General features: G+C 36.2%; 1 long non-coding RNA gene across 1 annotated transcript; it reads right to left on the bottom strand.

The window, feature by feature from the left end:
• Positions 1-44,298: 44,298 nt before the first annotated feature.
• On the bottom strand, positions 44,299-132,131 carry LOC131275195 (uncharacterized). The gene is made up of 3 exons (XR_011647124.1): positions 132,048-132,131; positions 45,157-45,256; positions 44,299-44,439 (listed from the first exon to the last, which is right to left on the bottom strand). It is a non-coding gene; the product is annotated as an uncharacterized lncRNA (long non-coding RNA).
• Between the last annotated feature and the right edge of the window lie 12,048 nt (positions 132,132-144,179).

Genomic DNA, 144,179 nt, shown 5'->3' with positions numbered 1-144,179 from the left:
TATGGATTTCTTGTATTTTCTCCCTTGCTGGATGTGTAGTAGAGGCCAAGGATATAATTGAAGTTGTAAGCTGTGGACACTGAAGCTTACCCCAGGAATTGATGAAGCTTCTCCTACTTTTCTCTCTGTAAGGCTTAGGGACAGAGCTTGAGCTGTGTATAATAATCAAAGCTGGGCACAAGAAGACAGTCTGTAGTCACCCAGAGACACTGATGAAGCTTTGCACACCCCTTCCTTCCCTACTTTTTGCAGGAATGGAGCTATAGATGTGGTTAGCAATCTATGCTGTGTGGATCCAAAATGACCACAGTTGCTCAGGTAAACTGATGTAGCATCAGACCCTCTCCTGGTTGGGGATGGGAATGGACTCTCTGGAGTGCCCAACAATCTAATCTCTGTGGGCCAAGTATGCCTGCAGTTGTCCTGAGAGGAGGGGGAGTACTGTCCCTTCTGCCCTTTAGGGGTTGGGAAAGGAATCACCAATGCTCACAGTTCAGTCTCTGTAGGCCAAAAGTACCCACCATTGCCCAGAGAGACTGAAGAAGCACCAGCCCCCTCCTTTCCTATTGGGTGGTGGGGTGATTCTATTGGTGCTCAACAGTTCAGTCCCTTTAGGCTGAGAATACCTGCCATTACCTGGAGAGGCTGAGGAATCACCAGCCATCTCTTATTTTATTAATATATGGGGTTGGACCCACAGGCACCCAACAGTTCAGTCCCTGTTGGCTGAAAGTACCCACCATTGTCCAGAGAGGCTGTGGATACACCAGACCCCTCCTATTCTATTGGGGGTGAGGGTTGATTCATAGGCATCCAATAGACCATTCCTTGCATCCTGAAGGTCTGCCATTGCCTAGAAAGGCTGTGGAAACACCAGTCCCCTTCTTTCCTATTAGGGTGTGTGGGGGGTCCACAAGTACCCACCATTCCAGGCTGTGTGGGACAAAAGCACCTGCAGTTACCCACAGAGGCTGGGCAAACACAGTCCATCTCTTGCCCTATTGGGGATAGAGATGGAGCCACAGGTACCCAACGGTCAGGCTTGTGTGGGCCCAAATTGCCTGTAGTTGCCCTGAGAGGTAGAGAGAGCACCATCTTCCTCCTATACTATGGGATTCAGAGGTGGAAGTGGGCTCAAGGCACTCAACAAACCTGTTTGTGTGGCTGAAAACTTCTGCCATTGCTGGAGAGACCAAGGATACCCAGCTCCTTTTGTATTCTCTTGGGGTGTGGGGGTGCAGCCCCAGGTATCTGATTATTCATCATGTGCTGAAAGAGAGCACTTGCAGCTGCCTGGAGAGCCTGGAATGGGTCACACTAGCTGCCTCTCTGCTGTAGGTGGGGCTGAAGCCTAAGCTAGGGCTGCAGTCAGATCTTAGTGGAAAGAACCTAGTCCCTAACTTCACTGGATTATCCATCAGCTAGGCTTCCACTCATGCCAGGGAGTGGAGTCAAAAGACAGCTACAGGACTGTTTCCCACTTGGACAGGCTCAGACCCTAGCTATCTTTAGAATTATACTTTAGCCAGTCAAGTCCACTAATCAGTAGCTGAGGTTAGTGGACAACTCTCTTCCTCCACCATTTATGGGAACTGGAGCTTCAAACTCCAGCCACAGAATAGCTCCTGAGGTAGATTGTGACCCAGAATAGTATGGACACCAGCCTCTGTGGCATGGCTTGCAGCTTCCCAGAAAGTTGGTACAGGTCCACCCAGCTTCCTCCCTGCCAAAGGTGTGGCCAGGGTTTAGGCTAGACCTGCAATCCAGCCTGGGTGGAAAGAAGCTGGTCCTTACCAGCACTGTGATTTTCAGTCAGTCTTGCTTCCCCTCATGCCTGGGGTGGAGTGAAAATGACTGCCACTGGCTTCCCTCTGACCTGGATATGTTCAAAGTTTAGTTGTTCCTAAGATTCTACTTCAGGCCTCCAAATCCACTAGTTAGTAGCTGAAGTTGGTGCCATACCATGTCTTCATTCAATTTTTTGGGGGTGAAATGGAGCTTCCAACTCCAAACACAGAATACCTCCCAAGGCAGCTTGCACACCAATGGGCACTGACCTCTGCAATGTGGAGGGCTCTACTCATGACTCCTCTGTGTAGATGGGCAGTCTCCTTCTTCACACTCTCAAGGATGTTGTAGGATACTCCTCTGGTCTCCTGGGTCTTCCAAACAGGTGCTTTAGGTAGCTCTGGGTGACCACCAATGGCTCCTTATTCTCCTACCTTCTTGGCTTCCCCCGTAATGTACTTTTAGTCTCATCCATTGTGTCTTCATTTCTGATAATCCATTGTGTCTTCAAATTTATCTGGAAAAGTAAAAGACCCTGAAAAGTCAGAAACTTAAAAAGGAAAAGTGAAGGTGGAGGATTTTAAATCATATTACCTATTTGCAGTGGTAAAAAATGAATGGTATTACTTGCTGTTACATTTATTACCACAGCATAAAGACAGACACATAGACCAATGGAACAAAACAGATGGTTTAGAAATAGACCCTCCCAAATGTCAAACCAACCCAAATGAGACAGAACATTTTATTCAACAAATGATGTTAGGAGAACTGGATATCCATAGTCAAAAGAAAGAAAGAAGACCACTATCTCATACCTTCTACAAAAATTAACTCAAAATGGATCAAAGAACTAAATATAAAAGTAAGTACAATAAAACTCCTAGAAGAAAATGTAGGGAAACAACTTCAAGACCTGGTGGTAGGTGGTGGATTCTTAAACTTACACCAAAAGCATGAGCAACAAAAGAAAACATGAATAAAAGGGACCTCCTCAAAATTAAAATGCTTCTGTGATTCAAAGAACTTCATCAAGAAGGCAGCCCACTTAATAGAAGAAAATATTTGGAAACCACTTATTGGATAAGGGTTTGTTTTCCATTCTATATAAAGACATCATACAACTCAATAATAAAAAAACAAGCTGTCCAATTAAAAAATGGGAAAAAGGCTTAAATAGACATTTCTCCAAAGAGGAAATACAAATGGCAAAAAAGAACATTAATAAATGTGCAATACCACTAGCTATTTAGGAAATGCAAATTAAAGCGATGAGATATCATCTAACACCATATAGAATGGCCATTATTAAAAAAGAGACAACAGTAAGTGCTGGGTAAGATGTGAAGAATTAGAATCACTCCTTCATTTTTTCTGAGAGTGTAAAATAATGCAGCCTATGTGGATGACAGCTTGAAGGTCCCTCAGGAAGCTAAATATAGACCTGCCCTATGATCCAGCTATTCCTCCACTAGGAATATATCCCAAAGAACTAAAAACAATGGCATGAACATACATTTGCACATCGATGTTCATAGTGGCATTGTTCACAATTGTTAAAAGATTAAAACAACCCAAGTGTCCACCAACCAATGAATGGATAAACAAAATATAATAGATACATACGATGGAATAGTATGTGGCAGTAAGAAGAAATCGAATTGGAACATGTGATAACCTAGATGAATCTTGAAGACATTATACTAAGTGATGTAAGCCATACACAAAAGGACAAATACTACATGGTCTCATTAATATGAACTAAATATGAAGAATAAACACATGGAGTTAAATCATAGATATAGGTTATTAGGAGGTAAGAGGAAGATTGAGAAGAACTACTATTGCTGAATGTATATAAAAGCTTTAATTAACTAGACTATAAAACTAGAAGTAGATAGAGTTGATGGTAACACATTAAAGTGACTAGCAACTGGTTTATAAATGAGATTATGGCTGAAAAGCATAGTCTGGGAAGTAAATGTCAATAGAAAGAAAGCTAAAGAATTATCTAGGGACTGAATAACACATTGAAACCAAAGGTGGATGAGGATTGTGGTTGAGGGTACGAATGCAAGAGAGTCTTGTGAGTTAGGGCAGATGTACATCATTATTTCAGGGTGGTGGGAATATGGAGAAGCATGGGAAAATTACAATAGGTGTGACGTATAGACTGTGGTTAAGAGCAATAATATAATAACTTGCATCAATGCCAAAAATGTATTGTGTTGATAATGGAGGTGTATGGAAAAATTGTGCCAAATGTATGCTATGGACCATGGTTGATGGTAATATTCTGATGATATTATCTCATAATCTGTAGCAATTGTTCCACTACAGTTTGGTATGTTGGTTAAGGAGTGTTATATGGGAAATCTACATAGCTGTATGATTGTTTTACAAGGTGACAACTTCTGTAATAAAAAATATTTTTAAAAAATAGTGTGGATTGGGGGAAATCACACCAAATGTAAGATAGGGACTATAGTTGGTAGTAATATTTTGACAATGCTATTGCATAGTTGGTAACAAATGTTTCACAACAATGCAAAATGTTGGTGGAGGGGTGATGTATGAGACCCCAGTATGATGTTATGTATGCTTATTTTGTAAGTTCGCAATCTTTACTCTACACTTATTGTTTATTCATGTTTATGTATGAAGGGTACATTTCAATAAAAATATTTTAAAAACTCAGGCTAATCATTCTACAAATGTATAAACTAAATATGTTTAGCATTGGGAAACTTTATTTGAAGCCTTAGGCCAGCCTTTACCTACTGATAACCTTGTGACTATAAATTTTCTTTACATGTGAAAAATTTAAAAAAAGCAGCATTCAAATTTAAAATTCAAATTTAGGATACATTCCAGACCAGTACTTTAACCAAATAACCTGTTTTGATTCAGAGTATGGCAATCGGATTCCCATTTACAGTGACAGAACTCAAAACAGATTCTGATAATGTTACTTCTCCATGGTAAAATATATGAATGAATAGTTTATTTTATGTCCTTTTGTAAGGAGGGCGATGGGAAGATTTATAAGGAAGAATCAAGGGAAAATTCTCAGTTGATGGTAATATGCTATATTTTCTTAGGAGTTGGTTTACAGTGGTGTTAAACTTTGTCAAAATCATTAGATAGTGAAAGACAGGCAGCAAGATGGTGGAAGAGTATGGCGGTCCTAGAATCAGCTCCTGCTACAGGGTAGTTAATAAACAACCAGAGTGATCTAGAGCTAGCTGCAACACCTGCTTGGGGACTCCAAGACACCAAAGAGCCTCCTGCAATGTCCTTGAAGGAATGGAAGGAGGAGACTGCCCAGCTGCAGAGAAGATTCATAAGCAGAGCACTCTACACTACAGAGGATGTTGCCCAAACTCTACTGAATGCACAAGCCACCTTGGGAGCTGTTCCATGGCGGGAATTGAAAGCTCCACTTCCTAAAAATGTGGAGGAGACAGTTGGCACCAACTTCAGCTATTAATGGGTAAATTCAGCAGACTAAAGTATATTCCTAAGAACAGGTGAAGTTTTAACCTGTCCAAGTCAGAAAGAAGGTAGTAGCCACAATCTTAACAAGGTGAAGTGCAATGAACAGAAAATAGCAGTGATGGTAGGAACTAGCTTTTTTCCATCAAGATCAGATGCACCTCTAGCCTAGGCCACAGTCAAACCTCTGGCAGGAAGGAAGGTGGGGTGTTGTGCATCAAACTCTCAGAGAAATTACCAGCCAAGCCACAGAGGCCAGTGATTATCCTACTTTGGCAGCACAAGCCACCCCAGGAGGTATTCTATGGCTGGAATTTGTAGCACCATTTCCCAAAAACTGGGGAGGAAGAGACAGTTGGGCACCAATTTCAGCTACTGATTAATAAATTCAGCTGGCCAAAGTATAACGCTAAGAATAGTTAAAGTTTGGTAGGAGAGGACAGTTACTACCATTTTTACTCTACTCCCAGCATGAGGGGAAGCCAAGCTGACTGAAAATCACAGTGATGCTAGGAACTAGTTTCTTTCACTGAGATCATCCAGCAGCCCTAACCTAGGCTTCAGTCCTCCCTCTTGCAGGGAGGAGGCTGGTGGGGGCCCTGCACCAGCCTTTCCAGCAAACTACATGTACATGTGGCTGGCACAGACTGAATAATCAGACTGGGGCAACTGCAGTCATCTTGGATCTGCACTGCATAGATCGCTGCCACAACTACAACTCCATCCCCAACCCAGGGGCGTGATACTTCACCAGTCTCTCTGGGCACACATCTGTGATTCTGTCCCTTCATCTTGTAAAGGAGAAAGTTAGGAGAAACGTCATCAGTGATTGGGGCAATGAGAGCAGCTTGAGCCTCCACAGCTTATAACACCAATTACAACCTTGGCTCCTACTGCACAACCAGCAAGGGAGAAAGGGCAGGAAGCTGTAAACTAAAGAGAAAAACTGTACCCAGAATAAAAACTAGTAAGCCAGATGCAAAGACACCAAACAAAAATTACAATCCACACCAAGAAACAGAAAGATATGGCTCAGTTAAAGGAAAGAGATAAGCCTCCAGATGACATAAAGGAGTTGAGGCAACCAACCATAGATGTTCAAACAAATCTCCGTAATAAATTCAATGAGATGGCTAAGGAGATTAGGGATATTAAGAAAACATTGGATGAGCACAAAGAATTTGAAAGCATACTTAGAAAAATATCAGCTCTTAAAGGAATGAAAGGTGCAATAAATGAAATTTTTAAAAAATTGGAATAAAATAATAGCAGATTTGAGGAGGCAGAAGGGAAGATTGGTGAGCTTGAAGAAATGGCCTCTGAAAGTGAGCAGATGAAGAAAAGAATGGAAAAAATTGAACAAGGTCTCAGGGAAATAAATGACAGCAAGAGACATGGAAACATATGTTCATGAGTGTACCAGAAGAAGAGAAGGGAAAAGGGGCAGAATGAATATTTGAAGAATAACGTTAGAAAATTTCCCAACCCTATTGAAGGAAAGAGATATCCATGTCCAAGAAGCACAATATACTCCCTTCTGAAAAAATCGGAGTAGACCAATTTCAAGACACATAAGAATCAGAATATCAAATGCCAAAGACAAAGAATTCTGAGGACAGCAAGAAAAAAGCAATGCATAACATATAAGGGATTCCCAATAAGATTAAGTGCTGATTTCTCACCAGAAACCATGGAGGCAAGAAGACAGTGGTATGATACATTTAAGATATTACAAGAGAAAAACTTCCAGCCAAGAATCTTATATTTGGCAAGATTGTCTTTCAAAAATGAGTGAGTTTAGAATATTCACAGATAAATAGAAACTGAGAGAATTTCTAACCAAAAGACCAGATTTTCAGGAAATGCTAAACGGTGTGCTAGAGCCTGTAAAGATGACAGGAGAGAGATGCATGGAAGAGAGTCTAGAAATTAAGATTATGTCAATAAAGGTAACTAAAAGAGTCAAAAGAGTACTGAAAATAAAATATGACAGATAAAACTCAAATAGGAATAAACTTAACCAATGATGTAGAGTATTTGTATTCAGAAAAATACAACTCAGGGTTAAAAGAAGTAAAAAAAAGGCATACATAACTGGAAGAAATTCCATGCTTACATATTTGAAGGCTAAGTATCATTAAGATGTCAATTCTACTCAAATTGATGAGTAGATTCAATGCAATCCCAATAAAAATTCCACCAGCACTTTTTTAAATTGAAAACATGATTGTGAAATTTATTTGGAAGGGTGGCGGGTCCTGAGTAGCTAGATACATCTTAAAATGTAAAGATCAACTCTCATCTCCTGTCTTTGGATCATATTGCCTGGTTATAGTGGTGGAAACAGCATGGCACTGGCATGAAGATAGACACATAGACCAGCAGAACCAAACTGATTGTTCAGAAACAGACCCTCAGATGTATGGTGAAGTGATTTCTGACTAGCCTGTCAAACTCACACAGTTCAGGCAGAACAGACCATTCAAAAAATGGTGCTAAAAGAACTGGATATCCATAGCCAAAAGAAGGAAAGAGGATCCCTATCTCACACCTTATGCAAAAGTAACTCAAAATGGATCAAAAAACTAAAAATAAAAGCAAGAACCATAAAACTCCTAGAAGAAACTGTAGGAAAATATCTTCAAGACCTGGTGGTAGGTGGTGGTTTCTTAAAGGAGATAAGAGGAGGAATGAAATGGACTACTTTAATTAGTTTTTCTGTATAAGTGTGGAACTGTGTAGAGTGGATCATAACACATAGTAACAGCTAGTTTATAAATGGGGATGTGGCTGAAAATGGTAGTCTAGGGATATAAATGCTATTGACAGAAAACTAGAGAATAATCTAGGAACTGAATAGCACAGTAAACCAAGAGGTGGGTGAGAATTACATTTGATGGCACAGATGCAAGAGTGTTTTTGTTAGCTAGGGCAAATTTACATCACTATTGCAGGTGGTGGGAATGTGGAGAAGCATGGTAAAAATTCATCTTCATAAGACTTTCATGCTACTGTGCTGGAGTTGTAGTTGGTGTTGGGGTTTAAGATATATTTAGGGGATCTGAATCTCTGGACTGACAATGTGATAGCCAGGCCTTGAGCCTCAACAGACTCCAGCACCTACAATCTGATTTATTGGACTCATCTCACTCAGCTAAGATGGAGTTGAAGAAGGACAACCACCACACCATGAGGCCTAGAGTGTCTACAACTGAAAGCGGGAGGATTGCATCCAGTATCCATGTGGAATCTGAGCCTCCTCTTGACATAGAGGTGCAATGGACACAACCTATCCAATGTCCACAGAGAAAAGGTGGCATTGGAGTGGGAAAAGTGGACATGGTGGCTAATGGGTACGGGGAATGGCAGGAAGAGACGAGATGTAGAGGCGTCTTTGGGACTTGGAGCTGCCCTGGATTGTGCTTCAGGGGCAATCACTGGACATTGTAAATCCTCACAGGGCCCACTGGACGGAATGGAGGAGAGTATGGGCCATGATGTGGACCATTGACCATGAGGTGCAGAGGTGCCCAGAGATGTACTTACCAAATGCAATGGATGTGTCATGATGATGGGAATGAGTGTTGCTGGGGGGGGGGGGGGGGGGGGGGGAGTGGTGGGGTGGGGGTGGTGGGGTTGAATGGGTCCTCATATATTTTTTTTAATGTAATATTTTTACAGAATCAATAATAAAAAAATAAATTAAAAAAAAATTCAACTGGAGTGACCTATGGACTGTGGTTAGCAGTAATATAATATTCTTGCATCTATGCCAAAGATGTACTGTGTTGACAATGGGGGTGTATGGAAAATGTGTGCCCAATGTACACTATGGATGTGGTAATCTTATCTGTAATCTTTTTTTTTTTTTTTAAAGATTTATTTATTTTATTTAATTTCCCCCCCTCCCCTGGTTGTCTGTTCTTGGTGTCTGTTTGCTGCGTCTTGTTTCTTTGTCTGCTTCTGTTGTCGTCAGCGGCACCCGCTTCTGTTGTCGTCAGCGGCACGGGAAGTGTGGGCGGCGCCATTCCTGGGCAGGCTGCTCTTTCTTTTCACGCTGGGCGGCTTTCCTCATGGGCGCACTCCTTGCGCGTGGGGCTCCCCCACGCGGGGGACACCCTTGCGTGGCACGGCACTCCTTGCGCACATCAGCACTGCGCATGGCCAGCTCCACACGGGTCAAGGAGGCCCGGGGTTTAAACCGCGGACCTCCCATATGGTAGACGGACGCCCTAACCACTGGGCCAAAGTCTGTTTCCCATTATCTGTAATCTTATCTGTAACAAATGTTCCACCATTGTGTGGTGTTGATAGAAGGATATTGTTTGGGAATTCTGCACATAATCATGACAGTTTTATAAGTTTACAATTTCTGTCATAAAAATATATTTAAAACATAATAATAGGATGGGTTGGAGGAAAAATACACCAAATGTAAGATAAGGATTATAGTAGTAAGATTATGACAATATTCTTTCATAATTTGGACATTGCAATGTGTTGGTGGAGGGTTGATGTATGGGACCCCTGTATGACGTTATGCATGTTTGCTTTGTAAGTTTTTAACTTTTACTATACACTTACTGTTTATGTATGCTCATATATAAATGATATAAAGATAATAATAACAATAGAGTGGGATGGAGTAAAATACTTTGGTTAGTGGTAATATTTTGACAATGCTCCTTAATCATTAATTTAAAATGTTTATCAACAATGCAAGGTATTAATGGTAGGGTGAGGTATAAGAGTCCTGTATGATATTATATATGTTCATTTTGTAAGCTCATAAGTATTACTATGCACTCATTGTTTATGTATGTTTATGTATGCATGATATAATTCAACAAATTTTAAAAATTCATTAGCATACATTTAGCCTTCATTAACTTAATTGTTTGCAAGTGTTGTCAAAAGCAAAAACAATATGTACAAAATTGATTTAATTTAATTATATTTATCCTGAAGTGTTTAAGGATGAACAATACTGTCTGCATCTTTTTTCAATGCAGAGATATTAAAAATGATAAAATAAAGCAATACACTCATGGTATAAATCAGTGGGAATGTAAACGTTCATTACATAGTTATTTTATATTTACTCTAGGTTTCATTTATAATGTATTGAGTAGGAAATTCATAATAAATTAAAGACACTTAAAACATAGCAAATTCACAGCAAAATTATAAAATACCTAATGATTTTCAAAGGATGAAAAGCAAATTTCACATGTTGCCACTTTTAAATATTAAAAATAAGAATTCTATATTCTCATTCCAGTAAATAAATATTTAAAAATTGTTGATAGTAGAAATTTCACTGGATCTACCTGTCAATTTTACCTGCTTTCCCAGGACCACAGCCCACTCCTCCTTCAAGTTCCAGTTTCCCAATGAATCCACCCCTACAAATGTTCCTTTTCCAAACAAGCTTAGTTAGGTAAAGGGCTCTCTCAAAGCTAGAGGAAATCTTGATAGAGCAAATGTTCCTCTTTCCTCAGTGGCGCTATCTATCACTGTTTCAAGTGAGAGTCTGTCAAGGTATTTTAGCAGAGTTACACTTCTTAAATCCATCATAATGCCATGATCTGGCCTCCCACTGTGTTATTAAGTGGGAGCAAAAGTAACTGCAGTTATGCACTGTTGAAATTTGCCATTTGATATTGGAATATGTTCTTAAATAAATGTGGTTATGTTATACATCATTTTAATATGCATTTCTCACTTTATGTTTTTTTGCTAATGACTTATTATTTGCTACTTATTTTATATTTATTTTAGACTATGAAAATGATGTCAGATAAAAGCAAATTTGAGCAGTTTTCTTATTTTAGTTCAAAATGGGTCATAAATCAGCAGAGACAACTCACAACATCAACAACACATTTGGCCAGGAACTGCTAATGAGCATTCAATGCAGTGGTGGTCCAAGAAGTTTTGAAAAGGAGATGAGAGCCTTGAAGATGAGGCAAGTAGTGGCTGGCCATGGAAAGTTGACAGTGACCAATTGAGAGCAATCATTGAAGCTGACTCTCTTACAACTACACAAGAAGTTGCCAAAGAACTCATCGTCAACCATTCTATGGTCATTTGGCATTTGAAGCAAATTGGGAAGTTGCAAAAGCTCAATAAGTGGGTGCCTCATGAGCTGACTGAACATCAAAAAAAAAAAATCATCATTTTGAAGTGTCATCTTCTCTTATTCAATGAAACAACAATGAACCACTTCTCGATCGGATTTTGAGGTGATGAAAAGTGGATTTTATACCACAACCAGCAATGACCAGTTCAATGATTGGACCAAGAAGAAGCACCAAAGCATTTCCCAAAGCCAAAATTGCACCATAAAAAGGTCATGGTGACTGTTTGGGGGTCTACTGATTCATTACAGTTTTCTGAATCCCAATGAAACCATTATATCTGAGAAATAGGCTGAGCAAATCAATGAGATGCACTGAATATTGCAACACCTGCAGCCAGTGTTGGTCAACAAAAAGGCCCAATTCTTCTCTACAACAACACCCAAACTCATGTTATACAACCAACATTTCAAAAGTTGAACGATGTGTTCACACTGTATTCCTTCTTACAGCTGAATAGTATTCCATTGTACATATATACCACATTTTGTTTATCCATTCATCTCTTGATGGGAGAAAGAGGTGTGATATTGGGGCATTTTGGGAACTCAATGTTGTCCTCAATGATATTGCAGGGGCAGATGCAGGACATTACACATCTTGTCATAACCCACTGAATGGACTTGTAGAGAGTGTAAACTACAACATAAACTATAATCCATGCTGTGCAGCAATGCTCCAAAATGTACTCATCAAATGCAATGAATGTGCCACACTAATGAAAGAAGTTGTCAAAGTGGGAGGAGTGGGGAGTGTGGGAAGTGAGGTATATAGGAACCCCTTGTATTTTTTAATGTAACATTTTAAGTGAAATATGTATCTTATAAAAAAAAATTTAAAAAGGAAAAAAAATAGAATTAAAAAAAATTGAATGAATTGGGCCATGAAGTTTTTCCTCATCTGCCCTATTTAGCCCACCTCTCAACAACCAACTACCACTTCTTCAAGCATTTAAACAGGTTTTTTGCAGGTAAAACAACTCCACCACTAGCAGGATGATGAAAATGCTTTCCAAGAGTTTGTTGAATCCTGAAGCAGGAATTTTTATGATACAGGAATAAACAAACTTATTTCTAATTTGCAAAAATGTGTTGATTATAATGAGTCCATTTTGATTAATAAAAATGTGTTGAGCCTAGATACAATGATTTAAAATTCATGCTCCAAAACTGCAATTCCTTTGGTACCAGCCTAATATATGGAGCCAATGTGCTGTTCAGACTAGTCAACTCGACAGATTTATTCTTTATTAAAAATTAATAGATTGTCACCCTGATTATAATAATTTGGCTTTCCATGTACTTGCCTACAGAAGATAAAACACTGATTTTGCTGATTTGAGCATTCAGTGTGGTTTGAGAGATGTATCTCTCATTGTATTTTAAGGGCTGTAATTGGATTTGTATACACACACACCCCTCATCATAACAAGCTAGGTTACTACAAATCTACTTCTGAAAGACAAATGCCTTCACAGGGTGCTATCACAATCAGGGTTATGAGTCACAGAGATAACAGCCAGGCTCCTGGCCATGGCAAATCATCAAGGTAAATGCTGACTTCTTCAAGGGTCCTGTGTAACCAGCTTAACCTTCAAACTTGAGCATACAAGCTGCACACAATGATATGCTTTTGTGTCCATGAGTTCCTGCTGTGCAATGACCACGCCTTAGTTAGATTCCATCTCCAAATGCCCAATTGTGTGACAGGCACATACATAGTTGATACCTAATAAATATTTGATCAATGAACCCATAAACATGTATTTACTCTTCTGCAGAGGATTTTGTAGCTTTTTTCATGCTTTTTTTAAAAACAGAAATTACAGAAACAGAGAAAAAGAAAACAATTCCAAAAGGGGCCCCAAGAAAAGGAGACTCATGGGCTTAAATAGTGCATTGTCATGTGCACTGTCATGTGACAAAGGTGTCACGGACCAAAGGATCACTGGCAGCCAGCCCCAGGATGCCACATTCTTTGGGAAGAAAGCATCGTCTTGATGATGCCTTGATTTTGGACATCTCCCAGCCTCAAAACTGTGAACCAATAAATTCCCATTGCTTAAGTCAGCCTATTGTATGGTATTTGCTTTAGCAACAAGGAAACTAAAACACCAATAGTGGAAACAGAGGCAGTTTGTCAGTCCATGTTAGGGTAACTTCATGGTTAAACAGGAAGTCTAAAGCAGAGCATTAAAAAAAAATAACCTCTGATATGCCAATGGATGTGAAGTCCAGGATTTGGCTTGAACTAAACTGTGAAGAAGATAGACACAAGGAAGGACCATCAACTGCAGTTCCCCATCCCATGAGTAGGGTCCAGGCCTCCTCTGGAGGAAGGAGGGAGAAATATCCAAAGTGACATGTTTGTGGGGTCAAGAAAGTTGCAGTGTACTTTGTAATTGGGACTACTCCCTACAGAATTTTGACCTTTACTTGTTTGCTTCCATCCATTTTTGAATATAAGAAAAAGCTAAAGAATTAGAATCTAGCACTGTTTGGAAAATAGATACTCCTTTCTAAAATGGAACAAGAGATCACTGATTTCCTTTTGTCTGCACTTGGAACCAAAAACCCCATAAGAACGGACATCTTAAACAGCATTTAATGGGACCAAGGTGAAGCAAATGAGGAGCCCCAGGAGGACAGGAGAACTTTTTGTTTTTTTCTTTTTTTTAAATAAGGAAAGATACTCCCTTTAAAAAGCACTATGTTTCAATATCTCAATAAAGAAAACTATTTCACTCCCTATTACTGGTGCTCATCAATCATTCCTGCCCAAGAGACAAAATGGACCTAAAATACTTCTTGTTCTAATAAGGTAAAGTAATCTATTGTTCTCCTTGACTCTACAGCTTACCCCATTCTGCAATGCATGTTTCCTCTGAGGTTTCTTGGATAACTACAAAAAGTGCTTGCATAGCTATTTTGTGTCAAGATTGCATAAGACTCAGTATGGCACATTTATTGCATTTGGTGAAGTAGGGGGTGGGGAATGGGGTATGTGGGAATCTCAAATTTTTTAATGTAACAATTCTTGTGATCTATAATGTTTAAAAATACAATTTAATAAAAAAATAAATGACTCTATGCAGCTTTCTGATTTATGTGAAGATACTTATTTTGCAAAGGAAAGGAAAAAAAATACAAGTAGCTTTCTGACTCTACTGTTTTCAAAGAAGATCTAACAAATAACAATTATAAACAGCCAACTAAACCTAGTATACAAAGCATAATCCTTCTATTTAGCTGCTGATTCTTACTATGTCTATCATATGGTAGCAAGCAAGCATAACTTAAATACCAGAGGACCTTGTTCTGAATTTCCACAACCATATCTGACTTGTAAGAGTAGGTATCTAACTCACCAACAAATGGTGCCTGTCATTTTACCCATTAAGTTCTATGATCTGCATCACCATTAAGTGATGAGATTAGACCAGATAAGATCAAGAAGCAGATTTATATTCTGCACAGAAGTTCTGCTAGAATTTCAACTGCAACGTGATTTATGAGTTGAAGCCTCTGAAATTATCCTCTACAACCAAAGCTATAAGCAATATTCTTCTATCAGTTCACAAGAACAAAGTGTTTGGAGCAAAAAGGCAGTGAGGCACCCCCATGGATGCTCTCACTTGAATGATGAAACATTTACAATGTAGAAACAGGTCACTTAAAATAATCGGTAACTTCCCTTTTAAGCAAAATGGTTAGTTTCTGCTTACCCTTGTTTGGAAAATATGTTAACAATCACTAATTCAATAATTATTTTTAAAGAGTACCTATTATTTGCCAGGCATTCTTATAGACATTAGGGACTTGTGGGTAAATTTTAAAATTCCTGCCCTCATGAAACTTATATTTCACTACCTTCTGTTTCCACCATAAACCTTGTATTGGCATAACTGGGGCTCTTGAGGTAGAGAGAAGCCAACTTTTAGGTCTATCATATTGCATAAACAGACATATGTTTCTATCAAAAAAAAGAATATGATCTTTTTTTAAAATAAGATGAGTTAATATTCTTGGCTTCCAAAGCAGTACAGAATTTTGCAATTCACTCCAAGCTATACACCTTTGTTTTATTTAATGACATTCTGGAGTATTCCAGGAAACTGGCAGAGTCTGACCCTCTCACAAAAATAAATATGATTTGGGACCTCAAACAAAATAAATGAAAACTTTTTCAAACCAGTAAGGGAGGGGCTACTTCAGTGAAAAATGAGTTGGTATGTGTCAATTTCAGTGACAACAAAGGATTAAAAATTATGGGAAATAATATGATTTTTTTTCAAACATAGATTTTTTTAAAAATTAGAACACTGAGTCCTGTTAAATAATGAGAGACATGATAAAGCTGAATAATGTACAGAAAATTATTGTGATAAAACACAGAATATCTAACTGCTAAGCCAATTGCTCAAAGGTAATTGAATCTTATTTCAATTTCTTAATAACAAATAGATAATCCCAGAAAATATTATTTTAACAGACAGAAAAGTAAATTATCCTTTGCATGAACAAGTTTTTCTTAAAATTCTTATAGAGACGGCACTCCTTCGTGGCACAGCACTCCGTGGCACGGCACTCCTTGCGCGTGCGTCAGCACTGCGCGTGGGCCGGCTCCACGCGGGTCGGGGAGGCCCCGGGTTTGAACCGCGGACCTCCCATGTGGTGGACGGACGTCCTAACCACTGGGCCAAGTCCGCAGCCCTTATCTATAAATTAAAAGTAGTAAGAACTGGGAGAAGGGAAGAGGAAGATGGTGGCTGCGTGAGCTTGCCTGGTAGTGTCTCTGCAGGGGGCGGCTGGGCAGCGTTGAAGGCTCTTTGGGACCGCGCTGTTTCGGGGATTTTTGCTGGTTGGAAGGTGTCTGGACGTCAATTCGGTGGGAAGGTAACAGAGAGGATACGTCTATAATATATAAACGGAGGTCCCAGCTGGGCGCAGGAAGTTCCCTCCTTGGGTGGGCGGAGACGCGGTAGCGGGCGCTCCGGCAGCTCCGGAGCCGCGGCGGCCAGGGTTTTTGTTTTGTTTTTTGTTTTTTTTTTCCTTATTCTAGAGGCTTTGTGGTGCTGAGAAATTCGCGGATACTGGGCTGGCTGGTGAGGGATTGTTGGGACAAGACTCCTTTGCAGATTGATTTGCGGAGACAGACGGTGTTTCCCTGTGAAGCGGGGACGTTTTTGGTCTCCGGACAGGGGGGGAGTAGCGCTTCCGCCTGGAGCCCCATCCCCACAGGTCCGGCTGCCGATCTGCAACGGAATTGGATTTTGGACAATAAGGGGACACAATTGGGAGACTGTTGTAGGGTGCAGTGAGGGAGGAAGACACGTCTAGAAGCTGATTGGGGAATATTTTGCGAAGTTTGGGATTTCGGATCTTAGAGTCTGTTTTCGGCGTTTCCAGCTGAAGCCCACCCCACCCGGCGGGGCTTGGGATCTGGGTCATTGAACTGGCCGTGGTGTAGAGGCGCCCTCAAGTGGCCGTTGCGTGGGAGCACAGGGAAGGAGCTGTCCAAAGGCTGATACCCTGAGGAATTAGGTGAATTTCAGAGATCAGACATTCAATATAGAATTCGCCGATCTATCTTCCCCCACGGGGCTGGCACCCAGCTACGGGGATCCCTGAGGGCTGTGTTGCACTGCGGGGCTCCTAAGCTTTCTGTGGACCAGATTTGAGGTTGCCAGGTCTGGGTCCCCTGGACTCTGGCGGTCCACACCCCAGACTCACACCTCTTGAGTCTTCAGTGTCTCAGACTTTCCACCCCCGAATCCATCACGCCCTGGGGTCTACCTGGGGTCCTTGAATGCTCTGGACCTTAACGTTTGCGTTTTATCTTTATTGGTTCATATTGTTTTGTTTTTATTTTCACTTTATCTTATTTTTTACTCTTTTTGACGCCCTGATTGCTAATATTGCATTATCCCCTAGTCTTTTCTCCTAGCGTGCCCCCCAAAGTCCCTTTTTTTTTTTTTTTTACAGTTATTTAGGGGTTTTTTTGCTTGTTGTTTTAGATAGTGTTGTAATTGTGACACTTGTATACCTGTGTCTCTCTTCCCCCTATCTGTTCCCCACCGTGTACCTATCCTCTTTTTCTTTCTTCCTTTCTTCTTGTCTTTCTTTTTTTCTTTATTATAATTAGTGTTTTTTTTTCGGTTTTCTCTTTCCCTCTTGTCCCTCATTTTCCACTTATTTTATTTTAATTCAAGTACACAATAGGTGCTACAGGGAACACCTCATATTTGCTGGATTTTCCCATCCTCCACTGCCTCATATCTGTGTGAACTGATTTAGCCTACCTGCACTATCCTCTTTCCCCTACATCTTGATATCCGCCACCATCTACTGGCTCTCCCATATTCCACCTCCCACCTCCCTTTCTTCGATCCATGAAGGGTCTAAGTCTTAATTTCTAATATCTATGTTTTGTTTTCTGTCTGTTATCCACGCTTGAAACTATTACCACTTTTTTTCTCTTTCCCTCTCTCACGAAATCAATAGCTTTTTAGCTCATACCATAATCCTCCTATATTCAATCACCTACCTCATAATAGGTACTCTACCTACTGCTATAACTCTACACAATTTACATAAATCTAACCTCCATCCTCCCAGATCTCATATTCTTGCTTTGTTAACATATATCACCAATATTACTTTACACTTTTCCCTTGCTTACACAATTGCCTTCCCCCAACACTAATACTTTCCTTTAAAGTGAACTTAACCAACAACAAGAAACTAGAATAAGAAGAAAAAAGTGACAAAGAGAAGATATAACACCGATGCAAAAATAACAGCTAATTAACCTCCAAGAGCAGACAAAGAAGCTAAGGAACTGATTAAATCCGTCAAGATAAAGAGATGACCAGAAAGCAACAAAAATCTACAAACCAAACCAGTAATCAGGAAAACATGGCTGAATCCAGTCAACAAACCAATAATCACGAAGGGGAGCAAAACTTGGCACAAGCAATGAAAGATCTCAGAACATTTATCACCGACAAATTTGACGAAGTAATGAAAGAGGTTAACAACATGAAGACATCACTTGGAGGGGAAATTGCAGACATACGAAAAAACATAATAGATATGATGGGAATGAACACCACAGTTCAAGAAATCAAAAATACACTAGCAGCAAATATCAGCAGACTAGAAGAGACAGAGCAGAGAATTAGTGATGTGGAAGACAGTACTTCAGAAATCAAACAGATAGTAGAAGGGGTCAATAAGAAGATAGAAAAAATCCAATTAGGATTTAGGGACCTGAATGACAATGCAAAACGCTCAAACATACGTATTATAGGCATTCCAGAAGGTGAAGAGAAGGGAAAGGGGTCAGAAGGAGTGCTGCAGGAAATAATGGCTGAAAACTTCCCAAATCTACTGAAAGAGACAGGTGTACATATCCAAGAAGCACAGCGCACTCCACAAGTCATAAACCCCAACAGGCCCACCCCAAGACATATACTTGTCAAATTATCCAATGCTCAAGACAAAGAGAAAATCCTAAAAGCAGCAAGAGAAAAGAAAACCATCACATACAAGGGAAGCTCAATTAGATTAAGTGCTGATTTCTCTTCTGAAACCATGGAGGCAAGAAGGCAGTGGTATGATATAGTCAAGGTACTAAAGGAAAGAAATTTCCAACCAAGAATACTCTATCCAGCTAAATTAGCATTCAAACATGATGGAGAGTTCAAAATATTCGCAGACAAACAGAAACTGAAAGAGTATACCAACAAGAAACCTCCCCTTCAAGAAATTCTAAAGGGAGTTCTACAGGAAGAAAGAAGAAAACAGGAAAGGCAGAGTTGGAGGAGAGTATAAGACGAACAACAATAACAAAAAAGACAAAAAAAATATACAAACAAAATATGACAAACACAAATCCAATCAAAATATGGCTAACACAAATAATTCCTTGATAGTAATAACACTGAATGTCAACGGATTAAACTCACCTATCAAAAGATTCAGACTGGGCCATTGGATAAGGAAATATGACCCATCCATATGCTGTCTACAAGAGACACATCTTAGACCCAGAGACGCATGGAGATTGAAAGTGAATGGCTGGAAAACAATCATACAAGCTAACAATAACCAAAAAAAGGCAGGAGTAGCTATATTAATATCAGACAAAATAGACTTTAAATGTGAAACAATTGTGAGAGACAAAGAAGGATACTACATTTTAGTGAAAGGGAAAATCTGGCAAGAAGATCGAACAATCATAAATATCTATGCCCCTAACAAGGGTGCCTCTAAATACGTCAGGCAAACGCTGGAAAAACTAAGTGAAAGAATAGATACATCTACAATTATAGTGGGGGATTTTAATACACCACTATCAACTCTGGACAGAACATCTCAAAAGAGAATCACCAAAGAAACAAAACATCTGAATAGTATATTAGAGGAGCTGGATCTAATAGATATATATAGATCGCTACACCCAAACACAGCAGGATATACATTTTTCTCAAGCGCACATGGATCATTCTCCAAGATAGATCATATGCTAGGCCACAAAGAAAGGCTGAACGAATTCAGAAAGATTGAAATCATACAAAACATTATCTCTGACCACAGTGGAGTCAAGCTGGAGATTTGCAAGGGACAGAAGCCCAGATTTCACCCCACGATTTGGAAATTAAACAGCACACTCTTAGAAAAACAGTGGGTCAAAGAGGAAATCTCAAAAGAAATCAATGACTACCTTGAAACAAATGATAATGATAACACAACATACCAAAATTTATGGGATACAGCAAAAGCAGTACTGAGAGGGAAGTTTATAGCCATAAATTCATATATCAAAAAAGAAGAAAGAGCAAAAATTGAAGAACTAACTGCACATTTGAAGGAATTAGAAAAACAACAACAAAGTGACCCAACAGGAAGAAGAAGGAAGGAAATAACAAAGATAAGAGCAGAACTAAATGAAATAGAAAATAAGAAAGCACTTGAACAGATAAACAAGACCAAGAGCTGGTTTTTTGAGAAGATTAACAAAATTGACAAACCTTTAGCAACACTAACAAAGAAAAAAAGAGAGAAGATGCAAATACACAAAATAAGAAATGAGAAAGGCGATATCACCACTGACCCCACAGAAATAAAGACTATCATAAGAGGATATTTTGAAAAACTATATTCCAACAAAAATGACAATCTAGAGGAAATGGACAAATTCCTAGAAACACATAAGCAGCCCATATTGACGAAAGAAGAAATTGATGATCTTAACAAACCAATCACAAGCAGAGAGATAGAATCAGTTATTAAAAATCTCCCAACTAAGAAGAGCCCAGGGCCAGATGGCTTCACAAGTGAATTCTACAAAACATTCCGGAAAGAACTGACACCAATCCTGCTGAAACTATTCCAAAACATCGAAACAGAAAGAACATTACCCAACTCCTTCTATGATGCCAACATTACCCTAGTACCAAAGCCAAACAAAGACATCACAAGAAAGGAAAATTACAGACCAATTTCTCTAATGAATCTAGACGCAAAAATACTTAACAAAATACTTGCTAATCGTATTCAACAACACATTAAACGTATTATACACCACGACCAAGTGGGATTCATCCCAGGTATGCAAGGATGGTTTAACATAAGAAAATCAATCAACGTAATACACCATATAAACAGATTGAAGGAAAAAAATCACATGATTATATCTATTGATGCAGAAAAAGCATTTGACAAAATACAGCACCCTTTCTTGATAAAAACACTCCAAAAGATTGGAATACAAGGGAATTTTTTGAACATGATAAAGACTATATATGAAAAACCTAAAGCCAATATTGTTTACAATGGAGAAATCCTAGACTCCTTCCCTCTAAACTCAGGAACAAGACAAGGATGCCCACTGTCTCCGCTCCTATTTAACATTGTCTTAGAAGTACTTGCTCGAGCACTGAGGCAAGAACCAGAAATAAAAGGCATTCAAATTGGAAAGGAAGAAGTCAAAATTTCATTATTTGCAGATGACATGATCCTATACATAGAAAACCCTGAGAGATCTACAACGAAGATTCTAGAACTCATAAATGAGTTTAGTAAAGTCGCAGGTTATAAGATCAATGCGCAAAAATCAGTATCATTTCTGTACACTAATAATGAGCAAGATCAGGAGGAAATCAAGAAACAAATACCATTCACAATAGTAAATAAAAAAATCAAATACTTAGGAATAAATCTAACTAAAGAGGTAAAGAACTTATACACCGAGAACTATACAAGATTGTTCAAGGAAATCAAAGAAGACCTAAATAAATGGAAGACTATTCCTTGTTCATGGATAGGAAGACTGAATATTATTAAGATGTCTATCCTACCAAAACTGATCTACACATTCAATGCAATCCCAATAAAAATCAATGCAGCCTTCTTTAAGGAACTAGAAAAACTAACTATGAAATTTATTTGGAAAGGAAAGAGACCCCGAATAGCCAAAGACATACTGAAAAAGAAAAACGAAATTGGAGGAATCACACTACCTGACTTCAAAACATACTACAAAGCTACAGTGGTGAAAACAGCATGGTATTGGCATAAGGAGAGACACATAGACCAATGGAATCGAATTGAAAGCTCTGAAATAGAACCTCACATATACAGCCACATAATATTCGATAAAGCCACCAAACCCTCTCAACTGGGAGAGAGTGGCCTATTCAACAAATGGTGTCTGGAGAACTGGATAGCCATATGTAGAAGAATGAAAGAGGACTACCATCTTACACCTTATACAAAGATCAACTCAAGATGGATCAAAGACCTAAATATAAGAGCCAAGACCATAAAAACCTTAGAAAGCAGTGTAGGGAAACATCTACAGGACCTTGTAATAGGAAATGGATTTATGAATATCTCACCAAAAGCACGAGCAGCAAAAGAACTAATAGATAAATGGGACTACCTCAAAATAAAAGCCTTCTGCACCTCAAAGGAGTTTGTCAAGAAAGTAAAAAGGGAGCCCACACAGTGGGAGAAAATATTTGGCAATCATATATCTGATAAGAAACTTATAACGTGCATATATAAAGAACTTCTATATCTTGAAAATAAAAAGATAAACAACCCATTCAAAAAATGGGAAAAAGACTTAAACAGACACTTCTCTGAAGAAGAAATACAAATGGCAAAAAAGCACATGAAAAAATGTTCCAAATCTCTAGCTATCAGGGAAATGCAAATCAAAACTACAATGAGATACCATCTTACACCCATAAGATTGGCAGCTATGAAAAAAACAGAAGAATACAAGTGCTGGAGAGGATGTGAAGGAAGGGGAACACTCATCCACTGCTGGTGGGAATGCAGAAGGATCCAACCGTTCTGGAGGACAGTATGGCGTTTTCTCAAAAAACTAGCCATAGATTTGCCATATGACCCAGCAATACCACTGCTGGGTATATACCCAGCAGAACTGAAAACAAGGACACAAACAGATATATGTACACCAATGTTCATAGCAGCATTGTTCACTATTGCCAAAAGTTGGAATCAACCCAAATGCCCATCAACAGATGAGTGGATCAATAAAATGTGGTATATACACACAATGGAATACTACTCGGCTGTAAGAACAAACACACTACAAACACATGTGATAACATGGATGAATCTTGAGAACCTTATGTTGAGTGAAGCAACCCAGACATTGAAGGACAAATACTACATGACCTCAATGATATGAAATAAACAAGCTGCCTTAGATAGCAAGAGACTGAACGATAGGCTTACAGGAAATCGGAGGGTGGAGGAAGGATATGAGCCGATGTCTGCAGGGGTGGAATTTAAGACGAGATGGTGGTAAGTATGAACACAAAGAAGAGATAAAAGGGGGGCAAGGGGTTGCCTTTGGTTGGGGCTTTGCGGGTTTGAGGGTGGCTGGGGAGGGACGGATGGGTGACATTGCCCAAAAGTGGGGGGAGGGAGGGGTAGCATACGAACACAGGAGAGGGTTAGGTGTTGGTGGAGAGTAAAATGCCGAGAAAATCATATCAAAATATAATAAAGAGGGTTACCTGTTTAGAATGCTCGGAGGGGAGGGTCTGATGCAGGACGGGCTCCTGGGGAATGTCTAAATGCTCATTCTGCCAGAGTGGGTGTCACCATGGGGTAGAAACCCAAGTAGTGAGAGTGGGGGTGGACCCACATCCTGGGGAGGACTGATGCCACCAAATAGAGGGAACTGTATCCCTCGAGAGAAAGGGTGGCTCCCAGGGCATTGGGGCAGTTGAGCAAGTTAGGCCCTGAACACTATTCCATCTATCTCTGGAAGTGGCTCCTCAGGAAACGGAGGTTGGCTGTCACTGTGGGCACCAAGGTGGAAGGGAAAATGGATGTTAAATGTGTGGAACCAAGGTAAATGGGGGGTAAGAGAGGAGTTTCTTGAGAGTACACAAGGATGGATATAAAACATGTAATATTACACCATAACATATAGGAGATGACAGACTGATAATGTAAACCATAATGTAAAACATAGGATAACTAAGAATGTAAAGAACTGTGTATCCTAAAGTATGCACCATAATGTAAGCACAGATGTCACCTTGTTAGAAACCTAATGTCTCAGACTCTGTACATCACGTTAAGTAAATATGATGTGAATAGGGTGTAAGTGTATTGCTCTGGAAGGAAAAAGGTTTTTGTGGGGGATGTATGGGAGTGCTGTATATTATATATATGCATTGCTGTGGTCTAGGACTCCTGTGAAGAGAAGCTGAATAATTAGGGGGGGGGGGGGAAAAAAAAAGATAGGATGTAGAATTTTTTCAAGTCAACATTCTTTATCTAAGTTCTTTATCTAACTTTATCCAAGTTCTTTATCTAACCTTTAAATCCCTCGCTATATGCCATTCCCTAGTAAGGGACCATGACATTATATTGGGCTTCAAATTTCGGGGAGTTCTGGATCACAGAGTGTTTCAACAATGGCAATGGAGGGATACTGGTATGGGATACCAATGACAGGTGATATATGGCTGACAGGGAGCTGTACAGAACATATGTCCAGGGTGCATGGTAATGTTTGGATATACTCATAGTGGCAACAATTAAAAACCACAGCAGGGGGGGTACTGGGTTCCTGGCCAGTGGTGCTCTGTCGTGGTCCCTAGGGGAGCAGCGACAGTCTCCCAGGTACAGCGGCGGGGACCGGGAGGGAGTGAGGGTTCAACGGTGAGCCCCTGATGCTAATGACTATGCTTGTGAGCTGATAAGCCTAAAATAAGAACAAGGCCTAGAGCAACATTGTGCCTGGGAATTTCCTCCTGTCAGCCTTCATGTTACTCAAATGTGGCCAGTCTCGAAGCCAAACTCAGCATGTAAATGCAATGCCTTCCCCCCAGCGTGGGACATGACACCCGGGGATGAGCCTCCCTGGCACCGAGGGACCACTATCAACTACCAACTGATGATGCAACTGGAAAATGACCTTATACGGAAGGTTCAATGCGGATCAGCAGAATATCCCTGTCTACATAAAATAACATGACTTTAAAATGCTGTTTGAACTAAAGTAAGGGGGAAATGGAAAAGAGAAATGAGTTTATATGGCTACGAGTTTCTAAAAAAGAGTCTGGAGGCTGGCAGAAGGATTGCCCTCATGCACAACTGAGCAGAGTCAGAGAGACAGATAAAGCAGATACAACCCCCAGATATCGGTTCCTTCGAGGGCTAAAGAGACCCATGGGAGTTATGGTCATGGCCGATGGGGTTAACTACCAGGTCAGATGGCCCCTTTTTGGAACTGGTGTTTATGTGTGATGAATCTGGACTCAGATGGGATCTTCCTTCATAAGACTTTCATGCTAATGTGCTGGAGGTGCAGTTAACGTTGGGGTTTAAGATATATTTAGGGGATTTGAGTCTCTGGACTGACAATGTGATAGCCAGGTCCTGAGCCTCAACAGACTCCAGCACCTACAATCTGATTTATTGGACTTACCACACTCAGCTAAGATGGAGTTGAAGAAGGACAACCACCACACCATGGAGCCTAGAGTGATTACAACTGAAAGTGGGAGGATTGCATCCAGCATCCATGTGGAATCTGAGCCTCCTCTTGACATAGAGGTGCAATGGACACAACCAATCCAATGTCCACATAGAAGAGGTGGCATTGGATTGGGAAAAGTGGACATGGTGGCTGATGGGTATGGGGAAAGGCAGGAAGAGATGAGAGGTGGAGGCTTTGGGACATGGAGCTGCCCTGGATGGTGCTTCAGAGGCAATCACCGGACATTGTAAATCCTCACAGGGCCCACTGGATGGAATGGAGGAGAGTATGGGCCATGATGTGGACCATTGACTATGAGGTGCAGAGGTGCCCAAAGATGTACTTACCAAATCCAATGGATGTGTCATGATGATGGGAACGAGTGTTGCTGGGGGGGGGGGGAGAGGTGGGGTGGGGGGGGTGGGGTTGAATGGGACCTCACATATATATTTTTAATGTAATATTATTACAAAGTCAATAAAAAAAATGATATGAAAAAAAAAAAAAAAAAAAAAAAAAAAAAAATTCTTATAGAAAATCTCATTAAATATTAATCAGCTTATAACATGAAAAATTAAATTGCTTTTCTGAAAACCATTTACACATTTCCATATTCATTCAGGTTTTATCATATACTTTTCTCTTGTTTATTCTGCAATAACCAGTAATTTTGCTTTTGTTTGTGACAAAACTAGTTTTTTTCTTTTTTTTTCCTGATAAAAAGCACATCCTGAGTGACTTGCATTCATGACTTAGCATAAGTCTAATATTTTAATGTATCAAAGGGCTTGGAATCTACCTTTAAGCTGACAAATTATGCAAAACTGAATTACTGTTGAAATACCTTTGCCAGTACTGTGACTCAATTTGATTAAATTAAAACTAACTTTAACATCTTGTATATCTAGTAACACCTTTAAGAAATTGTTTAAAGAGGCTACTTTAGAATCATATCTTTCTGAAGCTTCTAAATACCCACCAAAGAATACACCCCACCTTTTAGTAGAAACCAGGAAACCCTTTTCAAATGCAAGTCTCAAATGTTCTAACTTGGTTAATTTATATGTTCTCCAACAGACCACTGCAAATTTAAATCATCCTTGGTGAGATTCACCATTTACTGAGAAGTAACTATGAATTAGACCCTTAGTGTTATGCAAATAGGCATCAGGAGATTTTGCAGGAGTGGAGGAGATTTAGATTGAGAAGGGCCCATATTCACCCAAACCAAATTAAAATCACATAAGGACACCCAAAACAGAAAATCAGCTGTCTTCTGGTATACCAGGAACTTTGTATATTTCATTCCCCTAAAAAAATTAAATAAAATGGACAGAGTTAGAAACTCATGAAGTATACATCTGGCATGAAACAAAAGCAAGTCCAAAACCATATGTGGAGAGCTATTCTGGGGAAGTCAAGGACACATTACTATGTGTAAATAAATTACACTTATATTCTGACATAAAATTGAAAATATAACTGCTGTGAATTGGGAAACATTATTGAATACTTCTCTTTGTTAAATCTGGCTAGAGAATTAATTGCTAATTTTATTGCAAAAAGGAACATTATTGAAAATATAATTACTTACAAGAGAATAAGCAAGAAGGAATCTTACTCAAGATGAGTTGAAGGAAATCTGGCTCACTTGAGATTGAATTCACCAACCTTCACCAGATAAGCAGAGCTCATTATGGGTGTGGTGCATATGTGTCCTTCATAAAGAAAAAATGTATTTACAAAAAATCTAAAAACAGAATTATTCTTAAATGTGTATCTATCATGGACGTGGCTCCATGAATTTTATTCAGTGAAGAAAGGGGATAGATCATAGATTTGCTCGATCTCTTTAATATTCCAAAAAAGTTCATTGTAGGGAAGATAAACTTTTGCCTCATTTTTAAGGTATATTTGTATATTATAGTTGATTTGTTTCTTTGATATCACTGATGAATAATCCCCTGAAACAAGGAAGATACATCTCAAGATCACTAGCATTCTTAATTTTTTTCTGTCACATATGATAAATTTAGGCCAACAGGGGAGTTTGTATAAATGTATACAAAAGTTAATTAACTTAATGGTGCTTGAAAATATGTATATATATGAATCTAGATGCCAAAGATTAGAAATACAAAGTTTAAAAATTGACCTAATTTAGGTAATCAAGAATGAGCTATTTCTTGATCTCAATTTTAAAAGATAGTTAAGACATTTACAGGTAAAACAGAATTTCAATGGTGTTTTATAGAAGTCTAGAATAAAATAAATAAGAATGGTCCTAAAATCCAATGGAAATGTAGCGATCTACTGTGTATTTTTTTATGATGAATACTTTCTGAAATATATTAACTTGGTATCATGAACCAGCTATGCTCCCTGCTGATCACTACAATATATTACTATGTATCATCTGTTTAACAATAGATGGGGAATTAGCAATTCTGCTCAGTATGGTATTGTCCACATTTTAAAATTGTGAAGTAGATACTTTCTGGATATTTTGAGGTAATATGAAACAGAGAATACCCTCAAATCTCTCTAATGGCCAAAGCTATTCTTCTACCAACCATGGTGGATTTTGAAGGTGAAACTGTACAGTACATTTAACAGAGTGAATCATAAGAATTTCAACAGAATGAGGGAAAAGATTCAATATGGGGAGATGGAAGTTAGGAAGGAAGCTTCTAATGATCAAGTGTTAATGCATGACCTGACAAAGCAAATATAAATTAATAAACAGATGTAAGCCTGGTTCAAGAGTATCATCTTTACCCTTGACTAATGTTTTGGTAGTTTATAAAATTTATTAAATTATCTTCATAAAGTATTTTCTCTACCATATGAAGATATTAGAGGAAACCACACTTAATTGAAAGGGTATTATAGAAAAACAATTTGCAAAAAATATTTTGCAGAGTTAAGAAATTCATATGGATAAAACCAATATAAGCAAATTATTATTATTTATTAAGACAGTCAAGGAAAATGTAAAATATATTTGTAAAGTCAAAAGGATTATATATAAGTAAAATATTAATAAAATATTCTAAAATTTTACTGTTTTAATTCCTCTATTCTAGCAATGTAACATTGCTCCAGTCATGATAGTCTTCTAAAACCGCAAATCACAGGAAACCCATAAGCAAAGCACAGTCATTTCCTACACAAGAAAAGACCATTTAGGGACGCTAAATTAATGATATATGCACAAATGCAAACATACCTACACCTTCACACAAAATAATGAAGATATAATTTTCATAGAAATGAGGCTATTAAAAGAAATTTAATTCAATAAACTAAGAATGATGCATGAAGAATATATAAATGAAGAAAGAGAAGGAAAAAGAGGGTTCAAAGTACAAAGACAAAAGGATAATTTAAAAACAATTTTCACACATTTCAGAAACATGGTGTATGAAAAAACTCAAATGCAGAACAGGAAATTTTGGTGGAGAAAATTTTCAGAACTAAAGGTATACAAAAGTATCTATTTAATAATAGAATTTACTAGAGACCTGACAAAGAATCTGAATTAGGACTGTCAATATCTGTTAAGTATGAGAAAACATGAAGTGGGGGATGATTATTAAAAATGAGTATGAATGTTATATTGGTAAGAAAGATGTTTTTTTATTTAAATTGGGAAATAGGAAATTTTAAAAATACATTCTTAATTTTAATCAGGTGGTTATGAATCAAACACAAGGAAGAAACATCATAAATGTCAATTACTAGATTCCTGAATTCATATTCCATCTTGCCCTGTCTTAGGACACTACATAAATGAAACTATGAAAATTCCACATCAAAAGACAGCTGATGTGAGGAACCAGCATGAGATGCAAACATAAATCATATTCAACAGGCTGTGACAGTTTCAGATAATTTCATGAATTACAGAAAGAGAAAGACTGTGTTTCTAAACTGGTTTATTCTTGTAGTTGTGATAACATTTGATTGCATTAAATTTAGTTGAAGGCCCTTTGATTAGATCACTTGATAAGATCACTTTAGGGCTTTTGATTGGACTATGACAGTGATGCATGGCTCAGGTTGAGACTCCACTCTCTTGCTGGGTCTGAGAGAGAGACAGGAAGAGGAAAAGGAAGCTGCCATATTTGATGCTGTCATGTGAGAGAAAACTAGATCACTTAGGCAAGAAGCCCCAAGAGGCTGGGCCCAGGGAGCAGCTTAAAAGAAGATAAGCCCAGCTATATGCCTGATATCTTACAGCTGAATGTGTGAAGAAAGCAGAACAGCTGAGAATGACATAGGAAGCTTGGAAAGAGAGAAACCCTATTCCTGGTTGCCCTCAGCTGAGCTCAAACCTCAGCAGAGATCAGTGGCCATCTTGTTTCAAAACAGGACAGTTGATTTTTGTTGGAGTACATTGATGGTACTTCAGTGTGGACTTTTCACAGCCTTGGAACTGTAAGCTTTTACCCCCAAATAAATCTCCTCTACAGAAGCCAACCCATTCTGGTACTTAGCATTAATAATCCTTTAGAAAATTAAAACACAGTCCAAATTAGAAGAGTTGCATATGAAGCTGTGGGAAAAGGATTGCTGGAAAAGTAGAAGTAATAGAATAGACTATTTCAAGAAATTAGGTATTTTAAAAATAAATTAATGTATATGTAAAAGTTCAACAAGAATTTCAGTGTATTACATGAAACATACATATATGAAATATATATATATTTATATTATTGCCAAGTTGTGTTTATCAACAAAAATGTGGTTCAACATTAGGAAAATGAAAATAATAATTCATGACAACAAGGGAGTTCAGTATGGGGAAAGGCAGGAAGAGATGAGAGGTGGAGGCATCTTTGGGACATGGAGCTGCCCTGGGTGGTGCTTCAGAGGTAATCACCGGACATTGTAAATCCTCACAGGGCCCACTGGATGGAATGGAGGAGAGTATGGGCCATGATGTGGACCATTGTCTATGAGGTGCAGAGGTGCCCAAAGATGTACTTACCAAATCCAATGGATGTGTCATGATGATGGGAACGAGTGTTGTTGGGGGGGGGGGGGGAAAGGGGGGGGTGGGGGTGTGGGGTTGAATGGGACCTCACATATATATTTTTAATGTAATATTATTACAAAGTCAATAAAAAATAAAAAAAAGAGAGAAACTTCATAGGCTCATGTCTTATTTTCAGAAATGAGTTGAAAAATATTAATTCTTGATTTAAAAAAAGCTGTTATTGAATATTTAGAAAGGAATATGCTATGATAAAAAGTTAGCATTAAAAGGAAATTTTCTTAGATCATACATCATATAATTTAAAATATGTATAACAGAAGCATCCCTTTACAGGGAACCAGACAAATAAGATCACTCACACCAACTTCATTAGGAGGAAGAAAAATGGAGCAAGAAAAGGAAAATGAAACATATATGATTGAAGATGAAGAAATAACACTTTCATTGGCAATACATATAATTTTGTTTGAGAAAGTTAAAAAAAATCTGCAAATATAATGAGAATCTTATTTGAATCATGTTTAAGACAATTGAATTCAATATATCAATAAAGAAATATAGAATAGTTATCCAATAGATACAATAATAGAAAATGAATATTTAAAAAAAACTCTCAATAGAATGAAATATAAAGTAACAGATTTTCCGGCTCTTGTGGAAAACTTTAATGTTTCATTGAGAGCTCTTAAGTAACTGAAATAATGGAGTAATAGACCATATACATGGATTCGAAGACTCAACGTTATAACAAAGTCAATTATATCCATCAATTGAATGACACCTGAAGAAAGAACCTAGAGATTTTCTACTATAGAAATTGATGTTGCCGTAAAATTCACATTAAATCTATATAGCATAAACACTATTAAAATATAAAATTTAAAAGGCTATCTTAAACAGATATCAAGTCTAGCTATAAAATAATAATAAGTAAACATCATGGCAAAAAAGGCAAAAAAATGACAAAGATGCAACAGAATAGAAGGTATAAAAATGAACACTCAGATGACAGATGCAGGAAGCAATTGCAGTGAGAATTATATTCCTTTTACTCAATCCACTCAAAACCAATTCTAAGTTGATTAAATAATGAAATTAATTAAATAATGAAATGAGGAAATCAATATTAAAATAATTTTGAAGATATCCTCAGAAGTTTGAAGGAATGTTTTAGAAGGAGGATGAGGAAGAAGAATAGATGGAAGAGGAGGAAAAGATATACAAATTTTCACAATGGAAACATATTTGTGAATTTCATTGCAATAAATGAAGTGTTTTTTTTCCTCAAGAATCAACAATAGGTCACAGAATTAGGCACAAACCTACTGTCATGTGTAAAACAAGATATCTGTGCTTCCTATTCTTAGAAATGTCTATCTAAGCCTGAAAAGTTATATGTGTTTTTAAGTGGTTTGTGCCTAATTCTGTAAAAGATATACCATAACACTGGTATGAGGAAAATAAAAAGTGTATCCACCTGGAACTGCCACAGACTCAGCATTTGGAAAAAATATATCTGGATTTACCAACTATTGGTGATGGTGTGGAACAAAGAATATTTGGAAATATATTTTTTTGAGTATGAGTAAACTGCTACAGCTTCTCTGGAAAACCATTATATATTGTGTTTACAAACTAGACTAGTTTACATTAAAGTAAGAAAAAAGTTTCTCCTGAGAACAACAAAGATTTCCTAATTATGGCACATGTGCATTTTGTGTTGGCTAGGATTTTTTAAATTAATTAATTAAATTATTTTTACCCTTAACCCTCCTCCTGCCCTGCTGTTTTTGCTATCTGTGTTGTCTTTTTTTCTCATTTTCTCTCCTCTAGGAATTAAGGGGATTCAATTCTGGAGCTCTCTGATGGGGAGAGAGGTTCCCTGTGAATTGTCCCACCTCAGTTCATGGTTTCTGCTGTGCTTCACATTAATTCTCTTATCTCTGTTTTGATGCATCATCATCTTGCTGCATGACTCACACGGGGCACTGGCTCACTACACGGGCACTGGCTCACCATGCAGACACTGGTGTGGTCACTGGCTTGCCATGTGGGCATGCTCTCTTTTCTTATTTTTCACCAGGAGGCCCCAGGGATCAAACCCAGGTCCTCCCATAAGGTAGATGGAAGCTCTATCACTTGAGCCACATTCACAGTTGAGGTCCCATTCTTTGCCCACATATTATGCACGTTCTCCACCCAGGCTATTAGAGCAGCCTGCACATGGGATGTTACTTGTTCTACTGACACAAGGGTAAGTTGTTTCAAAGAAGTTCACATATGTTGGTATTGAAACCCACAATGAGAGGGAGAAACTTGGTAAACTTTAGTAATCTTCAGTGTTTACATTAAGGGCATTTTTATATTTAGTATATGAATTCTAAAAGTGATTTGGAATATATTAGTTTCTACCATATACAGTTAACAATATATAGATTACCCAGTGACTATTGATTAAACTTAGTGTTAAAATTTCTTCAACAAAGCAACCTAATATTCATTAGGTTTATTCATTTCCTTGAATTTACTGTTAAAACCTTGAATTGCAGTTGGACATGACTCTTGAAATATACTGATTCTAATTACATCAATATTGATGCAAATTTCCATCATATAAAACAATCATATAAATACCTAGCACTTATAGTCACCTCCTTAGTTGAAAACCAACTTTCAAGGCAAAGACATCACTTGATATTTATTCCTCCTAAAATCATAAATCTATCCATTAATGTAATACTATCCTACATATAATGAATATATAGTATCCTTCCAATAATAATTTCCTTACAGCACTGACTATTACTTTTTCTTTTTATAAAATACAACACCAATTTCAAAAAATCCATACCAATTTTATGTGCTTTCCTTGAAGGATATCAAGATATGAATGAAACATATATTTTTTCCAAAATTGATTATCATTTCCCCAAATGTAACTGACATTAAATTCATTTGCATATACATTGTATGAGTGCAGAAATCAATGCAAGAGAATAAAGTACACAGCTAAAGAAAAACTCATTTTAGGAACACAATATTCGATAAAGGTACTGAATGGTAGTATATGTGCTTTCAATTAATGGTGATTGGCAGCTAGATATTCATTGACAATAAAAATAAATTTCACTCCTGCATTTTGATCGGCATAAATGATGTCTTTTAAGGATAACTCATGAAAGTCAAAACTATGATAGCTTAGAAGCTAACAACAGATATTTTCAGGACAACAACATAGGTAAATATCTATCATATAAAAAGTAGAACACAATCTACAATGGAAAATATTGATTATATTTGATTTGAGAACGTCTTTTCATCCAAGGATTTAGAAAAACTCAAAATTTTAAGTAATGAACTGGGGAAACATACATGTCATAAAAAATGTAGCTAGGAATATTCCAGGAGAGAATTCCAGATTTACTTTAATATATATTCAACTTACACAAATATATACTCAAACTAAACTAATGAAGTCTAATGAATGCCCTATATATTTTATGGAGTCTAAAACTTCTTTAAAAATTAAAATTAAAATTAAATAAAAAGAAATAGAAAATATGAACAGAACAGGAAAGAGTTTAAATCTTAAGTCAAAATCCTGATTAGAGACTAGGTTAGGGAGACAACAATAAAAAAGAGCAGATTAGCGTCCTCCGAAGGGGTTTCCACACAGAAACACTAGAAGTATGAATCAACTTTAATGAAAATCAAGAAAACAGTCAAAGATTTAAATCAACCAAGCAAATATTCAAACAAAGAAGGTCACTCATGGTTGCCCAGAGAGACTGAGGGTGCACTCTCTCTCCTCCTGCCCTGTCACGGTGGGGATGGAATCAGAGATGTGTCCTAGAGTCTAGTCCCTGCAGGCCGAAAACTGCTGCAGCTGTCTGGAGAGACTGAGGGTCACTGTCCCTTGTCAGGCGCAGGGATGGAACCACAGTATTTGTGTGCATTTTTTGTTTTGTTGCATGCTACAAAGATTACTCACTAATATTTTATAGAAAATATAGTTTTTCTCTCTCTTTAAGAAATGGGAAAGCCAATTATCAAATTTACCCTGAAGGGTAAGGGGGCCTAAATACCCAGATATAGCATAAAAAGAGCATCAGATATGCTACCTTACCACAGTGGCCAAAACGGCATAGGACCAGCACAAAGACAGACATACAGACCAGTGGAATTAAACAGACTCAAAAAAAGATCTTCACATCTATGGAAAACTGCATCTTGTGAAATCCTTCTAACTTTATTCTCCTAGGAATTGTTTATGCTAGTTGGATTTCATATGAATGCTAGGTCTAATTAGTTTATATCTCTGCAGAAAATCTTGTAATCTTTATTTTGACGCAATTTAATAAATAACTATAACCAAAACCTTTATAATATTGAGTGTTTCAATCCATAAATATGGCCTATGCCTCAGTTCATTCAGTTCTTAACATCTCTCAATGTTTCTCAATGTAAATTTTCCACAGGTGTGGTCAAATTATGGTACACTTTGTTAAATAACTGTGAGGAGTGATGGAGACATAAACTGAGGCAGAGAGAGAGAGAGAGGGAGAGAGAGAGAAAGAGAGAGAGAGAGAATGATTTGTCAATGCTTTCCTTAAAATTTTGTTTTCTATGTTTTCCTGGTTTACACAAGTTTCATATTTCTTCCTTGATTTGAGCCAATCAATTGCCTTCTCTATATCTATTCCAATAGCATTCTCATATTACCTATTGAGATATTTTTATCTTACACTATGAATTGTATATACCTCTAGTTGCTGTTCTTTTTTTTCTTTTCTAACTATCATACATTTCATTTACTTTTTCTTGCCTCACTATATTGCTTCATAAAAATGGTGAGAACAGATTTTTTGGGTCTGTTTCCATATTAAAGGATATTTACATCATGCATATATTATTTTTTATGATGGTTGACCTAGATAATTTATTTAGGTAGTGCTACATTTTTTTTCAGAGAAAGAATTATCTTCTTTTATTTGCAAAAATCTTTCTATTTTGAATGATCGTTTTATTGTAACAGAAATGATTTCTGCTTCCACAGCAATGATGCTATAATATTTTTCCTTTAAATCCTGTTATGGACTACTATATTTAATTTTCTAATTTTATACCAGATATGTTTCTGAGATATTTAAATATATGTTGGTCAGTATATTTATATCACTATTTTTAAAATTTTACTTCATGCTACCATTGTAAATGCCTAAATTATTGAACATATTCTTACCTATCCTATGAAAATCCATTTTTGAACAATCTTCCTGAGACAGCTTCATTAACTTCTTTCCTAAGTTTTAATGTGGACCTTATATGCCTCTTGTACAATGGTCATGTGGCTTCCTCCTTTCTGTATTCTCTTGAGGCTGAACTGTCAGATTTGCTTCATTCATATCAAATCTTAAGATAGTGAAAATATTCTAATACAGTACTTGACATGTCTGACCTTTTGTTCCTCCTAATATTCATATTTTCCTGGTTAAGATACTCTATTTTAGGATTCACTGTATTGTTTTTCTTTTGAACATGATGCCTATGTATGGAAAACAATTTAATGCCATCTATCTCATTTTCAAAAGGAGGATTCCCATACTCTTTAGAAAGTGTTATTTTGTAAAATCCTTCCCTCCCTTTCCGTGTTTTATTATTCTCTCCAAATATTTGTTCCATAAATTGGACCTCTTTGGCTTGTATATATTTTCTTCTCCTTTCTAATTGATGACATTTGCATGCCTTTAAGTTTCATATACAATAGTTTAATCTCTTCTTTTTGATTTATTTTAAGAACTATATATGTAAGGTTTGAAAGGTGAATTTTTTATCATTATGCCTTTTTCACTTTTGTACCATGTTATACTTTCAGGGTGTGTGTGTGCATGTGTCTGTGTGCATGCATAATACACATACAAAATATGATCATATCTAAGTTTATTGAATTGGGTTATTTTATAATTGCCTCTTAATTTATGTGAAAAAATCAAATTTCATTAGTGTACTAAGTAATGTAAATGTTTTCTTCTGAGTGCATATATTTATAAATCTAATAACTCTAAATAGTCTGTTTTATTTATGGGAGGACTGACCTGCAATTATAGGTTACCTATGGTTTGTGGTATAGCAAAATAATTCATGTCTGCAATGCTGTTATATACAGAAACAGTGAACTGATAGAAATGCGTTTTAGGTAAAGGTGAAGATAACATAAAACTGTCCCCAAAAGATGCAAATAAGAAAAACCCCTAAATACTCTCTAAAAACAAATATAACCTCAACATCTTTCTCTTTTATTTAATTATTTATGTATTTATTTATGTATTTATTTAATTCTGCTTATTTAGGATTGCTTCTGGTACTCTGCATTTAGAAGACATCTCATGTTCAAATGGAGTGGGGAGGAGTTGTCTCCTAAAAAAGGCTTTCAAGGTATCCATTCATTCAATATCCCTCTGAAGAGTCATTTCAGTCTCTATCTTTTGATGAGCATATAATGTATCACACATCTATGCTTTCTGAGTTACACACTTTAAGCTTATGTTCAGCTATTATAACCATTAACATTCTCTTACTCATTCAAAAATATTCCAAGGATGCCAGAAAAAATAAAATTGTCTATTGTTAAAATCTATAACTGTGCACTTATTCATGCCCTCATGAAACTTCATACACACATCCCTATTTGTGATAGACATATTCCTAGGCATCAGTAGATAGATAGATAGATAGATAGATAGATAGATAGATAGATAGATAGATAGATAGATAGATAGATAGATAGATAGAGATAGGTCATAAAATATGAAAAGGTAGAATGATAGAATGGGAGAGGAATGGTATAAATCAGGGGTTCTTAACCAGGAGTCTGTGAGCTTGAAATTCAAAAAATTTTTTCTTTGGGAGAAATGTCGGTGTATGTATGATATATTTATTAAGTAATACACAGTATAGTGTGGACTTACTAAGGGGTCCATGGTTTTGCCCTAACTTGCAAAGGAGTCCATGGAAGAAAAAAGATTAGGAACCCCCGGTGGGTTCTTGTATATTATTAGAAAGTGTATTTATTTATTTATGATTGGTTGGTATGAACATGAATATTCAATAGAATTTCATTGTTCTAAGGCCAGGCAAGCAATTCTATAATCAATAATACAGAAAATAACAGAAATATAAATATGCATGAACTTTAAACACATAAGTGATTATTACTGACCAGTTTCCATGGGTATATAAATTAGGAATATATATATATATACACACACATAAATTTTAGAACTAGTATTATATTAAATATATGGATGACATCTTGACAAAAACTTTCAAAATAAAATATCCATTATTATACCTCTTTTTTTGTATATTTACAAAATTTTTATTTCCAAATATTTAAAATTGCCATATATGTTTTAGGAGGTACCAGTACCTCATACATGGGAGGCTCAATGACTGAGCTACATCCAGTCCCCAATCAGAGTATTCATTTGTTTGTCCATTTGTTTTATTTTTAGAAGGTACTGGGATAGAATCCAAACCTTGTACATGGGAAGCAGGCACTCTACCACTTAAACTACATCTGCTCCATGACATTGCCATGTAGTTTTCTTAACAATTAGAGCACAGCTTTTTTCCTCTAAATTACTTCTGATTAAAACTATTTCTTAGTATTTTGTCAATAACATTGTAAGGAAATATTGTAAAATATTAAAATGTTTTAGGAGAACTTTGAATTTATTTGAATTTTTGAAATTAGAGAAAGATGGATATACCTATCTATCACTCAACAAGTGGGTCAAGGGGTCTGCACTATTCCTGGCATTAAGGGAAACTGGACTCTTTATTATATATGGAAAACATTTATGTAAGGCTTTTGCCCCACAATGGTGGGGACAATTTGGCTTAGGATAAGTGCTTCATAATATCACTTGAGGGTGGGGGGAGGGACATATAACATCTCCTAAATCCTTAATCTTGGCTCTTTTACAAATCATAGTTGTTGCACAGAAAAAAAGTCTTTCCTGAGATCCATCAGAGATTTCTACCAGGCTGTACCTAATCTGAGCCCCAGAATTGGCATACATATACTTACAAAGGCTATATATGTCATGTTCAATATTATAAAAAGGGAGTTTAATTTTACATTTAATTTATTTGGATTACACCAACACAAGGAAGACAACCCAGTATCTATTGCCCTCCAAAACCTAAGAGTGCTAGACATTCTGACAGCACAACATGGGGGCTCATGTGTTATGCCAAAAAAATGTTGCTATTACATAACTAAGTCTAGACATGTTGTGAATAACATACAGAATGTAAAAAAAGCAGTTCATGTCCACCACAAATTTGGCTAAATAAGGCCTTTATGAATTTTAAGTTAGTTTGGGTTAAGCAAAGTATTTGGTAGCTGGCTGTCATCCCTGCTCCAAGCAGCTCTGATATCACAGCTGGAAAAGATCGTATTCATTACCTACATCAAATATTATGTGTATTGTGTAGATTATGTGTATATTGGAGTGGGATGATATCTCTTAGGCTGTTTTTCCTTCTGCCCTGTGTAATGTGTAATGAAGTGTCACAGTAAATGGGATTTGATTTTACATAAAGAATACCAGATATTGCTTGTATTATATGATACTTTTCTCCCAACAAATATATATATAAATTCTTATCCTCTGAATATGGAAAGGTTTTTCTTACTCTGATTCTCACAGGCTAAGCCAGCATTCAAAAGGTTACATTAATAAGCTATTTAATAACTCAGAAATGAATCCCTTAAAAGTTGCTGCATAAATGATGTAGAAAAGTTCCAACATTAAAGAACCATATGCATTTATCTTTGGTCTACATCCAGAATCTCAAAAAAGAAAACAACCCAGATGTTTTATTTCTTCCTTTTTAAAAAGATTTATTTTATTTATTTATCCCCCTTCCCTTGCTGCATGTTTGCTCTCTGTGTCCATTTGCTGAGCATTCTTCTGTGTCTGCTTGTCTCCCTTTATTGCATCATCTTGCTGCGCCAGCTCTCCATGGGTGTGGGCCATCAGCTCTCCACAGGTGTGGGCTGGGTTGCCTTCACAAGGAGGCTCTGAGAAGCAAACCCAGGGCCTCCCATATGGTGGATGGGAGCCCAATCAGTTGAGCCACTTCTGCTTCCCTATTTCTTCCTTTTAAGTTTTAAATTTTCTCTCTAAAATTTGATATTTTATTTCATTAATTTCTGAAGCTCTCCACTAGTATTTCTAAGCATGCCTTTTAATTAATATATCTTTAATGAAGGAAGCAGAATCAGTAAATAACTTAAGTATTTCTAACCTGAATAATTTTTCTAGTTTTATTTATTGTAATATTCAAATTGCTAAACTCGTTTTTATCTCAATATGAGGATGGTCATTTTACTGCTTGCATAGTTTCTATGCATGTGTATTTTAATTTTTTATTACAGGGAATGATCAGACTTTTTCAAGCTACCTTAAATGGCATTTTAATGAATAAAATTAAGTATATGCACACACAAAATTCTCCTCAGAATACATCCCTCAGGCATAATAGTCTTACATCTGTGACATATTTTCTAATAGCCAAATGCAAATGTTATATCATCCTTTATCTATTTGAGTATGTTAACTATAGGCCCACTGTCTCCTTAATTTTTTTGGTGCATTTATAGTGATTTTAAAAATGTTTCCGTCCAATGCTTAGTAATTTTGAGATGTTTGTTTAAAATGTGATAGCACCAAGTGAAACCCATATAGGATTTCCATTCTTTGGTTTTTAATGCCTGGTGAGCATTTGTTTAATGATATAAAGGAATGGATTTGGCAACAATTTGCTTTGGTCCCATTAATGTCATGTAACAGGACTTGACCCTCTTAGGCTTCAACTCACAAAAGCTGCCTAAGGTTTCTCCTGAAAATATTCTGTTACTCTTTCAATAGAGAAATATCCTTAGATATTTTTATATAATTAAAATAAATTTATGATTAAATATAGCACCTGAACAAAATTCAGATCTTGTGTTTAACTAAGGAAAAAGATTTTGTGGATGGATGGATATATAGATATATATATAAATAGATAGATAGAAAAAAAATACAGGAAGATAGAACCAAGTAGTTCATGAATATCAAAAGCATTACTTTGCCAAAAGTCATAATCCAAGTAAAAGTCTGAAGATATTTCTTGATCTTCCAGTGCTTGGAAAGTATTATTGTATTTTCATATTTTTGATGAATGAGGATTTTAGTCTGTAAATTTTGATTGATTTTTTTCTTAGCTGGGTCAACTATAAAATTGTTTCCTGGGAAATAAACAGCATTGCCAAATTTTAGATTCTGTTAAAACACAGAGATTGTGAGTTACATTTATGGGTTTTGCCTAGGCAATATGATGTCTTTAATTTGTACCCTGTCTAGATATATATTTATTGTATTCATTTTATTTTTATTGAATTGTCTTTATTTTAAAAATACATACATCACAAAAAAATGTTACATTAAAAAATATGAGAGGTTCCCATATATACCACACCCCACCCCACCCTCTCCTCCCACTTCAACAACTTTTCATCATTGTGGAGCATTCACTGCATTTGGTGAATACATTTTGGAGCACTGCTACACTGCACGGATTATAGTTTACCTTGTAGTTTACACTCACCCCCAGACCATTCAGTGAGTTATGGCAGAATATATAATGTCCTGCATCTGTCCATGCAATATCATTCAGGAAAATTCCAAGTTGCCAAAATGCCCCCACATCACAGCTCTTCAACCCTCTCTCTGCCCTCAATAGTTCTTGTGGCCACTGTCTCCACATCAATGATACAGTTTATTCCATTGCTAGAGTCACAATAGTTCCATATTAGAACACCAGTAATTCTACAATAAGCCATATTTTATTCCTCCACCCTGTGGACCCTGTGATGGTGATGTCCACTCCACCTCTAAATCAAGAGGGGGCTTAGATCCCACATGGCTGATGGATGTGAATCTCCTGCTTGCAGTTGTAGACACTCTTTTTTTCTCTCTCTCTTTTTATTTTTAGTTTATTTTTCTTTATTTTTAATGGAGTTTTAGATTACATAAATGTTACATAAAAAATATAGGCCATTCCCATCTACCCCACCCTCTTCCCATCATATACTTTTCCACATAAATAACATCTTTCATTAGTGTGGCACATTTGTTACAATTGATGAAAACATACTGAAGTGTTGCTATTAAACATGGGCTATAGTTTACATTATAGTTTACATTTGCCCCACACAATTTTATAGGTTTTGACAAAATGTATAATGACCTGTATCTATCATTGTAATGTCATGAAGGACAATTTCAATGTCCAAAAATGCCCCCATAGACCCTCTTTATTCCCTGGTGTGGTGGCTGACTATCTTAACCTCCCTGTTAGCTGACCTGGGTAAATCCAATAAACCAGAGAGTAGGAGTTGCAACTCTGTTGAGGCTCAGGGCCTAGCTGGCATATGTCCAGTCCATTGATTCAAGTCTCCTGAGCATATACCAATCACAGCTCCAAACACAGATGCAGTAAACATGACAGAAGAGGCATGTGTAGAAAGGCTACATCTAAGTCCAACTCCATCACACTCAGGAGCACAGATTCTAAAGTAGAGCCCACTGGCAAGGCACTGGACTACAGAGACATCTTCCATAACCGTATAACCCATATATCTTTGTAGCCCTCAGGGACACCAGGACCTGGAGTTGTATCTACTTTGGCTGTCTCTGGGATCCTGCTGCAATGTACATAAGCATGATCCCTCTGAAATGAACTCATGATTCATTTTGAAATCTCTTAGCCATATAAACTTGTCTTTACATTTCTCCTTTTTAAACAAGACCTTCTAGTTGAAACAATGTTGAGGGCTTGACCCACTAGACTGTTTTCCAAAATTGGGAGCCACCAATTCTCTCAAAAGACACCCTTCTCTCTGATTGAGAACATCAGGACTCCCCAGGGTGGGAGTACAACACCTTCCCCCTCATGATGTAACGCACTATAATGTAACACACTATGACAACATGAGCACTCACACAGTCCCTAGAAGCCTGGCCCAGGTGCACCCTGTGCCAGATCCCCCCATCAAACACCTTAAACATGTAACCCATCCTTTTTATATGTTCTAAAGATTTTCTCATAGATCACCCACGCAGGTGTCAGCTCACAACCTTCCTTTCATCACAAAATTTCCCATAAGTATATCTTCCAGTCTCTAGTTATGCTACAATTTCTTCCATTACTAATCACAATAGTTCCACAGTAGAGTATCAGTAAAAAAGAGTCAGGAGGTCATCAGAGCACTTATGCATGCCTCAGTAAGGTCTCAGGAAAATACATGGGATTCTTTCAGGCTTTTCTGATCCAGTTTCTTGTTCTGAGTATGTATGACAGTCTTTTGAATTTTCCATTTTAACCAGGAATCTGAATGTTCCAACTTTTCTCCATGGAATAGAGCCCACCCACCCCTTTCTGCACATTCTAATGTACATACTGAAAGGATAATCTTTTTGCCATTCTCTTCAATTCAGTTTATTCTGTGTATAAACTGCTTCTGCCTGGAGAAAAATTTTGGAAGGGTGAGTCAGATATAAGTGTCCTGATTCAGTATGTCACCCTGCTGCCCCATAAATTGGCACAAACTTATTTGCCCTCTATCTGTATATAGGAGATTTAATATTTTATTTAATATTCATACTTTTACTGTAAATATTACCAAAAAAGGAATAATAATATATTCAGATGAACATCAGTTAATAGTTACATCTTTAAGTGTTTATGATAAAGAGTATTGATACTGGAAAAGAATGTTGCAATTATTATAAGTATAAAATTAAAAAGAATAATGGTTGTCATAAAGAAGGATGGACTGATGAAGAGATATATCCTGAAACAACTTTAGCAAAATGTTCACAATACATGAGTTAAAGCAATTTATATAGGAGTTCACTCTATAATTCTTTCATATTTAATATAACTAAATTTTTCTTCCTAAAATGAGCTGTACAAATAGATAGAAATTAAACTTGTTAAAGAAATATGATGCCTACAAAGTTTTAAGAAATTCACAGTAATTTTCATAGGAAGGAACAGCAAATTTCATAAGGTGCCTTATTAAGGTATATGAAAAGCATTCTGCTTATCATACCATATAGCCAAAGATGAATTTCTCTTTGTAATATTGTAACATTTTAAAAATGTACATATTGTTATTTTAAAGCCAGAGGAATAATAAATATTTTCATTAAAATATATTTAAAATGGAAAATGTTAAATTTTAAAATACTGCATTTTTCAGTGGCATAAGTAAAAAAAAATCTACTGAAAATTTCTTTGTGAAATATATAATCACTTGCCAAATTTCTCCTTTGATGGTTGCAATAAAGTGTTCTAAGTAAGGAATGGCAATATCTGGAACTAGGAAAATAGAGAAAATGGAGGGAAGATTTCAAAAATTTCAGAACACTCATTGCTCTTTTACAAGTTGTCAATATCCAAAATCTTGAAATTATCTAAAAAGTATATGTGTCAGTTAGTGTACTCATCCATGATCTTCTCCATGTATCATCATTTACTTTTAGTTACAAACCATTTGACAAATTGTTCCAAGCATTTTAACAATGTGGAAAACATTTTACAGAAGAATGTATGAATTATACATTATAGCTCATTTTTAAATATGCAATAAAACAAAAGGAATTACATTAAACAAACCTTGATATTTGACAAGAATAGTTTCTGTTTAAGAACATATATGATTATGAATTATATTTTTAACCGTTTTATTTAAAAGTTTTAATTAAAATACCTTTTTTCTTTGGAGCTCAAAGGATCTGTGAAACATTCGGCCAAGTGCATTATTAATCTCTCTGTTGCGCAGGCTATAGATGATGGGGTTTATAAGTGGGGGCACCATGGAGTAGAACATGGCCATGAGAAGATTACTGAGAGATGCTTCATTTGCAGTGGAACCAAAGACAGCAGTCAGCAATGAAACAAAAAACAAAATGAGAATTGACAACTGTTGGGTACAGGTGGATAAGGCTTTGTTACGGGCTTCCACAGAATGCATCCTAAGAACCATTGAAAAAATATCAATATAAGACTTAAATAAAATAACAGAACATAGTAAGACAACACAAGCACTTATAGGTAAGGCTATGGACTCAGAAAATTGAACATCTGAAGAAGCGATCCTCAAAATTTGAGACACATCACAGAAATATTGATGGATCACATTGGATTTTGTGAAGGGAAGCCTGAACATGATGCCTGTGTGGACAGCAGAATATACCAACCCAGCTGCCCATGAGCCACCAGCCGCCTGTGTGCACACACGTGGGGTGATAATGAGTCCATAGTGCAGAGGGTGGCAAATGGCAACATAGCGATCGTAGGACATCACCACAAGGAAGGCCAGTTCTGTAGCTACAAACATGATAAACAGGTAAATCTGGAAGGCACATGCTAGGAGAGAAATTGTCTTATTTCCTGTCAGAGAATTAATGGTCATTTTGGGAAGAGTAACTGAAATTAAGCAAAGATCTATGAATGACAAATTCCCAATAAAGAAATACATTGGAGAGTGTAGATGTACGTTAATTACAATGGCCATAATAGTTAAAAGATTCCCAGTCAGGGCTCCAAGATAAATCACTAAGAACATCAAACCTTGAAAGACTTGGAGATCCCGGGAAGTTGTAATATCCATGAGGAGGAATTCTGTGAAGATGGTGAGGTTGTCCATGCTTTCTAATATGTCACAGTCTCCCTGTATACAAAAATAATATGATGAAATATGCTGTAAACTAAATGCAGGAAACCCACATTAGTCATGAATAAAGTCTGACCATTGGTAACAATATATGTCTTTTCATCAGGAATTCATTTTAAAGGAAATGGGAAAAAGACTGTATTTGAAATCAATGAATGCCATATTTCTGTTTTTACTTTTTTCTTAACTATTCCAAAAAAATAATTTTAACATGCATAGAATCAGAGAATCTAAGTTCATTATATGATTTAAAATAAAATAAAAACCCATAAACATTTCAGTTTCTGGATCAAGTTTTTTCTATTTCAGTAAAATATCTTTAAAACACTTCTTGAACACATGATTATTTTCTTATTTTCTTCCTTAGTTATGGTCGTCCCCGATGTGCTCTCTAAGAAAGCCTCTGTATCACTCCATTTCTTTGTAAAGTCTACAGTTATTATTGATGTTGTTTATGTACCAACTGACTAGGACGGTTGCTAATATATACCTTTGAATGGGCAGCTGGCTTGGAAAATGTTCTTATAACAAAGTAAATTAATGATTCAAAGTTAATCTATGATACTTGGGATGATAAAGACAAAGGCAACCAAATAGATTGTCTCACCAATATTTCATTTCAGTTGTAAAACAAGACATCCATTTGAGCTCTTTCTTACTATCCAGAAAACATTTTATTTGATTCTGATAACTTACTTCATTTCCCTTTTGCAAATTGTACCACATTTCCCTTGTTCTCTGTCTCTCTATTTTACCTTTTCACCTTCACACCGTGTCTAAGAAAAGCATCCCACCTGATATTATTCCTCTATGAAGAACTCTTCCTGCAATTAGACATGAATTTTAATATTTGAAGAAGGAAATAATACTGTCTAGACTACTTGCCTTCCTCCTTTTCTAAATTTTACTAAATTACTTATTCAAAAACTTTATATCCACAAATATTTAACTTCAGCTTATCTTGAAGAATTCTAACTCAAAAACAAATCATTTCAGTTTTAAATATACTTTCATCTCTAAACTAATCATATCGAGTTGTATAATTTCAGATCTATTAAAGTTTTATGTGTGGTAAATTTAAAGTAGAGGATTAATAAGTATAAAAATGTTCAAATTAATATTTTATCAATATATTATTTATGTATTTGATTTGCAATTAAGAATAGTACACATTTTGGCTAATATGTGGATAACAATCCTATTATTTTTATTTATGTTCATTGAATAAACACATATACATTTCAGTATTATTGAAAAAATCACGTCCAAATTGTTTTCTATAAAACTTTTCAATTATGTTGTCTGTCCCACCTACATTTTTATCAATAGGAAAAGTCCTTTAAACTGACAGTTTTATTAAATATCAAATACAATAGTCAAGGATACAGATGATTTATTGACTTAAGGCCAGCTTATTGAACATATATAGACTCTCAGACAATTTTTAAAAAAATTCATTATCAAAACCACATCTTTGGATTGTTCTTTAGAAGTCTCATTCCTCTCCTAAAGTCTTCATGTCTTGTCTTTCTCCTTGGTCCTTATAAATTCTCAGGTTTCCCTAGGATAAATTTACCATTCATATTCTGTACCAGACCGCATCATGGTAAATGCATAGCTTTGGGTGTAAGAGAAAGAGAGAAAGTTTAGAGATTGTTTTTCTTCTGCTTTTTATGACCTCAGGGACATTTAGAAATTATTTACTTCATAATTTTAAAACATGGGGTAAAACAAAGTTAGTGGGAGAATTAAACCTTATGAATGGCCTTTTTGTCTCATGAATTATTTAAAAAATGAAATATAATAGCATTTTCAAAATGTGCAGGAGCCATTTTTAGTTTCTAATATCCAGCAAATAAATGTAAGAAAGATTTTATGGGAAAAACATCACTGGTTATCTCCAGGAAACTATTATTCCTTATGTGGATTTATATATTAGCTTTCCTTTCCAATCTAGTTCAGATAATGTTTCATTCTTAGTGCCTTCTGCTGATTCACTTTCTTGGTAACTTTGATAATTTTCCATTTTCCATATTTTTAATAGTCTATGAGTATCAATTGACATTATGGGAGAGAAATAAATTATACTAATAAGAGACCTATCAGAGCTATTCAAATCATTTTTCTTCAGTCATTTTAAATAAAAATGTGAAAATAAACCTAGAAATATACCTGGTAAATGATGAATCCCTTTTTTCTTCTGTAACATGAATATTTCTTTTGCACAATGATAGAAACTTTGCAAATCCATGATCCTGCCTCTTTTATCACTGACCAAATGTCAGAGACCTTCCCATGGAATTTTATATTTAGCCTTAATCACAGGAAGGATTCTCCTTCTAGATTATATTTCAACACATGCACATGGTTACTTCTTATGAAGCTCACCTATGTGTCATCACTGTCAGGAGACCGGGAAGAGTAAGGAATTCCTTCTCCAGGGAAGACAGTTTGACTTCAATTCTTGATTGGCAAAGATGCCTTGGCTATATATTTGAACCCGGTTAAATTCATAATAATGAATGTTTTCAATAAAATTCATATAGATTTTTTATAAAGTTAGTAAATGAGTTGTTTTCAAAAAAGTTTAGTACTGCATTGGTGTATCAATGCATTTTCAATTTTATGTCACATCATAAAAATAGCTTACTTATATTATAATATATCCACACACTTGTTCAAACCCAGTAAAATGATATCTAAGTGTTTGAACTCAGATTATGGAAAGAAGGAAAATCATGCACTATTTATAATTGTCAACAACAAGAACAGGCAAAAAATTTCCAGTAGCTACTAAATTAAAGAAAAATGGGGGAAGCAGATTTGGCTCAACTGATAGAGCATCCACCTACCACATAGGAGTTCCAGGGTTCAAACCCAAGGCCTTCTGACCCATGTGGTAGCTGGCCCATGCCAGTGTTGATCCATGCAAGGAATGCCGTACCATGCAGGGGTGTACTCCATGTAGGTACCCCCACGCTCAAGGAGTGCACTCCTCAAGGAGAGCCACCCCATGCAAAAAAAGCAGAGCCTGCCCAGGAACGACACCACACACATGGAGAGCTGACCCAGCAAGATGATGCAACAAAAAGAAATATAGATTCCCGTTGACACTGACAAGATTGCAAGCGGACACAGAAAACACACAGTGAGTGGACACAGAGTGTATACATTGGGGGGGAAGGGGAGAGAAATAAAAAAGTCTTTAATAGTAAAGAAAAAGAAAAATGGGATACATTTTAGAATTTTAAAATAAAAGCAAGTAAATTAGGTTTGGCACAACATGGGGCTCTAATCAAAAGTAGTCTGAAGAGGATACTGCCCAAGTGTCCATCAACTAATGAAAGTATAAACAAAATGTGGTATATACATATAAAGGCATACTATGCTGCTGTAAGATTAAATGGAATTGGGATATATATATCAACATGGATAAAATCTGAGAACATTATGCTGAGTAAAATAAGCCAGACACAAAATATTGTATTGTCTCACTAATATGAACTAAAGATGGATAATAAATACATGGAGTTAAAATTAGAATATAGGTTACTAGGTGACTGAATGAAGACTGAGAATGGATAGTGATGTTTAATGTATACAGAATTTTTAATTAGCTTGACTGTAAAAGTGTGCAATAGTTTAGAGTTGAAGGGAGCACTTTATAGTGAATGTAACTAGCATAGCTGGTTATAAATGTGATTGTGATTGAAAGGGATAGTCTAAGACCTAAAAGTCAATGGAAGGAATGCTAGAGGCTAATTTAGGGAGTGAACAATGTAGTGAACCCAAATAGTGATAAGGACTGTGGTTAACAGTGCAAATACAAGATTGTTCTATGAAATAGAATAAATGTACATCGCAATTACAAGGTGGTAAGAATATGGTGATGCATGGGAAAATAGGATTAAAATAATTTATGGGCAACAGTTAACAGCAATATTGTAGTATTGCATCAATGTAAAAGAAGGTACTGTATCAATGCTAAGGGCAAATAATTGGTTGGTATGGGATTTTTTTTTATTGTACTAGAGGAAACAAAAAATTTAGTAAGGTTATGACTACACAACTCTGATGAAAATGAAAGCCACAGAGTATACACTTTGGATGAATTGAAAAGGCATGGGATCCTACAACACTGAACCATATGATGAATGATGTGGACTGTGGTTAACAGTACAAATATGAGAATGTTCTCTCATGATCTATTACAAATGTACAATACAAATACATGGTGTTATTAATAGAGGGGTGTATGTAAATACATACCAAATGTAAGCTATGGGCCATAGTTAGTAGTAATATTTTGATTATCCTTCATAATCTGTAACAAATGTTCCACAACAATGCAAGGTATTGGTGGAGGGGTGATTTATGGGAACTCTGCATGTTATGTGTGATTGTTTTGTAAACTCACAAGTTCTTTATTAAAAATATATATTAAAAAGTGCTTTGAAGAGATTTACATATATAGTAAAACAACAATGAAAGTTGTCTTTCAGATATTAATTTACTCTTAAAAAAAGGCAATTCTGTGGATTCTAGACTATTTGTCATTTTCTGAAAATTCCTATTAACAGTTGACCATCAGGATTGTATCAGAACGTGGGAAAGGATAAGAAACTCCAAGGAAAGACTTGGAAATAAATTCTCAAAAAGAGAAATTTCCACATATGCCCACAGGTTATCAATACAGTTGCATATTTAGACATGAAGCATTTGGTCAGGAGAGAACAGATGTTAAATCTAAGATAGCAAAATACCCCTTGATTTAGTACTGGACCTTTTTCACTTCACCACAAATCAGGACACTCAGGGTTTCCCAGATCACCAGCAGATTTTTAACTTCATTTATACTCACTCCAAACACTGTATGTTTATTTTAGACAAAAAAGCAAAACTTTAATGATTTATTCCACCTGAGAGAGTTCTGATATGGAAACATAATTCAGAATGAGACAAAATAATTAGATGAAACAGGCAGGTTTGCATCTGAATGTGAGTAAGAGGGAAAATGATGACCAAGCACCTAGTAATTGCCATAGTGTAATATTTTCGTGGGAATTTTGCACTCAAAAGAGGGTAATGGTGGGCAAAATACATACAAAACTCTGTTGCTTTATATTCCTTGATATAGTGTAAAACACAATTTAATATAATTTACATAAATAAATGTATCTTATGTCTTTTGGTTTAAGGAAAAATGTATGGTCTAATAATTGAAAACTCTAAATTATTTATAATTCTCTATGTTATATCTATTGAAAATTACCATATTAGGAATTACAGTTGATATAATTATAAATAATTATTTAAGTTATTAAATGTAATAAATCCCTTATATTTTAATGCAATAAAGAATTTTTAAAATATATTATTTCCCAAAGCAAAATAAAATTACTGAAGAGAGGCAGTATTTTATCCTTTTTAAAATCTCTTTATCATGGCTTACTGGATGGTAGCTGAATTCTCATAACTACTTCATTTATTCTATTGCAATATGTTTTTTTCCATTGACAATTGTGAAGAAACTTACACTGTTATATGGGTAGAAAACGCTAAGGGTATTTGATTAATAAATTTATATAATTGCTCATATACTTAGTTTTACATTTTCTATTCAAATTACTTCAGAACATTTTATTTTGGTGTATATTCCTTTTAACAAAAAATCATACAAACAACTGCAGATCACTGGGTTTCCCGTCCATTTCTTTGCTGGTGTATAAACAATAAGAGTATCGATAAAATGTACCAATAGTCTTATTTTTTATGATGGAAAGAATGTATGTGTTTAAGGGATCATACGCTCAACCCTTTTGTCTTAACCATTTTCTTCAACTTATCTACCATTTTGTGTTGATACCCTGCAATATTTTGTAAATGTTAAATTCATGAGGTAGGCCTTATTGCTACTTGTATAGATAAGGAGACCATGTTTCAAAATGTCAAAGAGGTATCCAGAGCAACAAAGCAAGTAAATGACAGAAATGATGTGAAAAACATAATTTACCCTGAATTCCATGAATTTTAACTCTATTATAATGATACATGGAACTTCATTCTCCAGACCTAAAACTTGTGAAATAATGTGTTTTTTTCTGTGTTCAAACTATGAAAACCTAATGCCTTTCTATAATAGGTTAGTAGTTGTCTAATAATTAGTTTGAAAATGTAGAACCTGATCTAAATACAACCAAAGAGGAATAAGGGAAAATATTTAGTCTTCCAAGAAGGAAGTCAGTCTGAAAGTCACTCCCATTCTCCCTTCTGACTTTCACCAGAGTTTCTCTATGTTATATTTGGTTACATTAGTCACAAGAAAAAGGAAACATAGGAAGAAGAATGTGAAATATGGTGGCATGTTGAATGTTCCATTTTCATTAAGATGCCGAGTGTGCAAGGATAAGCAGATCTGAAAATGTACATTCACCATTTAAAGTCATCAAGGAAAATAGACAGGGCTAAGAGAATATGTGCTGTATTTTATTTAATGGTTATTAAGGGGTTAGTCTAGGGATTCTTCTTCAATGCATTACATAAACATGTTAAATCTGCTGAAATTATAGTAACATTATGAAGAGGAATGTTCTTGAGGAATTGGTGTGACCCAGCCTCCATTAATTACTCACATATTTCCAGTAATTTGTAGGTTTGCCCATGAGCAGAAAACAATCTCTTTCTTTCTGTTTATTCAAGATCTGGAATACGGTCAGGATTTGTGGGAAAACATAATATTTTATATGACACAAATATATCATATTTCCGATTATACTGTTTAATGATGTTACCAAATAAATACTAATTTCCACAAATAATATCTTCTTATGATGTTACAAGGAAAGATACTAGCCAACATTATTCTTAGTTTCTAAAATGTGGAAGATTAATTGTGGTGAAACTAATTATTGCTTGAATCATCAAATCAATTCATCAATTCATTGCTTTTTCAGGTAAGGTCATCATTCCCTAAATATTCAAATACGTATCTACTATAAATAATGTCATTTAGTTAAAAAATTCTAATACATATGAAACAAAAGGTAAGCAAAGGTATACTCACCCTCCAACAGGTGCCCCCAAAGGAATGTGTTTTAAGGAATTTTATGACATTTTCAGAGATCTTTGATTTGAAATATTTATTAATTTTTAATTAATGGATTGGATGTTATTTGAGATATATCTTGGAGACCATTTTTCCATGGATTTCAATGATGCCATATATTTTATCTAAGTTATATTAGTTCAATATCCCATTGCCTGAAATAATGTATATTTTTTTCATTTTATTTTTTGCTAATTATTATTTTTATTTTTTTCTTCTTTATTTTCTTTTAAATGTTACATTCAAAAAATATGAAGTCCCCATGTAACCCCGACCCACCCACCCCACACCTCCCACATCAACAACCTCTTCCATCATTGCAGCAAATCCACTGCACCTGGCGAATACATTCTGGAGCACTGCTGCACCACATGAACAGTGGACAACATTGTAGTCCACACTCTCACCCAGTCCACACAGTGGGCCATGACAGGACACACAACATCCAGCATCCGTCCCTGCAGCACCACCTAGGAAAACTCCAACTCCTGAAAATGCCCCCACACCATATCTCTTCTTCCCTCTCCTGGCCATCAGCAGCCATCATGGCCACCCTCTCCACATCACTACTACAATTTCTTCCCTGACTAATCACAATAGTTCCCCAGCAGAATACCAGTAAGTCCACTCTAATCCATATGCTATTCCTCCATCTTGTGGATCTGAGATGGTATGTACAGTCCCCCTCTACATCAAGAGGGAATTTAGATTCCACATGAAAGATGGGTGCAATTCTCCTGCTTGCAGCTGTAGGCACTCTTGGCTCCCTGGTGTGGTAGTTGACCCTCTTCACCTCCCTGTCAGCTGGCCAGGGTAAGTCCAAGAAACCAGAGGGTAGGAGCCACAATTCCACTGAGACCCAGGGCTTGGCCATCACATGGACAGTTCAGAGACCCAGGTTCCCCAAGTATACACCAACCCAAATGCCAACCACAGGTCTGGTAAAAGTAACAGAAGAGGCATGTGTTTAAAGGCTACATCTGAGTCCAACTCCATCACAGTCAGGAGCACAAACTCCAAAGTCAGGCCAATTGACCTGGCCCTGAACTCCAGAGCCCTCTGCCTTGATAATAGAACCTGTGGATCACTGCAGCCCTCAGGAAAACCAGTACCTGGGTTTCCATCTACCTTGGCTATCTCTGGTACCCTGCCAAGGCATGCATAAGCATCACCGCCTCATGACCTCCTGACTCTTTTTTGGGGACTCTTAGCCATTTCCCTCTTTTTATCTGAAGTCAAAAAACAGTTATTAACACCTGATATTACATGTAGGTTGAGATATTCTGCCGGTTTGAGTTGACCTCTTTATTCATGTTTTTTTGTAGTTACATCATCAGCTGGTGCTTGGAAGTAAGCCTTTGGTGCCAGGGAGGTTCATCCCCAGGAGTCATGTCCCACACTGGGGGGCAGGCAATGCATCTACATGCTGAGGTTGTCTTAGAGAGTGGCCACATTTGAGCAACATGGAGGCTCTCAGGAGGTAACTCTTAGGCACCCCACAGCTATAGGCCTAGTTCATATTTCAGGCACACAGGCTAATAATCAGAGCCATCAGTATCAAAGGCTCATCGCTGGACCATCCATCTTTATTGGTCTTTGTCATTGTACTTGGGGGATTATTGTTGTTCCATTGGGGAATGTGATAGAGCTCCCTTGGTCAGGAATTCAGTACTCTCTCATCTGTCATTTCCAAATGAAACCACTATAAAAATATCCAAACCTTTCTATGTACCCTGTATACATGCCCTGGAGAACTCCCTCCCAACCGTGTGCCCCCCACTAATGACACCCCACACGAATGCTCCTCCCCTGCCTTAGTTGAACCTCTCTGTAGTCCAAAACTTCTTCAAAAAGGAAGCCCAATAGATTGCCAGGTTCCATTGATAGAAAAATGGAATATAGTGATGGGTTTAAAGGTTAGATATAGAATATATAGATATTTAGAAAAAATAAATAAAGGAAAAATAAAATGGGGTATCAAAGAAGTGAAAAAATGAAAAAGCTTTGTTTTTGACATTTTGCCTTTCATCATTGCTACAGGTTTTTCCCTGTATGTACAGTGGGAAGGCAATTTCTTCCATTTCTTCCTCAGTGTCTACCTCCTTTCTTTCTCTTTCTCCCCTAATTATTAAGTTTCTCTTGACTTAAGTTTTAGGTTACAGTAATTCACATATACAATATATGGTACTCCCACATATCGAACATCAAACCCTTTGTCCCTTCCCCAACAGTGATCTTTTTGCATGTTCATATTATTTTTGCTGCAGCTAATGTACAGATATTGAAATGATAGTTTTCAAACATGGTTCCATTTGGGTTTACATATTCATTTATATTATAAACTATACAATTTTCTAGAGTTTTAGTTATCTTTTGTTTACATTATGGTTTATATTTTAGCCTATAGACTTTTATACATTTTTGGTGTAATTTAACATGACCTATATCCATCATGGCATGATCTTGTGGAACACTTCCTTTACCCCACAGTTACCCTGATTCCATGTATTCAACACCTCTTTCCCCCTTCCCTCAGGGCCCACAGTGACAATCAATCTCCATTACTTGAGGAACCATATTCAGAGATACTTGCAAACATGTTGAAAGCTTGACATACTTGACTGCCCTAACCCATTGGGAGCCACCGTTTCTCTCAAGAGATTCAATTCCCTCTGTTTGAGAACATCAGTCCTTCCCAGGATGTGGGTATACCTTCACTCTCATTGTATGGATCTCCACCCACTGATATAATCCATTATGACAAAATAAGCATTCACATACTCCCCAGAAGTTTTCCCTGTGTCAAATGCCCCCCCTTAAGCATGCAAAACAGGCAACCTTCCATATTACATTCTCTAAAGAGTTTTCTCTGCACCACAATTTCAACCCCATATCTGACAATCTCCCATCATCAAATGTTCCCCTTAACCTCTCCCCAATTCCTAGGGCAATTTGACACATTCTCCCATCCCTAGCACCCCTAAAACCCATGCAACCCTACCCAAATTTATCCCTATGCCCCCATTTTGTCCCTTCCCTGTACAAATACTTACCTGAAGCTTATCATAGATTTCACCCAAGTAACTCTCAGTTCACAACCTTCCTCTACCCCCCAACTACCTTAAAGTTTATCACCAAGTCTCTAGCTCTCTGAGACAGCTTGGTTTATTTATTTCATATCAGAGAGGTCATGTAGTATTTGTCCTTCAATACCTGGGTTGCTTTACTCAACATAAGGTTCTCAAGATTCATCCATGTTATCACATGTGTTTGTTCTATATTTGTTCTTTTTTTAATGATTTCTCTTTTTTAATTTCTCTTCCCTTCCCCTCCCCACTGTTGTCTGCTCTGTGTCCATTCACTGTGCGTTCTTCTGTGACCGCTTCGATCCTTATCAGTGGCACCAGAAATCTGTGTCTCTTTTTGTTGCATCATCTTGTTGTGTCAGCTCTCCATGTGCGCAGTGCCATTCTTGGGCAGGCTGCACTTTCTTTCATGCTGGGTGGTTCTCCTTACAGGATACACTCCTTGCATATGGGGCTCCCCTACATGAGGGACATCCCTACATGACATGGCACTCCTTGTGTGCATGAGCACTGTGCATGGGCCAGCTCCACATGGGTCAAGGAGGCCCCAGGTTTTAACTGTGGACCTCCAATGTGGTAGGCTGACGCCCTATCCATTGGGTCAAGTAGGTGAGTAGTATTTCATTGTAAGCATATATCACATTTTATTTATCCATTTATCTGTCGATAGGCATTTGGTGTTATTCCAACTTTTGGCAATAGTGAATAGTGCTGTTATGAACATTGGTGTGCATGTATCAGTTTGTGTCCTTGTTTTCAGATCTTCTGAGTATATACCCAGCAGTGGAATTGCTGGGTCATATGGCAAATCTATAGCTAGTTTTTTAAGAAGTCATCAAACTGTCCTCCAGAATGGCTGGATCCTTCTGCCTTCCCATCTGCAGTGGATGAGTGTTCCCATTCCTCCACATCCTATCCAACAATTGTAGTCTTCTGATTTTTTGATAGCTGCCAGTCTTATGGGAGTAAGATGGTATCTCATTGTTGTTTTGATTTGCATTTCCCTAATAGCTAGGGATTTTGAGCATTTTTTTCATGTTTTTTAGCCATTTGTATATCATCTTTGGAGAAGTGTCTGTTCAAATCTTTTTCCCATTTTTAAAATGAACTGTTTGTCTTATTATTTTCAAGATATAGGAGTTCTTTATTTATGCAAGATGTAAGTCTCCTATCAGATATATGTTTACCAAATAATTTCTCCCATTTTGTAGGCTCTGTTTTCACTTTCCTGACAAACTCCTTTGAGGTGCAGAAGGCTTTAATTCTGAGGAAGTCCCGTTTATCTTTGTTGCTCGTGCTTTTGGTATGAAGTTCATGAAGTCGTTTCCTATTATGAGGTCCTGTAGATGCTACCCTACTTTGCTTTCCAATATCTTTATGGTCTTGGGTCTTCTATTTAGGTCATTGATACATCTTGAGTTGATTTTTGTATAAGGTGTAAGTTGGTAATCCTCTTTCATTCTTTTACATATGGATATCCAGTTCTCCAGGCACCATTTGTTTAAGAGACCATTCTCTCCAATTTGAGAGGGTTTGGTGGTGTTGTCAAATACCATGTGGCTGAATACATGAGGATCTATATCAGAACTCTCAATTAGGTTCCATTGGTCAATGTGCCTATCCTTGTGCCAATACCTTTCTGTTTTCACTACTGTAGCTTTGTAGTATGTTTTGAAATCAGGTGGTGTGATTCCTCCAATTTAATTTTTCTTTTTCAATATGTCTTTTGCTTTTTGGGGCCTCTTTCCTTTCCAAATAAATTTCATAGTTAGTTTCTCTAGTTCATTAAAGAATGTTGTGTTGATATTTATTGCTATTGCATTGAATGTGTAGATCAGTTTTGGTAGGATAGACATCTGAATAATATTTAGTCTTCTTATCCATGAACAGGGAATATTCTTCCATTTATTTAAGTCTTCTTTGATTTACTTGAACAGTGTTGTGTAGTTCTCTGTGTATAACTATTTTACCTCTTTAGAAATTTATTCCTAATTATTTGATATTTTTATTTGCTATTGTGAATGGTATTCGATTCCTGATTTCCTCCTCAGATTGCTCATTATTGGTGTACAGAAATGCTACTGATTTTTGTGCTTTTATCTTGTAACCTGCAACTCTACTGAACTCATTCATAATTTCTAGAAGCTTTGTTGTAGACTTCTCAGGGATTTCTATGTATAGGATCATATCATCTGCAAATAGTGAAATTTTGACTTCTTCTTTTCCAAGTTGGATGCCTTTTATATCTGGTTCTTGCCTCAGTGCTCAAGCAAGTACTTATAACTGAATGTTAAATAGGAGGGGGTGATAGTGGGCATCCTTGCCTTGTTCCTGATCTTAGAGGGAAAGATTCTAGGATTGTAAATGATGTTAGCTGTGGGTTTTACATATATACTCTTTATTATGTTCAAAAGGTTTCATTCTATTCCGATATTTTGCAGTGTTTTTACCAAGAAATGGTGCTGCATTTTGTCAAATGCTTTTTCTGCATCTATAGATATGATCATGTGATTTTTTCCCTTCAATCTGTTTATGTGGTGTATTATAATAATTGATTTCTTTTTTTAATTTTATTTTATTCATTTTTTTAAAATATTCAAAAAGTATGAGGTTCCCATTCACCCCCACCACCCCCACCCCACCACTCCCCCCACAGTAACACTGTCCCCCATCATCATGACACATCCATTGCATCTGGTGAGTACATCTCTGGGCATCGCTGCACCCCATGGCCTTGGTCCACACCATAGCCCACATTCTCCCATGTACCATCCAGTGGGCCATGGGAGGACATAAAATGTCTGGCAATTGTCCCTGCAGCACCACTCAGTACATCTCCAAGTCCCGAAAATGCCTCCACATCTCATCTCTTCCTCCCATTCCCCACACCCAGCAGCTACCATGGCCCTTTTTCCACACCAATGCCACATTTTCTCGATTATTAACCACAATAGTTCATGAATAGAATATTTAAGTCCACTCTAATCCTTACTGTATTCCTCCTTCCTGTGGACCTTGGCTTGGTTGTGTCCATTCCACATCTATGTCAAGAGGGGGCTTAGATTCCACATGGATACTGGCTGCAATCCTCTTGCTTTCAGTTGTAGGCACTCTAGGCTCCATGGTGTGGTGGTTGACCTTCTTCAACTCCATGTTAGCTGAGTGGGGTAAGTCCAATAAATCAGACTGTAGGAGCTGAAGCCTGTTGAGGCTCAGGGCCTGGCTATCATATTGTCAGTCCAGAGATTCAAATCCCCTAGATATATCTTAAGCCCCAGCACCAACTACAATTCCAGTAAAGTAGCATGAAAGTCTTGTGATAAGAGATCACATCTGAGTCCAGCTCCATCACACAGAAATACCAGCTCCAAAGAAGGGCCAGTGAACTCCATCTGCCATGACCATAGAACCTGTGGGTCTCTTTAGCCCTCAAAAGAACCAATACCTGGGGTTGCATCTACTTTATCTGTCTCTGAGACTCTGCTCAGGTGTGCATAAGGGCAATCCTTCTGACAACCTCCAGACTCTTTTTTAGCGACTCATAGCCATATAAACTCATTTCTCCTTTCTATTTCCCCTTTAATTTAGGTCAAACAGCATTTTTAACTCCTTTTATTATATGTAGACAGGGATATTCTGCTGGTCCACATTCAACCTTTAATTCAAGATCAATTTCTAGTTACACCATCAGCTGGTACTTGGTAGTGACCCCTCAGTGCCAGGGAGGCTCATGCCCAGGTGTTAATTGATTCCTTATGTTGAACCATCCTTGCATACCAGGAATGAACCCCACTTGGTCATGGTGTATAATTTGTTTAATGTGTTGTTGAATATGATTAGCAAGTATTTTGTTGAGGATTTTCACATCAAGGTTCATTAGAGAGATTGGTCTGTAATTTTCCTTTCTTGTAGTGTCTTTGTTTGACTTTGGTTCTAGAGTAATCTTGGAATCATAGAATGAGTTAGACAATGGTCCTTCTGTTTCAGTTTTTGGAAGAGTTTAATCAAGATTGGTGTTAGTTCTTTCTGGAATGTTTTGTAGAATTCACCTGTGAAGTCATCTAGCCCAGGACTCTTTTTAGTGGGAGGTTTTTAACGACTGATTCTCTTTACTTGTAATTGGTTTGTTGAGATTGTCATCTTTTTCTTTTGTCAATGTAGGTTGATTATGTGTTTCTATGAATTTGTCCATTTCCTCTAAATTGTTGTCTTCGTTAGAATATAATTTTTCAAAGTATCCTCTTATGATAGACTTTATTTCTGTGGGATCAGTGGTGATATCTTTTTTCTCATTTCTTATTTTGTGTATTTGCAGCTTCTCTCTCCTTTTTTTTTTTTTTTTGTTAATCTAGCTAAGGGTTTGTCATTTTTATTGATTTTCTCAAAGAATCAGCTCTTGTTTTTTTTTTATTTTTTCAAGTGCTTTCTTATTTTCTCTTTCATTTAGTTCTGTTCTGATCTTTGTTATTTCTTTCTTTCATCTTCCTTTGGGGTTATTGTGTTGTTTTTTAAATAATTCCTCCAAGTGTGTATTTAGTTCTTCAACTTTAGTTCTTTCCTCTTTTTTGATGTATGAATTTACGGCTATAAAATTCCCTTTCATTACTGCTTTTGCATCATCCCATAACATTGGATATGTTGTACTGTCATTTTCATTAGTTTCAAGGTAGTTATTAATTTCTTTTGAGATTTCCTCCTTGATCAACTGTTTTTCTAAGAGTTGTTTAACTTCCAAATCTTGGTGCCAAATCTTGGTCCTTTGTCCTTGCAGATTTCCGACTTCATTCCATTGTGGTCAGAGAAATTATTTAGTATGATTTCTATGTTTCTCAATTCATTGAGACTTTTCCTGTGGCCTAGCATGTGGTCTATCTTGGAGAATGATCTGTGTGCACTTGAGAAGAATGTATATACTGCTGTATTTGGGTGTAATGTTCTGTATATGTCTATTAGGTCCAGAACCTCTAATATATTGTTCAAAGTCTTTGTTTCTTTAGTGATTCTCTTTTGAGATGATCTGTCCAAAGATAATAGTGGTGTATTAAAGTCCCCCACTATAATTGTAGAGGCATCTATTCCATCACTTAATTTTTCCACTGTTCATCTCATGTATTTGGAGGCACCCTTGTTAGGAGTATAAATGTTTATGATTGTTCTTTCTTCTTGAAAGATTATTCCTTTCAATAATATGTAGTGTCCATCTTTGCCTATCACAATTGTTTTGTATTTAAAGTCTATTTTGTCTGATATTAATATAACTACTACTGCCTTTTATTTTTGTTTATTGTTTGCTTGTAAGATTGTTTTCCAGCCGTTTACTTTCAACCTCCTTGAAACCCTGGGTCTAAGATGTGTTTCTTGCAGACAGCATATAGATGGGTCATATTTCCTTATCCAATCTTCCAGTCTGAGTCTCTTCACAGGTGAGTTTAATCCATTGACATTCAGTGTTACTACTTTCAAGGAATTACTTATATTAGCCATATTTTCTTTGGATTTGTGTTTGTCATATTCTGATTGATTTTCTTTTTCTGTTTTTGTCTTCTTAGTTGCTCTTACACTCTACTCCAACTCTGTCCTTCCGTTTTTTTCTTTCTTCACACAGAACTCCCTTTAGTATTTCTTGTAGGGCAGGATTCTTGTTGGCATACTCTCTTACTTTCTGTTTATCTGTGAATATTTTGAACTCTCCATCATTTTTGAGTACTAACTTTGGTGTATAGAGTAATCTCAGTTGGAAAATTTTTTTCTTTTAGTTCTTTCCCTATGTCATACCACAGGCTTCTTGCCTCCATGGTTTCAGATGAGAAATCAGTACTTAATCTTATGGAGCCTCCGTTGTGTGTGATGGTTCTCTTTTCTCTTGCTGCTTTTAGTATTTTCTCTATGTCTTGAGTGTTGGATAACTTGACAAGTATATGTCTTGTGGTAGGCCTGTTGGGATTTATGCTGTTTGGGGTGCATTGTGCTTCCTGTACATGTACATCCATCACCGTCAATAGGTCTTTGGGAAGTTTTCAGCCATTATTTTCTCCAAAACCCCTATTGTCCCCTTTCCCTTCTCTTCTCCTTCTGGGATGTGTATAATATGTATGTTTGCACATTTTGCATTGTCATTCAGGTCTCTAAGTCCCAGCTGGATTTTTTCTATCTTTTTATCGACCAGTTCTACTATCTATTTGATTTCAGATGTACTGTCTTCCACATCACTTAATCTCTCCTCTGCCTCTTTGAGCCTGCTGTTATTTGCTGAGAGTGTATTTTTGATTTCTTGAATTTTGCTGTTCATCACCATCGTATCTGTTATCTTTTTATGTAAGTCTGCAATTTCTTCTGTATTCTCTCCAATTGTTTTCTTCATATTCTTCATCTCTTTCTTCACCTCATGAAATTGGTTCCTAATATATGTTTTGAGATCTTTAATTACTTGTTCAATGTTCTGGTTCTCTCCCTGGTTTTTAGCTTGTTCATTGAATTGGGGCATGTTTTCCTGGTTATTGGTTTGGTTTGTAGTTTTTTGTTGCTGTCTGGTCATCAGTTTATCTTGATAGGATTAGTCAGTTGTTTAGCTTCTTTGTCTAGTTTGGAGTTTAATTAGTTGTTGCTTTTGTGTGTGTGTTAAGTCTTCTCTTTGTCACTTTGTTCTTCTTATTCTAATTCTCTGTGGTTGGGTACATTCACTTGAAGGAAAATATTAGGGCCAGAGAAAGCAAAAAGAGTAATAAAATAAAATGAATAATGGTAGTATTGATAGTAAATATTAACAGAGGAACCATGTGAGATATAGGAGAATGGATATTAGACTCATGTAAGGTATGTAGAGTTATAACTATAAGAAAAGTAGAGTATGTAAAAATCTCAGTATGGGGAGGAATACAGTCTGAATTAAAAGGCTTCTGTGTTCAGGAGAGAGGGAAAGAGAAAAGAGGACAATAATATAAAAGAGTGAATATAAGGCATAAAACAGAACAAAGGTATTAGTAATAAAAAGTCAAAAAAATAGGGGGGCAAACAAAGAGAGGCATAATGTAAGAGAAACAATCAATGATAGAGGAGAGAAATATGTAGAGGAAAGGGAATTGTGTTGATGGCCAAAATCAATACACACAAAAAAGAGTAAAGGGAGGATGAGGAAATACAGCAAATGTGAAGCTCTCCCTGTAGTGCCTAATGTAAGATGAATAAGAAAGCTGAGAAAGAAAGAGAAAATAAGGGACAAAAGGGAGTGGGGAAGTAGGCAGGAAAAAGAGAAAGAAAGAAAAAAGAAAGAAAAAAGGGGGAATTATGAGGAAGGAAAAACAAGGAAAAACCAACCAAATACTAGGGAAAGTTTCAAGCAAGGCATCCTGTTTGTAGTTAAATAAAACACTTAGGGATCTGATGTTCCCCCTTTTCTCCCTTCCTCACTTCCTCTCTCCCAAGTAGCAGGAAAGGTCCATGAGAGGTTTCGTAGGATGTTCAAGTGGGTCCTTGTTGAATCAGCTCCAGACAGAAAACAATGACTCTTAATTTCCAGAGAGAGAGCACCCACATCTCACCAGGAACCCCACGTAAGCTATTGAAGGCTTGCAAAGCATCTCCTACAGTCCCTCACCTTTAGGTGTGCTATGAGAGAGTTTGTTGATTTTCTGACTCTTCCTTCTCCCAGGTCAAGTTTCCTATCCCAAGGTATTTAGGTGAATCGGGCTTTGTCCACAGATTCGCCACTTCTCTCTTCCCAGACTCCCCCCAACCAGCCAGTATGCTCCTAGGGACCACGCATCCGGGGACCATGGGTCTCAGGAACGCCACTGCACAACCGACAATTCTCAGGAAACACTGCAGCCATCCTGAAATAATGTATTTTTAAATAAACATAAATCTTTGGTGGCATAATTCTATGGTATAATCAATTACCGTTAGTTTTAACTACTATTCGATCTTTTGAAAAAAGAATATCGCAAGTTGAGGTGTTACTGGAAGCCAGAAAGTAAATCATAAGCAATTGAGAGCAGTTAACTTAGATCAGATATATAATGTGAGCTATATCATATTGACTTGCCAGAATCATTACAGCTACTGATTGCAAACTTTGACTTGCCAGAATCATTACAGCTACTGATTGCAAACTTTATAAGGCAGAAGGGGAAACAAGGGTGAAATTTTCAGATGGGGAAACTTAGGGGAACAGTGGTGGTAAATTAAATAATTGCAAGATGAGGAAGACAGAGTAGAAGGGGAATGAGGCAAAGGAGGAAGTATAAAAAAAGAATTCCAAATGAATTTTGGAATGTCATAAAACTTGTGATACGGATTTATTGAGAAAGTAAACTTTGAACCCCATCCCTATGCATCCTTAATGAAATGAATGACTGAGCAACCAAGCCAATATAAAGGTAAATTAAGGGAGAACAGAGATGCGGTGCTGGGGTGGAAATCCTTTTAACACACTCCACAGTTGAGAAAGTCCAGGAAGCTGAAGACTGAAGGAACAGCCAATTGGACTTCTGATGTAGATGCTATTGGAGTGAGATGTTCAGATGCTGGTTGGAACCAGATTTTTAAATTTCAAGTCAAAATATGAAAAAGACTTATGAAAAAAAGAATAGGAAAATAAAATAAAATATGTAATTAATGTATCATAATTTCAGAATAAATATTTCATGTGGGAAACCTTAGCATTTATGTGCATTCTAGAGAATTCTTAGCATGTGTAATATAAATATCTTTTAAAGAAAGTTAATGTGAAAAAAATCTAAGTAACTTTTGTTTTGTGTAAGTATGCACTCTAGTCTTTCATTCTTTATAATGTTAATAAAACTGAAACCTCTCAGAATTTATACAGAATTGTAAATCATGAAAAATGAATTTAGGAAAGAAACTTTGTTAATATATATTTTATTTTTTATTAAATAAAATAGGTCTATGTTAAAAAAAATAACATATGGAAAGAGTTGTTGGAGTATTAGCCAGCATAAAACATGCTGAGATACTTGACTGCTTTAAACAGAAATGTTTGCGGTTGGCATGGAAACAAATGACTCAGAAAGAAGTCAATGAAAGGAGATGACTTCTTCTTCCTCATTGTGTAAGTACATGTTAAGATCAATGTGCATAGTGTTTGCCAAGTTTTAATTATAGTGTTACTCTGGCCTTTTTGCCAAACAGAACATTGTTCACGATTGTACAAATACTATGACTTTGTACAATAAACTTGTCAGTAGCATTTGCTCTGATCCCCTGAACCTTGGTCTGCATGATTTTTTCATTTCTTCTTGAGCTGCCGTTGACAAAGAATGAAAAAAATGGGATTTAATGGGAAATATTAGCATCAATGCAAGATGAGAAAGAACAGAAAATGATTAATTAGTCTTAGATATGGTAAATTCTTTTCATTTTAAAATAGCAGATAAAGGTGAAAAGTGAGTGAAATACATACCAATTATTTTTACTTAAATAAGTTATAGCTAAGATACTTAGGAATTTTAAATGCATATAAAACTATGTTGATATTTGGAAGAGTCTGGGAAACATAGATGTTTTATTGTACTCTGTTGGTTAAAATCAGATTAAAATAAATTATCCAGAGTTGAAACCATCACCTAGAATAGGGAAAGGATGGGAAATCTGGAAATCTGTTATCATAAAGAAATTTGTTTGAATAGTTCTTATGTAGCACTTAACATTCAATATGTAGGAAATAGGTGGAGTGATGTTTCATCTCTGAATCACCATGATTTAAAAATTTTTAAAAATGGCTTCTGGAATACTTGACAGACTGTGATGGAATTGTAAAAGTACATGGTCAGTTTGCAGGAGGGGCTGGGATTCTCAAGGAATATCGGCACAGACAAAACTGTGTTTGCATGACTGCCCTTTACTTATATTTTAATGTTTTAATAATTTTTCTTATTTCATTATTCATTTGGTTGATTATGCTGTCTCAGCTAAGAAAGGAACAAAAACAGATCATATAGATCTAATAAATAATAAATATTTTGGAGGAGAGAGCTAGAGAGAGGGACAGGGAGAGAAAGTTTGAAAAATCAAATGTCAAAATAAAAAGGGTACATGCTAATAGTTGTAAGGCAGAGACATATGTAATCAATAACAACATGGTTAACAGAGAACCAGTTCTTAAGTTGAATTTCCAAATGAAATCAGTATCAAAAGTTAGAGTGGTAGAAGTAGAGATAAAAATAACTTATCACCTAGGGTGCAAGTAATGGATTACAACCACATGTAAAGTTTGGAGGGGATCTGATGCAACTGTAGCCTGCTATATCTACCCATATTGTGTTTTGACATCACTTAATGAGTTTAAGTGTTAACACTTATAAATATTTCTACTGAGTTAGTATGTATAGGCATTGACCTAAGTCAATCTTCCACGTGAACAAACCCGTTGCCTTGCTAGAATATGATGAACATTAACAAAATATGGTCACATGCTCTAAAAGAATCCTGTTATTTTCTTTTTCACTTGGTTTTGTGGTAACATATATTTGATTATAATTTCCCATATTACTTTCAAATGTACCATTCACTTGATATTAAACTTAATCCCTTCAAACTATTGTGCTACCAATACCATTATCCATTACTCCAAATTTTTCTGAAACTTAAAATCTGCACTCATTAAGCAATAAATGCTCCTGCCCTCCTGCCCTTAGTAACCTCTAATCTACTGAAAATTGCTTTATTGATGTACTTGGTATCCCCCTTGGGCAATTGTATCATTGTCACAGTAACCACTCTTGACAAGAAACTCCATACTCCAATGTACTTTTCCTCAGGAATCTATCTTTCTTGGACACATGCTGCATTTCTGTAACTGTACCCAAGGCTTGTGTCATCTTCTTACTTGACAACAAGACAATTTCCATGGTTGGATGTGCAGCTCAGATCTTCTTTGTGTTTTCATTTTCTCCTACAGAGCTTCTGTTCCTCACTTCCATGGCCCGTGACTACTTTGTGGCCATCTGCCAGCCCCCCCACTTCCCTATGATTATGAGCCCTCCAGTCTATGTCCAAATATCACTATCTTCTCTACTCAGTAGCATAATCTATGCAGGATTTTAGACTGGCAACATATTCCAGCTGGACTTCTGTCAGTCCAAGTGTCAGTCCAAAGTGCTGACACTTTAAGCAAAGAAATTTTCATTTTTACCTATGCAGTACAGTTGCTGGTGGTTGTTTTACTTTCATCACCATATCTTATATTCACATATTTTCTACTGTGCTCAAGTTTCCAGCCAGGGAAGAGTGAGGAAAGGCCTTTGCCAACTTTGTCCTTCCCATCATTGTGATGTCTCTCTTTGTAAGCTCTGCTCCTTCTATGATTATGAAGCCAACCTCCAACTCAACCACAATTCAGGACATGATCATTTTTTTAAAAATTTTTTAAATTTTTTAATATTTTATTTTATTATTTTTTCCTTTTTTTTGTCTTTATTCATTTTTTTTAATATTACATTAAAAAATTATGAGGTCCCCATACACCCCCCACTCCCCTGATCACTTCTATGTTCTTTTCCATATTACCTCCATTCTTAAATCTTACAATCTATAGTCTTAGAAACAAGCAAACCAAAAAGGCTATAAGGAAAATTTTTAGCAAACAATCGTCATTCAGGAAAGTGGTATGATATTTATTTCAAGAGTCTCCCATGTTAATGAGTTGAGATGCAAAATGATTTGAAAGTTATTGCCTATTTTCAGTTTTGGGGGTCCTAACATGAATACTAAGGAATAGTCATATTATATGTCAGCATAGAAATAACACCATCATATTTCGTTTTGAGAGTTAGCCTCATAAAATTGCACATAAGCTGATAATGAAACATGGCTGCTTAAGGCCATTTGCTAAAGCTATTGTGATACATAATTTCCTTCTAATTATTTTTTCTTAAAATCTAGAGGACCTTAGATTAGGACAGCTATATATTAAAGTTACCTGAACTATTTATGCAATTATAAATCTAAATCATCTATTCATTCAAATTTGTGAATTATCACTAAAATCAAAATAATAATAACATTTATCTGAATAAATCAGAAGCATCTGGCAAAGGTATTGTTGGTAAGAAAGAGCAATAATATGTCATCTGGTTTTTCATATTATTGAGAGCTAGATTTTTAATAAAAATCATTTTGCTTAAAGCAAAAAATATTTACAAACTAATTTTCAGTGGTGATTTTAGAACATTTAGGAAAAGGTTATCTGCTAGTGAGGTAAGTATTGAAATCCTCATTACAAGTATACAAAAATAATTTAAATTCAGCTCTACTTCAATTATAAATCTTCTGAGTCATTGTTTCAATATATTAAGTAAAATATGGTGGAAATATGAATTCAATAAAGCTTCATATAGGTTTTCACATATGAGGGGCCATAATCCCTATGTTAATGATTGATATATGCATAATAATCTCTAGTGAGTGAAAAATAATTAGCCATATTGGATAAATAAATCCAAAACTTATGCACTATTTCATAACAAAATATTCAGTTTCTAGATCTGTACTTTGGAAGCACTATTGCACTAATTAAAAGAAGCACACCATTACTCTTAATTCTGTGATTGCTATTATCCCATTGTGCTGAAGTGCTCTTTAATTGATGAAACAAAATGCTTTGCAAACTATTATTCTCTGTGCATTTATTTTTATTGCATAGCATTTGCAGTAAAATAATATTATGTCCCCATGAATAGGAGTATGAATGTATCCATTATCTCTACTTTTAATTAAAATGCATTGGAAAACAAGTTGGTAAACAATAATATAATTTAAAATAAAAAGAGCTAAGTAAATTTAAATACAGGTTCTTATATATGTCTCACAAAAACAATTTAGAAGTTTAATTTGGGTCCTTTTTGCTTTTTTCCTCTCAACTGTTTTTAAACATATGGTTAAGAGTTGTAATAACATTTTAAGTTTAATTTTCTCTTAATTCTAATATGTCTTAGTTCTGGTTATTTTTATTGATTGATTCTTACACTCATACTGTGTTGGGTTTTCCTGTTTCCTGTTTGTATCTCTAAACTTTGATGGGCTGCTGGATATTTTGAATTTCACCTATTGGGTTTTGGATACATTGTAGTCCTATAAATATACTTGTCCTTTATTCAGATTCACATTTAAGTTCCTTGAGCACAGTTTCATCTTTTTGGATCATCATTTAATTACTTATTATAGGGCTAAGTAAGTAAGGCAAGATCTCCCTGAATATTCCATCAGGTTTTCCCTCTTACATATGGTTCCAATATCTGCCTACAATTCAGTCAAAATAAGGCTAATAAAATATAATAAAATATAATATTTATGATTTCTTTTTTCTTGGATGCCACAAACACTCCTTTGCTACCAAATAACAGTGAATCAGTTGTTTTTCTGAGTAATTCAATGTAATAATTAAGTGATGTTGTAGATGATAATTACTTTAAAAAGCAATATGAACATAAGACTAACTTCCTCACAGTGTGACACCTAGGATAGGAAGTTCCTGACTGAACTACAATAAAAATTGTGAACCTTTTGTACCTGCTATCAATTTTGCCCATATATTTACAGAAATAGAAATTAGAGAGTGACTATGGAATATATATTAGAATTTGCAATTTCCACTTTTTCTGAAACCTTGCAAGGAAATCTTACTTTTGAGCCCAAGTTTTTCAAATTGTTTTTAGACTATCGACTGCCAACTACTATTGTTGAATGGTGCCAAAATTGTATGAAATAATCCTACTATCGGGGTATTTCAACCAAAAATGAATTGGTCTACTCTAATAATTGTTACTGGGTTTGTGGCACAAAAGTATTGGTTAGAACACACAAATTGAAACATTGGTTTGTTTTTAACTAAATTTAGGTCTGCCTTCAGAATAGCATTAATAAGATGACATGAGGTGAAGAGGGGCTGGAATTGGAATACATATTTTATGACATGACATACTACAGCATATTAAAACAGAAATTCCTCATGAGAGAAAATGTTTTATCCTTATGTGTACTTTTAATGTATTCTGAAAATCCTAGGTAATATCTCAGTTCCTGTAAAAGTCTCCTGTATATATGTAAAATAGTCTTTTAACATGCAGTGTTTTTAATTGATGCTCTCTTTCTTTATTCCCAGGGGTTACCTACAAGGGTGTTGCATTCCTTGACATTCGATAGGATATCACATCCTTACACAAAAACTGTGTTTATTCCCATATTCTTATTGGACAAGATACCTTACTGGTAAAAGTTCTCAACACAAGCAAACACACCCAAAAACTTCTATCAGATGGATGCCTAGCAATAGCTAATGATAATTTTGTTAATTATAGAAATACAACTTACATTTCAAATTATTAGCCATCCTAACAAATCCTTTTTTGGTACTACTCTTCCCTGAGATTCAGTATATTAATAGCTATTTTGGGAAATTTATATAAAGCAAGCTTGCTTCATTTATTTTCTGAAATATTGGTTAGGGTACTTTGTAGACTGTCATCCAAATGAAATTATGATTCCATCCATATAGAAATTACTTTCTGACTCTGGCAAACCTGATTTAATGAGTAACTTTAAAATTTAACTCTTCAGTCTAATTACATTAATGAACCAATTTTGGAAAATTAGAATTAAATTTGAAAAAACAAAATACATAAATCCATTTATTGTGTTCTACACATTGTTGAGAATCATAATGATTGCCTCTTATAAATATAACTATTTCAGGCATAAAGTATAAAAACTTTTCTATAAATCCATATAATATGAAATACTTTAAATGAGATTGAATCTCTGGAAATAAAAATTTGCAATAAATTAAATTCATCAAATTTATTGGGGAAAAAACCATGCTCAACTTTGACTTACTATTTGCTTTCTGTTTTATATTCAGGAATATTTGGCAATGAAGGCTTTCAGATACTTGGGATATAACATATAAAATGTCCTTGATAATATTGCCCAACAATATGCAGATTCAAAAGAGGAAGTAGTCCTGATCTAATAATGGTTTATATGCTATTTTAGTTTCTAAAAGTTGTACCTTGGTAGTTTTTCAAATGACCTGTAGAAATGCAAATTTCCCAGGAAGCTCAGAGGTAGTGATTTACGGAGCTATTTGTTTCTTAAGAGGTAGTATGAGATGGGAGGAAAAGGAGTCACTGAATAAGATAGCTGCATTTTAAACTTTCCTTACAATGAAAATCTTAAAAAAAAGAAAAGTTGTCCAGGTGCTTTTGTATAAGCTTAAAAATGCTTTAATTTTACTTCCTGCAAAGGGGCTTTACAAAATATTTTGTCTAAATTTTTTCATGACCAAATAATGCAGTGTATGTGTTCTGCGTAATATCTCCTGTTCCCTAAGACCCGAATGTAAAAAATTAAGAACAATGCCAATTTTTTGCCCACAGTAGGACGAACTAACTCAACAAAACTTTCCCCATGGTTTGGGCTTAACCAAAAGAAGGCTGAGGAATGGGCATTTTACAAATGCATGTTACATTTCTTGGTCTTAATTCTTGCTGTTATTAGGTGAACAGATCAAAGGGTTTTAAATGCTGTGGCATAGCCATCATCCTGTCTCCTGCATGAGAAGATCCTAAAACAAAGGGAAATTGAAACATTTGAAAACACAAAATGGCATTCCATGAGAAGCTGTTTGAAATCAAGATGGATGTGTATACCTAAAGATGTGATTATTTGCCTAAACTGTGTATGATCATTCCAACAAATCCAGACAAGGGGAGGCCAAAAGAAAAGCCATAAAGAAAGAAAATGAATTCGCATAATTTAGCACTTTTCTAGAAGATATTAAACCTGACACTTATAGTTCATCATAAAAATATCTACCATTCTGAAGTAAATAAAATCATGAAATTAGAGTGATCCTAGGATACCAGATACTTGGAAAATATATTAAGGTTCTATCTTTTCAAAAATACCAGGAGTTGAGGAAATCAGCAAAATGGCAGTGGAGCAAGGAGCTCCTAGAGTCAGCTCCTGCTACAGGGTGGTTAGCAAACACGCAGAGCTCTCTGAAGCTAGCTAAAGCACCTGTTTGAGGGCTCCAGGAAGCCAGAAGAGCATCCTGCAACATCCTTAGGGGAGTGGAAGGAGGAGACGGCCTGCCTGCAGAGAAGACTTGTAGGCAGAGTGCTCCATGCCAGAAAGGCTGGTGCCCATCCTCCACTAGAGGCACAGGCCATTTCAGGAGATGTTCTGTGGCTGGAATCAAAAGATCCACTTCCCCAAAACAGGGGAGGAAGGGACAGTTGGGCACAAATTTCAGCTATGATGAGGAAATTCAGTGGGCTACAATATGATTCTGAGAACAGCTAAGGTTTGAACCTGTCCAGGTCAGAAAGAGGCTGGGAGCTGTCATCTTAACTCTGCACCTGGCACAAGGGGAGGCATGGCAGACTGAAAATCCCAGTGCTGGTGGGGACCAGCTCCTTCCCATCCAGATCATACTGCAGCTCTAGCCTAGGTCCCAGTGCCACCTCCAGTAGGGAGGAAGCTGTAGGGAACTGCGTGAGCCCCTCTGGGAAATTACCAGCCAAGCCATAGAGGCCAGTGATTGTCCTACTCTGGCAGCACAAGCTGCCCCAGGAGCTATTCTGTGATGGGAATTTGAAGTTCTATTTCCCAGAAAGAGGGGAGAAGGTGATGGTTGGCTGCGAATTTCAGCTACTGATTGGGAGATGGCTGACTAAGAGATAACCCTGGGAACAGCTGGGGTGAGAACCAGCTCAAGTCAAAAAAAGGCCAGAAACCACCATTCTGACTATGCCACCAGCTTTAGGGGAAGACAGGCTGACAGTTTCTTTCATGCAGATCAGCCTGCAGCCCTAGCCTAGGCTTCAGCCCCGCCTCTGGCAGGGAGGAGACTGAGGAGCACTGCACCAGCCTGTACAGGTAACTGTAGGGAACTTTGGCTGGCATAGGCTGAAATTCAGAAGTCTATCAGGGCAATGCAGTCATCTTAGGACCACCACTGCATATATTACTGTCCACACCTGCAGTTCCATCCCTGCCCCAGGCAGGAGAGAAAGGGATGTGAAGCTCCATCAGTCTTTCTGTGCAGCTACAATCTAGGCCTGCACATGGATTATTCCACATAGCTGTGACACTGTCCCTGCCCCTGGCAAAGGAGAAAGTTGGAAGAAGCTTCATTGGTCCTTGGTGCAATGAGAGCAGCTTGAGCCTCCACAGCTTACAGCACCCACTAAATGCTTGGCTTCTACAGCATAACCAGCAAGGTAGAAATGATAGGAAGCCCTAAACTAGAGAGAAAAACCTCACCCAGAAAAGATACTCTAGTAAGCCAGATGCAAAGACACCAACAAAAAATTACAATCCACACCAAGAAACACGAAGCTATGGCCCAGTTAAAGGAATAAGATAAGCCTCCAGATGACATAAAGGAGTTGAGACAATTAATCATAGATGTTCAAACAAGTCTCCTTAATACATTCAATGAGATGGCTAAAGAAATTAAGGATATTAAGAAGACATTGGATGAGCACAAAGAAGAATTTGAAAGCATACATAGGAAAATAGCAGATCTTTTGGGAATGAAAAGTGCAATCAATGAAATTTAAAAAATCATTGGAATGATATAATGGGAGATTTGAGGAGGCAGAAGAAAGGATTTGTGAGCTTGAAGAAATGGCCTCTGAAAGGGAACATACAAAAGAACAGATGAAGAAAAGAATGGAAAAAATTGAACAAGGTCTCAGGGAACTAAATGACAGCAAAAGGTGTGCAAACATACAGGTCATGGGTGTCCCAGAAAGAGAAGAGAAGGGAAAAGAGGCAGAATGAATATTTAAAGAAATAATGGTAGAAAATTTCCCAACCCTATTGAGGGATATAGATATCCCGTCCAAGAAGCACAATATACTCCCATCTGAAAAAATCCAAATAGACCAACTCCAAGACACATACTCATCAGAACGTCAAAGGCCAAAGACAGAGAGAATTCTGAAAGCAGCAAGAGAAAAGCAATGCATAACATATAAGGAATATCCAATAAGATTAAGTGCTGATTTCTCACCAGAAACCATGGAGGCAAGAAGACAGTGGTCTGATATATTTAAGATACTACAAGAGAAAAACTTCCAGCCAAGAATCTTATATCCAGCAAGACTGTCTTTCAAAAATGAGGGAAAAATTAAAATATTTACAGATAAACAGAAACTGAGAGAATTTCTAAGCAAGAGACCAGATTTTCAGAAAATACTAAAGGGTGTACTAGAGCCTGAAAAGAAGAGACAGGAGAGAGAGGCCTGGAAGAGAGTTGAGAAATGAAGATTATATCAATAGAAGTAACTAAACGTGTCAAAAGAGTGGTGAAAATAAAATGTGACAGATAGAACTCAAATAGTCAGGAATAAGCTTAACCACTGATGTAAAATTATTTTATTCAGAAAACAGCAACTCAATGTTAAAACAAATTTAAAAAGCCCTAAATAACTGGAAGATCATTCCATGCACACAGATTGGAAGACTAAACATCATTAAGATGTCAATTCTTCTCAAATTGATATACAGATTTAATGCAATCTTTGTAAAATTTCCACCAGTATTAAAGAAATAAATGAAAACACGATCATTAAATTTATTTGGAAGGGTAAGGAGTCCTGAATAGCCAGACACATAATAAAAAATAAATATGAACCCTCATCTCCAGACTTTAAATCATAATACCTACCTATAGTGGTAAAAACAACATGACACTGGCCTAGAGACAGATGCAATGGACCAATAGAACCAAATTTATGGTTTAGAAACAGACCCACAGAGGTATGGTCAAGTGATTTTTGACTAGCCTGTCAAACTCACACAGCTCAGGCAGAACAATCCATTCAATAAATGGTGCTGAAATAAATGGACATCCAAGCTGAAAGATGGAAAGAGGACCCCTATCTTACACCTTATCCAAAAGTAACTCAAAATGGATCAAAAAACTAAAAATAAATGCAAGAACCACAAAAATTCTAGAAGAAATTATTGGAAAATACCTTCAAGACCTGGTGGTAGGTGGTGAATTCTTAAAGGGATAAGAGAAGGATTGAGTGGACTACTGAAGTTTAATGTATGTAGAAGTTTTAATTAGCTTTACTGTAAAATTGTGGAAATTTATAGAGTGGATGGTAACACACAGTGAGTAACATCTAGTTTATAAATGGGGATGTGACTGAAAATGGTAGTCTAATTATGTAAATGTCAGTTGACAGAATCCTTGACAATAATCTAGGAACTGGACAGCACAGTGAACCAGGAGGTGGATGGGAAAAATGATTGATGGTACAGATGCAAGAGTGTCCTTTGTTAGATAGAACAAATATATACCACTACTGCAGGGTGTTGGGAATGTGGAGAAGCATGGGAAAAATACAGCTGGAGTGACCTACCAACTGTGGTTAGTAGAAATAATATAATATTCTTGCATCTATGTAAAAGATGTTCTGTGTTGATACTGAGGCAGTATGGAAAATGTAAGCCAATTGTACACTATGGATAAGGCAATAATCAGATGATATTATTTTATCTGTAGCAAATGACACACCATATGGAGGGGTGTTGTTTGGGAATTCTGCACATGTGCATGATTGTTTTATGAGTTTACAACTTCTGTCATAAAAATATATTTAAAAAATAATAATAGGGTGGGTTGAGGAGAAAACACACCAACTGTAAGAAAAGAAGTATGATTAGTAGTAACATTTTGACAGTGTTCTTTCATAGTTTGTAACAAATGTCTCATGACAATGCAAGGTGTTGGTGGAGAGTTGTTATATGGGACCCGTGTATGATGTTATGCATGTTTGCTTGTAAGTTCATAACTTTTACTACACACTTAATTGTTTATGTATGTTCATATATAATTAATATAATGATAATAATCAGATTGGTTAGGGGAAAACACATTGGCTAGTAGTAATATTTTGACAATGCTCTTTAATATTAAAAAGGTTTAAAAACAATGGAAGTTCTTGTTGGTAGGTTGAGATTTTATATGTGTTTTTTCAATGTTACATATGTTTGTTTCATAACTTCACAAGCATTATACATTTATTGTTTATATATGTTTATGTATGAATGATATATTTCAATAAATGAAAAAAATAAAAAAAATATTAGGAGTTTCTTTAACCCACAATGAATGTACCTCTGGACACATTTCATTATATCCAGATTGAAAGCTACTTAGTATAACTGAGGCAGGTCAGTATACTGAAAAGGAGAAGGCAGCTGACCTACAAGATTACATGAATGACAGATGACATGGCTGTGAGACCTCACCGAGAAACCACCTGAGAAGAAGACAGCCATAAAGAAACTTCAAGATCCTGGTCATAAGAAACTCATTTGGAATTCAGAAATATTGAAATCATACAAAAATTTTCTCTGACCACAATGGAATGAAGCTGGAAATCTGCAAGGCCCAGAGACCCAGATTTGGCACTAAGATATGGAAATTAAAGAAGACACTCTTACAAAAACAGTAAATCAAGAAGGATATCTCAAAAGAAATAAATAACTACCTTAAAACTAATGAAAATGATCACACAACATATCAAAACATATGGGATACAGCAAAAGCTGTACTGAGAAGGAAATTCGTAGCCAGAAATTCCTACATCAATGAAAAAGAAAGAGCTAAAATTGAAGAACTAATGGCACACTTGGAAGAATTAGTAAAAAAACAACAAACTAACCCCAAAGGAAGAAGAAAGAAAGAAATATCAAATATCAGAGCAGAACTAAATGAAATAGAAAACAATTAAACACTCAAAAAAAAAATAAACACAACGAAGAGCTGGTTCTTTGAGAAGATCAATAAAATTGACAAACATTTAGCTAGACTGACAGAGAAAAAGAGAGAGAAGATGCAAATACACAAAATAAGAAATGAGAAAGGCGATATCATCACTGACCCCACAGAAATAAGGACTACTGTAAGAGGAAAGTTTGAAACTATAGTCCAACAAAAAGGACAATTTAGAGGAAATGGACAAATTTCTAGAAACACATAAGCAGCCTACATTGATGAAAGAAGAAACTGATGATTTCAACAAACCAATCACAAGAAAAGAGAAAGAGTCAGTCCTTATAAACCTCCCAACTAAGAAGAGCCCTGGACCAGATGGTTTCCTAGGTGAACTCTACTAAACATTCCAGAAAGAACTAACATCGGTCTTCCTTAAACTCTTCCAAAAATTCAAAACAGAAGGAATATTGCCTTACTCATTCTATGATGCCAACATTACCCTAATACCAAAGCCAAATGAAGACACACAAGAAAGGAAAATTACAGACCAATCACTCTAATGAACCTAGATGTGAAAATCCTCAACAAAATACTTGCTTATCATATTCAACAACACATTAAAGGAATCATACACCATGACCAAGTAGATTTCATTCCTGTTATGCAAGGATGGTTCAACATAAGAAATCTGTTAATGCAATACATCACATAAACAGTTTGAAGGAAAAAAATCACATGGTCATATCTATAGATGCATAAAAAGTATTTGACAAATACAGCACCCTTTCTTGATTAAAAACACTGCAAAAGACAGGAATAGAAAGAAACTTTCTGAAAATGATAAAGAATATATATGAAAAACACACTGCTAACAACATTTGCAATAGTGAAATCATAAAAGTTTTCCTGCTAAGATCAGGAAAAAGACAAGGATGCCCACAATCGCTCCTTCTATTTATCATTGTGTTAGAAGTACTTGCTTGAGCACTGAGAACCAGATATAAAAGGCATCTGAATTGGAAAGGAAGAAATAAAAATTTCACTATTTGCAGGTGACATGATCCTATACATAGAGAGCACTGAGAAGTCTACAACAAAGCTTCTAGAACTTATCAATGAGTTCAGTAAAGTCGCAGGTCATAAGATCAATGTGCGAAAGTCAGTAGCATTTCTGTACACCAATAATAAGCAATCTGAGGAGAAAATCAAGAAACAAATACCATTACAATCATAAATAAAAAAATCAAATAACTAGGAATAAATTTAACAAAAGATGTAAAAGACATACACTGAAAACTGCACAACACTGTATAAGGAAATGAAAGATGACCTAAATAAATGGAAGAATTCCTTGCTCATGGATAGGAAGACTAAATATTATTAAGATGTCTATCCTACCAAAACTGATCTACAGATTCAATGCGATCCCAATAAAATTCAACAAAGCATTTTTAACTAACTAGAAAAATTAACTATGAAATTTATTTGGAAAGGAAAGAGGCCCTAAAGAGCCAAAGACATATTGAAAAAGAAAAATGAAATTGGAGGAATCACACTACCTGACCTCAAAATATACTACAAAGGTACAATTGTGAAAATGTCATGGTATTGGCACAAGTATAGACACACAGTCCAATGGAACTGAGTTGAAAGTTCTGATATAGATTTCATATGTAAAGTCATCCGATATTCAACAAGACCACCAAGCCCACTCAAGTGTGATAGAATGGCCTCTTCAACAAATGGTACCTGGAGTATTGGATATCCATATGCAAAAGAATGAAAGAGGTTTACCATCTCACACCTGTCAATGGTGGCTCAAGAAGAAATTAAAAAATCATGAAGACCAGGGTTCAGGGGATCAGAGCAAATGCTACTGACAAGTTTGTTGTACAAAGTCATAATATTTGTACAATCCCAAACATGCTCTGTTTAGCAAAAAGGCCCTAGCAAGGGTATAATTGAAAACTTGGCAAACGCTATGCACATTGATCCTAACGTGTACCCACACAAGGAGGAACAAGAAGTCACCTTCTCCTTTCACTGACTTCTTTCTGAGCCATTTACTTCCATGCCAACTGCAAACATTTCTGTTTAATGCAGTCACGTCAAGTATCCCAGCATGCTTTTTGCTGGCTAATATTCCAACACACGCCTTTTACAAAAATCAACTCTAGATGGATCAAAGACTCAAATATAAGAGTCAAGAACTTCAACAACTTGGAAAACAATTAGGGAAACATCTTCAGAACCTTGTAATAGGAAACAGCTTCGTGAACTCACACCCAAATCATGAGCAGCAGCAAAAGAACAAACAGATAAATGTGACTTCCTCAAAATTAAAGCCATTTGCACCTCAGAGGAGTTTGTTAAGAATGTGAAAAGGCAGCCTACACAATGGGAGAAAATATTTTCTAATCATATATCTGATAGAATCCTAATATCCTGCATATATAAAGAAATCTTGCACCTCAAAAATAAAAATACTACCCATTTAAAAATGGGCAAGTAATATGAGGAGACAATTCTCCAAAGAAGAAATACAAATGCCTAAAAGCACATGCAAAGATGTTCAATATCACTAGCTCTAAGGAAATGCAAATCGAAACTACAGTGAGATATCATCTTACACCCAATAGACTGGTGGTTATTAAAAAAACAGAGGACTACATGTGTTGGACAGGATGTAGAGGAATGGGGACCTTTATTCCCTACTGATAAGAATACAGAATGTTTCAGCCATTATTTAGGATAGTTTATCAGTTTCAACATTTGTATCTCAATTGTAACAAAATACCACACTAATGAAGGATGCTGTTAATGTGGGAAAATGTGGGAAGGGTAGATAGTGGGGCCTATGGGAATCCCCTGTATTTTTTTATGTAACATTTATGTAATCTGAGTATCTTTTTAAAAATTGAAAAGTATATATAAAATATAAAAAAAAATAAGTGTGTAAACTCTCTGAAGGGGTTGTTGAGTGAAGTTAATATAGTGAAAGGGGTGAGGTGGCTGGTCTGGCAGACATCATGGGTGACAGATCACTTGGCCATGAGACCCCAACCAGAATCTTCCTTTGAAAAAGTCTGCCAGAAAGATCCTGCCAGATCTAGCCATGAGAACCTCATGGGGAATGATAATCCCATTCAAGTTCAAAGGAATGCACAGTGTATTAGTCAGCAAAGGGTTGCTGCTGCAAGTTGCCAGAACTCTGTTGGCTTTCATAAAGGGTGTTTATTTGGGACAGAAGTTTAGTCACAAGATTCTGAAGAACCCAGTTCAATGTACAGTACTTTCCTATGCAACGTCATTGATGACGTGTTGAAGCAAGATTGTGGGTGATGTTTGTGAGGGTTCAACCTTTCTTCTTCCTCTTAAGGCTCTGTGGTCCCAGCTTCTTCCTATCTCAGCTGTAGCCTGGCCTAAGACTCATCTCTCTTCATAGAGCTCATTTCTTTTTGGCTCAGCTGCTCTGGTCTCTTCACGTGGTCAGCTATAGACTATCAGGCTCATCTCTCTTCCCAGGGCCATGTTTATAGAGCACTCTCTCTTCCTGTGTATCTGCTTCTGTGTGTCTACTTTCATGTGAAACTCTGTTTTGTCAGCCCAAGCAGGCTAGGACTCAGTGCTAAGCCACATTCTAATGATTTGTTTGAATCAAAGCCGTAATCTTACTATAATATAGTTGGACATCTCAGCTGAATTTAATACAATCAAAGGGTTATTATGCCCAGAGAAAAAGACCAGTTTAAAAACATAAGTAATTTTTTGGAAGTCATAAATAACATCAAACTGCCATATCCCCTGCCTCACTTGAGATACTCTCAAGTGAGGGTAATCCCCTGCCAAATGACAGGAGGAGCAACCAATCACAATAGAAAAGAGCTGGGGCCATGATCCAGCATTATGAAGGGGAGGATGAAAGCCTCTAAAGCACCCTGACCTGGGGCTCTGCGTGCACAACTCACCTCACAGTATGCCCACAGTCCATGATGCACATTTGTACTTTTCTTTTCTTTTGTTTATTTCTTAATAAACTCTTTGCTACCTTGCCTATGGCATGACCTTAAATTCTTTTACATGACATAAACTAAGAACCTAGAAGCCCCAAAACCAGTGCTATCCAGTACCATTACTTAACAAAGGTTTGCCTTCTGAGCAACAAATACCGATGGAATCTGGTTGCTTTTCCTAGTTTATGGCATTGACATCAGCTTCTATAGTCACCTCAATGGTGGAGGAAAGAGATGCTTCTATTTAAACCATGCCTTCCTTAAGGTGGCTGGGCAGTGGTTCTCAGTCTTTGTATTTGCTACACTTTTGAAGTTTTACAAATATATTGGCTCCTTTCAGGGAATGAGTTGCAGATTGTAATAATGAATAGAAGTGGGCTTCACATGACAATATGCACAATGGAACAGTGAGCAAATCAGGAAATTTATGCCTTGTCTGATTTAGGCAGCTGCTACTGTGAGCTTAGCGTGGTTCAAATATTTAAACTTTTTAAGAGAAGCCAGAAAGTTGAATTTTACATTAAATCTCTAGATTTTTAAATGATTAAATGTTTGTAACTCACTTTATTTCTAAAATGCTAAAAGGCAGAAGATCCTTCTGATATCCTAGAAATGTTCTATATAATGATTTATTTATCGTTTTGGCATATATACATATATATGTACACACACATATATATGTAAAAGTTAATAATCCAAGGGCATATATAAGTAACAATCTATTCAAATATATAATTAAGGTTTAAATTTTACTATATGCAATTTATGACACAATTTAAAAGTGAGGAAAAAAAAACTTGTATGAGAATAATGCGCAACAACCAAAAAAGAGTTGTTGCCTCAAGGTGGAATCCAAGAAGAAAGGTAGTTGGCATTACCTGTATCTAATAGTGTTTCTTTTAGGAAAGAGAACAGAAATATATGTGGAACATATTAACAGCTACTTCATTTCATTGGAATGTAGGGGTCTGTTTTATTATATCTTTATTTTTAAAATATTTCATAATTAGATATTTTCACTAAGAAAAACAAAATCAAAAGCCTTTAACAACATGGGTGAACCCTGAAGACATCATATTGAGTGAAATAAACCAGACACAAAAGGTCAAATATTTTTTATCTTACTTATTTGAAACAGAATAAGTAAGTACAAATACTCAGAATCTAGAATCTAGGTTAACAAGGACAGAATGGGAATATGGAATGGGACATTAAAGCTTAAAATGTATAGGGTTTCTATTTGGAATGATGGAAATGTTTTGGTAATGGATGCTGGTGATAGGTGGCACAGTATTGTGAATACAATAAACAGCACTGAAGTATATATTATTCTTTTTTTAATTAAAGAATTTATTGGTTTATAAAGTATTCATGCAAAAATGTGGGATTCCTATAAGCTACACAATATTAATGCCTTGCTGTGGTGTGGGACATTTCTTTACAATTGATATTACTACATTTTCATAATTGTAATATTAACTATACTCCATGGTTTTACTTAAGAAATCACTGTTACATGGATTTAAAAAAAAATCATTCTGTTACTATATATACAATCTAAATTTCCTCTTTTCATTGCATTCAGATACATACTTTAGTGCTTTTAATTGCATTTACAGTGGTGTGTTATGTATTGATACATTTCCATTATTCCAGATCAGAACACTGTACATTTTTATAGTAAATGATTCTTTATTTATATTTTTTTCTAGAAGTTGTGAACTGACAAGCAATCAATCATAACATACAGGACTCCCATACTTTATCCCACCCTCAACACATTTCATTGTTGTGGAATTATTTGTTACAAATGATAAAAGAATATTATCAAAATATTACTGCTAATCGTAGTCCATTGCTTACATTTGTTGTATTTTTCCAATAAAATATTCCATTATTAACACTATGTACATTTGTTATTGGTCATGAGAGAACATTCTCATATTTGTATTGTTAAGTACAGACTCTCAACTATATATATTCTATGCAGTCCCATACATTGTATAATCAATCCAAGGTGCATATGCAGTGACTCTCAATTTCATCATGGACTTATGCTGTATCACCTCAATCAGTTTTCAAGAGTTTTCATTATTCCAAAAGGAAAAAAAAATAATACTCCTTTATACCACCTCTTATCATTGATCTTAGCATTGATATATCTTCTTTGCCACTGATGCAGAAATATTACAATATTAGTGTTAACTAGAGTTAATAAGTTACATTATTTATATTCTTCTCATGTATCACCATACTTTAATGCCTTAGAATAACCTTGTATTTGTACTATTAACCACAATCCCCACCCACCACCGAAATCATTATGCTACACAGTCTTTGGATTATCCACTAGTTTTCTTTCAATTGCCATTTATGTATTTTTTTCAATAAACTACCCCTTTTAATCACAGTCACATTTAAAATTAATGAGAACAGAAAACTTTACGTCTTTACTTCCATCCCTATCCCCACCTCGCGGAGTGAAGTAAGCCAAATACAAAAGGACAAATATTGTATGATCTCACCGATTTGGAACACTGAGAATAATCAATTTCAGGGAATTGATATCTAGAATATAAGTTACTATATTACATTTTAAAATATTTTTCACTTGATTGTAATTTTTGTGTTTTGTGATTATGGAGGGAAAGAGTTAATGATCCCTTGATCCTAAAGAATAACTTAGTGTTGTACAAATGAGGAAAATGTGCAAAAATAATGTTCATGAACTTCCAGTTCATTCTTTTCCCAATTTAGATTAGTTAATTGAACAATTGTGAGACAATATCAAGAATTACACATGACCATAGTGAGCCCAGACTGTGGTATACAATTCAATCCCCAAAGTTAATTTACTGAAGATTTTTATCTCTTTGTGCTGCTTTGTTCCTCTGTCTATGGTCTTTTTGGTTGAGCCCAAAAATTGTCTTTGTCCTAGCTTTAGTCAGATCTAGTGGTGATGAACTCTCAGGTTTTTTTTTTCTCTTAGTTGTTAATTATTGTCCTTCAGTTCTTTGGATATTTTATCCCACTGCCTTCTTGCTGTCATGGATTCAGATGAGAAATCAGAACTTAATCATATTGGGACATCCTTGTACAGATAGGTTGCTTTCCTCTTGCTGCACTCAGAATTATCTACTTGTCCTTGGCATGTGTCCATTTGATTATAATTAATCAGGTGTGATTTTTTTCAAGCTTTCATGTGTGGACTTGACTGGGTACATGAATATGTACATTAAATTCTTTAATTAAATTTTGGAGGGTTTTTTTGGCCATCATTCGTTTATATATTCCTTCTTCCACTTTCTCCTAGTCTTTTTCATCTAGGAAACAAATGCATATATTAGAATGAATGATGGTGTCCCACAGATGTCTTAGGTCTGTTCACTTCTATTTCCTTCTTTGTTCTTTTACACTCCAAATTATTTCAATTGTCTTATTTTTAAGGTCATTGATATTTTCTTCTTCTGAGAATTATAATCTGCTCTTGAAAACACCTAGGGGATTTTTAATTTTATTATTATGGTCTTTATGATGTTTCTATTTGCTTCACTTTTTCTTTTTTAAAAATTTATTGAAAGTATATCACATATCCAGGAATATACACAAAAATAAATGTATTATAATGGTTGTGAACTTACAAAACAAACATATATAACATCACACAGGACTCTCATAACTCACACTACCAACAAAAACTTGCCTTGTTGTTAAACATTTTTAACTAATGATTAAAGAGCATTGTCAAAATATTACTACTAATCAAAGTATTTTTCCCCAAATGACCCTATTATTATTAACTTTATATCATTTATATATGGACATACATAAACAATGGTGTATAGCAAAAGTTGTAAACTTACATAGCAAACATGCATAGCATCATACAGGGGTCCCATACATCAACCCTCCACCAACACTTTGCATTGACATGATATGTTTGTTACAAATTATGAAAGTATATTGTCAAAATCTTACTACTAATTATAATCCTTGTCTTGCATTTGGTGTGTTTTTCCCCCAACCCACTCTATTATTTTTTTTTAAATATATATTTAAGACAGAAGTTGTAAATGTGTAAAACAATCATGGACATATACAGAATTCCCAAACAACACCTCTCTATCAACACAACACACTGTATTGGAACATTTGCTGCAGATAATATCATCAGATCATCACCACGTCTATTTGTTACAGATAAGATAATATGATCTGACCATCATCATGTCCATTGTGTACATTTGGCTCACATTTTCCATACTGCCCCATTATCAACACAGTACATCTTTGGCATAGATGTATGAATATTATACTATTACTGCTAACCACAGTCCATAGGTCATTCCAGTTGTATTTTTCCCATGCTTCTCCACATTCCCAACACAATACAGTATTGATGTACATTTGCTCTAGCTCTCAAAGGACACTGTTGCATCTGTACCATCAACCACAATTCTCATTCATCTCTTGTTTACTGTGCTATTCAGTCCTTAGATTATTTTCTAGCATTCTGTCAATTCACATTTACATACCTAGACTACCATTTTCAGCCACATCCCCATTTATAAAATAGTTGTTAATCCCTATTTGTGACCATCTACTCTATACATTTCAACACGTTTACAATAAAGCTAATTAAAAGTTTTATATACATTAAACATCAGTAGTCCATCTCAGACTTCTTCTTATCTGCTTTAAGAATCCACCACCCGAAAGTTGGGCCCACTGGCAAGGCACTGAACTCCAGAGCTATCTGTTATGACTGTAGGACCTGGGTGTTTCCTAAGCCCTCAGGAGCACCACCACCTGGGGTCATATCAACTTTGGCTGTCTCTGAGATCCTGCTGAGATGTGCACAAGTACGACCCCTCTGATGACTTCCTGACTCATTTTGCAGTCTCTTAACCATATAAACTCATTTGTCTTTACCATTTCCCCCTTTTATTCAAGGGCTTTTTTCTAGTTGCATCCCAGCTGGTCCTTGGTAGTAAGCCCTCAGTGCCAGGGAGGTTCATTCCTAGGAGTCATGTCCCACATGGGGGGGGGGGAGGGGAGAAGTAATGCATTTGCATGCTGACTTTGGCTTAGAGAATGGCCACATTTGAGCAACACAGAGGTTCTCAGAAGGTTCTCAGTTGGTGCTATAAGCTGTAGAGTCTTAAGCTGCCCTCATGGTCCCAGAGACCACTGAAGCTTCTCCTCACTTTTTCCTTTGCCAGGGGTAAGGACAGAGTCACAGCTGTTTAAATAATCTAAGTCATGCAGGCCTAGACTTCAGTTGCCCAGAGAAACTGATGAAGCTTCATGGCCCTTTCTTCCCTGCCTGGGGTGGGAATGGAGCTGCAGGTGTGGGCAGCAATCTATGAACTGTGGGTCCAATATGATCACAGTTGCCCTGGTAGACTTCTGATTTTTCAGTCTGTGCCTGCCAAAGGTACCTGCAGTTACCTGGATAGTCTGGAGCAGGGCCTGCCAGCATCCTCCCTGCCAGAGATGGGACTGAAGCATAGCCTAGGGCTGCAGGTCAATCTGCGTGAAAGAAACCTGTTCCTACCTTCACTGTAATTTTTGTTCAGCCTGGTTTCCCTTCATGCCAGGAGCAGAGTCAAAAGGTAGCCACTTGCCTCTTTCCAATGTGGACAGATTCACACAATAGCTGTCCCTAGGGTTAAACCTTAGCCAGCTGAGTCTACTAATCACTAGCAAAAATTGGTGGCCAACTCTCTCCTCCTTCCCTGCTTTTGGGAAATCGAGCATTCAATTACAGCCACAGAATAGTTCCTGGGCAGCATGCACCACCAGAGCAGGATAATCACTTGTCCCCATGGCTTGACTGGTAATTTCCTAGAGGCTGCTGCAGCCTCCCCAGCTTCCTACCTGCCAGAGTTGGATCTGGGGCCTATGCTAGAGCTGAAATTTCCTGGAGAACTAGTGCAGGCCCCCCAGCTTCCTACCTGCCAGAGGTGGAGCTGGGGCCTAGGCTAGTGTGATCTGGGTGGAAAGAAGTCACTTCCTACTAGGACTGTGATTTTCAGTCCATCTGGCTTCCCCTCATGCCAGGCATGGAGTTAAGATGGCAGCCACTGGCCTTTTTCTGACTTGGACAGGCTCAAAGTTTAATTGTTCTTAGGATTATACTTTAATCCACTGAATTCCCTCATCAGTAGCGGAAGTTGTTTCCCTACTGTCTCTTTCTCTCCCATTTTTTGGGAAGTGAAGCTTTCAATTCCAGGTATAGCACAGCTCCCAATATGCCTTGTTCCTCCAATGGAAGATGGACACCAGCCTCCTTGGCATGGAGCACTCTACTTATGAATATTCTCTGCAGATGGGCAGTCTCCTCCTCCCATTTATTTAAGGATGTTGCAGGGTGCTCCTCTGGTCTCCTAGAACCCCAAAAAGGTATTTTAGATAGCTACAGATAGCTCTGGGCATTTACTAACTGCCCTATAGTAGGACCTGATATTAGGAGCTCCTTACTCTGCCACCATCTTGCTTGTTTACCTCTGTTTCCTTCTTTAAAAAAAAAACTGTATCTTTATTTAGAGTCTCTTTTTCAGGCATTGTTTTATTGATATCCTTTAGTATTTTCTTTGTGTTTCCCTTTATCCCATTTTACATAATGAAGATCATTTTTAAAATGCCTTTCTAAGATATATACACATCTTTTCTTCTTTGTGTTAGGTTTTTGAAATTTCATGTTCTTCCTTTAGAATGGACCTCATTTCCAGTTTCTTTGTTTGTTTTACATTCCTTTGCTGCATACTACATACTTTTAAAATGTTTCCATTTTTAATTCTGGGTTTTATTATCTAAGCAGAGTGCTCCTAAGTTGGTATCCAGCTAGAGATATGATAGATATGTCCTTGAGTACCAGAATCTAACAAAAACAAACCAATGCAAATACTGTAGCATGCTTCACAGTTTTTGCAAATTAGCTTTGTGTTCACTGGTACTCTACTTCAGAGTCTGACCCTCTTATCAAGGAGATGAGACTGAGGCATAACTATGGGTCCCCTTCTTTCTTTTTTGAGTCTGTGTCTTGACATTGGCATGCACTCATATCCTTAAGTATTGTCCAATTACAGAGATATGAATGTCCCCTCTATTGCCTTTGAAATAGACAATCCACATCCTGGATTCCTCACTGCATATCTTAAAGTCAGTAAACCTTTGTTCCATGATCCTTTGACATACTTGTTTCTGACACTGCTTTAGCCCTGAACAAGCTGCTTCTTCCTGCAGTACAATTTCTGGGAGGGTAAACCAGAGGGAGATGTCCTGTCTCAATCCTTCAAAATGCCAGCCATAGAAGAGCACCAGCAAATGTACATCCCAGTGGATTAATAGGTGTTATTTTCTCCTTCCATAACAGGGCCAAGGATCAAAAGTGAGAGACCAGTGACACTGTGAACTAGGGCAGTGACTGAGGAAATGAATGCAATAGCATTATGAAATTCACGGATTCACTTGCTTCGCAAGGATAGCTGGGGCTATCTTTCCTTGATTCAACACTCAGCAGGTTATTACAACCCTTTAGCTCCTTTCCCAAGTTTCAAGTGGATGTCTTTGCAAGATTTTCTAGTTTTTAAAATATTCTCTGATGAAGCTGAACCATGAAGTACCATGTGCTTCCATTCTATTCAATCAATAAGATTGAGAATTAAAAACAAAAAACAAAACAAGGTTTTGTAAGTGAATATAAGTAGATGGAATTGAGAGAAAAATATGTTTCACTCAAGCTTAATAACTCAATCTGTGGATTGCTTTGGGTAATATTGGCATCTTAATACTATTCCCTTCCTATAATTAAACACATGATGTTTTCCCATTTCTTTATGTCTTCTTTCATTTTGTTTGGCTATGCTTTGTATTATACAGTGTAAAGTTCACCTCGTCAGTTGAATTTATTTGTAGATATTTTATTTTCTTAGAAGATATTGTGAGTAGACTTTTCTTAAAATTTTCATTTCAAATTATTATTTGCTGCTGAATAAAATGCAGCTGATATTTTCATGTGAACATAGTAGCATCCAGCATTGCTAAATTTATTTGTACTGGTAGTTTTTTAAATATCTGTAGTGTTTTGGAATATCTATTTAAAGAACCATATAATCTGTAAATGGAGATAGTGGAGATAGTCATGCTTGTTCATTTCCATTTTGGGTACCTTTTCCTTTTTTTAATTTGTTTTTGTCAAGTTGCTTTAGCAAAGATATCCTCTACAATTTTGAATAGCCGAGGTGAAAACAGGAATCTTTGTAGTATACCTGAAATCAACGTGACTTCTTTCTGTTTTTAACCATTAGTAAACTAGTGTCCATGGATTTCTCATAGCTATGTATTATCATGTGGACATTACTTTCTATTGTTATTTTTCTGGGTGATTTTTTATTAAAATGTGTTTGATTTACTCAAATGTCATTTTTACATTCATTGAGATGATAATGTGACTTTCTTCATTCTGTTACAGTGTGGTATTATACTGACTGATTTTCTTTTTTAACCAGCCTTGTATTTTTGGGATAAATAAGACATGATCATTTTGTACAATTCCCTTAATATACTGTTGTATTGATTTGCTAGTATTTTATTGAGATTATTTGCATCTATATTCATAATGGAAATTTGTCAGTTTTCTTTTCTTATTCCCTCAACTGGCTCTCTTATGAGTGTAATCATTTACCTCATAGAATGAGCTAGGAAAGTTACATTGTCTTAAACGTTTAAAAAAATGGAAAGAATTTATGTTAATCCTTCTTTGAAAGATTTGTAGAATTCACCAGTAAAGTAGTCGTGCCCTTGACTTTTTTCTTTTGGGAGGATTTTTATTATTGACTTAATCTCTATATATTAATTGGTCTTCTCAGATCTACTATATGACTTGAATTCATTTAGATAAGGTGTGTGTTTCTAGAAATTTGCCCATTTATGCTAGATTTTTTGAGTTCTTGGCATAAAATTGTTCATAATATTGTCTTATATTCTTTTAATTTCTGCAACAAAAATAATAATTCCTTTTTTTAATATTTCTGTTATCTGCACCTTATGTCTTTTTTCTTTGTCAGTCTACATAAAAACTGTCAATTTTATTTTTTTCTTTTCTAGAAGGAAATTTTGTTTCATTCATTCTCTCTATTGTTTTTCACTATGTATTTCATTTTTCTCTGCTTATATCATTAATATTTCCTTCATTCTACTAACTTGAATATTAATTTGTTCTTTTTTTCTAGTTCTTCCATATGTGAATTTAGGTTATTGATTTGAGATCTCTCATTTTTGTAATGCAGGCCTTCACATTTATGAGTATCTCTCTGAACAATGTCATTGCTTCATTCCATAAAAATTGATGCTTTTTTGTTTTCAATCATCTCTACATATTTTTAAAATTTGCCTTATGATTTCTTCTTTGATCCACTGGTTGTTTGATTTGTTTTTATTTACTTCTAAATATCTGTGAATTTTCCTGTTTCCCTTCTTTTATGGATTACTAGCTGTATTCCATTTCCTTTCGGTAAGATCCTGTATATAATTTCAATTATTAAAAAATTCCTGGAAAAGTTTTTTAGTGGCCTAACATGTGGTTTATCTTAGAGAATGATCCATATGCACAGTAGAAGAATGTATATTATGCTATTTTTGCATAGACTGTTTCATAGATGACTTCCTTTACTAGTTCATCGATCATCTTGTTTTAATCCTGTTCTCTTGTTGATCCTATCTCCAGACAGTCTATCCAGTATTGAAATTTGCATATTAAAGTCTACAATAATTATTGTAGAACTATCTATTTGTCCCTTCAGATTTTATTTTATTTTTTAAAGATTAATTTTTAAAATTATTTCTCTCCCCTTCTCTCCCCGCCCCCACCGCCACACTTATCTGTTTTCTGTGTTCATTCACTGCGTGTTCTTTTGTCTGCTTCTGTTGTTGTCAGTGGCATGGGAATCTGTCTCTTTTTGTTGCGTCGTCTTGCTGTGTCAGCTCTCTGTGTGTGCAGCGCCATTCCTGGGCAGGCTGCACTTTCTTTCACACTGGGTGGCTCCCCTCACAGGGCGCATTCCTTGCATGTGGGGCTCCCCTATGCAGGGGACACCCCTGCGTGGCAGGGCACTCCTTGCGCGCATCAGCACAGCACATAGGCCAGCTCCACATGGGTCCAGGAGACCCAGGGTTTGAACCATGGACCTCCCATGTGGTAGATGGACGCCCTATCCATTGGGCCAAGTCCATTTCCCTTCCCTTCAGATTTTAAATGTTTGTCTACTCTAAAATGGGGTTCTGCTATTAGGTATGTGCATATTTGTCATTGTTTTTATTTTCTTGATTGATTGACTTTTTATTAAAAAAATTTTTCTTCTTTGTCTCACAACATTTTTTTACTCTTTTGTCTAATATTAGTGTATCTACCTCAGATATATGTTACTCTTTGTAAGGAAGAGATTTTTCCATCCTTTCACTTTTATTCTGTCTGTGTATCAACATATAAGATGAGTTTCTTATAAACAAAATATACCTGAATCATGCTTTGTATCTGTTCTGTCAATCTGTGTCTTTTGATTGGAGAGTGTAATTCATTTAAATCAAAGTAGTGGTTGACAAAGCAGGGCTTACTTTTCCATTTATCCTTTGTTTCATGTATGTATTATAATTTTTGTCCCTCATTTCTCAACTGTCTCTTTATTTGTGTGCATTTCACCATTTGTAGTGGATCAGATTGATATCCTTCCCATTTTCTTTAGTTTTTATTTTCAATAAATTTTATGTTTTTTATTAACAAGTTTATATTTAACATCCTAAACTATTACAAATTAGTTTGATCAATTTATCTTTCAATAACATTAAAATCTGTCTTCCTACACCTTTCTTTAGGTGGTTCTTGTCATATTTTGCCTCTTTATATTTTGCTTGTTCGATTAAATAGACGTAAGTATATTATGTAATTGTATTCCAAATCTTGTTGGAAATAAAATACAGAGTTACATAACAGGAATAAAATAATACTGAAATATACATTTACACCTATGGTGACCTTTACCAAAAATCTTTATTTTGTCAAGATGCTTAAAGCTATTATCCACTGTAGTTTCCTTTCATCCTGAACAACAACATTTAGCAGTTCTTTAAGAGTAAGTCTTTTGGTGATTAACTCTCAAAATTTTTTTATTCCCCCTTATTATGGCTTGCTTGTTGTCTGCTCTCTTTGTCCATTCACTGCATGCTTTTCTGCTTTTGCTTATCTTTCTTTTTTGTTGTTGTTGTATCACCTTGGTGAGTCAGCTCTCCGTGGTGCTTGTGAACTGAGCAGCACTCCATGGCACCTGTGCTGGCAGCTCTCCTTAGCATGTGGGTGAGCCTGCTTTCACAAGGAGGCCCTGGTATGCAAACTCAGGTCCTCCTATATGGTAGATGGGAGCCCAACTGATTGCGCCAGAGCTGCTTCCCAATTCCCTCAAATTTGTTTGTCTCTAAACATCTGAGCTCTCCAATATTATTGAAGGATAGTTTTACCAGTTGTATTAGTTAGCCAAAGGGGTGCTGATGCAAAATACCAGAAATTGTTTTTATATAGCATATTTAATTGGGGTAGGAGCCTACAAATTGGAGGCCATAAAGCATAAGTACTTCCCTCATCAAAGTCTATTTTCACTTGTTGGAGCAAGATGGCTGCCAATGGCTGTAAGTCTTCCTGGATGCCTCCTTTCCATGGTCTTGCAACACTCTGGGTTCAAGATTCCTTTCTTCCTGGGGCTTGCTTCTCTTTCCTTTGTGAGCTTACTTCCTGAAGCTCCAGCTTAAGTTTTCAGCATCAAACTCCAACATCAAAACTCCAACATCAGAAACCATCAACTCTGTTCTTTGCCATGCCTTTTATCTGTGAGTCTTCACCCACTAAGGTGTGGGCACTCAATGCCCTAATCATAACTCAATCATTCTGAGGTACAGATCAGATTACAAACATAATCCAATATCTATTTTTGGAACTCATAATCGTATCAAACTGCTACACTCCACCCTCTGAATTCCAAAAAGACATTACAATATTTTAAAAAACCCTTAAATCAGTAACAATGCAAGTACTAAATCATATTACAATCAATTTAAAGAAATATGGTTTGTCTTGGGGCAAAGTCCTACCTGCTATAGACCTCTGAAACTTACAAAACAATTTATCTGTTTCCAATACACAAATGGACAGACATAGGATAAACATTTTCTTTACAATAAGGAGAAATTGTGAGGGAAATATGAGTCATGAGTCCTCTATAGTTCAGTAAACCTGCAGGGCATTCCCATTCAATTTCAGTCTGAGAGGCATTCTTAAGATGATGGTTTCTTCTCCTTCGGACCATATGGGGACCCACTGTTTCCACAGTCCTATGCAAAGACCATTTCCTTGGTTCCACCCTCATCAAGCATTTGGGATCAACCAAGCTCCAGACCGCTCCCTCCATGAGTCTTAGGGCAATTGCCACACCTCAATCAATCCTTGGGTTTAAGTCTTAACCCCCCAGTACAGTGATGTGAAGGCAACAATCCCCCTAACCTTTGGCATACAGGCTTAACCCTCTCAGAGCACTAGGGTGACCACTTGGGCTTTCCTAACCCTTGAGGGACAGGTCAACCCCTTTCAGACCTATGAGGTGCTGACCTTAACCATCCTAATCCTTGGAAAATGTGTTCCACCCTCTCTGTACCCTGGGGGAGCAAAACTCTCCCACAACATTGGACAGGAATATCTACCCTCTTCTACTACTGGGGCAAACTCCCTCTCTCTGTACACATGGGTGGGGTTCCTCTCTTGGTCCAAGGTGAAGTCTTAATTCCTGATTGCAACTTCCATGGTTTTCCTCTTAAAGCTGATTCTCCTTAAATCTCTCCTTTCCATGTTCTTTTTATTCCAGGCTGACAGTGTTTTTTTTCATACAGCTCTCTCCAAAAGCCTGTTGGTTTAGCATGCAGGAATTAGGGGTGCAAGTCATCAGACAGTAAGAATTTCCACAAATCTTTCCTAGATAACTACACCTTCAATCTTGATTTACAAGTTCAAAGTTCAGTTAAGTACTTCAATTGGAGACTTTCCTCTGGGACCTTGATTTCAAGAGACTTGGAATTTCCAGAATCAGTTTCTGTTTCCTTTGTGCCCAACATTTCAGTCCTCAGCATATCTCTCTCATCTAGCATTTTGCTAGAAGCTGCACTCAGAAGCCATGCCGCATTCTCTGGGTGTACTTTGGAAGTTTCTTCAGCTAAATGCCCAGGCTTACCATTTTCAAATTCTGCCTTCCATAAAACACCAGGAGTTAATCTCGCTAAATTCTCTGCAGCTTTAGAACACGGATGGCCTTTCCTCCAGTTTCTAATAATAGTTTCATCAATTACTTCTAAGGCATCATAAAAATTCTCTTTAGCCTCCATATTACTTCAACAGTCTCTTTAAGGCAATCTAGGCTTTTTTCATCAATCATCTCACAATTTCCCCCCAAAACACCCCTTACCTATTTATAAAACTGATCTAGCATGTTGGTAATTGCAAAAGCACTACCCCTCTCTTGGTTCCAAATTCTGTATTAGTCAGCCAAAGGGGTGCTGATGCAAAATACCAGAAATTGTTTGGTTTATATAAAGGTTATTTAATTTGGGTAGGAGCCTACAGATTCCAGGCCATAAAGCATAAGTTACTTCCCTCACCAAAGTCTATTTTCACTTGTTGGAGCAAGATGGCTGCCAATGGCTGTAAGGTTCAGGCTTCCTGGATGCCTCCCTTCAAGGGTCTTGCCTCTTCTTGGGCTCAGGGTTCCTTTCTCCCTGGGGCTTGCTTCTCTTTCCTCTGTGAGCTTACTTCCTGGGACTCCAGCTTAAGTCTTCAGCATCAAACTTCTACATCAAAACTCCAAAATCAGAAACTCTCACCTCTGTTCTTTGCCATGCCTTTTATCTGTGAGTCCCCACCCACCAAGGAGTAGGCCTCAATGCCCTATTCATAACTCATCATGTCAAGGTACAGATCAGATTTCAAACATAACCCAATATCTATTTTTGGGATTCATAACCATATTAAGCTGCTATACCAGGCATAGAATTATTGCCCAGAATTTTTTCACTATTCATACTTTAATTATGCCATGATACTGCCTTCTCCCTTCCAGGGTTTGTGATGAGAAATAAACAAGTAATCTCTTGAACAAATTGTATGTGATAAGCCACTTGTTCACACAGTTTTCAGAATTTTCTTTTGATTATGTTCAACCAACACTTTGATTTTTATATGCTTTAGAGTAGGCCCATTTGGATTTATCATGTTTCAAGTGCATTGAGCTTGTTAGATGTGTATATTTATGTCTTTGGAGAATTTGGGGAAGATTTTAGCCATGATTTCTTCAAATATCCTTTCTACCACTTTCTATTTCTTTCTGTCTTCTGTGATTCCCATAATGCATATATTGGTACTCTACTCTTTTGTTGTCCCATAAGTCCCTTGAGTTCTGCCTACACTTTTCATTCTTTTTTCTATTCTGGTTGTATAATTTCAGTCACCCTTTCTGCTGTACACTGTTTCTTTCTGATTTATGTTCAGTCTTGCCCTTGAACACTTCTAGTGGTACTTTATCATCTGTGATTGTGTTTTTCACCCATAAAAATTCATTTTGGGTCCTATTAAAAATTTCTAATCATCTGCTAAAATATCACCCTCTTGATTTCTTTTAGTTTTTTGTCCATTCTTTCCTTCATCTCATTGAACTAATGAGATGACTTAGTTTTTTTTATTCCAATGGCTAAAATTCCTCTGTTGTTTTATTTTGTTCCTTTGAATGGTCAACCCTTCCTGTTTCTTTTTATGTCTTATGAATATTTTTGAAATCTGGGTTTTTCCTTATTTTTATTTACTGACTCTAGATGACAGATTTTATTTCTTACCAAGATATTATTGTAGATTCATTACTTTTGTCAAAGCTTTTATCCTACATTTAGCCCTAGTTATACTGTTTTCCCTGGATATGTGTGGTAGCTTTAAATAGTTATTCTGTTTATGTGACTGTTGCTCTTCCAGGAAATAATTTCCTCCCTCTTCTTCCCTTCCATGGGTTCTGGTTTTCATTTTATTTTATTTTATTGCATTATTTTATTTTATTTATTTTATTTTTATTTTTTTATATTATATTTTATTTTGTTCTATTTATTTGCTTTATCTTGTTGCATCAGCTCTCCATGCCAGCCAGCTCTCTGTGTGACCAGCTCACTGTATGTGCCACCTCACCATGTAAGCCAGCTTGCCTTCACCAGGAAGCCCCAAGAACCAAATCCAGGATCCCCCATGTGGTAGATGGGAACCCAATCATTTAAGCCACATCCACTTCCCTCCTTTTAGTTTTAATTACAGGTTTTTTTCTCCCTTGGTGTTGCAGTCAGCTTAGCTCCATCCTTGAACCCTGGTTTGCCTTTACATTACAGTTTTAGGGATGGGAACTACTCTATGGCTCAGAGCCCTTAATTCATTACTTTTATATCCCTTGTAACTTCCAAACTGAGGGATCCCAGCCTTTTCCCTGAGTCAGTCTTCCATGGAGCCAGGTGAGGATGGTTAATAAAGTTACCAAATATTTTCATTTATATGAACCACTACTTAACCTGAGAAACTCTAAGTGGAGTATGGACATACTACACTGCTGTGAATCATACAAACTGCCAATCAGAACTGATTGGCACCCAGAGGAGTGAATTTTCTCTGACGTTTTCAATCATTTTTAGATTTTACTTTTCTAATTCAGCTCTTGTTGAATTCTTCTCTAGGATCATCTTCTATTTTTCTGCAAAAATTTATTCTGACTTTAATCCACTATTTCTAATGTAGAACTTTTTACCTGCATGCCTTACAGTGCATCTTGGTTACATCACTGACCCATTAAATATTTTAATTTTGGAGAATTTGTAGGTTTACAGAAAAATCATTTGGAAAAATGCAGAGACCCTTTATATCCTCTTCAAACATGCTGTTTTCCCTACTATCAATATTTTATATTAGTGTGGTATTTTTGATATAATTGAAATAATATTATTATGTTTATACCAGTAATTATAGTCCACAGTTTACATTAGTATTCACTTTTTTTGTACTGTCTAGGTTTGTTGTATACCAATAGTTGAAAAGTAAAAGGTCAGAAAAAATACCACACATTCAGTAACAACCACCACCAAAGCTGGAGTAGCTCTACATATTTCAGTTGAAATAGACTTTAAAAGCAAAACTGATGTTAAAAATGTGGACATTATATATTAATGAAAGGGGTAATTCATGAGGAAGAAATAGTAATCAGAAATGTATATGCACCTAACCAGTATGACCCAATGAGTCAACACAGGCAAACTGAAGGGAGAAATAGATATCTCTACAATAATAGTTGGAGACATCAACACACCATTCTCAGCATTGGACACAACCTATGGGCAGAAGATCAATAAAGAAACAAAGAGTTGGAATAATATGAAAAATATGATATACCTGATACACATATACAGAACATTGCACCCCCAAACAGCAGGATATAAATTCTCTGCGATTGCCTATGATTTTGCTCCAGGATAGACCATATTTTGGCTGACAAAGAAGAAATTACTAATTTCAACAAGATCAAAATTATAGAAAGCACTTGCTCTGATCATGATGGAATACAGTAGGAAGGCAACAAGAGGCAGAAAAAATTAAAAATTCACAAATAAATAGAAATTAAACCGCACAATCCAAAATCTTAAATAATCACTTGGTCAAGATGAAAATTTATGGGAAATCAATAAACATCTTGAGATGAAAGAAACAAAGAACAAAATATTAGAACCTGTGGGATGCTGCAAGGGCATTCCTGAAAGTGAAATTTTTAACCTTCAATGCATACATTAAAAAAGTAGAGCTAAAATCAGTGACTTAATTTCACTGCTGAAGGAAATAGAAAAAGAACAACACACTAATCCCAAACAAGTAGAAGGAATGAAATAACAAATAACAGAGCAGAAATAAGTGAAATTGAGAACAGAGAAAGAGAGAGAGAGATTAAAGAAAACTAAAAGTTGGTTCTTTGAGAAGATTAACAAAATCAACAAGCCTTTACCTAGACTGGCAAAAAAAGAGAGAAGATGCAAATAATAATGAAATAAAAAATGAAAATGGGGACATTACTACTGACTCCACAGAAATAAGAAAGATCTTAACAGGATACTAGGAAGAACTATTTGCCAAAAAGCTAGACAATGGAGATGAAATGGAAAAATTCCTAGGAAGGTTCAAACAACATACGTTGATCCCAGAAGAAAGAGAAACCTCAACCAACCAATCCCATGTAAAGAGATTGAACCAGACTTCATACAACTCCAGGACTAGATGGTTTCACCAGTGAGTTCTATCAAGCATTCAAAGAAAATTTAATACCAATCTTATTCAAGCTCTTCCAAAGAATTGAACAAGCAGCAATGTTACCAAACTCTTTCCATGACATCCTATCACCCTAATATTGAAGCTAGATAAAGATATTAAAAAAAAATTAGGGACCCATTTCCATAATGAGTATGGATGGAAAAATTCTCAAAAAAAAGTAATTACTAATCAAATCCATCAACACATTAAAAGATTAATTATTCATTATCAAGTGGTTTTTATATCAGGCATGCAAGGGTGTTTCAACACAAGAAAATCAATCACTGTACTACACCATATTAATAAATCAAAGAATAAAAAATATTGATTGATGCAGAAAGACATTTGACAAAATGTAGCATCATTTCTTGATAAAAATATTGTGAAAGTTGGAATTGAAGGAAACTTTTTCAATGTGGTAAAGGCCTGATAGGAAAAATCCACAGCTATCATTGTCCTAAATGGTGAAAGTCTGAAATATTTCCTGCTGAGATTGGGAACAAACAAGAATACATTGTTACCACTGTTGCCAATATAATGTAACAGGTTCTAGCTAGAATAATCAGGCAAGGAAAAAAAAAAGCATCTAAAACCTAAAGAAAGATGTAAGACCTTCATTATTTGCAGATGATATGATCCTGTGTCTAGAAAGATAAAAATTCAAAGCTGCTTGAAATAAAGAATTTCAGTAGTGTCAGGATACAAGATCAATATGCAAAAATCAGTAGTGTTTCTATACATTAATAAGCTTAACCAAGAATATAAAGCACTTATATTCAGAAAACTACAATACATTGCTAAAAGAAATTTTTAAAAGACCTACATAATTGGAAGAACATCCCATGCTCATGGATTGGCAGACTAAATATCATTAAAATGTCAATTCTACCCAAATTGATATACAGATTAGATGCAATCCCCCCCAAAATTCCACCAGCATTTTTTAAACAAATGGAAAACACAATTGACAAATGTATCTGGAATGATAACAGGCCCTGAATAAGCAGAAACATCTTAAAAAGGAAAAGCAAAGTGTGAAGACTCACAATTCCATCCTTTTAATCATTACCTAACTATAGTGGTAAAATCAGCATGGGTCTGGCATAGAGATAGACATAGGCCAATGAAACTGAATTGATGGTTCAGAAGCAGACCCACACATCTATGATCAAGTGGTTGACAAGCCTATGAAACCCACCCAGCTGGGGTAGAACAGTCTATTCAACAAATGATGTGGGGGAATTGGATATCCATATCAAAAATAAAGAAAAGGATTGCTATCTCACACCTTATACAAAAACTAACACAATATGGATCCAAAATCTAATATAAGAGCCAGAAACATAAAGTTCCTAGTAAATTATAAGAAAACATCTTTAATACCTGGTGGTAGGTTGTGCATTCATAAACCTTAGACTGAATGCATAAGCAACAAAAGAAAATATGGATAAATGGGACCTCCTCAAACTTAAAAACTTTTGTGATTCAAAGGGCTTCACCAAGAGGATGTACAGGCAACCCATTCACTGGGAGAAAATATTTGGAAATAACGTATCTGATAAGGGTTTGAATTTCATTCTATATAAAGAGGTCATACAACTCAACAATAAAAGAGTAAGCAACCCAATTAAAAACTAGGCAAATTTTTAAAATAAACATTTCTCCAACGAGGAAATACAAGTGGCCAAAAAGCTTATGTAAAAATGTCCCATATCACTAGTTATTGAGAAATGCATATCAAAATGACAATGAGATATCATCTTACAACACATAGAATGGCCATTACCAATAACACAAAAAACAAGTGTTGGAGAGGATGTGGAGAAATAAGAATATTCCTTCACTGTTGGTGGGAATGAAGAAGAGTCCGCCTCTGTGGATGAGAGTTTGGAGGTTCCTAAGGAAGCTAAATATAGAACTGTCATATGACCCAGCAATTCTGCTTCTAGGAATATATCCAGAAGTACTGAAAATGTGACATGAACAGACATCTGCACAGTGATATTCATAGTGGCATATTCACAATTGCCAAAAATGGAACCATCACAGGTGCCCATAAACCTATAAAAGGATAAACAAAATGTAGTATATACATATGATGGAACACAATGCTGAAATTAGAAGAAACGAAATTGGCACACATACGATCACTTGGATAAACCTTGAAGATACTATGCTAAGTGAAGTAGCCAGACACAAAAGGACAAATATCATATGACCTCAATACAATGAAGCATAAATGCATAGAGTAAAAACCTTGAGTGTAGGTTATTAGGAGATAAGAGGAGGACTGAGAAGGACTACTGTTGCTTAAAATATGTAGAGGTTTCAATTGACTTGTGTAAATGTGTGGAAACAGATATGGTTGATGTAACACTATGAGTAACAGCCAGTTTATAAAGGGAATTGTAGCTAAAAAGAGAAGTTTAGGGATGTAAATATTAACTGAAAGAAAATTATAGAATAATCTAGGATTGAATAACACAGTGAACCCAGAAATGGATGAGAATTGTGGTAATGGTACAGATTCAGAAATGGATCTGTTTGCTAGAACAGGTGTACATCACTATTGCAGGGTGGTGGAAATGTGGAGAAGCATGGGAAAAATACAATCGGTGTGACATATGGACTGTGGTTAACAACAGTAGTGTAATATTTTTGCATCAATGCCAAAAACGTACTTACTTGATAATGGGGAGTTGTGAAAAAAGCATGTCAAGTGTATTATTTGGACCATGATCAACGGTAATAGTCTGATGATATTATCTCATAATCTGTAACAAATCTTCCTCCACAGTGTGGTGTGTTGGTTTTGGAGTGTTGTATGGGCATTCTACACATGTGCCTGATTGTTTAGTAAGTTCACAACTTTGGTCATAAGAATATATAAAAAAATAAGGTGATTTTGGGGGAACTATACCCAAATGTAATATATGGACTTTAGTTAGTGATATTTTTAAGATACTCTTTCCTATTTGTAACAAATGTTTCACAACAAGGCAAGGCGTTATTGGTGGGGTTATGTAATGGATCCTTGTTTGATATGATGCATTTCTGTTTTGTAAGATCACAACTTTTACTATACACATTGTTTATGCGTGTTGAAGTATGAATGATATACTTCAATAAAATTTTTTTAAATGAAAAAAAATCCAGTCAAAAGCTATTTTGTTGAAAAAAATTATATTTAAATTAAAAAGAATATGTATGTTGATAATGAAATGTAAGGAAATAGAAATTTATGAATAATGAAAACACAAACCAAAAGATGTGTGTTGGCTGAATGACCTTATCTTTTTCAATAATGGCAGGCTATAGGGCCAGAAGTATAACAAAATGTTAAGAGTTATTTTGCATCATGAAAAATGGGTCAATTCAATAGAAAAAACTAGCAATGTCAAATTTTATATGCCTACTAACATTTCTTAAAAATATATATTGCACAAAATGATGTGACAAAAAAGTGAAACTTTTAACTTCCACAATTTTATTTGGAGGTGTAAATAGAGTACAGTCAGTATATAAAACATGAGCAAAATCAGAAATATATAGACTTGAGCAGTGAAAATGACTAAGTTGTTCTAATTACCACATATATACTACATGGCCTAAGGATCCAGAATAAACATTATTTCCAAGTACGCAGTACAATGCATCATAATAGATCATTTGCTGTGTGAAATTCAGCATATGTCAGCAGATTTAAATCATTGACAGTCAAATGAGCATAGTTAATTAAAATGGAAATCAGTGACAAAAAATTAAGAGAAATTCTAAGATCCAGGGAAAGCTTACACTCTCCTGACTGTTTCTAAGTAGCATATATTGAAGTGTCTTCTAATATGCCTCTTTTCCAGGTACTAGTCCAAATGTTTTATTCTATGTTCCATTGTGTCACATCCACAGCAGGCTCATGAGGGTGGACAAAACTGTTAGTGTGTTAACAAGATGAAGAAACTAAGTCCCAAGAGAATAAGTCGTGTGAAGACCTCACAGGCTTTCATGATTATATTTGGCAACAGGTGAGTAAATAGCATTCAGTAAGTTTGTTTTGATATTTTGGACAATTTTAGAGGGTCTGTTTTGTCATTTAATCCAGTACAAATCTTGAGATTTTGGCCTGCTTTCTGAATATCTCCAATTCCTCAGAAGAAAACCTGAGGAAATATTTACAAATATTAAATGAGAAATACCTGTTTTCTGAGATTGTGTTGAAGCAAGATTCTGGGCATTTCTACCACTGCTGTTTGGTTTTAAGGGTCCACATACATTTCACCATACAATTCATCATAATAAAATAATTGTAATTTTACTTCTGTTTAAGTATTGCCTCATTATTTAGCAATTCATTACATAGCTTCACAGATGCTAGTATTTCTTGATAACAAAAGTTGTGTTCAAGCACACATTTTATTTATGTCCTTTTCTCTCATTTTCTGCCATCAATTATCCACAAATTACCTCTGGGCAATGTCTATTAGAGATGCCAAGAACTGTGCACACATAGGTTTTCCCTAAGGCCATCTGGAACTGAACACAGAGGCACTCGTTATGAAACAGAGAATTCCTCTCAGGATAGCAGCAAATCTTCCCACTTGTGCTTTCTTGAAATAGGATTGGACCTTTCCTAGAAATCCTGACTTGCCCACACAGCATAACAAGGCAATATTACCTTGTGAGTATATTTGTTATTAGTTATTTTTTCCTTCTCCTTGACTACACTCCATGAATCATCCACACTTCTTTCCTGCACTGTTAAGTTATTTGTTGAGAGATACTTCCATTAGAACTAGAATAGAAAATATACGTAGGGAAGATATTCAAATAATGAGACCAATGTCTTCTCTATACTCTATTATATTAAAATCATTCATTTCAGAACTTTAATGAGAATTGCTAGTTCTTTTATGGGAAGAGTGATCATATATCAGCAACGGATGGAGCTGTTGTTGGCAATACGGGCAGGGGCAGTGGTATCTTGGCTTGCTGCTCAGAGCTTCAGAAATGCGATTTGTGATTATCTACAAAGTGGAAATGTTGTTTAATATATTTTTTTGTTATGCAATTAATAATTTTATGAATATTTGCCAATGAGTTTTATTTTGCCAACCTATACCAAAGACTGTTCCAATTATTCAAAGTGAATCAGTGCATCTCTGACATAAAAGTTAATGTAATCCCTTATATTTCAGGTGTAATTCTAGGATTTTGTAATAGCATTTCATGAAAGGGCATGTAAGCATCTCTTCATTATTCATCCCACTGCTTCCAGACCAGTGTTTGCATACAACTCATCCAAAATTATTTTGAAAGATTGAGTTAATTAAAAAGAAATTAAAATTAGATTGATATGTGAATGCATAAGTTAATGAAGAAATATATTAATTCAGATAATATGTATTCCTATTATTCAGGTTGAAAATGTATCTTTCAAGTATTTACAGAAAAGGCGATGCATAATTTGCCTTTGCACTTTGAGGCATGAGAGCACCCATACAATATTCTAACCACCCCCAGAAATATCTATTATGCACCTGCCAAACTAAAGCAAGGAAATGACCTCAAATGTTCAAAAGTCATTTAATACTTTTTATACGGATTTTATATTGCTGTATAACTTCAAGCAAAACAAAAAGTAATAGTAAATGTGATAAATTGGGATTTTCTTTTCTTTTTTCATTTCTTGGTTTAAAAAATAGCATTCTGTAGACTTAAGATGGAATAAATGCAAATGTAGATGAGACCTTTTCTTAAGCATATTGTCAGTTATTTGTATTCTTATTTATTATACCTTTTAAAACATTGCCACCATCCTTAGTACTTCTTCTTTGAAATGTTTTACAATTGTTAAATTCATAGATAGGTATTGCTACATATCTTCTAGATAAAGAAATTTAGGTTAAAAGATGTTAGAGAGTCTCCCCAGTGCTACAAAACAACAGAATGGCAAATTTGGGATGCAAAGCCTATCTTTGCCTGATGGACATAACTTTTCAACTCTGCTACATTGTCATGGAAATTTAAGGTATCAACCTGAAACTTATTGGTGAATGTGATATATTAAAATATTATTCACAATGTGTACAAATTGAATGTGGTGGATTGAATTGTATACCACAGTTTGGATATGGTCTGATTCTAGTAGGTATGGATGCTTTATAAATAAAATATTTTCAAGATGTTCCTGCAGTTAAGGTGTGTTCCCACTGAAATGGGGTTTTATTCCAGATTACCTAAGAGTCCTTTTTAGGCAGAGCGAAGGTCAGATGGAGAGAGAAGCCAGGAGAGGCCACTATGTGCATTGTAACGCAGCAGAAAAGGCAAGGGCCAAAGAGTACCTACAGGTAGACCCAGAAAGCCAGTATTCTTGGAAAAAGCAGCGCCTCAGTTTTATAGTTCCCTAGACTCATAACAGTGAGTGAAAAAAAATACTGTTGTTTTTGACAACCTATTTCATGGTTTCTGTTTATCATCCAGGAAACTGAAACACTATGAAAACCCATTGTCTTTCTACAATATGGTAGTAGCAGTCTGAATAGACTTTCTATTAAGAAATTATTATTTTTTTAAAAATTATTTTTAATATCTCAATCTACAGAAAGGGAAAACATAGTTTAGAGTAGAGCTTCATAGACATATTGAACTAGCCTTTTTTTTTAAACTTTACCATACTATGCTATCAAAAAAAAAGTACCAAAAAATGAATAAGGAGTACATATTGAGCCATTTTTTGATCATTTTGAAATAGAAACCACCAGAGAGAAACAAACAGGTGTTGCTAGAGAAAGTTAGTCTGAAGGTGACATATCCCCTGCCTTCTGGCAGTTTGCAGAGTTTCTCTGTCTTACAGGTACTTACATTGGTGGTGATAATTAAGGGAGCCAGGAAAGAAGACCTCGATGCATGGGAAAATAGAAAATGTTTCATTATCTGTGATAATTCTAGTGTGCATAGATAAGCACTTCATTTGACAAGTGCATTCCATTGTTTCAAAACTTCAAAGAAAATAATTTATGTAAACCCAGGGAATTATGTGTTGATTTTTTAGGGCTTAGTTGGTATTTAGGACTAGACTCTGCAGTTCTTTCTGCGAGGGATGCAAAACACATGCTAATTATTTATGGCTTGTAGTAATAGTTATAAAAAAGGAAGGTTGTCAAGGAATTAGGTGTGAGTTCAACATCCAGTAACTCATCCATCATCAACAAATCATATATTTTGCAAATGTACAGAACGCAAACTATTTATGTAACAGCTTGTGAAATTCTGAAATATGCTCAAGTTTATAAGAAAACATGGAATTATTTACACAAAATGGAAGACAACATAATTCATCTTAGTCCCTTGATGAAGACTTAAATAATAAGTACTGACTACTCCAAATACAGTCATAAGTTCAAGAAAAGATATTAAAACCATTATTTCTATTCTCTAAAATCATGAGAAATAATTGTAGTGAAATTAATGACTATTTGAATCAATCAAATAATTTATCACATTTCAATAAGGTAATAATATTAATGTATAATATTATTAAGAAATGCTTATAGTTAAAATTCAGAGAGTACAAATGGAAAGAAAAACTCAAGTAGAATTATATCTCTTAGTTTTTTCCTCCCAAAGAATATGCTTTAATAATTACTGTTGCTAGAGATCTTCTCATTGAAATTGTTTTACAAATCTTAAATGAGGTAGGCATTATTGGAGATATTTTCTGGATAATTTTTCTGGAATTTTCAATTATGCCATGTGTTACATCAAAGGTGATCTTGATTATTTTATAACAAAATGAGTTACAACTAAATCAAATATCCAAGTTCTACCAATTTTAAGATATTTGAGGTCTATTTAAAAATATTGTAAATGAACAACTAATGGAGGTCATAAAATTATTCATTAGATCTAAGGTCATTAAGACAGTATTTTTTTTATTTACAGAATATAATAATTAAAGCTTAGTGACTTGCCAGAACTATTATCAGGTACGAATGGCCTTCGGTGTAAAGAATAAGAAGGAAACATGAGCAAAATTTCAAAAGAATGGGAGTCAGAGTGGCAGAGATGGTAGAATAAATGAGAGCAGATAAAAGATGAACAAGATGGAAGATAGGGAGGAGAAGAAGGTGACAGACTTGAATCCCAAACTAAGGATGATGGAATGTACTGAGAATGTATTTGGAACTGACTACCAAGAAATGGAAACTTGATCTTCATACATCTTTAACGGACTGGACTGAGTGACAGTAATAATATAGAAAAATATTGGGAGACCTGAGAAGTGGTGCCAGGGTTGGAAATCCTTGTAGCACAACTCAGTATTGACAGATGTTCAAAAATGTAAAAATAGGAGGGAAAGACATTTGAAATTCTGATGAGTATGTTATTGGAATGAGATGCTTAAATGCTGTCAAGAAGCCAAAGAGTGAAATATGAGACAAATATTGAGAATGAGGGATAATGCACTGTTGGGAAAAGGCTAATGGATAGACATAGGAGGATAATGTTAGTAAATTAATGGAAAAGGATTTCAGCAATGGAGTTTTTGAACAAAGAAACCTAAGTTTATGAAAATGCAAGGAATGCAGGAGGAAGATGAGAAACAAACAAAGATGAGAAACACTTCCCTGGGAAGTGGATGTGGCTCAAATGATAAGGCTTCTGCCTACCCATATGGTTCAATCCCTGGGACCGCCTGGTGAAAAAGAAGAAGAGAAATCATGCATGTGCAGTGAGCCAGTGGCCGTGTAGTGAGCCAAGTGTCCATATGAGTGGCCACATGGTGAGCCAGTGACCGTATGGTCAATCAGTGCCTGCAAAAGTGAGTCACACAGCAAGATAATGATGCAACAAAAAAGAGAGATGAGTCAAAGTGAAGCTCAGCAGAGACCAGGAATGAAGGTGGCACTATTGACAGGGAACTTTTCTCCACATCAGAGGTCCCCAGGATCAAATCCCTCTGAATCCTGGAGAAGAAAGAAGAGAAGAGAAGACAGAAGAGAGAAATAGATACAGAAGATCATACAAAGAGTGCACAGACAGCAAAAAAAAAAGATAGCAAGGTGAGGAGGGGAGTGGAAAAATACATAAATCTTTAATATATGGATAGTCCCATCCACTCTTAGACTACAGTAAGGATGTGTGAAAATACTTAGGAATTATATTAAGATTCTTATCTTATTAGGATTTTCAAATGAACATATAAAAGTATTTTGAGGTAGAGAAGATGCTGGGGAAACATAAATATTTTATACTGCTGACTTTAAAATAAGAGATGTAATGAATTAGCTTGAGTTGAAGTCATCACATACTGTTAGGCAAGGCTGGGATATTAATATATGGATATACATGCATAGAACATGGTTTGAATAATGTAATGGTCCACGTTAGTATTCAATATATAGGGAATAAATGGAATGCTATTTAAGCCCTGGATCACCATGACTGGATAGAATTCATGCAATACCTGACTGGTGGGATGTAACCACAGAAATGAATGATTAACCTGTGCAAAAGGCAGGATTGGAGTGTGGGAAAGAGTGAAGTTGACCACGTTGAAGAGCACTGGAGGAGGAAATGCATCATGTGGCACTACGTCATCCCAGAAGACAATGTGGCCTTGAAGGCATGCTTTGCTACTTACAGAGCCATTGTTACTTAGTTTCCTTGATCATTCAGGGACCCAGGTTTTTTCATTGGAATTTTGGGTATGTTAGACCTAAATCTGTAATTACAATTAGAATTATAGTATATTGTTAAGTAAACTACATAGGACATTCTAAATATATACAATCTCATGCTATTAACATTATTTAGGTTGATTATTGTGCCTAGCCTAAGAAAGGATTAAAATTAAGCCACAAGGTATCTACTAAAATATTTGAGAAAGAAACTGACACAGAGAAATAATGTATCCACAAGGGATGTAATAAGATATTTGAATCAAAAAGTAAGGGAGGAAAGTAGGTAAGGATAGAAAGGAATAGAGGAAGGTAAGAATCAAATGTGAAAATAATAAAATAGTATAAAATAGTACATATTAATAATTGATTGCTAGGGAGAGAGATATGTATCCAGTGATCTCAGAGAGAGCAATTCTTAATAGTTATTTTCCAAATGAAATGACTAACAAAAGAGATAGTGATGAAGGTAGAGATAAAATAATTGTTTCCATGTGGAGGGCACATGATGGATTGCAGCTGCATATAAATTAAGAGAAGAGCTAATAAAATAGGAGTCTCCTATCATTGTTCAGATACTATTTGATTATGAACTGATAGTGCTACCATTTGGGAAATATTTTCTGAAGAATATTGTATATAGAAATTAGCTCTATTACCTCCATAAATCCTACAGGCAAACCTTTGAACTCAAATATACTTACCTACAGCTCCGAAGAGATATATGGAAAATTGCTATAAGATTTTAAGATTACATTTTATAGAAAAAACATGCTGGAAAATAAGGTATGAGGAGGGGAGATTAAAGAATAAGTCAATATTATATTATGTTTTACTACCAATTAATACAGAGAAGGAAATAGGATAAATATGAATCTATACATGTACTTATGCTATTTTTTCCCTCCTGTTTCATTTCTGTTTTTAGGGATTATTTGCCCTCATTTGTCCACATCAATAGCAAATTGCCTAAACATGCCCAATTCAACCACAGTGACTGAATTCCTGCTCACAAGATTTTCGGATGTGTGGGAGCTCAGAGTCTTACATGCCATGCTATTCCTACTGATGTACTTGGCAACCCTGATGGGCAACTTTCTCATTGTTACAGTAACCACCCTCAATCATAGTCTTCAAACTCCCATGTACTTCTTCCTTAGGAATCTCTCTGTGTTGGACATGTGCTACATTTCTGTCACTGTTCCCAAGGCATGTGCTATCTTCCTGCTTGAGAACAGGGCAATCTCCGTGGTTGGATGTGCATCTCAGATCTTCTTTGTGCTCTTGTTTGGTTATACAGACCTGCTGATCCTCACCATCATGGCCCTTGACCGCTATGTCACCATCTGCCAGCCCCTCCACTACTCTGTGATCATGAACCCTCAGGTCTGTGTCCAGATGACTCTCGCCTCTGTATTCGGTGGTCTGGTCTATTCAGGTTTCCACACTGGCAACACATTCCTACTGTCCTTTTGTGAGTCCAACATGGTTCATCAGTTCTTTTGTGATGTCCCTTCTCTACTGAAGCTTTCTTGCTCTGATACCTTAAGCAGTGAAATTTTAATTCTTCTCTCTGCAGTGCTAGTTGGTGGCTGCTTTGTCTTCATAACTGTGTCTTATAGTTGGCTATTTTCCACTGTGTTCAAGTTTCCAAACAGGGGAGAATAAGGGAAGGCCTTTTCTACATGTGTTCCTCACAACCTTGTGGTGACTATCTATGTAAGCTCAGGTGCTGCTGTATATATGAAGCCAGCCTCTAACTCTCCCACAGTTCAGGACACGATTGCCTCTGTGCTCTATTCTATAGTCCCTCCTTTCTTGAATCCTATTATCTATAGTCTTAGAAACAAGCAAATAAAGGAGGCTATAAAGAAAGTTATGCGGCAAATGCTTTTTCAGGAAAGAGATGGGATAATTAATTCAAGACACTTCCACTTTACTTAAGTGAGTTGAAAATGCCTCCATCATAAATTTGTTGCCCATTTCGAACATTACAAGACATGACTTGAATGTTCAGGAGGCAATGATTGTACTATGTGCCAGCATAGTCACAACATAAACATATTTTTTTTGACATTTCTCCCATAGAAAATGTACATTCTCTGATACTGGATCCATCATTGCCAAGTGGTATTGCCATTAACTCTCTCTTATCCTAGAAAATATAAAATATATACTAATTTTCTTTTATATTTTTAGTAATTAGAAGAGACAGAAAATCATTCATTCATCATACAGTTAAAATATTCCTAAAATATATATAACATCTGAAACCTGGTAATAAGATAACATTAAATATTTTGTTCTGAATAAAATGTAAATTTCAGAGGAAGTGGTGACTTGTAATTGAAAATGAAGATGCATCTCCCTGTATTTCATAGTATGGAAGAATACATTTTATATAAGAATTACCTTTGTTCAGAGCAAAAAAAATATACAAAATTGTAGATATCAGTGGGCGGAGACCCATATAATGAGCAGGAATGTTTGTACTCCCATCCTGAGGAGGTCCTATGTTCTCAAACAGAGGGGAGGATGTCTCTCGAGAGCATGGTTGGCTTCTAATAGGGGAGGACAGATGAGCGTGCCAAGTCCCCAGCATTGTTGCAAGTATGTATGAATCTCGTCCTTTAAGCAGAGAAGCTTGCTTGTCACTGTGGGTCCTGGGTGGAGGGGAGGGAGGAAATAAATAGATGGAAGAAGGGATGATTAAGGGGCAATTGAAGTGTTCTGCATGATCTTGTATGATGAATATACGCCATGTTAAATTTCACCAAAAATTAATAAAATTTTAGGGTCTAAAATGTAAACCATAATGTAAACTACTGACCATGGTTAGTAGCTATGTTTCTATATTTGTACATCAGTTGTAACAAATGTACCATCCACATGTAAAAAGAATATTAATAGGGAAGGGGGAAAAGGGGAAGGATGTTGGGTATATGGCATTTTCCTATATTCTGTATGTGTCTTTACTTTGACCTAAAACTTCTCTGAAGACATAATGAGGGAAAAAAGGGTAAGATACTGAGGAAGAAATGGAAGAAATTGCCACTGTACATACAGAGCAAAAGATATTACATCAATGAAAGGCAAATATCAAACATTTTTGAAAAATATTTTTCATTTTTAATACTTCAACTTTTTACTTTTAGTTTTTAAATTATTATGTATTGTATTTCTTATGCTTAAACCTATCATTACTATCTAATTTTCCTATCAACTGAATTTGGCAATATATTAGGCTTCATTTTTAAGAAGTTTTGAACCACAGAGGGATTCAGCTATGGCAGGGGAGGATCATTGGTATGAGGTGGTCATTGATGGCAGATGCATGGGAGGGAGTTCATTTGGGCATACATGTAGGGTATTTTGATATGTTCAGATATTCATTGGGTATTCACATAATGGGTAGAGATTCACACAACTGAGGGAGTGCTGGGTTTCCATCCTTGGGAGCTCTGTGACATTCTCCAATGGAACAGCAACAATCCCCCAAGTGCAGGGGCAATGCCCAGTGAAGAAGGATGGTCCAATGATGGGGCCTTGATACTGATGACTATACTTATTGCATTTGCACTTGAAATTTCAACCTGGCCCAGTGTTGCAGGGTACTTAAGGGTTACCTTCTGAGAGCATTCATGTTGCTCAAATGTGGCCATTCTGTAAGCCAAACTCAGCATATGAATGTATTACCTTTCCCCCCAGAGTGGGACATGACTCCAGGGGATAAGCCTCCCTAACACTGAGGGATTACTACCAAACACCAGATGGTGATGCAACTGGAAAAATACCTTAAATAATAGGGGGAAATGGTAAAGACAAATGAGTTTATATGGCTAAGAGACTTCAAAATGAGTTGGGAGTTCATCAGAGGGATAACACTGATGCACATCTCAGCAGGATCTCATAGACAGCCAAAGTAGATACTTTGTATCTACCCATGTAGTGGTGTCCCTGAGGGTTATGGAGACACCGAGGTGGTCCTACAGTAATGGCAGATGTCTCCAGAGTTTAGTGCCTTGCCAGTGTGCCCTACTTTGGAATTTGTGCTCCAGAGTGACTTAGGCTCATATGTTACTTCTCTACACATGGCGCTTCTTTCCCTATTATTGAACCTGTGGTTGGTATATGTATAGAAGACTTGAACCTCTGGTCAGTCCATGTGCCAGTTGGTCCCTGAGCCTCAGCAGAGTTGCAACACCTACTCTCCAGTTTGTTGGACTTACCCAGGTCAGCAAACAAGGTGGTAAGGATGGACAACCAACACAACAAGGAACAAAGAGAGTCTACAACTGCAAGCAGGAGAGTACCATCCATCATTCATGTGGGATTGAAGCACCCTCTTAATTAAGAGGTAGAGTGGGAATCACCATTTAAGAGTCCTCAGCATTGGAGAATAAAATACAGAAAAGTGTGGACTTACTGGTATTCGACTATAGAATTTTTGTGATTCTAGCGATGGAAAAACTATATAATTGATGTGGAGACAGTGGCCACTGGAGTTGCTGAAGGCAGGGATAGGGAAATAGAGGTGAAATATGGGGACATTTTTGGGGTTGGAGTTACCTGAATGATATTGCAGGGACAGATGCAGGACATTATATATCCTGTCATAACCCACTTAATGGACTAGGAGAGAGTGTAAACTACAATACAAACTATAATCCATGTTGTGCAGCAGTGCTCCAATATGTATTCATCAATTGCAATGAATGTAATACACTAATGAAAGAAGTTGTTGATGTGGGAAAAGTAGGGGTTGTGGGGAGTGGGGCATATGGAACTCTCCTATATTTTTTAATGTAACACTTTGTGTGATCTATATCTTTAAAATAAATTAAAATATATTAAAAATAATACAGGATACTAATAATAGTGTGGATTGGAGGAAAATACACCAAATGTAAGACATGAATTCTAATTAGTAGTAATATTTTGACAATGCTTTTTCATCATTTAAAGCAAATAATAAATAATAGTGCAAGATGTTGTTAGTGGGGTGATGTATGGAAGCTTTGCCTTTTAAAGCATGCTTGTTTTGTAAGTTTACAACTTTTCCTATATACTTACTGTTTATATTTGTTCATCTATGAATGATGTACTTCAATATATATTTTAAAATAAATATTTACACAAACTTTAATAACAACAAATCTAACTCTGCTGTTTCTTTTCATTGGAAATGGAATCTGTCCCTGCTGATCTGAAATGAGCATGCCTGACTCATGGAGTATGTAGAATTAGAATGCTAATATATAATACTATTCATTATTTGTGAAACAATAGCCCAATGTGTTATCCATAATTTTAAAAGTTATTCTACCACAAATGTACCAGTCAAACAATCATCCAACAAAACCCTATTAAAAAAACCTGTTACTTAGAATGATTGAAATGACCATGATGGTAAACTTAATATTAAATGATGACATAGAAAATGGGGCAGATCTGAAATGATCACTTCCCTAGAAAGGATAAACTGTACTTCATTTCAGGCTGGATCATAATCACAAAGCTTCACTGAGAACTGAGAATTCTTGTTTAGAAAGTTAAGACCGAATACCAATACATAATTTCAGTGTTTGTTTCAGAAAGTCATGTGATTCAATATATCTCAGCAAACAGATATTTTATGGAAAAAAGTGTTTGTTAAGACCTTCCAGGCTTAAGACAGCAGTTTTAAGGAACCATGTCAAGATCTTTGCCTCCTGTGTCCCCCAATATTAAATTATTATTTTTTTCAATTTTACCCAATCTAAAACAATCCCTAACTCGAAGCTCCTGCAGATATACAATTTATTTATGAACAAATTAAGGCATAACTCCTTTTCTAGTTAACATCTTTTTTTAAAATAGGTTCACTCTATTATAGAAAGAGAATGTCAATTGGTTGACCATTTTGTGAAAATAACACATCAAATCATTCATATAATTTGATCTTGACTGGGAAAGGGGTCATCCACAAACATTATGTCATGTTGCTCAATTGTAATCTCTGCTATTTTCAAGAGTACTCTCCGACGAGTCTTACATGCTTTTGCACAGCCACCAGCATGGCTGTTCAGCAATCAAAAGTAGAACTGAAAGTCTTGAAGAGAGTATATTGGAATCCCATAAAAATGCCACTTGAAGGTAAGATGGCAAGATACAAATAAAGAGCTGATGATTTGCCTTTCCTCTGTGAGGTCATCATGTCAGCTCCTGAAAAAAATCCACACATTTAAGCACTTTCCTAAAGATATTAAAACTGACTATTATATTTCATCAAATGTTTTAACCGTTTGAAGCAGATAGAACCATGCAATTTGAGTGACCCTAGGATCCAAAATCATTAAATGACCTAACTGAGGGTACTTGGCTGAACAAATGCAGTATGACTTGTGTTAACCCACTGTGAATAACCCTCTATTTTAACAAGGGAGGTAGTTAATTAGCATGAGAACCGCATATAACTTAGTTTTATCACACAAATACCTCCGAATTTGACATTTGAATTATCAGCCAACACTCAATAAATTTCTTCATTGATAAATATTTTCTTGCCTGATAAACCTTTAAATATATTTATTTATTTTCCATTTATTTAGACTATCTTTTGATTATTCCTAAGCAATTATATTATTGATTTCCTTCATTTTTAGATACTTACTGCACTACATAACAACATTTGTTTCTTTATATTAACATTTCTTGTGTTCTTTTGATTTTATATGATCTAGTGTTCTCATTTTGCTTTATTACAATTTCTTAGATAACTGGATCTTGAGCATATCTTCATCCACATTGTTATGAATTAATGAAGATTCCATTTGGAAAACAAAGCATTATGAAGAACTAACATTTCATTCCTATACAAGAAAATATTTACACAAGTCTTTAGGACACAAGTAAATATGTAATTTATATTAAACTGCCAAATAATCTAAAATAAAATTAAGTGTTGGTTGGATTGATATTGAGGCCAGTAACAGGGATCATATCTTCATAATATCAGACATAACCCATTACTCTTTAAACTATGTGAGAAATAACACATATGAAAAGAAAATATTAAGAAACTGAGCTGTACCCAGCAGCAAGATTTTAACTTCTGAAAATGTGTCCTTCAGCATGAAGTTGTCAAAATAATGACAAACTTGGTCAATGGAGTTAGAATACAATTCTCTAAGCAAATAGAAATTTCTGCTATTATACGCAAAGGTAGGCTAAAACAATTATTTACTTATTTCTCTTTTTTGTGAATATATTTTTTCCTTTATTACTTTCCATGAATTACAATGTATGTTATTTTGGTTCCATCAATGGCTTATATTATTACTTTGTATTTCATTTTTAATATCCAAATACTTAAATTGATTTAATTGAAAATGTCACAAATTTCCAGGGCTGTTATAAAAAATTCCAAACACTAGTTGACTTAAAACCAGAATTTATTGCCTCAGATTTTGCAACCTAGAAGTCCAATTCAAACTATTAACTGGCAGTGCTTTCTCTCTGATATCTGTAGAGTTCAGGTGTTGAGTTGAAGTAATCACGGGGCTCGTCGGCTTGTATCTCTACTTCTGTCACTCAGTGCCTGCACTTACCATTCCACTGACTTCTGATTTCTAATGACTAATTTTGCCTGAACTTCTTCTTACAAGGACTCCACTAATATGGATTAAGTCTCACATGACTCCTTGCCTATTCTAAGCATGATGTTCAAAGATTCTTTTTATGAATGAATTTTTATGAAAGAGTTCACACATTAACTAATGACAACATCCTCAAAACCTTATTTGCAAGAAAGAGGGTTCACTCCTCCAGGACAACAGATTCACTTGCATGCATCGTCACTGAATCCGCAACAGTCTGCCCCTCCTCCTCAGAATGATGTTTGCCAAAGCAAAGTCTGTTCACCTTGCCCCAACACCCCAAAACCCTTATGTCATTTCAGTAACATCTTTAAGTCCAGAGTCATATCGAAATCAGTTATGGGTGGGATCATTCATGGACAAATTTCATTTCAATCGATGGATCAATGAAAACTAGATAATAAGGTATTTGCTTCCAGGATAAAATGGTAGGACAGGTAAAGGAAAGACATTTCAATTTCAGAAACAAGAAATTGGAAGGAAACAGGAGTCATGTGTCCCAAGGTAGTATGAAACACAGCTGGACAAACTCCATTTATATTCCAATTTCTGAGGATTATCTGTAGTTTGAGGCTTTGTCCTGTGGGTCAGCTGTAGCAGCAGCCCCATACTTCCCAAGCACTAGGAAAGAGACCACGCTCATCCCAAATACAGTGGCATAAGCCCCACCCCCTCTCCAAATACCGAGTCAGAAGTCATGCTCTATCCATGGGCTGGGGGGTGGCCTCTCTGTTCGCCTGAGGAAATTACTTCTTCCCTGAACTCTGCTTCCATGATACTTACCTTGACATCATTTTTTCTTTCATTATGTCCATCTCTATCACTTTCATTCCATGCTGGCAATGTTTCTGTGGATTGGTTCATATTCCCCAGATAGTTATGTTTAATTTGTAATTTGTTTTCCTGCAAATGTGAACCTATTTGCAAATAAGATTTTTCAAAATATTATTAATAACTAAGGTATGACCAATTTGTGAATTGGATCTTTGCAAAGGCTATTCAGATTAGGGAAAATTGAATTGGGTTTGGGGTATGTCTTAATCATTATGATTGGAGGCCTAATAAGCAAAAAACATTCAGATGTAGTAAGTCAATAAAAGCCAAATATCAGTGCAAACGATTGGGTAAGGCACAAGAAGACAGACAGAGGGGGTGGGGAGAGAGGTTGCTGCGTGATGGACAAAAAGGAGGAAACATCAAATTCAAAATGTTTTTTGTTAAGAGAATTCAAAATGACCTGGGAGGTTACAATTATGCAGTCTCAGGCAGAATCTCACTAACAGCCACTATAAACAAAGCCTCAAATATGGGGTGTTCCTGTGGTATCTAGAGCCATCTGGACACAATAGGCAAGTCACACAAACCCAAGAAATCAGCACTCTGTCAGTGGAACTTACCTTGAAATATATGACAACATATTTCCCCAATGTAACAGTTACAATAATTTATAATTTCCCTATACATGATTCTTCTACCCCTTTTATTGGAGCCTACAATTAGCACTATACTCATTTAATACAGGTTTCAGAGACATAAATCTTTGGTCTCTTAATATGCCAGTTGAGCCTTGAATCATAGCAGCAATGCAGCCAATAACTCCTCTCCACCTCATCAGACTCACCCAGGACACTAACAAAGTAGTGATGGAGAACCCCCATTCAAAAAACAGTATCTACAACTTCAAGCAAAATAGTTCCTTCAATATGCCCCATAGGATCTAAGCCCCACCTTAAAATGAGGCAGAGTGGACAGCACCAACCCAAAGTCCTCAGGTTTGAAGAGTGTACAAACATAAGAGGGGAGTGCAACCACGGACATAGTAAACTTAACATTGTAATAATGGAAGAATGTGTAACTTTGTCATAAAGAGTAGTTACCAGAGGTTTGAGGGGAGGTGGAAAGAATAATAGGTGCAACATAGGGAATGTTTAGGGCATTGGAATTAAGTGTAAACCTCAATATAAACTACAGGCAATCCTGTAATATTTCTTTATTAATTGTAACAAATGTACCACACAACAGTAAGATGTAATTAATAGAGGAAGGGGGGATGGTTGACAGGGGAATCCCTTATATTTTTGAGGTAAATTTCCCGTAATCTAAAACCTCTTTAAAAATAAGTTTGTTATAATAATTAAAACTATATACAAGGAAACATGAGGCAAACAGTACGTATTAATATTACAGGAGGAAGAACTGGGGAGGGGAAGCTTTCTCCTGGGAATGAAATAAATGCACAGATATTGAAATCTTAAAAAAAAAAATTGTACTATATATTCAGGAAAAGAATATCATCAGTTAATAGTCAGATACATGTAGCTCTATCCCTATCCCCACTAGGATAGGAGGGGTTGCTGTTTTTCCTCAGCCTTTCCGGGCAATGACAGGCACTTTAGGCCTGAGTGGACTAGACTGTTGGCACCTGGGGATTCACCCTCACTTCCAATAGAATAGGAGCAGTCTGGTGTTTCCACAGCCTTTCTGTGCAACAGCAGGCGCTATTGGGAAACAGGGACTGAAATGTTGGGTCCCTGTGAATCCGCCTCCATGGCACAATAAGATAAGAGGGGGCTGGAATATCCTTAACCTCTCTTGGAAAGAGCAGGATCTTTTAGCCCACATGGACTGAATCACTGGGCACTGCATTAGTCAGCAAAAGGTGTGCTGATGCAAAGTACCAGACATCAGTTGTTTTTTTAATAAAAGGTATATATTTTGAGTAGAAGTTTACAGTTACCAGGCCATAATGTGTAAATTACTTCCTTCATCAAAGTCTGTAGCCACATTGTGGAGCAAGATAGGGCAATGTCTGTGAGAGACCAGCCTTCCTTCTTCTTCTGCTTGAGGTTCTGTGGACCTAGCTCCTTCTAATCTCAACTATAAGCTGGAGTAAGTCTCCTTTTGCTCCCCAGGGCTCATTTCTCCCTGGGCTCAGTTGCAGCTGTAGACTATAAAGATCATCTCTCTTCCTCAGGCTTCTGATATGTCTACAGAGTCATCTCTATTCCCTATTTTTCTTCTCCTGTGGGTTTACTTCTCAGGGTTCCTCCTCAAACCTCCAAACTCCCTTCTCTGTGGTGCAGTTTCTCTGTGAGTCCTCACCCACCAAGTGTCCTCACCCATCAAGAGTCCTCACCCACTCAATTTCCTACTCACATGGTCCAGTCACAGCCTCAATAATTATTTACTCAAGTAAAAGTGAAAAATCTGGACCCAGTAAAATCTAGTATGCCCAGAGGAACAAAACAGTTTACATAATCCAATATCCATTTCCAGAGTTCATAAACAATATCAAACTGCTACAGGCAACTCTTATTCCATACCAAACCCTTAAAGAGCAGAAGGGTCAATACTCCCTCAGCCTCCCAGTGCAGCTACTGGTGCAATCAGTCCACATGGATTAAACAGTTGGGCAATCTGGAGGATCCATTCACACACCTGGCAAGGGGCGAGGGGACCAGTGTCATGTCAGTCTATCTGGGCAACTGTGGTCATTTTGGACATGCACAGCGTAGATTGCTACCCACACTTGCATCACCATCACCACCACAGGCAGGAGAGGAAAGCGTGTAAAGCTTCATAAGACTTTCTGGGCAACTACAGGTGGTTTTTGGCCTGAAAAACTTGGCTTATTACACATGGCTGTGATTATGTCCCTTCTCCTGGCAGAGGAAAAAGGTGGGAGAAGATTAAATAGTTCCTGGGGCAATACAAGCAGCTTCAGCCTCCAGACCTTATAGTATCAACTACATCCTTAGCTCCTACTACACAACCAGCAAGGGAAAAATGGAAAGAAAATCTTTAATTAAAAGGAGGAACTGCACCATCTGGAAAGGCATATGCTAAAACACCAACAAAAAATTACTATCCTTATCAAGAAACAGGAAGATATGGTCCAGTCCAAGGAACAAGGTAAGCTCTCACATGACCTAAAGGAGTTGAGATAACTAATCATAGATGTTCAAACAAATCACCTCAATAAATTCAATGAGATGGCTAAAGAGATTAGGGATATTAAGAAGACATTGGATGACCATAAAGAAGAATGTGAAAAGCATACATAGAAAAATAGCAGACTTTATGGGACTGAAAGGCAAATAAATGAAATAACAAATACAATGGAGTCATTTAATGGCAGATCTAAGGAGACAGAAGAAAGAATCAGTGAGCTTGAAGACATGGCCTCTGAAAATGAACATAGAAAAGAACAAATGAAGAAAATAATGGAAAAAAATGAACAGGGTCTCAGGGAACAAAATGACAGCAGTAGACAAGCAAAAATTCATTTCATAGGTGTCACAGAAGAAGAAGAGAAGGTAAAAGGGGTAGAAGGAATGTTTGAAGAAATAATGTTAGAAAATTTTCCAACCCTATTGAAGGACATAGATATCCATGTCAAGAATCTCATCATACTCACATGTGAATAAATCCAAACAAACCAACACTGATGCACATATTAATTAGAATGTAAAATTCCAAAGGAAAAGAGAGATTTATGAGAGCAGCAAGAGAAAAACAATGTATAATAAACAATGGACACTCCAAAAGACTGAGTACTGATTTCTCATTTGAAACCACAGAGACAAGAAGGCAGTGGTATGCTATATTTCAGATGCAAGACAAAAACTGCAAGCCAGAAAAATTGTCTTTCAAAAATGAAGGTGAATCTAGAATATTCACAGATAAATAGTCTGTAACTAAGAGACCAGTTTTGCAGGAGATACTAAAGGGAGTGTTAAAGAGATAATTGGAGGAGAGTCTAGTTCTAGTAATGAATATATCAGTAAAAGTAGCTAAAAGTGTAAAAATTGTGTTGAAAATAAAATATGACAGATAAAACTCTAAAGTCAAAATGGATAAAATAAGAACAGCCTTTAGACTAATAACATTGTATGTTAATAATTATACTCCCCAATCAAAATACCTAGAATGACCAAATGGATAAGAAAATATGAGCCATTTATATGCTGTCTAAAAGAGATTCATCTTAGCCCAAGAATAACAATATAATGAAAGTGAAGGGCTGGGAAAAGATATTCCATACATGTAATAACCAAAAAAAAAAAAAAAAAAGATAATAAAAGCTGGAGTATCAATACTTTATACTATATAGTTATTTATACTATATTGGATGAAATAGTCTTTCAAAGATACAAAGAAGGACATTATATAATAATGAAGGTGTCAATTCACCAGGAGGCAATAACAATCACAACTGTATATGCACCTAACCAGGATGCCTCAAATTACATGAAGCAAACCTTGGCAAAAATGAAAGGAGAAATAAATGTCTCTATGATAATGTTCTGAGACTTAAAGACACCACTCTCAGCATTAGATACAACATCTGGGCAGTGGCTCAGTAAAGAGGCAGAGAGCTTGAATAATATAAATGTGCTCGATCTAATAAGACTATACAGAACACTGCCTGCCAAAGTAGCAGGATATACATTCTTCTAAAGTGTTCATGTATCTTCCCAGGACAGACCATATGCTGGGTGATAAATCAGATCTCAAAACTTCAACACGATTGAAATTATACAAAACACTTTCTCTGATCATAATGGAATAAAGTTGGAAATCAACAAGAGGCAGAAAAAGGGAAAATACAAAATATATGGAGATTAAGCAACATGTTCTTTAATAACCAGTAGGTCAAAGAAGAAATTGCAAGAGAAATCAATCAATATCTTTAGGCAAATAAAATGATAACACAACATATAGGATCCTATGGGCTGCAGCAAAGGCAGTACTGAGAGTAAAATATACAGCCTTATTTGCTTACATTAAAAAAAGAAGAAAAAACTAAAATCAGTGACCTAATAACAGAGCTGAAGGAACCTGAAAAAGAACAACAAACTATTCCTAAAGCAAATAGAATGAAAGAAATAAAGATCAGCAGAAATAAATGAAATTTCAAACAAATGAAATCAATAGAGTTAACAAAACCAAAATTTGGTTCTTTGAAAAAATTAACAAATTAACAAGCCCTTATATAGACTGACAAAGAAAAACAGAAAAAAAAAGATGGAAATAAATAAAATAAAAATGAAAATGGGGGCATTACTAGTGAACCCACAGAAATGAAAGCGATCACAAGAGGATTCTATGAACAACTGTATGTCAATAAACTATGCATTGTAGATGAAATGGAAAAATTCATAGGAATGTAGGAACAAACTACACTGTTAAGAAATAGAAGAGCTCAACACTTATCACAATTAAATAGACTGAAACAGTCATCAAACAGCTCCCCAAAATGTAAAGCCCAGCAACAGATAGTTTCACTTGGTGAGTTCCACCAAGGTTTCAGAGAATATTTATTACCCAATCTTACTCAAACTCTTCCAAAAATATGAGCAATAAGGAACACTATCATACTCATTCTATAAAGATAATATCATCCTAATACCAAAAACAGATAAAGATATTACAAAATTAGAAAATTACAAACACATTACCCTAGTGATTATAGATGCAACCAAGTACTTGCTAATCCAATCCAACAACACATTAAAAGAATTACTTATAATGATCAACATGGGTTTTATACCACATTTACAAGGGACATCTCACACAAGAAAATCAATCAGCATAATAAAGCACATTGAAAATAAGAAGGAAAAATCACATGAGCCTGTTTACTGATGCAGAAAAGGCATTTGATAAAATACAGCATCCTTTCTTGATAAAACTTCTACAAAAGGCATATATTGAAGGAAACTTTCTCAAAATGATAAGGACCATATATGGAAACCTCCCAGCTAATATTATACTCAATAGTGAAAGACTGAAAATTTTCCCGTTGAGATCAAGAACAAAACATGGATACCCACTGTCACTTCTGTTGTTCAATATAGTGCTAGATGTTTTAGCTAGAGCAATTAGACAAGAAAAAGAAATAAATAGAATACAAATCAGAAAGGAAGAATTAAAAATTTTGGTCTTTGCAGATGACATGATCCTATACATAAACAATCCTGAAAATTCTACTAAAAAGATGCTAAAGCTAATAAACAATTGCAGTAGAATGGGAGGATACAAGATCAATAGGAAAAATCGTTGGTGTTTGTATAAAATAGTAGTGTGCAATCTGAGGAAGAGTTACCAAAAATTTATTTTACAATAGGGATTAAAAGAATCAAATAGTTAGGAATAAATTATCCAAGAAATAAAACACTTTTATTTTAAAAATTACAATGCTTTGCTAAAAGAAATTTTAAAAAAGACAAATAATTGGAAGAAAGTCCATGCTCATGGATTGGAAAACTGCGTATTAAGATGGCAATTCTACCCAAATTGATATACAGATTCAATGCAATCCCGATAAAAATCCCACAAGCATTTTTAAAGAAATGGGGAAAAATATCAAATTTATTTGAAAGGGTAAGGGGTCCCAATTTGTCAGAAACACCTTAACACAGAAAAGCAAATTCTACATGCTCTCACTCCTGGATTTTAAATTTTTTACCTAGCTACATTACTGAAAACAGCATATTACTTGCATATAGATAGACAGATAGACCAAGGGAACTGAATAATGGTTCAGAGTCTTTCACATCTACAGACAAGTGACTTAACAAGACTGTCAAGCCCAGTCAGGTGGGACAGAACAGTCTATTTAACAAATGGTGCTGGCAGAATTGGATATCCATATCCAAAAATTTTTTTAAAAAAAGAAAGATGACCTCTATATTACACCTTAGCAAAAATTAACACAAACTAGATCAGAGACCTAAATATAAAAGTAGAACCATAAAGATCCCAGAAGAAAATGTAAGAAAACCTCTTCAAGAATTTGTGGTACATGGTGCATTTTAAACTTTACATTGAAAACACAAGCAATGAAAGACAACTTGGATAATTGGACTGCTCAAAATCACGCTTTTGTGATTCAAAGGACTCTGTCAAGAAGGTGAAAAGTCAGCCCAATCAATGGGAGGAAAGAATTGGAAGCCATGTATGCAATAAAGGTTTGGCTCCCATTCTATATGAAGAGATCATACACTCAACAATAGAAGAGCAAGTAATCTAATTTGAAAATGTGCAAAACATTTAAACAAATATTTCTTAAAAAGGAAATACATTTGGCCAAAAAGAACATGAAAAAAATTCAAATCCTAGGGATATATTCAACAGAACTAAAAAATGGTATGTGAGTAAACATTTGAACATTGATGTTCCTAACACATTATTCACAATTGCCAAAAGATGAAAGCACCCAGGTGTCCATTGATTGATGAATGTTTAAAAATTGTGGTGTATGCACATGATAGAATATTATGCAGCAATAGAAAGAAATGAAGTCGTGAAGCATACGAAAATGTGGATGAAACTTGAGGACATTATGTTGAGTGAAGCAATCCTGACACTAAAGAACAAATTAGCTGATGATATAATCCATAACAAATGTTCCACAAGTGTGGTGTGTTTATGAAGGGGTGTTGTATGGGAATTCTGCACATGTGCTTGATTATTTTGTATGTTCTCTATTTCTGTATTAAAATTTATTTTTGTAAATCTGAAGGAATTAATTTTCCAGTAGAATGTTAAAAATTGGGGAAAAACATTTTTGTATACATCATATTAGACATAATTACAGGATTTAAACAAGAGATAATTTTCTAATGTGCATTCATGCCACAAGACTTGGCAGATGACAGTGACATTGGCTGTAGGAAGAATTGTGCAAAACAGTTAAAATTTAAAAAACCTACCTCTTTATGGAGAAGAAGATTATTTCAATTGGAATATTAAAATAGATTTTGTGATCAGTGGGAGACATTAAACAGACATCTAAAATAAGTGAATTGTGAATTAGTGAATTATTCACAATTAAATAGATGGTAATGTGAAATATTTGGTCAAGAACAGCGAGCATTTTCCATTTTAGCATTGCCAAGTGAATGACTAAAAACAACAGAAATTGTAAGAAGAGTCTGTGAAGAGTGTTTCATACAACACTGACAGGATGGTCATTTCCTTTGATGAAGAGATGAAGGTTCTGTAAATAAAGTTAAGAATAAACATGAAGGAATTGGTTATACTAGTATATACATTTAACTACATATTGGAGAATTATGACTAATAATGTAACAGGGTTTTGCTGTTACTTAAATAAAAATAGAATATACAAATGTATAACTTTTTCCACACAGACCAAATATCATGAAAAAGATATGACCAGGAAAACAAAACAAAACAAAACAAAACAAAACAAAACAAAACAAAACAAAACAGATGCAACATGAATGGGAAATATTTGTGGAATTTTTATCAAAAAACACTAATTTTAATTTTTTTTGGGGGGTTATGGTATTTGTTATATTATCGCACACCTCATGACTTCCTCTATGCACTGTATATTTAGGACTTTAGCTATTAATATTTTTCCCCATTTGTACCATGTTCAAATCCCTTCTTCTCCTTCTCTGAAAATAGGTCATAATTCTTTATTTTCTGGACATTTGTCTCCTCACCTTGCTTTTTTTTCTTTCATTCCTTGCATAACATCATTATGTCACATCATTATGTAACATCATTACAGAAGAATGCTATGTTATGTAAGGATTTTCCTACTTACCATTCCTCTTACACTTGCAAAATAATAAGAAAATCACCTTCTAAAATCCTCATTCTGACTGTGAGGATGTTTACTATTAATATCAATAAGACAAACATGAGATAAAATCTTTGTGTATTTATACACAAATCTTTGTATTGAAAATAATTTGACATTTAGGTATCTCTTCTAGTCTAGATCATATGCAGGGGATATTGAACATGTTAAAGTCTGGTAAACTTAATTCATTTTTTAAATAATGAATGTACTTTAAATAAAAAATGGCTTTCTTAAATACTGTCCTTTTTTTTTTTTTTTTTTTGCTTGACATGTGCTTGTCTTGTTCTCTCTACTTTCTTTATGAGTTTATGTCTAGGGCTGTGCTTATCCTCATACCTATCATAGCTGTCCTAGCCATAACCACTGCCCTGGGAATTGGGATTAGCTGTTTATACAAAACTTAGCAGGTCTCCCACCATTTCTCCCAAGAGTTCATCAATGGCAAAGAAGAAACTAGTCCTGCCTCAGAAGCCCTTAAACAACAGATAAATACCCTTGCTGCTGCCATGGTGCTTCAACATTGCAGAGTTCCAAACATGCTAACAGTGGTATATGGAGGAACCTATCTGTTTTTCAAGAAGAAATGCTATGTCTAGATAAATTGCTCCAGAACAGACATTGACACCAGTTGAAACCTACAATATTAAGCCCATCAACTTCAGGAGAATGTAGCTTCTGGAGACACCTGGACTTTTTCACTCCCATGGGCCAGTATGTCATGGCTGGACCCAATTTTAGGGGCTGCTTACACCATTTTCTTTATCCTTTTAGTAAGATCATATATCTTCAAAATTCCAACTAAGTTTATTTCTTCCAGAACCAATGCCTTCCAGAACAAGGTATTCGTCACAGAAGGATTTCATCCAGTTCCAACCATGGTGCTGGATGTGCCTTCCCACATCCTCAATAGACTATCCAGAGAATTTCACACCCCATCAGGCAGAGACTTCTGCCCATAACCAGCTGGAAGGAACTAACAAAGAAAGAGCATGATCTTTCATCTCCCCCTTAAGAACAAGGGTGTAAACTCTGAGGGGGTATTTGAAACAGTTTAGTATAGAGAAAGAGAGAAGATGAGTCAGCTAGGAACCAGCAGACATGACCTGAAACCCCATCTGGAGACCTGAGCTAAGGCTGCTACTAAGAACAAAGCTGGTAAGACCCAACTGACGCCATGATGTCCTATTTGAAACTACCCTGTGGTCAAGAGGAAGCCCTGCTTATATGTAAACAAGTCTCCCATTTTGTACTGGATAATTCTAAACAAAGGACTTGATACTTGATCCCCTGAGGCTTAACACGTGGAAAACCATAAGGCAACCAATCAGAACAAGAAACAGGCCCCTCCAAACATTAGGAAACAGGATGAGGAAAGTTCTTATAAAGGCTTACCATAAGGCAACATGCATGCATCTCACCCTCTAGCACACTTGCACCTGAGTCCGGGATGGTGAACTTTTTTTTCTTCTATTTCTTAATAAATCCTTTACTCCCTTATTTAACCCCCAAAATAATGTAGAAATATAGGCAAAGTTGTTATGTATATAGAGTAGAAAATGTAACATATGAAACATGCCACTTCCTCTTTGACAAATTATTTTCTGTGACAATCAGCAGATCATTTTTCATAAATGTAAATGTCCTGCACCATGTGAAATAATTTATTGCATTATTCATTTTTATATTAATGTCCACCAGTGGACATCAAGAACCTCAAGACAAAATATCTTGCTTCTACTTCACTTATTTCCATGTTCTGAATCATTTCCTGTTACATATTTTATTCACAAATACATATTTGCTCACCAGAGATTTACAAAATATTGACATATCTTTATTCCCATCCAAAGTCCTGATACAACATGTGTTCTTTGGATAAGGAGTATTTTTCATAAAAAATAAATTATTCTTTAAAATCACTGAATCAAATAATCATAGTTTACTCTGGAAAAGAGAAAACATACCTTGTATTGAGAAAAGATGCCATGTATGGTATCAATGAAATATTTAGGAGAAACCATGAGAACTTGTAAACCAGTTATATTTAGAAGAATAAATAACAAAGATGTCATGAATATCCTAAAAATGTAGCCTAGTGAAATTGGCATTCAGTGGTACTAACTGAACAACTTGAAAACAATGAAACACTTTGATGGTTGAGGAGAAGGAATAATTTCATATTTAAAGCGTGAAAAATAAATTGTACTTTGTATACTCTGGTAAATAAGGAGAAGAGAAAGTTGGAAATACAAGAATGATAATAAAGATTTTAGAGTAATAAGTAGAGCCGAGAAAGTATTTGAATTCGCCCAGATACAGTAGGTGGAAAAAAGAATGTTTTCTTTTTGAACAAGCACTCAGTATTATGGAAGAATCTGGAGAAATATAAACATTTACATGATGCTAAGTTAGAGAAGTAAATCCATGTTGAGGAGAAGAATTATTTAGAGCTGAAAGAGTAGCAGCTCTGCAGTGATATGCGCTGATATTCTTCCATTGGCCTGGTTACCAGTGTAAATGGTAAACCAGTCAGTGGACAGCAAGATCATGAGTAATGAAGTTTGAGTCCAATAACCAGTAATTGAACTTTGGAAGAATCCACAATTTTCAACCTTCTAGTACTTAATATATTCTTCCACAATACAGTTTCTGCAGAGAAACCTTCATGTCTTTGTTCGTCAAACAAGAGATAGCAAGGTTCAAGATATAGGTGTGACAGTGGAGTGAAAAATGGAAGACAGAGCACCCTGGTTGGGGCATATTGGGAGGCAGGACTCATTCTTCTGTCCTGAGTGGAAGACAAACAGAGAAAAACAGAGTGAGAGAAAGAGAGAGAGAGCAACTACAAAAGTTTCTGTTTTCTTAAAATGTGCATATCTTTGGTATCAGCCACTGTATTTCACTTATATTTACCAAAACCTTTTAATTCTTTCTGACATTTCAACATTAATTCATTTGGTTATGATTTACAAGACATGAATTTTTAAAAATATTTCCTTTTAAACATTCTACCTCCACATTTTTTGTCAATATTTATTTTACTCCTATCCTCTTTTCCAGCCCCCATAACTGGTGGTAATTACTTTCATTCCCTATTATTGAAGGTAATCTCTCAACCAACTGAACAATAATGCTTTTAATCTGGAAGACAAATTTTTTTTAATGAATAGATTGCCTTTAAACTGCTTGACTTCTAGGCTTACATTCCACACCTAATTTTGTTATATTTAATTCTATAACATTTCAGGAGTTCTGAAACATAAATTTCTTGTTTTTATATAATTAGTTATTTTTATTTTACATGCATATTTTTACCTATACATTGTTGTCTGATTTGACACCTGGGATTTATCTGTAACCCACCAATTCTGAGACTTTTCTTCATGCTTTTTTTCTCACAGAACCAGAGAAGGAAGATTAGAGCAGAACTGGGTAGCTAAGTCTTCACATTCTATATTTAATAGACAAACTGTAATTCACTCTTAGGTATATATATGCATATGTATAGGTATGAGTATGTGTATACATAAACAATAAAGATAAGAGTCAAGTTTGACTTGTTAGGTGCTGAAGCTACCCCTCTAGGTTTTCTACACTCAAGCTATTGAAATACCCTAAACCTCCACCCAAATATGGTAGACAGGCATGACATGCTTTCATTTGAAAAAATTTACTTTTAAAGAAAATTTTTGAGGTAGGAGTGAAAAACATGCTACCTAAGGGAGGAGGATTTATGATTGATTGGGGGAGACACATGGCATAAAGCAGAGCAGGGGAAAGTGGCAATGATGGCCTTGGAGACATGACACACTTGGCACTGACTGGTGGTCCCTAATGGGAGCTGCTTGCACACTGGGAAAGATGGAAAGATAATGGCTTGGACACAGCTGCTGGGAGAATAACATTGACTTAGTTGATTTCTGGGCAACTAGGTGACTCTTTCCATTTCTCCATGGACAAATCCACTATGCCATTTGACTTACCCTTTTCCAGTATTTGCTTTCTTGAGGACTATGTGCCTTCAGGAGCAACAGGTTCTCTGTTGATCTCCAGTCCTGGGCAGGGTGGTTCATCCCTATGGCAAGGGAGGGTCCTAACCCCATATCCCCTTCCAGGTACTCTCCTGAATAGTAATTCAAGGCCTTCTTTTCTATATTTAGGTTTAAATTGGTTCCTTGTAACATCCAATGGACCTTGACCTTAGGTGCCTTGTGATTCTGTTGGACCAGATTTCTCCCTCTGTCTTCCTGTTGGATGTAGGGGCCTGGCATGTGACAATATCTCTTCTGTGCATAGGTGGGGCATGGGACTTGAAGTCCTTGGAAAATAAACTGAGTCAGGAGAACTTTCAGCATCACAGCATGGAATGTGGCTCCGGGGGTCTCCCTCCAGTTGGAATTTTTACTCTCTCAGGATGCTCTTTCAGATTTGGTTTCCCTATATCTTGTTCTACCAACAAGCTTAATTTTGTGGGGCTTTCATTAGTGACTAGATTCCCCAGATTGAATAATTTTCCATTGCTAAATGGGAGTAACCAAGTTCACTGGGCTTCAGAGAGTCTCTTGATTTGGGTCTGGGAACAGTGGGCTTCACAGCCATGATGGATTCCTCATATAAATGCTCTGGTCGATCCTCAATGCTCAGGAAGGGAGGGGGTGCTGGGGTGTCTTGATCATCGTCAGGTAATTCTGAAACTATTCCAGAGGTGAGTTCACAGCCCTGTCTCTCTTATATTGGAAATCGACCCCCCTCATCTTCCTTGAACCATATCAGGATGTCTGCACTTCTCATGACTCAAGTTTATGAGCTCCTTTAGAACAAAGTGAAGACTGAAAAAACTTCTATATGCCATATGAAAGGATTCAGGATATCTCCAGGTTAAGGTCTTTGAAAGATGAAAAGAAAGACATTCTTTATAGAGAACATTGTGAGAAGGTGGAAATGACTAGCTATTGCCAGTAAACTACATCTAGGTCAAGGCTGAAATGAGCAAGTCTGAGTCCTAAAGGCCAGAGGCTATTCAAACAGAAGATGCCAACCCACCTGGATACTGTGGAGATAAGTTCTCTTAGCCAGTGCTCAATAGAAATGGAGGCAAGTCAGAAGGAATCAGCATTAAGAGGTATATGTGGCAGGAGGCAGATTTGCCCCAATGGATAGGGTGTCTACCTACCACATGGGAGGTCTGCGGTTCGAACCCAGGGCCTTCTTGACCTGTGTGGAACTGGTCCATGCACAGTGCTGATGCATGCAAGGAGTGCCCTGCCATGCAGGGGTGTCCCCCGCTTAGGGACGTCCCATGCTCAAGGAGTGCACCTCGCAAGGAGAGCCACCCAGCATGAAAGAATGTGCAGCCTGCCCATGAATGGAGTTGCACACATGGAGAGCTGATGCAACATGATAATGCAGCAAAAGAGACACAGAATCCCAGTGCCACTGATAAGGATAGAAGCAGTCACAGAAGAACAGTGAATGGACACAGAGAGCAGACAAATGGGGGGGGGGAAGGGAGAGAAATAAATTTTTTAAAAATTGGATTATGTGATGGTAGAGTGGAAGAGTGTGTGGTGGAGCAGGGCAGGTGATTCTGGGGGATTCATGGGGTTGCTGAATTAGGGTAGAATGATATCCTGAGAGAATGTGGTCAGGTGAGGACATATTTCTCTTGACTCTGCCTTGACCCTGAAAGAAAGTCTGGGATCCAGTACTCACTCTCCTCTCTTAGGGAAAGAGCAGACCTCCATTATTTATAAACAATTTGACTTTCTACCTCAAAATCATGGGGTTCTATGTTCCTTTCTTGTTATTTTTTTCTTTTAAAGAGAATAAAACATTTTCTATAATTTTGCCTTTGAAAATCTCAGATAAAGAAGGTTTTTGGTTTTTTTTTCTTTTTTTGTGTGTCTTAATGATACTTTATTGGTAGTTCTTTGCTATGGATGGTGTAATCTCTGAATTCGGGGTGCGTTGCGGTCACCCCTCGGGCTGAAGTGTGGTTTGCTGGCCTGGCGGGGGAGCAGCCACGGCAGGCCAAGCCGCTGCCCCATAATAGGGTGGTTGGTCGGACTCACCGCCACCCCTGAAGGGAGCTCGGCATGGGTGCAGAGTGCCCTCGGGTCTCCCCTTCTCAGCAGCCATGCTTCCGTGGCCGCCCCTCCTCCCGGATGGCGCCACACGATGCCTGTGGGGTGGCACTCTTCTTCTTCTTTCTCCCTGCACAGGCGCAGGGCGGAAAATTCCAGTCTGCCCTTTTCCCCTCCCCCGACATCAGCAATAGCCAGGCGTGGGCGGAAAAATCCAGTCTGCCCTTTTCCCTCCCCCCGACAGCAGCAACAGCCAGGCGTGGGCGGGAAACTCAAGCCTGCCCTCCACCCCAGCAACAGCAGCCACCAATCCCTAAACCCTGCCCCTTCCCCCAGCAACAGCGACAGCCAATCCCTAATCACCACCCCTCCCCCATCCAGTACCGCCCACTGACCTTTCTCCGGCAACCAATCAGAACAGGGCGTGGCTTCGACCAATCAGCCTTCCCCAGCCCCTATAAAACTGTTGCCTCTCCCTCAATAAAGTGGACTTGCGTGTTTACCTTGTCTCCGCGGTAGTTCTTCTGCCGTGCGCCCTCCAGTCCTGAGAGCCCCCGACAAGGGCCTGGCCTCCCTTGTCCCCAGTTCGTTGCCTGCTTCTCCGGGTGACCCCTTCGTCACCGGCTTCTCCGGGCGACCCCTTCGTCGCCGGCTTCGCCAGGCGACCCCGTCAGCTGAACCGTGCAACCCCTTGTGAGACCGATCCCTCGTCTGCTGCCGGACCGACCCCTCGTCCCAAGTGGGACCGACCCCTCATCCCAAGCGGGACTGACCCCTCGTCCAGAGCTGGACCGACCCCTCGTCCGCAGCCAGACCCCACCTCTACCGACCGAGCAAGCCGCTGCAGTGCGTGAGTTCTCTCAAGTAGGATTCTACTCCCTGAGGCCAGAGCTCAGGGTTTAGCTTTCAGAGACTCAGTCCTGCTCTCCAGATAAGCCCTAAGACAAGGGCTTCCCCTAGAGATACCAGACTGGGGAAGGGAAATGATGAATAATTTTTGCTTGGCTCTGTCCCCCAAACATTTCCTACACTCTCTCAATAATTTTAACCCCAAAGACACTGAACTGCGTTGCTTGAAACTTACCCTTGAGTTAGTTCTCTGACACCCACCAAGAGATTCATCTATGAGTGTAGATATAACCCTTCTGTCTTCTTACCCTTTCTCCCTAAAGAAATGTTTCTCATCTTTCCTGCTAGGGCCTACCTCAGGGTCTGTGCAAACATAACAGATTAAGTAAAATGAGAGGAACAGGGACAGTAAAAATCCAACTATGCTGGGGGATGTATCTGGAATTCCCTTACTTGATATCTGTCTCCTTCCTCCATAAATGTATTCATATGGAGTAGTACAGAAAAAGTAGAAAGAACAATATCTCACATAATAAAAATAAAATCCATACCACATTCCATGTGGATGTGTTTGTGCTAGTCCATGGGGCACAGTGGTGTCTCGGGAAGTAGAGTTTTGTCTTCATCTTCCATAGAACACACCAGCCTCAGTCAGCTCTGAGCAGTGGACACTGAGCCTGTGCTGCCTGGAGATTCAGGCCCGCATCACAGAGCCACAGAACAGCCAGGGAGTTTTCAAGGGTGGGGGAGGGGCTGAGAGAAGAGGAAACCCAGCCCCTCCCCCACCTACAGACCCCTCAGCTCAGCCTGGACCTTGTTCTTTTCCAGCTCCATAGTTAGAGAATATCATCTGTATGTACCTCTGTACAATGTCTATTTATTCCAAATATCATCAGAGAGGAACTGGTCCAGTTTTATACCTTGTCATTCTCAGATTTGATATCACCAAATCCACAGCTCTGAATGTTTGACGTTTTCTCGGGAATTTTTTTAATTCCCAGGGCTTTACATTTTCAAGATCTCCTTTGTCTTCACTTCCAGCTTCCTTTCTTAGGTTGGTTTTGCCTTCCATCAACCTGAACATAAAGCTCAGCCCCCTCAAAATTGCCCATATTTTACAAAAAACAAGGATAAATGATACTGTCTGCATTAAAGGGAGGAGAGAGGTCCTAGCACATCGCATGGCAAATAATTTAGCAAACAGAATAATTTTTTTTATGGTGACACATTATATAACACAAAATGTCCTACTTTAACAATTTTTAAATGGTATTATCTGCATTCTGAATGTTTTGTTTCCATCACTACCCTCTATTACCAAAGGTTTTTCATGACCCCAAACAGAAACTCTCTGTACCTATTATGCAGTAACTTTCCTTTACCTTCCCCTCCTCAGCCTTAGCAACCTCTCAGCTACTGTCCCTATTGAATCACTTATTTTAGCTATTTAATACATGACACTTTGGACTGCTCAACCTCTAAGGCTTTTGAAATCTACCCTCCTGGCCCAGCATGCAGTGTCTCATCTCGCTGGTATCCCCAACATACAGTTACCCATAATTATAATTCTGTTCTCCCAAGTGTGTACTTCAATTTGCACATATAAACCTATCGTCTTTAACAACTCTTAGAGATCTTCTAAGCAATATGTTTTCTCTTTTTGAATTATGTGTTTGGTTACTTAAACTGTGGTGTCCTTTTCTGATTTTTACCTACTAATTTTTAAATTATCATTAAAATTCCTATTGGCCTCTCAATAATTGTTTAAAATATCAGAATATATATCAGATTTTTCTTCCATGATTGGCAGGCATAAAGTAGAGCTGTAATTCTGACAGCATGGCTATTGAAGGATTCTCTAAGAAAATGTATGTTTTGTATACTATTCTCCTAACTTCCTACTCAGTCCTCACTAGCAAAGTTGTTAACATCCATATTTCTACAAACACTGTCTTTAATGCAACCTCAACTTTTTCTGTCTTGCTCCTCAAATTTATTCCATCCTCTGACCATTTTCCAATTTCAAAACAACTTCCACATTTTTAGGTATTTTTATAGCCTCACTCCACTTTCACATCCTAATGTCTCTATCAGGTTCCTTTTTTTCCTGAATCAGATTAATGCAAATGTCCCAGCTTAAAACAACACAAATGTTTTGTATTGTAGTTCTCAAGACCAGAAATCTGAAGTGGGTTTCACTGGATAAAATGAAAAAGTCAGCAGGTGTGCATTGCTTTCTGGAAGCTCTAAAGGACAATCTATTTTCTTGCTTCCTGGAAAAGCTTCTAGAGGTCAACTTTATTTCTTGACTCATAACCCCCTCCTTCCATCCTAAAAGCCTGCTTTGGTGGTTGAGTCACAATACTCATCTCCTGCCTCCCTCTCTCCACTTTAAGGATCCTTGTGATTCTATTCGGCCACCTGGGTAACCCATGATAAATTCCCTACCTCAACGTTGCCTTAATATCCTGTATTACTCTGCCAAATGGATGCCAGTACCTTTTATAAAGGGTATTTATTTGGGGTAAAAGCTTATAGTCCCAAGGCCATGGAAAATTCAACTCCAGGAACCATAATAGGTGCTTTCTCACTAAAGTCACCTTCAAGATGGCGGGCTGTCTCTTCCTGGTTTCCCTTTTACCTCTGGGCTTGTTTCTTCCCAGGGCTTCTATATCAGCCTCAGCTGTTTAGCTCTCTTCCCAATTTCTGCTGTAAACTATCAGGCAAAATGGCTCGTCTGTCCCCTGGGCCTCAGCTGTTTGAACCTTCTCATTTCTGTCACACTGCAGGATCAAAATGACAGAGTGCTGTGGCAGTTTGAGATTATTTCATGAATCCCAAAAAGTGAAAGATTAGATTTGTAAAATAATCTATTTCTCTGAGTATGATACCATTTGACTGCATCAAAGTCAGTGGAGGGGCCTTTAATTAGATTACCTGTCAAGACTGATTTGGAGATTTTTATTTTGACTACATCAGTGGGCAGGTCGAGTCCCCACCCCTTTGCTGGGTCTGATATAAATGGACACCCAGAGAAGAGAGCGCTCTGACTCTGTCCTGCATAAATTCATGTACTTGAACTCCAAAAAGTAGGGAAGTGACCAAAATATTACAAACAATGGTAAATAAAATTTTTCATGTACAAAACTTGTAGGAGAGAAAAACCTGATAGTAGGATCAGGGAAAAACAGATTATTTCAAATGAGTTGGCAGAGATTGTTTAGAAATTCCCTTTTCCCCTCAGGCAGCTCATACAGCTTGAGATAAACCTGTTATACAACAGATAAATTTATCATTTTCACCAATTTGCATTATAAGAAATTTGATTTAGGATTTCAGGGGAATCCTTCTCAAATGCCTGCTGTTGATTAAACAGTAGCTAGCTACGGACCCGAATTGGTAAAAAGTTATAGAGGGAGAAAGCAGTGAGAATTGATGTGAGTAATGTTGTCTATCGATGCCTTGAAAATCCTCTTTAAATCGCACTTGCAAGTAGATGGGAAGCACATTTTCTTGAAGCCATCAATCTCTGCCCACTTGCAGTTTTTCTTTAATACAGCAGCCTCCCTGCTAGCTCCACCACTCTGGTGCTATCCTGAAATGAGAAGTTAGCTGCAGTTTTCACTGTGGCAAAGGGCATAAGGAGCACTGACTCAAGAGTGAAATTTTCTTAGTACACATTCTTATATCTTTGGCAGTTGCTTGAGTTTTTTTTAATGGAAAAATTTACAAAATAGTCCTGTGAAATGGTGTTTATGTGTGATGAATCTGGACTTAGATGGGATCTCCCTTCATAAGACTTTCATGCTAATGTGCTGGAGGTGCAGTTAATGTTGGGGTTTAAGATATATTTAGGGGATTTGAATCTCTGGACTGACAATGTGATAGCCAGATCCTGAGCCTCAACAGACTCCAGCACCTACAATCTGATTTATTGGACTTACCACACTCAGCTAAGATGGAGGTGAAGAAGGACAACCACCACACCATGGAGCCTAGAGTGATTACAACTGAAAATGGGAGGATTGCATCCAGCATCCAGGTGGAATCTGAGCCTCCTCCTGACATAAAGGTGCAATGGACACAACCAATCCAGTGTCCACATAGAAGAGGTGGCATTGGATTGGGAAAAGTGGACATAATGGACAAAGGGTATGGGGAAAGGCAGGAAGAGATGAGAGGTGGAGGCATCTTCGGGACATGGAGCTGCCCTGGATGGTGCTTCAGAGGTAATCACCGGACATTGTAAATCCTCACAGGGCCTACATGATGGAATAGAGGAGAGTATGGGCCATGATGTGAACCAATGTATATGAGGTGCAGAGGTGCCCAAAGATGTACTTACCAAATCCAATGGATGTGTCATGATGATGGGAACGAGTGTTGTTGGGGGGGGAGAGGGGGGGTGGGGGGGTGGGGTTGAATGGGACCTCACATATATATTTTTAATGTAATATTATTACAAAGTCAATAAAAAATTAAAAAATTAAAAAAAAAAAAAATAGTCCTGTGAGAGAAGCAATATAGTTTAGTAGTTAAAAACACACAATTTGGGTAATATGACTTGAATTCAAATCCCAGCATTACCCTATGAAGCTGTGTGCCTTCAGCAAAGTAATCAGTTTCCTAATCTGTAAAATGGGAATATTAAATATGTAGCTCATTGGATGGTAATTAGAATTAAATGGGATAATATATGTAAATCATGTAGTGACATTCTTCTATAAATATCTTGATAACATTATCATCATCATCATTATCTTTCACTAGACTTCTGAAATCCTTTCAGGAACCATGAAACTAATGTAAGTGTGTCAAAAACTGAGTGGAAGAGATAGAGAGATAGTGAGTGGCGGAACTTAAATTGGTGAGTACATAAACTAAATACAAAATTGCTGAAAGCAATTGGTGCACCAAACAAAACGAATGTGGGACAATCCTGTCCTACAAGCTTACACGTTGCTTCCCTTCTGAGAGAACTTCCATCTTCTGGTGACCATGGAACAGTGGCATCCTTGAAGTCGGACATGCCTGTATTTCATGGCTTGGGTCTGCCACCTCCCTGGTGCAACACTGTTAGTTTCAACTGAGCCTAAAGGATAAACTAAGAATTTCTGTATTTTCCTCACAGGAATGTTGTGAGGTTTAGACGTAATATCTTTAAAATATCCAGCCAAGCCTTAGAAACTATGAGTACAAAAATATGATAGTAATGTATTCTCTCAAAAACAAACAGGGCTTTTATTCGTGGAGTTGAAAAAAGAAATACCACAAGATTTGGCAATCCCACTTCTTAGTATACACCCCCAAGAAATGAAAGCTGGGACTCAGACACATATTTGTACACCAATGTTTATAGCAGCATTATTATTCACTATTCATTGTCATAGTCAAGAGGTGGAAGTCCATCAATGGATGAATGAATAAAAAAAAGTGTTAGATACATACTAAGCAATATTTCAGCCATAAAAAGGAATGAAACATGGTTGAACATTGAAGACATCGTATTGAGCAAAATAAGCCACACAAAAAGAAAAGTATGATATTGCTTATGTGAAATACCTGAAAGAACCAAACTTCATAGAGACAGATGATGGTTTGTAGTTTACTAGGGGCAAGGGAGCAGTGCAAAAAGAGGGAGTTATAGCTTATCAGGTGAGTAGATTTTATTTGGGGTGATTAAAAAGGAGAGGTAGTAGATAGTGATGGTAACCCAATATTGTGAATATAGATAATAATACTGAATTGTACACTTGGAATGGGGTTAAAATGGGAAATTTTTGTATCTACTGTAATAAAAAGTTTTAGAAAATAAATATAGAACATGTTCTCATCTTCTATTATACTCGACATATTTATTTTAATCTTTCATGAATTATTTATATCTGTTTCCCCAATGGTAGTACAAGGATTCTTATTTCATTCAGTTATACTACAAAGCTCCATATAAACAACTATATTCAGGTTTAATAGGACACAACAATGAATGAGATTTCATTGTTCAACTATATAAACAGAAAATCTATTCCTATATGCCAAGAAGAAAAACTTTAGAATGCATTGCTCTTAGAAACAACTTTAGACATTATACTCAGATTTTTATTGACATATTGATACTTGTGATGTGATTTTAGAGGTACTCATATAAACAGTAGCTATATCATGGTTTCTAAAGAAAAACAATTTTCCAACCAATAAGCGTCTACATGAGATACAATGTAATAGAGTCAATTAAATTGAAGGTTTAGGAACCAAAGAGACCTTCATTCAAGTCCAGGTCTACCTCTTACTAGCTGAATGATTCCAAAAGTTTAATCTCTAGATGCCTTAATTTGTCCATCCACAAAATGGGGATAGCATGAATACCTCCCTCATTCAGTATTGGGAGGAAAACATGATGTAAAGCACTTAGTAAGCAAATACTAAATATTAAATATTGCCTGTTTATTATTAGTGTTATGTGTTTGAAACCTCCTTTTAAAGTTAGGCAATATTTCTATAATATTCTTAGAAATGAAAGGACAATTCAGAGAGGTTATTTGAGACACAAATCACAGTGTACTAAATGAATAAGTTATTTTGTATTTGTACCCAGCAGTTGAGCCCCATATAAGGAAAGTATCTGATGGACTAATATTTATCATTGTTTTCACAACTTTAAGCCTGAATGAGCCCAAAAGCAGAAATTTAGGAAACAAGTCAGAAATGCAAACCTGATATCGATCTTAGAACAGTGATTATTGTTTTGTTCTGTTTTAGTGTAAATTTATTTTAGAGTCTATTATATAGTGTAGCTTTTAATACTTTAACCAAAATATATATAAGAAATATAATGCTTTCTAATATATTATAATTGATTTCTTCTGTTTCTCTACATGCACACACTATTCTTTCCTCAGACCTTTTATATATATATATATATTTTTTTTATTAAATGAATTAACATGGGTATATTATTAAATAAAAGAACAAAGGTGAAGATAATTCAGCAATTTGCATGTGGCATTTCTCTTACTTATCCTGGAAGGCACAATAGAATAGGATGGCTTCTGTTGATTCATGTAGGAAATAAAAGTTAAAGAAGTTGATTTTGTGGTCCATTTTTCATACAAAAATTATGGATCTGTCTCAATGTTATATATGCTTATTGCAGACTATAGAGGATTATGCACTAGCACATCATCTAAACTTTTTAATTGATATTTAGAAAAACCTTAGGCTGAGTCTAGGAATTAAAAATAGTTAATACCTAGATAACCAACAAGTGACCACATCCTTTTTATCCTAAGATTATAGAATAAACTATAATCTATACAGGAAAGATACCTTATAATTCTAGGACATTTTATAATTAATATTAGCTCTGGAGCCAATAGACTGGCAAAAGAAATGAATTTTTTCCCAATGTGTGATGGTTTGAAGTTGCATGTATGTAAAACATGGTCTCAAATTTAATCCATTCCTGTGCTGTTAGCCCATTGTAAGTAGGACATTTTGTTGAGGTTACTTCAGAGAAGGTGCAGCCCACCTCAGCGAAGATGGTTCTTAATCCTATTAATTGAGTCCTTTAAGAGTAGAATGAAATTCAGATAAAAGAAAGAAAGCCACAGAAAGTAAGAAGCTGAAATTCAAAGGACCGGGGAAGAAAGGGAGAAAACTGGGGACACCACCGTACACCTTGACATGTGAAATCTAAGGACCAAGGACCACCAGCAACCAGCCCCAGAACACAGTCTTTGTAAGAAAGCATCGCCTAGATGATGCCTCCATTTGGACTTTTCCTCACCTCAAACCTTGAGGGAATATATTCCCCTTGTTCAACCTGACCCATTTCATGGTATTTGGATAGCAGCCTAGGAAACTGAAGTACAAGGTGTAGTTAGAAGAGAAAATGATTAAAGAGAGACTCTCTTTTCTGCTTCTTTTCCTCTTTCTTCCCCTTTTCCCATCATTATTCAATATCTTCATTTGTTAGACATGACTTAAGCTATAGGGACAAAGATTTATGGGATACACCCTCAAGGGTCCCACTTTAGGAGTGAGAAGAAGCAGGAAAATCAGGGAGTGTAATTAACAGTGTTCTGAGCACTAGGATAGAGGCACATCAAGTGTGATGGAGAAAGGAGCAAGGTCATTTACCTCCTGGCATGTGGAGCAGGGGTGAAAATGGTGGAGGCAGGAATTATTTCCAAGTGGAGGGAACAGTTCAAATGATGTTTCTTTCTTTGTATACTTCGTTTTAAAATTAGGTTTATTGCAAAAAAAATTTACATACAATGAAATTCACCCTTTCCAAGGGTTCAGTTTGATGACTCTTGACAAATCCCTCAGTTGTGTAACCACAATTAATATGTAACATTTCCATAACCACAAAATCTTTCTCTTTAGCCCCTTTGTGGTCAGTCTCCTAATTTTACCTCCAGTCCCTCATAATCACTGATCCATTTCTGACCTGGTAGTCTTCAGAATGTCAAATAAATGAAATCATATACTATGGGCTTTTAGTTTATGGCTTCTTTCATTGAGCAGAATGGTTTTGAGGTCAATCCTTCTTATTGCATATATCAGTCATTCCTTTTTGTTGTTAAATAATATTCCACGGTACCTCCCTACCACAAATTTTTTATTCTTCACCATTGATGAATATTTGTAGTTATTCCAATTTGTAATTATTATGAAAAAATAGCTATAAACATTTGCGTATGTCTTTTTGCAGTTACATATTTTTATTTGTCTTGTGTATTTAACTAGAACTGTGATTATGCATTCATATCATGGGTCAATTTGTCTTCCAAAGTTGGTGAACCCTTATGCATTCCACAGCAGCAATGGATGAGAATTCCAGTTATCTGCATCCTTACCTGCAAACAGTATGGTGAATTTTTCTTTTATTTCTTTCCATTGTTTCAGTTTTTAGGCATTTTAATAGGTATATAGTGATATTTCATTGTAGCTTTAATTTGTATTACCCTAATGACTAATAAATTGAGCTATTTTTCATCTGTATTTGTTCTTTGGGTAAGCACCTATTCATATCATATGACCATTTTTAAATTGGACTGTTTTCGTATTATTAAATTGTGATCGTTTCTTTTATATTTTGTGTAAGAATATTTTAGAAGACTTGTTTTGTAAATATTTTCCTCTGTGTTCTGGTCTTTTCATTCTTTTCACAAAGAATGGATTTTTAATTTTAATAATGTTCAATCTATCAATTTTTAATTTTGTGGTTCTTTTTATATGTCATATTTTAAAAAGTAATTGCCTAACCTACGGTAACGAAAGTTTTTTCTTAAGTGTTCTTTTTGAAGTTTTAACTCTTACATTTACATGTTTACTTCATCCCTTTTAGTTAATTTTTATAAATAGTGTGAGGTAAGAGTGGAGGTGCTCTTTGTGCATGTGGCTATCTAATTTTTCCAGAATCATTTGTTAAAGAATATCTTTTTCCTATTGAATTGCCTTGACACTTTTGTTGTAAATAAATTGAAAAATATATATATATGTATACATTCTATTCTGTTTCTTTGGTTTATATGTCTATCCTTACATGAGCACCTCATTATCTAGTATATTATTGCTTTCTAGAATGTTTTAAAATCCAGTAGTGTAAGTTTTGCTCTCTATTTTAATGTCCATTCTTCTTTTCCGAAATTGTTTCAGGTGTTCTAGTTCTGTTGTCTTTCCATAGAAATTTTAGACTCAGCTCTTAATGTATACAAAATGTCATCTGAGATTTAATTGAGATTGCTGTGAATCTATAAATCAACTTTGTACAAGTAATATCTTACTAAAAATAATTTTCTAATGCACTAACATAACTTTTAGGTCTTTAACTTTTCTCAACAATATTTCCTATATTTCAGTGTACAAGTCTTGTCTGTATCTGTTTATCTCTTAAGTACTTTATGTTTTGATGCTATCATAAACCATATTATTTAATTCCAATTTCCAATTATTTGATGGAAAATGTACCTCTTAATGTTTCAATAGACCTCCAGATTCTTCAGATTTTGCTGTGTAGAACTATTGGAGGTTTTACTTTGCCATATGATTAAATCCAGGAAATAAGGGAAAATAAGGGAAAAGACTGTCATGATCTACTTGTAGTTTTTTTATCCTTTCCCTTTATAAGCTAACACCTCCCTAGAACAGCCAGGACAGTCAATTCATTTCTTAGTTTGTGAAAGAAGTGTTCAATTGTTCCCTCGAAGATTGTGCTGTAACTGGTTTGTAACCTGTAAAAGTCATGCAGTTGCAAACTGCTAGTTTGATGGCTAAGGGTAATATGGACAACTATTGGTTAGTTGCATGAAAAGCATGTACAGGAAATAGAGGCTGAGGATACCGAGAGTGTTTTTGCAAGTTTTGCTAAAAAGGTATTGAAATTTACTATACTGAGAAATATGCAAATACTTATTTTACTGTTTGGTGACACAGCTCATGCCGGAATAAATCCGTTTGGATATGATGAGCTCAAACCTGAAAATGCATGTTTATATAAATTAAGCATTGAATTTCTGATTTTCAAAAAATTGATGAAGAACATGTAACTTTGATAAAATATTTGTTGATATATACATATAACCTGCCGTAGAAACCATCATGATATCAATGAACTACACATGGTGTGTTTACATATTACTCTGAAATATCATTTCTCATTTAGGTAAGAAGACTGTTTAAATGAATTTTATTTATCTTTTATCCCAGATTTTCATTTGCATGTATGAAAACTGAAGCAGCACTTGTGAATATGTTGGCTGCATTGACAGAACATTTCCAATTATTAAGTGATGGCAGGTCTATGTCTGTGTGTTCAGATACTTCCAATGGAGAATCAGTTAAGGTAATTCCAATGATGGGTCAATTATTTTTTCTGTCCAATTTATGGAATCAAAGTAAAGGCTTTGTACATTCTTTCTGTCAAATGTGAAATACATACCATTAATGGGGGGTGATTTTATAAAATTTGGCTTAAATGTTCAACATTCGAAATAAAATTGTTTGGTTTTGCTTGCTGATATTGTGGAGCACAACTTCACAGGAAAAACAATATTCTTCCTAAATTGAGTAAACTTTGAGTAGTATGCTTTGTATTCATCATGGAAAGCACATCATTTATCATTGTTCATATTCTATCAATGGTAATGTTAGTAGTTGTCAAAATATATCCACAATTTACGGTAATTAAACTACAAAATTTTTATGTGGGATCCTCCTCTGAATAAGAACACCAAGAAAAACTGCAAGAGTGTTTCTTCTTTGCTGGCCACCATCAATCAGTTATTAGACATTTTTCAGGCACTTAAGACTTTGGAAATAAACCTAAATGTCCTATCATGATATTGAACTATGTCTGAAAACAAATCATTTAAAATTTTGTAATATTTATTCAAAATAATTTGGAAAACCTTGATCAAAATATTCAATGAATGGAACAAAAAAACCAGCTCATCATGCTTTTTTAGCAAACTGCATTGTTGAAAACAAAGCTGATGTACATGAAATTATTGTGTACATTCTTATAAAAGTAAAAGAAATTCAGAACAATTTAAATATGATTCCTCAAATGTGATGCAGGAGTTATATATGAAATTCTATAATTGCTATTTTGATTATCTTAACTTGTGGGAAATTTTTTCAATGGGAGTTTCCAGTTTTAACTTTATAAATTTATATTTTGTACTGGAAAGAGACAAAACTGGAAAGTTTGAGGTGTTCTATGGGTGTTCAGTATTTATATTTGGTAAAAGATTTAAAATAAAATATTAAAAAAGGCGTTTATACTGTAAAAATGGTTATAAAAAAAGGTACCCAGAAGGCAAAAAGGCAGTAGTATAATAAGCATATTATGCTGAAAGATTTACAAAGTTCAAAATGGAAACCTTAAATTTGAGAGTATTTTACATTTATCAGAATTTGCTCTGTTCACCTTCAAACTTATATAGAGAACAAGTATTTTTTTTATTGACTTTGTAATAATATTACATTAAAAATATATATGTGAGGTCCCATTCAACCCCACCCCCCCACCCCCCCTCTCCCCCCCCAACAACACTCGTTCCCATCATCATGACACATCCATTGGATTTGGTAAGTACATCTTTGGGCACCTCTGCACCTCATAGACAATGGTCCACATCATGGCCCATACTCTCCTCCATTCCATCCAGTGGGCCCTGTGAGGATCCACAATGTCCGGTGATCACCCCCGAGGCGCCATCCAGGGCAGCTCCACGTCCCAAATACGCCCCCACCTCTCATCCCTTCCTGCCCTTCCCCATACCCATCGTCCACCATGTCCACTTTTCCCAATCCAATGCCACCTCTTCTATGTGGACATTGGATTGGTTGTGTCCATTGCACCTCTATGTCAAGAGGAGGGAGAACAATTATTAATTAAAACATTATGGTCTACAGAGAAGAATCAATGGCAAGTCAAGAATTTGCAAAAATGCATATTTGAAGATTTCAGGCAACATTATTTAGAAATAAAAATAATAAGACTATTAAATAAACACATACTTGAGAGCAACACCTCAGCATATGAAAGACATATACAGTGAGAAGTTGATTAAAGGATATTAATATATACCAAAAAATATTATTCTACTTGTGGTGTTTCTATAAGTTAATTAATAGAAAACTTCTGAAAGGAACATGGGTTCATATTTTTTATT

The sequence above is a fragment of the Dasypus novemcinctus genome, chromosome 22 (genome assembly GCF_030445035.2).
Source record: "Dasypus novemcinctus isolate mDasNov1 chromosome 22, mDasNov1.1.hap2, whole genome shotgun sequence".
NCBI classification, from domain to species: domain Eukaryota; kingdom Metazoa; phylum Chordata; class Mammalia; order Cingulata; family Dasypodidae; genus Dasypus; species Dasypus novemcinctus.
Note: the sequence above shows the minus strand (reverse complement) of the source record. Positions and strands in the feature narration are given on the sequence as shown.